The following is a 120,281-nucleotide window of genomic DNA, read 5'->3' as shown; positions in this document are numbered from 1 at the left end:
GGGGCCACTCCCTCCGGGTGGCCAGTACATGATGATCCCTCAGAAGGACCCCCAGGAGGCGGATACAGCTGTGGCCCTCCGGGAGTCCGGGATGTGAGTATGTGAAGGTGGCTTCAGGGACCTGAGGCCATGAGGAGGGAATGAAATTTTCTACTGATTTTCTACTAGAATGAAATTTTTTACTGATTTTTAATTTTCTACTAATTTTTAATTGTTTACTGATTTTTAGCTGATGGCTATTGATTTTTAGCTCGTGTTTAACAATAAAACAAGGTATTCGAGTGATGACCTCAGTCGTCTGAGGTCATGAGAGGGAATGAAGGAATATAAGAGTTTGAGCTTGAAGTAGTTCATTGCATCCTGGGTATGTGGGAGTGTAAGAATGGAATGTTTCAGAACAAACGGTGCCAGTCGCGGAGAGGATCCAGAGGTGATAACACGGAGGCAGCTGGTGGAAAATACTGTGAGGAAACTACAATCAGGAGGAGCAAGCAAACGATTCTGCAGGGGAAGAAAGACCAATGAGAGCAAGCTAACGTTAACGGCAGTATACACATAGCCAATAGAATAATGCTAGGATGCCTTTGATGCTGTGCCATTTGCATATTGTGTAGTATAACTCATTGCTGGGCAACTCGGAAGTAAAGTACGTCTGCTGTTGGCAACAGAGGCGTACAGAGCTGTATTGAGAGGGACCCGAGACCCAGGTGCTTGTATTAGATCTGTGTGTTAGGAATAAATCCACTCGTGTGTGAAAATGCCGGCTTCCTGATACCTTTCTATTGCAGAACGAGCGCGCATATTGTTGGATGAGTGGCAGTTGGGTAAGGTCACAAATTGGAGTCAGATTACTAACTTGAGTTTATGTTGATTTAGAAATAAATTCCAACAGTTATATCATTGCGGCTGCTTCTGCATAGGCGAACTAGGCTAGTGTGCCATCTAGTAGAGGGGGCTCCAAATTGCAGAACAAAAAACAATTTCCCCTCATATTTTGTAACATAAAATATGTTACACAGCAAATATCCATCCATCCATTTTCTTAACCACTTATCCTCACAAGGGTCGCGGGGAGCACTGGAGCCTATCCCAGCTGGCTTTGGGCAGTAGGGAGGGTAAAACCTTAACTGGTTACAGCAAATATATTTTATATAACTATTAGTTTTGTTTTTATCACTTCTAGTCCTAATAAGGACTAAAAGTCCCAGGAGTACAAAACAGAGTTCACAAATAAAAGCACGCAGTTAAAACATCCACAGGGCAAGATGATAAAATAAACCCAAGACAGCAGTATGGCTCAGAATAGTGCCACACTAGAACACAAGTTAAATTAATTAGAATAAAAAAAAAAAGGTCTTAGCAAACGAAAGGAGGGGGAAGCAATTAGAGCTTATTCCACTGCCCAGCCCTTGCACAAAGCGGACAGCCTTACCTGCAGGAAGCGCCAGGCACCCACGCGGACACCAGTGAACAGTCACGCTCCAAGATACACCACCACGCTGTTGTAACCGAGCGGTACTGGAGTAAATTTACTAAATCAAATTTTACAAAAATAACGCCACATCAGCGCACGTGTTCCTGTCTGTCAGCTCTGTCAAAGGAGGAAGAAAGTGACAGGGCGGTGCTGTGCTTACCTATTCATAGGCACCTGCCTAATTACAGGCACTCTGCCCCCTTGTGGTAGGGAGCGTAGCTCCATTCTGCCACACTAGTAATTTTGATGTGCTTACCAACTTTCCAAATCTTCATCCTTTTATGGTTTGTCTGGGTTGGACGCCGTAATGCAGAGACGGTGACAAGAGGTAAAAAATGAGTAATAAAGTTTATTTGCTAAGGTCAGACAAAAAACTAAAATACTCAGGCAGGGAGAGGGCGAGCTGGCTGGAGAATCTTCACAAATTAAACAAAGATCCAGGGCAAACAGGTTACAAAAACTTTGAAGTAACGTCAAGCATACTGCAAAACTAGTAACGCTGGAAGATACACTACTCACAAAAGTTAGGGATATTTGGCTTTCAGGTGAAATTTATGGAAAATGTCAAAAGTTCACGCTACAGTGTTATATCATGAAAGTAGGACATTTAAGTAGAAGGATGCGCTGGTGATTTCCTTGTCTTAAACATTTCAAACAAACAAAAAGTTACCAATGGTGAGTACATCACAACAAAAAATGTCAGCGTCTCAATAACTCGTCATGTGCCCTTGAGCATCAATTATATTACTCGTGCTGTTCACACTCATTGTCTGCTGAGGCATGGCATCCCACTCTTCTTGAAAGGCAGCCTTCAGGTCATTGAGCTTCTGGGGTGCAGAGTTTCCAGCCTCTACACGGCGACTCAGCTGATCCCACAGGTTTTCAATAGGATTCTGGTCTGGAGAAAGTGCAGGCCATTCTATTTGAGGTACACCAGTCTCCAACAGCTGTTCCCTGATGATGCCAACTCGATGAGCTGGAGTCTTGTCGTTTGTGAATTTTGCTGTTAAACCCTCGTTAGAGAACAGCAACTTGTGCATAAAGTACTGAAACATTTAACAGTTGGACATGTGCGTTCAAAACCATAGAGAAGGTCACATTAAGTTCACCTGCAAAGGTGTGAACGCATTTTAGGATCATCCTGAAATTTCACCCGAAAGCCAAATATCCCTAACTTTTTGTGAGTATTGTATATTGTGTAGCACTAACACATGAGATGGATTTCTCTGGCACCATCCTGGGTGCAGACCAGGCTCCTTATCGAGAAGGCTGATGAACAAATTGAGCCCAGGTGTGTCCTATCGGTTGCCAGCCACACCCGCCTGCCTAAGCTGCCAGGAGAAAACAGAGACCTGCCATGCACAAAAAAACAATCGCGACACATCCAGAGGAATTAAAAAATCAGACCAAAGAACTTTGCAATATATTGAGCTGGGGAGACAATTTAGATATAGACCAACTTCACCTGTTAGCAGAGTCTTTTCCTGGCTTAAACTGGCTTAAACCCATTGAAGACGATGGAACGATGGACTGTGGCCTAAATTGGTGCTGAAGGGAAAGTAGTAATTGGTGTCAATGTAGTATGTTAAAATGATCAATCTCCATTGTTCTAAAATCTCTGTATATCACGAAGGAGTAAAAATGTATTATGGATTGCTAGAATGTTTTTGCTCTACTGAGTGGCTATTAAAAGGCTCAAGTTACCAAATGACAGGTCTGGTTATTGTTTTACAATTGATATTTTTAAAGTGATTGCAAAGTGGTGACATACACCAGGGTCCGGGGCATGTTAAATAATAATAATAATAATAATCAATTAGGCATTTAGCCTTTGGGTGAACTTGTAAGATTAATTTGAAATGATATTGAAGTGCTTTTAGACCATAGTTTATGGTTACTCATGGTTCAAAACTGTTAATTATTTAAAAAATAATAATAATAAATTGTGAGACATCAATTACTCTTTCTTTGTTTGTGGCTCCCAATGCTGTATTTTTATGCACTCACGCCAACGTGTTCATTATACGTGTAACCACAGGTCGGTAGAAACAAGTTACATTTACTCCGTTACATTTACTTGAGTAACTTTTTGGAAAAAAATGTACTTCTAAGAGTAGTTTTACCACACAATACTTTTTACTTTTACCTGAGTAGATGTGTGACGAAGAAACGCTTACTCTGCTATATTGGGCTACACTACGTTACCTGGTGCCCCATTCATACATTAGATTTACTGTATTTTCTCGTAAGCGCTCCGCTTGACTGATTGTGTGGGAGCATTTCCGCAGACACATTACTTATATACAGGAAATGCGTCCCTGGTTGAAGACTGGCAGGCATAATGAGAACCCAAAAGAGTCAACTGGTGCTTTTAAGTTAAGAAACTCCCACCTATAGTCGTGATTGGGAGGCAGTGCCGAGCGAGTTACGCCTCAATTTTTGAATGGATTATGTATGCTTGGGCTAACGTGCCTACTTGCACTGTTGTTCGAGCTCAAAAAGTAATTTTTTTTTATTTTATGATTTGAAGATGCCAGCATTTGCACATAATTTAATGTTTTTGTCTGTCTGATGACATTGTTTTATAAAAAATAAATAAAAAATTAATGTTCAAGCAGTTACTCAATACTTCAGTATTCTTTTCAGCAAATTTTTGTTTTACTTGTTCTTGAGTGATTTTTTTGTTATTTTGAAGTAATGCTACTCTTACTTGAGTACAATTTTTGGCTACTCTACCCATCTGTGTGTCACTGAATGCTGCCCATTTTGCTAACTCTTATAACAAATGATGGACTAAGCACTGACGGAAGTGGGTTTTTGCCTATCAGTGTAGTCCTCATTAACCGTTTAAGTACAGAATGACCTCTCAAGTCCGTTACTGATGGACGCCCGTTTTGTTGACGTTAAACGAATAACGGACTGACGGAATGCCCACCTCTGTCACATTTGGTTCTAAAATAGTAGTGACAAAGTGATAATGGAAGCATGGTTAAAATAAAATGATGGATTGACGATTGCTGTTTGGATAGGTTTGAAAAAGGAAAATCCCTGACTGATGATGACTTAAAGTATAGCACTAAGAAACATTTCAACTAGCTGAATGGTACCTTTGCCATGGCCCGAGGGGGTCTGTATCATCTTTACTGGCACTTTGAGGAGGATGAAATGAACACTGCCACACAAAAAAAACTACATATGTGCTGACTGCTTTATGGCATACGTCCCTTTCCCCATTCGTTACAAAATCGGAAGTCAATTTAAATGGCGTTAGCTCAAAAACGACGCAATGTGCTTGTCCTCATAGGAAATATGGCCTTCCTTCAGGCATAACATTACCGCTTTTGTCCATATGGCGCCACCATAATGAACATAATCTGAAAGTTGCTTAGTGTTGCTTTAAGGGTGCCCAGGGCGCTGATGAATAACGGCCCAGCAAATTTTGGAAATTGCCCAGCTGTGCTAGTTGTGTTGTTGTCCATGAAATAGTACATGTTTCATGTATTCTCTTTGTTTGATTCATTCTGTAAGTTTTTTTTTTAATTAATAAAATAACACTCACCAAACTACCAAAATATAGTGTTCACTGGTGCTTACAAATTATACCACAAGCTCCCAATCGTTGTATTAACTGTGTAGAACAATAAATTATCTCAATCCCATCCATGATGTTATTATGCTGCCAAGATCCTAGTTTGTGTTGTGAAACATCTTAAATGGTTGGTTCTGTATTGTTAGCTTGCATTTGGTTTTATTTGTAATCTGACTCCACAAAGTGTGTGTGCTTTCTTTTGTCACATTATGGTTTTGGAAATTTCCCCCCTGAAAATATTAGTACTGCTTTCTAAAATAAACAGATTTAATCACTTTCACATGCTTTGATTCTTTACTTTTTACTCTGAGCTTGTGGTTTATGTATTACAGAATTCAATGATGTTGACCATGTGTCGTCAAACAAACGTAAGAAAAACAAGAGAAAAGTTTTTGAAGTCGGAAGCTGTGACGTGGTATCCTGAGGCGGGAGTATTATGGCAGCTCAACGTTGGTAAATGGCTTCCAATTTGTGACTCCCATCACAACACAGCTTTCAAGGATCCGGTGAGAAGAACCGTCAGAAATGCTCTTTTGTCCCGGTGGATTTATCTCGATGCTGTATTGTTTGAAGTGGGTACAAACAAATCAAAGCGAAGCTCCTGGCTGACAATGTTTTTATTCTTTCAGCCCATCCTCAGGACATTTGAACCAGTATAGCGTGTGTTTCTCTGCTGGTGAAGGCTTCCCTTTTACAACAGTTTGTCAGGCTTCAAGGCCTAAGTGTTTCACACAGTGAAGAACTTTTATGTTAGTTTTAAAAAGTCTCTTGTGGGTACAGTGCGTATGTCAAGTGTAGTGATACAAAATGTTTCTTTTAGCACAAGGATGCAAAGACAAGTACAGTCTATCCTCCAGTGGCTCATGCAGTTTGGCAAGCTGCAGGTAATGAATGGGAAACATGAATATTTCTTTACAATGCAAGAAATGTGTGAAAGGACACGAAGAGTCAGCATGAACAGAATCAGAAAAAGTGAAATACATGCATGGAAATTCAATAGAAAACAGCACTCTCGAGATTAGACAAGTTTACAATAATTTGACAACAACAACAAAGTAGGTTGCAAATGAAATTAACTTTGACCGTTGACTTTCCACCATGCAATGGTAATTGTAAATAGTCTTAGCCAATTACATGTTTTATCGCTAATGTTAGTTATTTGTGTTTCCCCGTGTTGTCATAGTTGTTATGTCTATCACTTGCAATGTTGTTGTACCCTTTGTTTTACATAGTGAGAACCCTCCTGAATCCTCATTACAGTCAGACACTTGTTGTGTCTAAATTAACAGGCTGGGTCCTTTGCAGGCTGAATTTGTCAGACACTAGGGTTGGGCGCAAGGTTCTTTTAGTTAACAAAAACGAAAAAACGAAAACTAAAATTCAAAAAACTGAAACTACATTTTATTTTTACAATACTAACTAAAACTAACTATAATTATCGCGAAAATGTCCTTAGTTTTAGTCTTTGGTAATTAATTTACTACATGAGCCTTTGGGGATGATTTTAAATGTGATTTTAAGTATATCTATTTCAATATTATCCGAAATAAAGGCATTTGAAAGTGTGTCACACTGAAGTGATGTTTTCATTTTACGATAAGGGGTCGAATACTGCTTTTTTTTTTAAAACACTAAAACTAACAAAAAAAAAACTAACAGAACCACCCTGAAAACTAATTAAAACTAACAACATTTTAATAACAAAACTCAAAAGAAAATAAAAATTAACTGTAATGAAAATTCCAAAACTATAATAACCCTGGTTGGTCGGTATTCAAATTTTGTCTCCACATCTCCACATTTCTCCGGGGTATACGGTAATACCGTTGCTAATTTTAGACTCTTTTTTTTTTTAAGACTTATCTTGCGTTGAAACAGCCAATATGTCTAGAAATTAATGGTCACAGATCTGTTCACTGTGTGCTCCGGTTGCGTTTGTAATAATTTTTTGTGTGCATTTGAATGACGTGCATGCGCTCCTTTTACGTCGTGGAGCCAAGCATTACCGTAGCTTTAACTGTTCCCCGCAGACCCGCACAAACTTCTAGCTGTCCTCCACACTTACAAACTGTTTTTCGGTTGATGTGTGTCCATGGATGAAAAACTAAATCACTTACTGACTTTTTGCATAAATAAAAGCGCTTTGTGGTGCGTTTCTGGAGGTCATATGGACTTAATAGTAGTAATAGTTAATAGTAATAGTAGTTGGTAAACAAATTGTGGACTTGGCAACAAACTTATCTCTTTGCAGCAGTGAGCGGGGGCTATTGTTCCTCAGATACTGTAAGTCCGGAGATATGAAGTATATTCCATCTCACACCATTAAAGTCCTCATGCAGATTTTGCATACAGGCCTCATCGACCTTTGCTGCCAAATTGTAGCAGTTGCATTTTTTATTTTCTTTTTAGGGGACCGCTTAACCGAGCTGTGCCAACTGGTCATTTTGAATCGCTCCGACTTATGTTAGTCATGTGACTGTCACATGACTAACAGCTTACTTCTAATTTTAAACTGTTATAGTACTATTATTTGTTATAGTATTACTTTTTTCTTTAAATGACGATATTGAAAGTGACACCGTTGCCATTTTTGGACACCCCGGGTTACTGTATTACCGCTCAACCCTATCGGACACATGACGCCATTTCCAGGGTGACTTGCCCGCACGCAGTGTCCAAATTCACACAGTCTTCAAATCCAGCCATCAAATCTGACCTTTGTTTCCATGGAGACGGGCCCTGAGCCAACTTCAGCAAACGCATGTGTTCCGTGTTGCTGGTGTTCTCGTCTCTAAAATCTGGTTTTGGGCTAAATAATGACAACCACCAGGCAATTATGAAGGCAGGAGGGGGCGAGGGCATGCAGTGAGTGTACGTCTCTGCCAGTCAGAGAGAGACAGGAGGAGGAGAAAACAAAAAGAGAAGAAGAGAGTTGAAGAGTTGAAGTATTCGTTTTTCTGAATGGCAATTTGAAATAAAACAAGGTATTTTATCCTGGACCTGGTGAGTAGTTCATAATGTTTGTTTTGTTTGCTGCTGCTGTTGCACTTAAATTACTACTCACCATTTGTGTTATTTGATTGGTATTTTTGATTGTTGGTTGAAGTTTTAATAGTGTTGATTATTTATTGTTTGTAGCCTTTTTAACTTTCAATAAAATGAACAAAAATCATTTTATTTGCTTGATAATTGTTGCTATTTGCAGTCAGTAGAGTGCAATACTTAGATCACCAAGTCAGTCATCAAAATGTATGCTAAATTTGTCGTTAACATTTAAAAGAAAAGCTAAATTTAAAAGAACTCATCTTTTCACTGAGTCGATCCAAATGACCCGGATCACCCAAAAGAGCCGAACATCCCGTCACTACTAAGGTAGGAAAGGTGATGCGTGGGGAAAAACTAATCTGGTGTCTTTAGTATGTAATGTGATCTGTTTAGCTACACTGTGTAGACTTGCATGACTTCAAAGTGACTTTTGCGATGTCTGTTGCTGTAAGTGCTCGTTGCTCAATAAAGCTTCTTTTTTTTAAAAAAGGAAGAAAAAAGGAAACGATACACTGCTGTATGTAGTAGTTTAGCCCGGACACCCTTTTGCATTTGGTATGTTCCATCTCCCTCACTCCCTGCATGAGCAGATCGTTCACTTTTGGAGGGAGCAAACAATTAACTTGTAAGTGGCTCGTTAAGCTCTGAAAACGTTAAACTCTGAAACAAGCAAAAAAGAAAAAAAGAGGACATATGCTCACTGAACATGCATGATTTAGCGCCATGGCATAAGTTTGAACACAACAAGTCACGACAGGCAGAGCGAACACCAGTGAGGGAGGGAGGGACGGACGACTTAGGTTGGGGGGTGGTAGGAGAACTTGAGAACTCGCCACCAAGTTGACTCTCCGTGCTCTCATGTTTGTCTGTCCTCAGTGAGGGACACTTTTCTTGTATATAAGCAATGTGTCGCGGGAAGCCCTCCCACACAGTCAGTCAGATTTTGGGCCTTGGTCCACACACAAGGCGCACCTCACTATTAGGCGTATCGTCGATTTTTGAGAAAATTTAAGACTTTAAATTGTGCCTTATAGTTGTGAAAATACAGTACTTTTTCAGGAAGAGGGGAAAGCAGTGCCGGCCCTAGATGATTTGGTGCCCTAGGCGAAAGTGTAGATTGTATCCCCCCCCAAACAACTACAAGTAATACAAATAAATAGCATAAGTACAGTGCAATACTGTTTAGTGTAATTTGCGCTGACATTATTAACTACAAAATGTTTTCAAACTTTTTACAATACATTTGTGTAAGATACATATAAAATGTAAAAATAATAATAATAATTAGGTCAATGACGGATGCCCATTTTGTTAACAATTAACGGGAAACTTTTACGAAAATTAACGCTATTTTGATGTTAATTTTTATAGACAATTCTGATTGACTGACATACATTTCTCTACCCTAGGCCCATTTTTCCTCCTCTTCCTTTCACCGCTTTCTTAATGCAGTACCTGGGGGCTTGGACCGAGCTATCCATCTATCAATAGCGCTAATACTCTGAGATGATGCGCGACCCCTCCCCCTACCTTTCACTGTAAACAGCAGTAGCAGGTCAGATTCAGGGTGCCAGGTCATGATCTCATTTATTTGAACTAGAAGTCATTAAAAAAATTATTATTATATAAAATATATATGCGGTATAATATAACATATATAGAAATAATGTAATGTAAAAACTGTAAAATAAATAAAATATGTATGCTCTATAACATTTTGTAGCATCCTCGGTTGAAATAAAGGTGGTCTCTCCAACTGATGGTTCACAACTTTTATTAAACCTTCCTTTGTGTGAACACACTGTAAGAGCTACAATACAAATCAACAAAAATTGCCATTAATAACTCAAACGGTATGTTTTGTGTATCCTTTTAACGTATTTAAGCCATATATTAGGGTGACCAAATTCCCATTTCCCAAAAAAGAGGACACTTGCCCTGGCCTTGAAATAGTGGTACAGTCGCAGTCGCAGTTACACAGTGTACTTCACCTCCTATTAGTCACGCAATGCCAACCGGACATTTTCATGAATTTATAAAACTGGACGCCCCAACAGGACGTATGAAAATGGTCATCCTACCATATACTATAAATGAATTGCCTTAAATTATTATATTTTATAGCCTTGACAATTTCTTGAGTACAATTTATATTGTAAATAAACATTTTAACCATGTCTGTGTCCTAAATACCTTAAAACAAAAATAAACCATACAGAAATACAGATTCTTAGTCAATAAAACAGAATCTTGAGCAATGGCATTGCTAAATATTTACCAAGGAGCGTTAGCACACTCCAGTGGACAAAAACGGTAACGTTTTACTATACAGTAAATTACACAAGGAACATGAAATATAGCAACATTAGTTAAACAATGAAACATTGCTCCAATACATACCTCGTTCCCTTCTCAGCCAGGTGCTAAAGAATCGTTCACTGAATTAGTTGTAAACTTCAGTTTTCTCTGATTTATTCTCTGCACTTGGAAGATGGCACTTCTAAGTATGTTGTTTACTTACGTCAGTTCCTACCAGTTTATAAAAACTTTTCCTGTATTCTTCAAAATAAAAGTATCAACTATATTATAATAGCACAATAAAACAACGCAATTCTGCAATACAAAAATGCAAAAACATAATAGAAGGGTCATTTACATATTTTATTTTAGAAAATCTGAGGGGGCCTTTGAATTTTTGTTTGGTGTTTAGATGTTTTTATAATTCACGGGTCAGAAATGACCCATAAGACAATCTTTGTACCCTACTGGTGTACTGCCCACATGGAAAAATAAACAAAAACAAAGTGTCACTTTTTCTGATGAAGGGGTCCATTTAGAAAATGTCATAAAATTTCAAGTTGGAAAACTGTAGTTTAAGGTATTTTTCTTCTTCAGCATAACATTGTAGTGGGTCACTTTTGACCCGCAAGACAACACAAGGGTTAAAATGGATATGACTCATTAGATTTGATGATTTTTATGCGTACTTGATGTTTCTTGCAGGCATGGCGAAATGTTTGAGGATGATAAGGTGCTCAAAAAAAATATATTATTCTGAATTATTAATTATGATGACAGAGCATTGTATTGTTTTGCGTCTGGAACAGGAGATTGATAAAACTTAAACACTATTTTCCTTTCCTTTTAAGCTCTTTTCAGTGAAATTGGTCTTGCTGGTAAAAAATTATTAGTATTTTTTTTTCTCAATTCCCTAACTAATTATTTAATTACAGTATTGAAATAATTGCACACAATCCCAAAAATAATTATATATTTTTATAGTATGCGTTTTTTGTCTTTAATTTGTAGTGCATGTCACCAAATTTTCATATGGCAAAAACACTTGGGTTTATAGGGTTATAGTTCTTAACATTAAGTTAGTAAATGTGTAACAATAGTGAAAATGAAAAACAAAAAAGAAAATTCACATTAACTTATGTTTATTATTCCCCAAAATAGCCTGTACGTCCATACTGCAGAATACACATGGGTGCGCCACTGCTGTCCCACTTCTACACTGGCGATCAGACTGAGCAGGGGCTCATTTGGAGTGTTGTTGAACCTCCTGAACCAGTATCAACAGCATAGATCGAGGTCCTGGGGCCTCATGTATACCTTTTCACTCTCACGTTCAGATGTATCAAGAGTGGAATGTGCGGTGCTTCACGGCAACTCCTTGGCTGGCGTACGCAAGTAAGTTTTTCTTGCTTTGGACCCGTTGGTGAGTTGTAGAGGTGATGCTGGGCAGTTGCGAGAGGTGGACTTTTCGGCAGGTGGTCGCTGTACTGTACTGACAAGGCGTGGCAGATTTAGGACTCAGGCGCAGAGATAGGAGTTTGCCGCCAAGGCAGATATTTATTAAACATAAAACTCCTCATTTAGAGGGAAAAACAAAGGCTATAAAATGTTAAACTAAAGGCGCTCCAAAAGAGAGGATGTCTGAACTACAAACAAAACTAAATCACTCCTAAACCAAAACTACACTGTGGCTATACAAATTTACAAACAAAAGTTCACACAGAAGACAGGACAACAAGGCTGAGGACTACGACTGTGACTGGCTAGAGTGACTCTGACGAAAACACTTTGGCACAAGACAGGGGAGACGCAGACCATTTAACACATGAGGGTAATGGGAAACAGGGGGACACAATCAGGAATCAAGGTTGACACTGACACCACATGAGAAAGGGCAAGTGACCTGAAACGAAAGGAGAATTTTCAAAATAAAATAGGAAATGACAAGACAGTAAAAGCCCAGACAAGACAACCTCACTGCGGTGTGACAAAAATAAGGTATTACTGGCTTGAAGTTGTGTTCCTAAAATCTAAAAGGCTATATTTGACATTGATTTTAACGTTGTTATTTTAATTAGGTTTTTTTTTTCTAAATACGAATATTTTCTAAAATATATTTGCCCATTTAAAAAAACAAAAACAACAACGTTAAAATCAATGTCAAATATAGCCGTTTAGATTTTAGGAACACAACTTCAAGCCAGTAATTTTACACATTAACCATGTATAAAATAAGATCTGTATCTGCCTCGTATTGCACTTGTTATGTTCCTAAATCCTAAGCGGCCATATTAGACATTTTGAGTTGATTTTTTTTTTCAGTGGTCGAAAGCGTTTTACAAAATGAATGAAGCAAAGTACTATTTATCTTTTTTGTTATTATGCATCCATCCATTTTCTTAACCACTTGTCCTCACAAGGGTCGCGGGGGGCACTGGAGCCTATGCCAGCATACTTCAGGCAGTAACCCTGAACTGGTTGCCAGTATTTAAATGTGTGCGTGCGTGTGTGAGCAGCATTCAAGGAAGTGAGTGAGAAAGTGTGTGTGACTTTAAGGGACTATTCTTTGTTATTACATAAACAGGGTCAATTGTGTGGTTGTTATGGGATTTTTCTAGTTAGTGTTTAGTGTATACCTGTTACGTACGTGTGTGTGTGTGTGTGTGTGTGCGCGCTTGTATGTGCCCGCAGAAGATAGGGAAGTAGAGAAAGAATTGTTGAATTGGATGAGAACTGCGAAAAAAGGTGGGGGGCTGAACTGGCGGATTGTCTCCAAGGGGGAGGGAGAGAGAGAGTGGATGAGAAGTGTTGTGAGAATGGAAATTTTATTTTATTTTTTTCTTCTTCAATGTCTTCATCTGTGTGTTTGGTGATGTTTATGAGTGAAATGGAAAAAGGCTTGTGTTCTAGTGGTGTCTGTTAAAAAAAAAATTGTTGGATTGTCTCTGAGAGGAGAAATGAGAGCTTGTTGTGAAGGGGGATGGAATTTTTTCATTGTCTCCAAATGAGGGTGAGTGTGAGAGATAAGAATGTTGTGATAATGGCGCTGAGGTCTCGCCTTTCGAATGGGAAAGTGGAAAAACAGGTTTTCCATATCGTGTCAGGCACCCCGCTGATAGATCTGTCTACTATTGAAATGAGTGTGTGTGTATGCAGAACTTTTCTCTCATGCAATCTGGTGGTGCCAATTGGCTTCAAGCAGTGCATAAAGCTGTTAAGGAACAGAATAGCAGGTGATATCCTTTTTTTTTTTTTACACAATTATGTCCGCTTTTATAGTTGAATGAGAAAAAAATTGTTTATTTTATTTTATTTTTTATTGTTGATTATTTTTTCCCTCTTTCCTCCCTGATAAATAGGCTCTTAGGCGAGAAATTTATTTAACCTTTGTCTCCCCTTCTTGAGTATGTCATTCCAGATCTGGTGTCCGCTCAGCCATTTTGAGGGGCATTCCCGAGACTTAGGCACAATCCGTGGAAGGATCTTCCCGATGCTGACGTTGACCGGTGATTGTCACATCTTAAACATAATTTGAAGAGACATGCTAATGAAAAAGAGTCTAAGGTAGACAAATACGAAAGTACAGAAACACTACTTGCTATGGTGCAGTTGAAAATTTTGAAAAAGCAGGAAGTAAACACTCTTGCTGTGATCTCATCGGCCTCTGTCGATTCCGAGTGCATAATGTATCAAGCAGGTACATTCATTGGTCAAGGTGCGCCCCTGGTTGGCCCAACATGTGCTGAACGGCCTGGTCATTGGGCCCACGATTGCAGACAGCAACCTCCAGTGTCTGGGTGGTGAAAAAGAGGCCAGCAAACTGCACATGTCTACAATCAAGGAGAGAAAAGCAACCGCAGCAGCAACAAGGATATTCCCTGAATCCACATGCTCAGTGACTGTTCACAGACTCTTTTGCGTTTTGCATTCTTTTGTGGTTGCACATAACTGTCCAGTCAATCTTTTGGGCAGAGATCTCCACTCATCGAATGCAGCTCTGATGGACTTGTCCTGGAATTTCCGGATTGATAACACCTACACCTCCCAGTGCCCACTTGTTGAACATTGCTCTGTGACATGCACCACTGCCGACATCTACTGGGCAGGAATGGATATTGATTCCAGTTGTTGGCTCAGAGCTGAGCACTTCTGAGCTCTCTGGTCACCTTGGATTCGTCACCTCAGATCTTATGATATGGTAACTGATTGTATGCATTGCACTCTGTACTATGTCAGATCAGGGGATGAGATCTATAGCAAGGCATTTCAGGAAATTGAAAACAACATATGGGAATTTGAAATAGGATAATTGGTACAATTTATTTCAATCTTAATTACTCTATTTCCCGTCACTTGATGCTTATTGGGTTTAGTCTACTAAATTTTTACCCACTTTTGTTTTGGTGCACCAGCTTCTGGATTGGCACCATGGAAGTGAAACAACCAACAGCGATTTTGCTGGTTACTTTTTGATTTTTCCCCACATAACTGTGATCCATGAATCCCACTGATGTTGGTCTCTGTAACGTCTCACCTATATGTTCCCCACTACTCTGTAGAAGAGGTGGGGATGATTAGCATTTCAGGAACAATTGACGGTTTGACGGCTTCCACATTTCATGACCGATTCCAGTGGTTTAAATTTCAAACTGTTCAGCTCATTACCAAAGAGTCAGCAGTCCCATTCAAAATTTCCGCGGGAATTTTTCTAGTTATGGGACTGCTTGCGGAGCAAGCAGGCACATATTAGTATTCTACCTAGGACAGTGGTTTATTTTTGTCGTTATTATGGGACTGCTTTGCGAAGCAAGCAGGCACATATTAGTATTCTACCTAGGACAGTGGTTTATTATGGGACTGCTTTGCGAAGCAAGCAGGCACATATTAGTATTCTACCTAGGACAGTGGTTTATTTTTCTTGTTATGGGACTGCTTTGCGAAGCAAGCAGGCACATATTAGTATTCTACCTAGGACAGTGGTTTATTTTTGTTGTTATTATGGGACTGCTTGCGGAGCAGCTGCTGCTCCGCGCTTCGCAAGCAGGCACATATTGTTATTCTACCTAGGACAGTGGTTTATTTTTCTTGTTATGGGACTGCTTTGCGAAGCAAGCAGGCACATATTGTTATTCTACCTAGGACAGTGGTTTATTTTTCTTGTTGTTATTATTATATATTATTCCACGATTTTTCCGCTAAAATGCGGCCCGTACCGTACATCGCACCGGCACAAATGAGGTATCAAACGATGCGGCTCGATCTGACTCGCTGCGCTATTATTTTTCTAAGAATTCCCAGTTACCTTGGCGACGCTATTCCCAAAAAACTCCCAAATTAACTCCCCATTGGGAATGAATGGGAAAAAATCACACTTCAAGCACCTTTTTCCAAGACACGCTGCGCGCGTATACGTTATCCGACCGATACGAATTTTAGCTCATTTTGTAGGAATTTGTCCCATCTTTAGCTCAGTGTCGAAATCTTTTTTAAGGAATGAAAGCCCCCCCCCCTGTTCGGGTTCAAAGACAGTGGCTGAATTAGCTTTCTCACACACTCTGTTGGCTAATTAGCCATCCAGTGCCGGGAACCAAATAATGTATTAGAAAAAATTTCACTTCAACTCGTCACCACTGCCACAATCTTTTGTCACTAGACGTCAAATTCTCACATTTTGTAGTCACGAGTGTCTTCTTTCAGACAAACTAACTTTTATTTGGTTAAGGTGTCATTTAGTACCTTTATTTTCCCTTTAAGCGAGTAGAAGTTGGACTCTCTCGCCTATCTCTCCCATGTTAATTTGGGCGACTTCTTCCTCTTCATTTCGAATAAATCATAAGTTTTCAACCTGCTCTCATTTGGTCATTTTTTATCCGATTAAGAAAATGAGAACATGCTCGTGTTCCCCAAACCCTTGCCGTTCTAACGAGCCCTTTCTTGAATCTGTATCTTCAACCGTTAAGTCGTGAGAGGCTTTTGTACAAGGGGTGCTTCTCTCATGCGATCTCAATGCAATGTGGGTGCGTGACGTCACTTCAACTCGTCACCATGGCAACGATCTTTTGTCACTAGACGTCAAATTCTCACATTTTGTAGTCACGAGTGTCTTCTTTCAGACAAACTAACTTTTATTTGGCTAAGGTGTCATTTAGTACCTTTATTTTCACCTTAAGCAAGAGAAGTCGGACTAATTCGCCTGTCTTGTACATGTTAATTTCAGGCGCCTTCCTCTCTCCATTTCTGATAAATCATAAGTTTTCAACCTGCTCTCATTTGGTCATTTTTTATCCGATTAAGAAAATGAGAACATGCTCGTGTTCCCCAAACCCTTGCCGTTCTAACGAGCCATTTCTTGAATCTGTATCTTCAACCGTTAAGTCGTGAGAGGCTTTTGTACAAGGGCTGCTTCTCTCATGCGATCTCAATGCAATGTGGGGCGCGTGACGGCTCCAAGTCAAAAATGTATGTGCTCTTAAAGTGACAGTGACATATTTTTAGATTATGGTTAACTTCCACATTTCTTGACCGATTCCAGTCATTTAAATTTTAAACTGTTCAGCTCATTTACATTTTTTTAAATACATGTTCAGGGACAGTGAGATACTTTTAGTTGATGTTGATTATGGTTAACTTCCACATTTCTTGAGCGATTCCAGTGGTTTAAATTTTAAACTGTTCAGCTCATTACCAAAGAGTCAGCAGTCCCATTCAAAATTTCCGCGGGAATTTTTCTAGTTGTTAATATTATTATTATATATTATTCCACGATTTTTCCGCTAAAATGCGGCCCGTACCGTACATCGCACCGGCACAAATGAGGTATCAAACGATGCGGCTCGATCTGACTCGCTGCGCTATTATTTTTCTAAGAATTCCCAGTTACCTTGGCGACGCTATTCCCAAAAAACTCCCAAATTAACTCCCCATTGGGAATGAATGGGAAAAAAATCACACTTCAAGCACCTTTTTCCAAGACACGCTGCGCGCGCATACGTTATCCAACCGATACGAATTTTAGCTCATTTTGTAGGAATTTGTCCCATCTTTAGCTCAGTGTCGAAATCTTTTTTAAGGAATGAAAGCCCCCCCCCCCTGTTCGGGTTCAAAGACAGTGGCTGAATTAGCTTTCTCACACACTCTGTTGGCTAATTAGCCATCCAGTGCCGGGAACCAAATAATGTATTACAAAAAAATTCACTTCAACTCGTCACCACTGCCACAATCTTTTGTCACTAGACGTCAAATTCTCACATTTTGTAGTCACGAGTGTCTTCTTTCAGACAAACTAACTTTTATTTGGCTAAGGTGTCATTTAGTACCTTTATTTTCACCTTAAGCAAGAGAAGTCGGACTAATTCGCCTGTCTTTTACATGTTAATTTCAGGCGCCTTCCTCTCTCCATTTCTGATAAATCATAAGTTTTCAACCTGCTCTTATTTGGTCATTTTTTATCCGATTAAGAAAATGAGAACATGCTCGTGTTCCCCAAACCCTTGCCGTTCTAACGAGCCCTTTCTTGAATCTGTATCTTCAACCGTTAAGTCGCGAGAGGCTTTTGTTGAAGGGGTGCTTCTCTCATTCAATCTCAATGCAATGTGGGTGCGTGACGTCACTTCAACTCGTCACCATGGCAACGATCTTTTGTCACTAGACGTCAAATTCTCACATTTTGTAGTCACGAGTGTCTTCTTTCAGACAAACTAACTTTTATTTGGCTAAGGTGTCATTTAGTACCTTTATTTTCACCTTAAGCAAGAGAAGTCGGACTAATTCGCCTGTCTTGTACATGTTAATTTCAGGCGCCTTCCTCTCTCCATTTCTGATAAATCATAAGTTTTCAACCTGCTCTCATTTGGTCATTTTTTATCCGATTAAGAAAATGAGAACATGCTCGTGTTCCCCAAACCCTTGCCGTTCTAACGAGCCCTTTCTTGAATCTGTATCTTCAACCGTTAAGTCGCGAGAGGCTTTTGTTGAAGGGGTGCTTCTCTCATTCAATCTCAATGCAATGTGGGTGCGTGACGTCACTTCAACTCGTCACCATGACAACGATCTTTTGTCACTAGACGTCAAATTCTCACATTTTGTAGTCACGAGTGTCTTCTTTCAGACAAACTAACTTTTATTTGGCTAAGGTGTCATTTAGTACCTTTATTTTCACCTTAAGCAAGAGAAGTCGGACTAATTCGCCTGTCTTGTACATGTTAATTTCAGGCGCCTTCCTCTCTCCATTTCTGATAAATCATAAGTTTTCAACCTGCTCTCATTTGGTCATTTTTTATCCGATTAAGAAAATGAGAACATGCTCGTGTTCCCCAAACCCTTGCCGTTCTAACGAGCCATTTCTTGAATCTGTATCTTCAACCGTTAAGTCGTGAGAGGCTTTTGTACAAGGGGTGCTTCTCTCATGCGATCTCAATGGAATGTGGGGCGCGTGATGTCTCCAAGTCAAAAATGTATGTGCTCTTAAAGTGACAGTGACATATTTTTAGATTATGGTTAACTTCCACATTTCTTGACCGATTCCAGTCATTTAAATTTTAAAATGTTCAGCTCATTTACATTTTTTAAAATACATTTTCAGGGACAGTGAGATACTTTTAGTTGATGTTGATTATGGTTAACTTCCACATTTCTTGAGCGATTCCAGTGGTTTAAATTTTAAACTGTTCAGCTCATTACCAAAGAGTCAGCAGTCCCATTCAAAATTTCCGCGGGAATTTTTCTAGTTATGGGACTGCTTGCGAAGCAAGCAGGCACATATTGTTATTCTACCTAGGACAGTGGTTTATTTTTGTTGTTAATATTATTATTATATATTATTCCAGCGATTTTTCCGCTAAAATGCGGCCCGTACCGTACATCGCACCGGCACAAATGAGGTATCAAACGATGCGGCTCGATCTGACTCGCTGCGCTATTATTTTTCTAAGAATTCCCAGTTACCATGGCGACGCTATTCCCAAAAAACTCCCAAATTAACTCCCCATTGGGAATGAATGGGAAAAAAATCACACTTCAAGCACCTTTTTCCAAGACACGCTGCGCGCGCATACGTTATCCGACCGATACGAATTTTAGCTCATTTTGTAGGAATTTTTCCCATCTTTAGCTCAGTGTCAAAATCTTTTTTAAGGAATGAAAGCCCCCCCCCCTGTTCGGGTTCAAAGACAGTGGCTGAATTAGCTTTCTCACACACTCTGTTGGCTAATTAGCCATCCAGTGCCGGGAACCAAATAATGTATTTGAAAAAATTTCACTTCAACTCGTCACCATGGCCACTATCTTTTGTCACTAGACGTCAAATTCTCACATTTTGTAGTCACGAGTGTCTTCTTTCAGACAAACTAACTTTTATTTGGTTAAGGTGTCATTTAGTACCTTTATTTTCCCTTTAAGCGAAGAGATATTGGACTCTCTCGCCAATCTCTTCCATGTTAATTTGGGTGTTTTTTTCCTCTTCATTTCGGATAAATCATACATTTTCAACCTGCTCTCATTTGGTCATTTTTTATCCGATTAAGAAAATGAGAACATGCTCGTGTTCCCCAAACCCTTGCCGTTCTAACGAGCCCTTTCTTGAATCTGTATCTTGAAGAGTTAAGTCGTGAGAGGCTTTTGTTCCAGGGGTGCGTCTGTCATACAATCTCAATGGAATGCAACCAATCTTGATGATAGTTGGATCTAGTCTTCTCTCTTTTCCCTGATTGGTTCGTTTTCTGCTTGTCTGTGCTGTGGCCAATGAGAGACGCTTTAATGACACCAATTAGAAGTTTCTCGAGAACCTACTCCTCCCATTTCATCTCGTCTGAGGTAAGTTGCAAGGCAATTGTTTGTAGTCTGGTGAATAATGCTAAATAAGTGTGATTTTGCAAGTTTTCCCCATCCTAAACTACATCACGTTAATACTGGCGAAGTATTGAAACGTATTTGATGTGTTTGAACGTTATGTTGCTGTTTTAACAAGATTGGAAAAGTTAAGTGCTAGAGATGGTAGCCTACATGCTAGCTGCACCTGCTAGCGCTAGCAAAGAGCTAGCAGATGTTACATTAAAGTTTTAATGTGCAGTAAAAAAAAACTAAGAAAAGTTAGAGTAGGCTCTAAATCTCAATTGTGTACATCTCTCGTTGCTACAATATACAGTAAGGCTTTTGTCTCGTCTGTCGTCGACGTGGGGGGGGGGGGGGGTTGAGTGAGTGTCGACGGTGTAGCGAAGCGGCGCCAATGAGGGATTTCGGAAGTGTACGCTTTTAATGCTTCATACACATCTGAGATTAAGTACAAATTTGATGTTGAATCTTTACTTTTGACTTTGTCATGGCAAGTTTTTTTTCTTTGCTGTAGCAGCATGCCGCGGAAGGGGAAGCGTTCAGAGGCAGCCAAGCGCCAATGGAAGAAGCTGGACCTTGCTGCTATGGAACTGAGGCCAAACAGCGCACCCCAGCATGTACTTTACCTCTATTGAATTCTTTGTTAATGTGCAATACACAATATTTCAGGCTACAAATATAGAATCAGGCAGAAAAATTAGCTTAAAAGGCTTGTGTAAAAAGCAGTCTGTTTATGCAAGACACTCATTAGTAATGTTAAAAAATCCTTTATTAAAAATGGACTACCAACGTGTTTAAACACAAGCTTGTCTTCATCGGGGCACAGTTTTACGAATATAGAGTGTATGACATGTGATTTGTGCAGTGCTTTATCCATCCATCCATCCATTTTCTTGGCCGCTTTTCCTCACTAGGGTCGCGGGGGTGCTGGAGCCTATCCCAGCTGGCTTCGGGCAGTAGGCGGGGTACACCCTGAACTGGTTGCCAGCCAATCGCAGGGCACACAGAGACGAACAACCACACTCACATTCAGACCTAGGGACAATTTGGAGAGTTCAATTAACCTGCCATGCATGTTTTTGGAATGTGGGAGGAAACCGGAGTACCCGGTGAAAACCCACGCAAGCACGGGGAGAACATGCAAACTCCACCCAGGAAGGCCGAAGCCCGGACTCGATCTCACGTCCTCTGCACTGGGAGGCGGACGTGCTAACCAGTCAGCCACCGTGCTGCCCTGCAGTGCTTTATTCATGTCAAAATAATTCTGAATAGAATTTTGATGAAGTCTGTTTTCTACAAGATTTCAAATATTCTAAGAAGTTTTCAAACTACTGATGTCTAAAATAAACTCACTAACATTGATCAAAAACTTGTGAGATGCCTATCCTGGACACAGATATTTCACATGTTTTATTTAATAACTGCAGACATGGTCTATTGCATGACTGTGGGAGGAACAGTTGAAATGATAATGTCAAGCCAATAATTGTTTTAACACTTGACAGTAGTTGGAGTACATTACATTTATCAGTAGATGGTGCTGTTGTGAAGTTAGGCTGGTACAATCTGCTGCCTTTTAGCTCATGTATTTGATCAGAAAATTCTACCAAATTTGATCAATTGTGACTGTATTTCAGACACAAACAAAAGTATCAGTTAAGTCCTTGAATCTCTTTCGTGATTAATAATTTCATTAATAAACCTGGCCTGAATTAACATCACTTGTATGTAGAAAAGACCTGGTCAATTTTCATTGAAACTAACTTAAGCATTACAACCTATGTTTGCTTTTTACTCTGCATTAAGGTGACTGCACATGCCTACAATTGTAATGTCTATGTTTTAGGTGTCCTCTGTTGGTGCCAAGGCTCTGGTACCAGGTCAGTCATCATTTTATTTTAATTGCTTCTGCAGCAGTTTTACAATCGATTATTTTAGAAATTCCAATATTTTGCAGGTTCATATACACTCAAAGTGTAACTTGTACTGTGCTTTGTCAGCAATTTAAGTTGTGAGACTTGACATGGTATTCTGTGTGTGCATCATTTTAGGCAGAGGCACTGGCTGGCGCCACAGAGTTCGGGAATGGCCAGTTTCACCTGTGACTGGGCGGAGGCACAAACTGGTCATTCCATCACTGAACCAGGACAACAAGGTATGTTTTATAATAAACTGCCTGTAAAACAAATTAACCTTCATTTGTCTTTTTTTAAATTTTTTAAATACTTAAAAAAAAAAAAAATCAATTACTTCTTTTTTTTTTTCTTTAATAGTTTGTCCTGGTTGTTGGTGACTCCCACCTGCGAGCCTTTGCCGATGGGGTTGTGAAGATGCCGGAGGGACATTTCTCTTTTGGCGTGATGTCCACCCCGGGTGCCAGGGCCTCCGAGTTGCGTGCTGAGGTGCTGAATGCTGTTCTGCCTCGGTCACCCGAGGCGGTCTGCATTTTGGCTCCCAGCAACAACTTGGGCCGCCCCATCGCTGAGGCAGCGGCTGACTTTGGCCAGTTCTTGCGCACCGTCTGCAGCCGCTGGCCCAACGTAAATTCACACATTTCCTTCATATAGTTCATACATTTACATTTCAAGTATGTACTTGCATGATATGTCAAATATGTTCTGTTTAAAATACATTTCAGCCTTTTCCCGTAGTTAAGCAGTTGATGAATATTAATGAAAGTTCATCTTGCTCCAGATGTATATTTTACTTTTTTAAACTTTGTGCAGGTTGTTGTCCTGGACTTCCCCCCTCGTCTGACCGTCGAGCTGGCCCAGCAGGACCTTTTACGCCAGGAGTACCACCGGGTGGCAGCACTTATGGGTACGTTCCATGTTGAAAATTGTTTTCACACACAAAGTTCTACTTTTCTTTACGTCACCTCCTGATCTGATTGGTGTGTCTCAGCGGGACTCTTGAACTAATAATGTTTTTTTTCTTTGTTACTGTAGGTATTCGCTACCTATCTGTTGCTGGCCACTTCCCGCTGTCACAGCTTCACTTGTGGTGTAGAGACGGGGTAAGTACATTAGTTGTTGCAAAAAACAAACAAACATTTTATTAGTGCTCCTCCTATCAAAAGTATGTTTGCAGATATATAATATTTATTTCTGATCATGTCTGGAAGGTACACCTCAGTGACAGCGATGGGATGCCGGTGCTTGCGCGGTTGCTGTGGGATGCTGTCAACATGCGGATGGAGAGGACTGCTTTCTGATAAATCATAAGTTTTCAACCTGCTCTCATTTGGTCATTTTTTATCCGATTAAGAAAATGAGAACATGCTCGTGTTCCCCAAACCCTTGCCGTTCTAACGAGCCATTTCTTGAATCTGTATCTTCAACCGTTAAGTCGTGAGAGGCTTTTGTTCAAGGGGTGCTTCTCTCATGCAATCTCAATGGAATGTGGGGCGCGTGACGTCTCCAAGTCAAATGTGCGTGCGTGAATGTGCATGTTTCTTAAAGGGACAGTAAGATACTTTTAGTTGATGTTGATTATAGTTAACTTCCACATTTCTTGACCGATTCCAGTCGTTTAAATTTTAAACTGTTCAGCTCATTTACATTTTTTTAAATACATGTTCAGGGACAGTGAGATACTTTTAGTTGATGTTGATTATGGTTAACTTCCACATTTCTTGAGCGATTCCAGTGGTTTAAATTTTAAACTGTTCAGCTCATTACCAAAGAGTCAGCAGTCCCATTCAAAATTTCCGCGGGAATTTTTCTAGTTATTATATATTATTCCACGATTTTTCCGCTAAAATGCGGCCCGTACCGTACATCGCACCGGCACAAATGAGGTATCAAACGATGCGGCTCGATCTGACTCGCTGCGCTATTATTTTTCTAAGAATTCCCAGTTACCATGGCGACGCTATTCCCAAAAAACTCCCAAATTAACTCCCCATTGGGAATGAATGGGAAAAAAATCACACTTCAAGCACCTTTTTCCAAGACACGCTGCGCGCGCATACGTTATCCGACCGATTCGAATTTTAGCTCATTTTGTAGGAATTTTTCCCATCTTTAGCTCAGTGTCGAAATCTTTTTTAAGGAATGAAAGCCCCCCCCCCTGTTCGGGTTCAAAGACAGTGGCTGAATTAGCTTTCTCACACACTCTGTTGGCTAATTAGCCATCCAGTGCCGGGAACCAAATAATGTATTTGAAAAAATTTCACTTCAACTCGTCACCATGGCCACAATCTTTTGTCACTAGACGTCAAATTCTCACATTTTGTAGTCACGAGTGTCTTCTTTCAGACAAACTAACTTTTATTTGGTTAAGGTGTCATTTAGTACCTTTATTTTCCCTTTAAGCTCGGACAAGTCGGACCAACTCGCCTATCTCTGCCATGTTAATTTCAGGCGCCTTCCTCTCTCCATTTCTGATAAATCATAAGTTTTCAACCTGCTCTCATTTGGTCATTTATTATCCGATTAAGAAAATGAGAACATGCTCGTGTTCCCCAAACCCTTGCCGTTCTAACAAGCCATTTCTTGAATCTGTATCTTGAAGAGTTAAGTCGTGAGAGGCTTTTGTTCCAGGGGTGCGTCTGTCATACAATCTCAATGGAATGCAACCAATCTTGATGATAGTTGGATCTAGTCTTCTCTCTTTTCCCTGATTGGTTCGTTTTCTGCTTGTCTGTGCTGTGGCCAATGAGAGACGCTTTAATGACACCAATTAGAAGTTTCTCGAGAACCTACTCCTCCCATTTCATCTCGTCTGAGGTAAGTTGCAAGGCAATTGTTTGTAGTCTGGTGAATAATGCTAAATAAGTGTGATTTTGCAAGTTTTCCCCATCCTAAACTACATCACGTTAATACTGACGATGTATTGAAACGTATTTGATGTGTTTGAACGTTATGTTGCTGTTTTAACAAGATTGGAAAAGTTAAGTGCTAGAGATGGTAGCCTACATGCTAGCTGCACCTGCTAGCGCTAGCAAAGAGCTAGCAGATGTTACATTAAAGTTTTAATGTGCAGTAAAAAAAAACTAAGAAAAGTTTGAGTAGGCTCTAAATCTCAATTGTGTACATCTCTCGTTGCTACAATATACAGTAAGGCTTTTGTCTCGTCTGTCGTCGACGTGGGGGGGTTTGAGTGGCGTGTCGACGGTGTAGCGAAGCGGCGCCAATGAGGGATTTCGGAAGTGTACGCTTTTAATGCTTCATACACATCTGAGATTAAGTACAAATTTGATGTTGAATCTTTACTTTTGACTTTGTCATGGCAAGTTTTTTTTCTTTGCTGTAGCAGCATGCCGCGGAAGGGGAAGCGTTCAGAGGCAGCCAAGCGCCAATGGAAGAAGCTGGACCTTGCTGCTCTGGAACTGAGGCCAAACAGCGCACCCCAGCATGTTCTTTACCTCTATTGAATTCTTTGTTAATGTGCAATACACAATATTTCAGGCTACAAATATAGAATCAGGCAGAAAAATTAGCTTAAAAGGCTTGTGTAAAAAGCAGTCTGTTTATGCAAGACACTCATTAGTAATGTTAAAAAATCCTTTATTAAAAATGGACTACCAACGTGTTTAAACACAAGCTTGTCTTCATCGGGGCACAGTTTTACGAATATAGAGTGTATGACATGTGATTTGTGCAGTGCTTTATTCATGTCAAAATAATTCTGAATAGAATTTTGATGAAGTCTGTTTTCTACAAGATTTCAAATATTCTAAGAAGTTTTCAAACTACTGATGTCTAAAATAAACTCACTAACATTGATCAAAAACTTGTGAGATGCCTATCCTGGACACAGATATTTCACATGTTATATTTAATAACTGCAGACATGGTCTATTGCATGACTGTGGGAGGAACAGTTGAAATGATAATGTCAAGCCAATAATTGTTTTAACACTTGACAGTAGTTGGAGTACATTACATTTATCAGTAGATGGTGCTGTTGTGAAGTTAGGCTGGTACAATCTGCTGCCTTTTTGCTCATGTATTTGATCAGAAAATTCTACCAAATTTGATCAATTGTGACTGTATTTCAGACACAAACAAAAGTATCAGTTAAGTCCTTGAATCTCTTTCGTGATTAATAATTTCATTAATAAACCTGGCCTGAATTAACATCACTTGTATGTAGAAAAGACCTGGTCAATTTTCATTGAAACTAACTTAAGCATTACAACCTATGTTTGCTTTTTACTCTGCATTAAGGTGACTGCACATGCCTACAATTGTAATGTCTATGTTTTAGGTGTCCTCTGTTGGTGCCAAGGCTCTGGTACCAGGTCAGTCATCATTTTATTTTAATTGCTTCTGCAGCAGTTTTACAATCGATTATTTTAGAAATTCCAATATTTTGCAGGTTCATATACACTCAAAGTGTAACTTGTACTGTGCTTTGTCAGCAATTTAAGTTGTGAGACTTGACATGGTATTCATGGTGTGTGCATCATTTTAGGCAGAGGCACTGGCTGGCGCCACAGAGTTCGGGAATGGCCAGTTTCAACTGTGACTGGGCGGAGGCACAAACTGGTCATTCCATCACTGAACCAGGACAACAAGGTATGTTTTATAATAAACTGCCTGTAAAACAAATTAACCTTCATTTGTCTTTTTTTTTTAATCAATTACTTCTTTTTTTTTTTTCTTTAATAGTTTGTCCTGGTTGTTGGTGACTCCCACCTGCGAGCCATTGCCGATGGGGTTGTGAAGCTGCCGGAGGGACATTTCTCTTTTGGCGTGATGTCCACCCCGGGTGCCAGTGCCTCCGAGTTGCGTGCTGAGGTGCTGAATGCTGTTCTGCCTCGGTCACCCGAGGCGGTCTGCATTTTGGCTCCCAGCAACAACTTGGGCCGCCCCATCGCTGAGGCAGCGGCTGACTTTGGCCAGTTTTTGCGCACCGTCTGCAGCCGCTGGCCCAACGTAAGTTCACACATTTCCTTCATATAGTTCATACATTTACATTTCAAGTATGTACTTGCATGATATGTCAAATATGTTCTGTTTAAAATACATTTCAGCCTTTTCCCGTAGTTAAGCAGTTGATGAATATTAATGAAAGTTCATCTTGCTCCAGATGTATATTTTACTTTTTTAAACTTTGTGCAGGTTGTTGTCCTGGACTTCCCCCCTCGTCTGACCGTCGAGCTGGCCCAGCAGGACCTTTTACGCCAGGAGTACCACCGGGTGGCAGCAATTATGGGTACGTTCCATGTTGAAAATTGTTTTCACACACAAAGTTCTACTTTTCTTTACGTCACCTCCTGATCTGATTTTTGTGTCTCAGCGGGACTCTTGAACTAATAATGTTTTTTTTCTTTGTTACTGTAGGTATTCGCTACCTATCTGTTGCTGGCCACTTCCCGCTGTCACAGCTTCACTTGTGGTGTAGAGACGGGGTAAGTACATTAGTTGTTGCAAAAAACAAACAAACATTTTATTAGTGCTCCTCCTATCAAAAGTATGTTTGCAGATATATAATATTTATTTCTGATCATGTCTGGAAGGTACACCTCAGTGACAGCGATGGGATGCCGGTGCTTGCGCGGTTGCTGTGGGATGCTGTCAACATGCGGATGGAGAGGACTGCTTTCTGATAAATCATAAGTTTTCAACCTGCTCTCATTTGGTCATTTTTTATCCGATTAAGAAAATGAGAACATGCTCGTGTTCCCCAAACCCTTGCCGTTCTAACGAGCCATTTCTTGAATCTGTATCTTCAACCGTTAAGTCGTGAGAGGCTTTTGTTCAAGGGGTGCTTCTCTCATGCAATCTCAATGGAATGTGGGGCGCGTGACGTCTCCAAGTCAAATGTGCGTGCGTGAATGTGCATGTTTCTTAAAGGGACAGTAAGATACTTTTAGTTGATGTTGATTATAGTTAACTTCCACATTTCTTGACCGATTCCAGTCGTTTAAATTTTAAACTGTTCAGCTCATTTACATTTTTTTTAAATACATGTTCAGGGACAGTGAGATACTTTTAGTTGATGTTGATTATGGTTAACTTCCACATTTCTTGAGCGATTCCAGTGGTTTAAATTTTAAACTGTTCAGCTCATTACCAAAGAGTCAGCAGTCCCATTCAAAATTTCCGCGGGAATTTTTCTAGTTATAGCAAATATTCTTATATTATCTTCCACCGATTCTTCCGCAAGAATGCGGCCCGTACCGTAGATCGCACCGGGACAAATGAGGTATCAAACGATGCGGCTCGATCGGACTCGGTGCGGCATTATTTTTCTAGGAATTCCCACTTACCATAGCGACGCAATACCCCAAAAACTACCCAAAAAAGTGCCATAGGAATGAATGGGAAATGGAAAGAAAAAATCACACATCAAGCACCTTTTTCCAAACATGCTGCGCACGCATACGTTATCCGACCGATACGAATTTTAGCTCATTTTGTAGGAATTTTTCCCATCTTTAGCTCAGTGTCGAAATCTTTTTTAAGGAATGAAAGCTCTCCCCCCTGTGCGGGTTCAAAGACAGTGAGTGATAGAGCATTTTAACACACTCTGTTTAGAGTGGCGGGAACAAAGAAAAGTTTACTTCTATTTGGAAAAGTTTCACTTCAACTCGTCACCATGGCCACAATCTTTGCTCACTAGACATCAAATTATCACATTTTGTAGTCACGAGTGTCTTCTTTCAGACAAACTAACTTTTATTTGGCTAAGTTGTCATTTAGTACCTTTATTTTCACCTTAAGCAAGAGAAGTGGGACTAATTCGCCTGTCTTTTACATGTTAATTTCAGGCGCCTTCCTCTCTCGTTGCCCAGGGACTGACAAGTTTGAAAACAAATTGTATGTATGATCCGGGCGATGAACTTGCTCACTGAACTTGCTCAATTGGCTTTTCGAGCCAGAGGAATGGATGGCGTCCATTACGCAATGTTTTTTTCTACAGTGGACAATCATGGAATCAAAGCCAAAATAAGTATCTGTATCAAAACCTAACTACTGTACAAAGTGGATTTCCACAACAGTCATCTGGCGGCAATGGGTCAGCTAAATCTTAGTACAAATCCAGAAAGAGTGCAACATGTTTGATGTTCTTTTAACATTCAGAGATTCTCTGACTGAGCAGAGCAACAAAAAAATTCCGTTAACTCATTCTATCCCACTCCACGGAAATCTTTAGTAAAAGGCGAAAGATTTGTACGCTTTGAAGAGAAATGTGAGCTGTTTTGGAGTCTGCTACGGAGAAACAAATAGCCTCTAACAGATAACCCTGACAGTCAAGGTGTCACTTTGTGTTGAATGATAGAAGTCACAGACCAAATTCAACATCAGCGTTGCCCAGGACCTGACAAGTTTGAAAACAAATTGTATGTATGATCCGGGCGATGAACTTGCTCAATTGGCTTTTCGAGCCAGAGGAATGGATGGCGTCCATTACGCAATGTTTTTTTCTACAGTGGACAATCATGGAATCAAAGCCAAAATAACTATCTCGATCAAAACCTAACTACTGTACAAAGTGGATTTCCACAACAGTCATTTGGCAATGGGTCAGCTTAATCTTACTACTTCTTCAGAAAGAATGCAACATGATTGATTTTTTTTTAACATTCAGAGATGCTCTGACTGAGCAGAGCAACAAAAAATTGCCATTAACTCATTCTATCCCACTCCACGGAAATCTTTAGTAAAAGGCGAAAGATTTGTACGCTTTGAAGAGAAATGTGAGCTGTTTTGGAGTCTGCTACGGAAAAACAAATAGCCTTTAACCGATACCCCTGACAATCAAGGTGTCACTTTGGATTGAATGCTAGAAGGCACAGACCAAATTCGACATCAGCGTTGCCCAGGGACTGACAAGTTTGAAAACAAATTGTATGTATGATCCGGGCGATGAACTTGCTCAATTGGCTTTTCGAGCCAGAGGAATGGATGGCCGTCCATTACGCAATGTTTTTTTCTACAGTGGACAATCATGGAATCTAAGCCAAAATAAGTATCTCTATCAAAACTGAAGGTATTATTTGATTATTATATTAAGTGTAATCTTTGCGTGTTCAAAAATAATTGAAAAATGAGATCTGATGAAGAAGCCTTCTTTATAAAGAATTTATCTTAAGAGCTCTTAAAAGACACAAGAGTAAATGCTTACATTCCAAAGGTGATGTTAAGCCTCGAGTGTGTCAATATGAAAACACACAGACGCTTTATAGATGAAAAAAGCATACTCCTCCTCTGAGGCTGGACAAAGGGTTAGTAATTATAATAGACAGACAAGTGATTTACTGACATGTTTACTCCAGTTCCGTCCAAAGCCGGAAATATAAGATTAGACAGGTACTACCATGCGACCTAGACTCCCTCAGACCCACAGTGTTATCTTCCATGAGAACTTGCCTCCCATGTGCATTCCTATCTCACCAGCTGGAAGGGAGTGAAAAGTGTTATTCATTACAATACAGTTATATGTCCAATATATTTCACACAAACATTATCACAGTTATATGGCATCTATATACTATAAGTAAATTCATAAACAGTAAAAAATATGCATAGAAAATGTTAAATGTCTTCAAAACCTAACTACTGTAAAATTTGGATTTCTACAACAGTCATCTGGCAATGGGTCAGCTAAATCTTAGTACAATTCCAGAAGGAGTGCAACAAGTTTGATCTTCTTTTAACATTCAGAGATGATCTGACTGAGCAGAGCAACAAAAAATTGCCGTTAACTCATTCTATCCCACTCCACGAAATCTTTAGTAAAAGGCGAAAGATTTGTACGCTTTGAAGAGAAATGTGAGCTGTTTTGGAGTCTGCTACGGAAAAACAAATAGCCTTTAACCGATACCCCTGACAGTCAAGGTGTCACTTTGTGTTGAATGCTAGAAGTCACAGACCAAATTCAACATCAGCGTTGCCCAGGGACTGACAAGTTTGAAAACAAATTGTATGTATGATCCGGGCGATGAACTTGCTCAATTGGCTTTTCGAGCCAGAGGAATGGATGGCGTCCATTACGCAATGTTTTTTTCTACAGTGGACAATCATGGAATCAAAGCCTAAATAAGTATCTCGATCAAAACCTAACTACTGTACAAAGTGGATTTCCACAACAGTAATCTGGCAATGGGTCAGCTAAATCTTAGCACAATTCCAGAAGTAGTGCAACATGTTTGATCTTCTTTTAACATTCAGAGATCCTCTGATTGAGCAGAGCAACAACAAATTGCCGTTATTTCATTCTATCCCACTCCACGGAAATCTTTAGTAAAAGGCAAAAGATTTGTACGCTTTAAAGAGAAATATGAGCTGTTTTGGAGTCTGCTACGGAAAAACAAATAGCCTTTAACCGATACCCCTGACAGTCAAGGTGTCACTTTGTGTTGAATGATAGAAGTCACAGACCAAATTCAACATCAGCGTTGGCCAGGGACTGACAAGTTTGAAAACAAATTGTATGTATGATCCGGGCGATGAACTTGCTCAATTGGCTTTTCGAGCCAGAGGAATGGATGGCGTCCATTTCGCAATGTTTTTTTCTACAGTGGACAATCATGGAATCGAAGCCAAAATAAGTATCTCGATCAAAACCTAACTACTGTACAAAGTGGATTTCCACAACAGTCATCTGGCAATGGGTCAGCTAAATCTTAATACTTATTCAGAAAGAGTGCAACATGATTGATCTTTTTTTAACATTCAGAGATGCTCTGACTGAGCAGAGCAACAAAAAATTGCCATTAACTCATTCTATCCCACTCCACGGAAATCTTTAGTAAAAGGCGAAAGATTTGTACGCTTTGAAGAGAAATGTGAGCTGTTTTGGAGTCTGCTACGGAAAAACAAATAGCCTTTAACCGATACCACTGACAGTCAAGGTGTCACTTTGTGTTGAATGATAGAAGTCACAGACCAAATTCAACATCAGCGTTGGCCAGGGACTGACAAGTTTGAAAACAAATTGTATGTATGATCCGGGCGATGAACTTGCTCAATTGGCTTTTCGAGCCAGAGGAATGGATGGCGTCCATTTCGCAATGTTTTTTTCTACAGTGGACCATCATGGAATCAAAGCCAAAATAAGTATCTCGATCAAAACCTAACTACTGTACAAAGTGGATTTCCACAACAGTCATCTGGCAATGGGTCAGCTAAATCTTAGTTCAATTCCAGAAGAAGTGCAACATGTTTGATCTTCTTTTAACATTCAGAGATGCTCTGACTGAGCAGAGCAACAAAAAATTGCCGTTAACTCATTCTATCCCACTCCACGAAATCTTTAGTAAAAGGCGAAAGATTTGTACGCTTCGAAGAGAAATGTGAGCTGTTTTGGAGTCTGCTACGGAAAAACAAATAGCCTTTAACCGATACCCCTGACAGTCAAGGTGTCACTTTGTGTTGAATGCTAGAAGTCACAGACCAAATTCAACATCAGCGTTGCCCAGGGACTGACAAGTTTGAAAACAAATTGTATGTATGATCCGGGCGATGAACTTGCTCAATTGGCTTTTCGAGCCAGAGGAATGGATGGCGTCCATTACGCAATGTTTTTTTCTACAGTGGACAATCATGGAATCGAAGCCAAAATAAGTATCTCGATCAAAACCTAACTACTGTACAAAGTGGATTTCCACAACAGTCATCTGGCAATGGGTCAGCTAAATCTTAATACTTATTCAGAAAGAGTGCAACATGATTGATCTTTTTCTAACATTCAGAGATGCTCTGACTGAGCAGAGCAACAAAAAATTGCCATTAACTCATTCTATCCCACTCCACGGAAATCTTTAGTAAAAGGCGAAAGATTCGTACGCTTTGAAGAGAAATGTGAGCTGTTTTGGAGTCTGCTACGGAAAAACAAATAGCCTTTAACCGATACCCCTGACAGTCAAGGTGTCACTTTGTGTTGAATGATAGAAGTCACAGACCAAATTCAACATCAGCGTTGGCCAGGGACTGACAAGTTTGAAAACAAATTGTATGTATGATCCGGGCGATGAACTTGCTCAATTGGCTTTTCGAGCCAGAGGAATGGATGGCGTCCATTTCGCAATGTTTTTTTCTACAGTGGACCATCATGGAATCAAAGCCAAAATAAGTATCTCGATCAAAACCTAACTACTGTACAAAGTGGATTTCCACAACAGTTATCTGGCAATGGGTCAGCTTAATCATAGTACTTCTTCAGAAAAAGAGCAACATGATTGATATTATTTTAACATTCAGAGATGCTCTGACTGAGCAGAGCAACAAAAAATTGCCATTAACTCATTCTATCCCACTCCACGGAAATCTTTAGTAAAAGGCGAAAGATTTGTACGCTTTGAAGAGAAATGTGAGATGTTTTGAAGTCTGCTACGGAAAAACAAATAGCCTTTAACCGATACCCCTGACAGTCAAGGTGTCACTTTGGGTTGAATGCTAGAAGGCACAGACCAAATTCGACCTCAGAGTTGCCCAGGAACTGACAAGTTTGAAAAATTGTATGTATGATCCGGGCGATGAACTAGCTCAATTGACTTTTCGAGCCAGAGGAATTGATGGCGTCCATTACGCAATGCTTTTTTCTACAGTGGACAATCATGGAATCAAAGCCAAAATAAGTATGTTTCAAAACCTAACTATTGTACAAAGTGGATTTCCTCAACAGTCATCTGGCAATGGGTCAGCTAAATCTTAGTACAATTCCAGAAGGAGTGCAACAAGTTTGATCTTCTTTTAACATTCAGAGATGCTCTGACTGAGCAGAGCAACAAAAAATTGCCGTTAACTCATTCTATCCCACTCCACGAAATCTTTAGTAAAAGGCGAAAGATTTGTACGCTTTGAAGAGAAATGTGAGCTGTTTTGGAGTCTGCTACGGAAAAACAAATAGCCTTTAACCGATACCCCTGACAGTCAAGGTGTCACTTTGTGTTGAATGCTAGAAGTCACAGACCAAATTCAACATCAGCGTTGCCCAGGGACTGACAAGTTTGAAAACAAATTGTATGTATGATCCGGGCGATGAACTTGCTCAATTGGCTTTTCGAGCCAGAGGAATGGATGGCGTCCATTACGCAATGTTTTTTTCTACAGTGGACAATCATGGAATCAAAGCCAAAATAAGTATCTCGATCAAAACCTAACTACTGTACAAAGTGGATTTCCACAACAGTAATCTGGCAATGGGTCAGCTAAATCTTAGTACAATTCCAGAAGTAGTGCAACATGTTTGATCTTCTTTTAACATTCAGAGATCCTCTGATTGAGCAGAGCAACAACAAATTGCCGTTATTTCATTCTATCCCACTCCACGGAAATCTTTAGTAAAAGGCAAAAGATTTGTACGCTTTAAAGAGAAATATGAGCTGTTTTGGAGTCTGCTACGGAAAAACAAATAGCCTTTAACCGATACCCCTGACAGTCAAGGTGTCACTTTGTGTTGAATGATAGAAGTCACAGACCAAATTCAACATCAGCGTTGGCCAGGGACTGACAAGTTTGAAAACAAATTGTATGTATGATCCGGGCGATGAACTTGCTCAATTGGCTTTTCGAGCCAGAGGAATGGATGGCGTCCATTTCGCAATGTTTTTTTCTACAGTGGACAATCATGGAATCGAAGCCAAAATAAGTATCTCGATCAAAACCTAACTACTGTACAAAGTGGATTTCCACAACAGTCATCTGGCAATGGGTCAGCTAAATCTTAATACTTATTCAGAAAGAGTGCAACATGATTGATCTTTTTTTAACATTCAGAGATGCTCTGACTGAGCAGAGCAACAAAAAATTGCCATTAACTCATTCTATCCCACTCCACGGAAATCTTTAGTAAAAGGCGAAAGATTTGTACGCTTTGAAGAGAAATGTGAGCTGTTTTGGAGTCTGCTACGGAAAAACAAATAGCCTTTAACCGATACCACTGACAGTCAAGGTGTCACTTTGTGTTGAATGATAGAAGTCACAGACCAAATTCAACATCAGCGTTGGCCAGGGACTGACAAGTTTGAAAACAAATTGTATGTATGATCCGGGCGATGAACTTGCTCAATTGGCTTTTCGAGCCAGAGGAATGGATGGCGTCCATTTCGCAATGTTTTTTTCTACAGTGGACCATCATGGAATCAAAGCCAAAATAAGTATCTCGATCAAAACCTAACTACTGTACAAAGTGGATTTCCACAACAGTCATCTGGCAATGGGTCAGCTAAATCTTAGTTCAATTCCAGAAGAAGTGCAACATGTTTGATCTTCTTTTAACATTCAGAGATGCTCTGACTGAGCAGAGCAACAAAAAATTGCCGTTAACTCATTCTATCCCACTCCACGAAATGTTTAGTAAAAGGCGAAAGATTTGTACGCTTCGAAGAGAAATGTGAGCTGTTTTGGAGTCTGCTACGGAAAAACAAATAGCCTTTAACCGATACACCTGACAGTCAAGGTGTCACTTTGTGTTGAATGCTAGAAGTCACAGACCAAATTCAACATCAGCGTTGCCCAGGGACTGACAAGTTTGAAAACAAATTGTATGTATGATCCGGGCGATGAACTTGCTCAATTGGCTTTTCGAGCCAGAGGAATGGATGGCGTCCATTACGCAATGTTTTTTTCTACAGTGGACAATCATGGAATCGAAGCCAAAATAAGTATCTCGATCAAAACCTAACTACTGTACAAAGTGGATTTCCACAACAGTCATCTGGCAATGGGTCAGCTTAATCATAGTACAATTCCAGAAGGAGTGCAACAAGTTTGATCTTCTTTTAACATTCAGAGATGCTCTGACTGAGCAGAGCAACAAAAAATTGCCATTAACTCATTCTATCCCACTCCACAGAAATCTTTAGTAAAAGGTTAAAGATTTGTACGCTTTGAAGAGAAATGTGAGCTGTTTTGAAGTCTGCTACGGAAAAACAAATAGCCTTTAACCGATACCCCTGACAGTCAAGGTGTCACTTTGTGTTGAATGATAGAAGTCACAGACCAAATTCAACATCAGCGTTGAACAGGGACTGACAAGTTTGAAAACAAATTGTATGTATGATCTGGGCGATGAACTTGCTCAATTGGCTTTTCCAGCCAGAGGAATGGATGGCGTCCATTACGCAATGTTTTTTTCTACAGTGGACAATCATGGAATCTAAGCCAAAATAAGTATCTCTATCAAAACCTAACTACTGTACAATTTGGATTTCTACAACAGTCATCTGAGCAATGGGTCAGCTTAATCTTAGTACTTCTTCAGAAAGAGTGCAACATGATTGATCTTTTTTTAACATTCAGAGATGCTCTCTCTGACTGAGCAGAGCAACAAAAAATTGCCATTAACTCATTCTATCCCACTCCACGGAAATCTTTAGTAAAAGGCGAAAGATTTGTACGCTTTGAAGAGAAATGTGAGCTGTTTTGGAGTCTGCTACGGAAAAACAAATAGCCTTTAACCGATACCCCTGACAATCAAGGTGTCACTTTGGGTTGAATGCTAGAAGGCACAGACCAAATTCGACATCAGAGTTGCCCAGGAACTGACAAGTTTGAAAAATTGTATGTATGATCCGGGCGATGAACTAGCTCAATTGACTTTTCGAGCCAGAGGAATTGATGGCGTCCATTACGCAATGTTTTTTTCTACAGTGGACAATCATGGAATCAAAGCCAAAATAAGTATGTTTCAAAACCTAACTATTGTACAAAGTGGATTTCCTCAACAGTCATCTGGCAATGGGTCAGCTAAATCTTAGTACAATTCCAGAAGGAGTGCAACAAGTTTGATCTTCTTTTAACATTCAGAGATGCTCTGACTGAGCAGAGCAACAAAAAATTGCCGTTAACTCATTCTATCCCACTCCACGAAATCTTTAGTAAAGGGCGAAAGATTTGTACGCTTTGAAGAGAAATGTGAGCTGTTTTGGAGTCTGCTACGGAAAAACAAATAGCCTTTAACCGATACCCCTGACAGTCAAGGTGTCACTTTGTGTTGAATGCTAGAAGTCACAGACCAAATTCAACATCAGCGTTGCCCAGGGACTGACAAGTTTGAAAACAAATTGTATGTATGATCCGGGCGATGAACTTGCTCAATTGGCTTTTCGAGCCAGAGGAATGGATGGCGTCCATTACGCAATGTTTTTTTCTACAGTGGACAATCATGGAATCAAAGCCAAAATAAGTATCTCGATCAAAACCTAACTACTGTACAAAGTGGATTTCCACAACAGTAATCTGGCAATGGGTCAGCTAAATCTTAGTACAATTCCAGAAGTAGTGCAACATGTTTGATCTTCTCTTAACATTCAGAGATCCTCTGATTGAGCAGAGCAACAACAAATTGCCGTTATTTCATTCTATCCCACTCCACGGAAATCTTTAGTAAAAGGCAAAAGATTTGTACGCTTTAAAGAGAAATATGAGCTGTTTTGGAGTCTGCTACGGAAAAACAAATAGCCTTTAACCGATACCCCTGACAGTCAAGGTGTCACTTTGTGTTGAATGATAGAAGTCACAGACCAAATTCAACATCAGCGTTGGCCAGGGACTGACAAGTTTGAAAACAAATTGTATGTATGATCCGGGCGATGAACTTGCTCAATTGGCTTTTCGAGCCAGAGGAATGGATGGCGTCCATTTCGCAATGTTTTTTTCTACAGTGGACAATCATGGAATCGAAGCCAAAATAAGTATCTCGATCAAAACCTAACTACTGTACAAAGTGGATTTCCACAACAGTCATCTGGCAATGGGTCAGCTAAATCTTAATACTTATTCAGAAAGAGTGCAACATGATTGATCTTTTTTTAACATTCAGAGATGCTCTGACTGAGCAGAGCAACAAAAAATTGCCATTAACTCATTCTATCCCACTCCACGGAAATCTTTAGTAAAAGGCGAAAGATTTGTACGCTTTGAAGAGAAATGTGAGCTGTTTTGGAGTCTGCTACGGAAAAACAAATAGCCTTTAACCGATACCCCTGACAGTCAAGGTGTCACTTTGTGTTGAATGATAGAAGTCACAGACCAAATTCAACATCAGCGTTGGCCAGGGACTGACAAGTTTGAAAACAAATTGTATGTATGATCTGGGCGATGAACTTGCTCAATTGGCTTTTCGAGCCAGAGGAATGGATGGCGTCCATTACGCAATGTTTTTTTCTACAGTGGACAATCATGGAATCTAAGCCAAAATAAGTATCTCTATCAAAACCTAACTACTGTACAATTTGGATTTCTACAACAGTCATCTGAGCAATGGGTCAGCTTAATCTTAGTACTTCTTCAGAAAGAGTGCAACATGATTGATCTTTTTTTAACATTCAGAGATGCTCTCTCTGACTGAGCAGAGCAACAAAAAATTGCCATTAACTCATTCTATCCCACTCCACGGAAAACTTAAGTAAAAGGCGAAAGATTTGTACGCTTTGAAGAGAAATGTGAGCTGTTTTGGAGTCTGCTACGGAAAAACAAATAGCCTTTAACCGATACCCCTGACAATCAAGGTGTCACTTTGGGTTGAATGCTAGAAGTCACAGACCAAATTCAACATCAGCGTTGGCCAGGGACTGACAAGTTTAAAAAATTGTATGTATGATCCGGGCGATGAACTTGCTCAATTGGCTTTTCGAGCCAGAGGAATGGATGGCGTCCATTTCGCAATGTTTTTTTCTACAGTGGACAATCATGGAATCGAAGCCAAAATAAGTATCTCGATCAAAACCTAACTACTGTACAAAGTGGATTTCCACAACAGTCATCTGGCAATGGGTCAGCTTAATCATAGTACAATTCCAGAAGGAGTGCAACAAGTTTGATCTTCTTTTAACATTCAGAGATGCTCTGACTGAGCAGAGCAACAAAAAATTGCCATTAACTCATTCTATCCCACTCCACGGAAATCTTTAGTAAAAGGTGAAAGATTTGTACGCTTTGAAGAGAAACGTGAGCTGTTTTGAAGTCTGCTACGGAAAAACAAATAGCCTTTAACCGATACCCCTGACAGTCAAGGTGTCACTTTGTGTTGAATGATAGAAGTCACAGACCAAATTCAACATCAGCGTTGAACAGGGACTGACAAGTTTGAAAACAAATTGTATGTATGATCTGGGCGATGAACTTGCTCAATTGGCTTTTCGAGCCAGAGGAATTGATGGCGTCCATTACGCAATGTTTTTTTCTACAGTGGACAATCATGGAATCAAAGCCAAAATAAGTATCTCGATCAAAACCTAACTACTGTACAAAGTGGATTTCCACAACAGTAATCTGGCAATGGGTCAGCTAAATCTTAGTACAATTCCAGAAGTAGTGCAACATGTTTGATCTTCTCTTAACATTCAGAGATCCTCTGATTGAGCAGAGCAACAACAAATTGCCGTTATTTCATTCAATCCCACTCCACGGAAATCTTTAGTAAAAGGCAAAAGATTTGTACGCTTTAAAGAGAAATATGAGCTCTTTTGGAGTCTGCTACGGAAAAACAAATAGCCTTTAACCGATACCCCTGACAGTCAAGGTGTCACTTTGTGTTGAATGATAGAAGTCACAGACCAAATTCAACATCAGCGTTGGCCAGGGACTGACAAGTTTGAAAACAAATTGTATGTATGATCCGGGCGATGAACTTGCTCAATTGGCTTTTCGAGCCAGAGGAATGGATGGCGTCCATTTCGCAATGTTTTTTTCTACAGTGGACAATCATGGAATCGAAGCCAAAATAAGTATCTCGATCAAAACCTAACTACTGTACAAAGTGGATTTCCACAACAGTCATCTGGCAATGGGTCAGCTAAATCTTAATACTTACTCAGAAAGAGTGCAACATGATTGATCTTTTTTTAACATTCAGAGATGCTCTGACTGAGCAGAGCAACAAAAAATTGCCATTAACTCATTCTATCCCACTCCACGGAAATCTTTAGTAAAAGGCGAAAGATTTGTACGCTTTGAAGAGAAATGTGAGCTGTTTTGGAGTCTGCTACGGAAAAACAAATAGCCTTTAACCGATACCCCTGACAGTCAAGGTGTCACTTTGTGTTGAATGATAGAAGTCACAGACCAAATTCAACATCAGCGTTGGCCAGGGACTGACAAGTTTGAAAACAAATTGTATGTATGATCCGGGCGATGAACTTGCTCAATTGGCTTTTCGAGCCAGAGGAATGGATGGCGTCCATTTCGCAATGTTTTTTTCTACAGTGGACCATCATGGAATCAAAGCCAAAATAAGTATCTCGATCAAAACCTAACTACTGTACAAAGTGGATTTCCACAACAGTCATCTGACAATGGGTCAGCTAAATCTTAGTTCAATTCCAGAAGAAGTGCAACATGTTTGATCTTCTTTTAACATTCAGAGATGCTCTGACTGAGCAGAGCAACAAAAAATTGCTGTTAACTCATTCTATCCCACTCCACGAAATCTTTAGTACAAGGCGAAAGATTTGTACGCTTTGAAGAGAAATGTGAGCTGTTTTGGAGTCTGCTACGGAAAAACAAATAGCCTTTAACCGATACCCCTGACAGTCAAGGTGTCACTTTGTGTTGAATGCTAGAAGTCACAGACCAAATTCAACATCAGCGTTGCCCAGGGACTGACAAGTTTGAAAACAAATTGTATGTATGATCCGGGCGATGAACTTGCTCAATTGGCTTTTCGAGCCAGAGGAATGGATGGCGTCCATTTCGCAATGTTTTTTTCTACAGTGGACAATCATGGAATCGAAGCCAAAATAAGTATCTCGATCAAAACCTAACTACTGTACAAAGTGGATTTCCACAACAGTCATCTGGCAATGGGTCAGCTAAATCTTAATACTTATTCAGAAAGAGTGCAACATGATTGATCTTTTTTTAACATTCAGAGATGCTCTGACTGAGCAGAGCAACAAAAAATTGCCATTAACTCATTCTATCCCACTCCACGGAAATCTTTAGTAAAAGGCGAAAGATTTGTACGATTTGAAGAGAAATGTGAGCTGTTTTGGAATCTGCTACGGAAAAACAAATAGCCTTTAACCGATACCCCTGACAGTCAAGGTGTCACTTTGTGTTGAATGATAGAAGTCACAGACCAAATTCAACATCAGCGTTGGCCAGGGACTGACAAGTTTGAAAACAAATTGTATGTATGATCCGGGCGATGAACTTGCTCAATTGGCTTTTCGAGCCAGAGGAATGGATGGCGTCCATTTCGCAATGTTTTTTTCTACAGTGGACCATCATGGAATCAAAGCCAAAATAAGTATCTCGATCAAAACCTAACTACTGTACAAAGTGGATTTCCACAACAGTCATCTGGCAATGGGTCAGCTAAATCTTAGTTCAATTCCAGAAGAAGTGCAACATGTTTGATCTTCTTTTAACATTCAGAGATGCTCTGATTGAGCAGAGCAACAAAAAATTGCCGTTAACTCATTCTATCCCACTCCACGGAAATCTTTAGTAAAAGGCGAAAGATTTGTACGCTTTGAAGAGAAATGTGAGCTGTTTTGGAGTCTGCTACGGAAAAACAAATAGCCTTTAACCGATACCCCTGACAGTCAAGGTGTCACTTTGTGTTGAATGATAGAAGTCACAGACCAAATTCAACATCAGCGTTGGCCAGGGACTGACAAGTTTAAAAAATTGTATGTATGATCCGGGCGATGAACTTGCTCAATTGGCTTTTCGAGCCAGAGGAATGGATGGCGTCCATTTCGCAATGTTTTTTTCTACAGTGGACAATCATGGAATCGAAGCCAAAATAAGTATCTCGATCAAAACCTAACTACTGTACAAAGTGGATTTCCACAACAGTCATCTGGCAATGGGTCAGCTTAATCATAGTACTTCTTCAGAAAAAGAGCAACATGATTGATATTATTTTAACATTCTGAGATGCTCTGACTGAGCAGAGCAACAAAAAATTGCCATTGACTCATTCTATCCCACTCCACGGAAATCTTTAGTAAAAGGCGAAAGATTTGTACGCTTTGAAGAGAAATGTGAGCTGTTTTGGAGTCTGCTACGGAAAAACAAATAGCCTTTAACCGATACCCCTGACAATCAAGGTGTCACTTTGGGTTGAATGCTAGAAGTCACAGACCAAATTCAACATCAGCGTTGGCCAGGGACTGACAAGTTTAAAAAATTGTATGTATGATCCGGGCGATGAACTTGCTCAATTGGCTTTTCGAGCCAGAGGAATGGATGGCGTCCATTTCGCAATGTTTTTTTCTACAGTGGACAATCATGGAATCGAAGCCAAAATAAGTATCTCGATCAAAACCTAACTACTGTACAAAGTGGATTTCCACAACAGTCATCTGGCAATGGGTCAGCTTAATCATAGTACAATTCCAGAAGGAGTGCAACAAGTTTGATCTTCTTTTAACATTCAGAGATGCTCTGACTGAGCAGAGCAACAAAAAATTGCCATTAACTCATTCTATCCCACTCCACAGAAATCTTTAGTAAAAGGTTAAAGATTTGTACGCTTTGAAGAGAAATGTGAGCTGTTTTGAAGTCTGCTACGGAAAAACAAATAGCCTTTAACCGATACCCCTGACAGTCAAGGTGTCACTTTGTGTTGAATGATAGAAGTCACAGACCAAATTCAACATCAGCGTTGAACAGGGACTGACAAGTTTGAAAACAAATTGTATGTATGATCTGGGCGATGAACTTGCTCAATTGGCTTTTCCAGCCAGAGGAATGGATGGCGTCCATTACGCAATGTTTTTTTCTACAGTGGACAATCATGGAATCTAAGCCAAAATAAGTATCTCTATCAAAACCTAACTACTGTACAATTTGGATTTCTACAACAGTCATCTGAGCAATGGGTCAGCTTAATCTTAGTACTTCTTCAGAAAGAGTGCAACATGATTGATCTTTTTTTAACATTCAGAGATGCTCTCTCTGACTGAGCAGAGCAACAAAAAATTGCCATTAACTCATTCTATCCCACTCCACGGAAATCTTTAGTAAAAGGCGAAAGATTTGTACGCTTTGAAGAGAAATGTGAGCTGTTTTGGAGTCTGCTACGGAAAAACAAATAGCCTTTAACCGATACCCCTGACAATCAAGGTGTCACTTTGGGTTGAATGCTAGAAGGCACAGACCAAATTCGACATCAGAGTTGCCCAGGAACTGACAAGTTTGAAAAATTGTATGTATGATCCGGGCGATGAACTAGCTCAATTGACTTTTCGAGCCAGAGGAATTGATGGCGTCCATTACGCAATGTTTTTTTCTACAGTGGACAATCATGGAATCAAAGCCAAAATAAGTATGTTTCAAAACCTAACTATTGTACAAAGTGGATTTCCTCAACAGTCATCTGGCAATGGGTCAGCTAAATCTTAGTACAATTCCAGAAGGAGTGCAACAAGTTTGATCTTCTTTTAACATTCAGAGATGCTCTGACTGAGCAGAGCAACAAAAAATTGCCGTTAACTCATTCTATCCCACTCCACGAAATCTTTAGTAAAGGGCGAAAGATTTGTACGCTTTGAAGAGAAATGTGAGCTGTTTTGGAGTCTGCTACGGAAAAACAAATAGCCTTTAACCGATACCCCTGACAGTCAAGGTGTCACTTTGTGTTGAATGCTAGAAGTCACAGACCAAATTCAACATCAGCGTTGCCCAGGGACTGACAAGTTTGAAAACAAATTGTATGTATGATCCGGGCGATGAACTTGCTCAATTGGCTTTTCGAGCCAGAGGAATGGATGGCGTCCATTTCGCAATGTTTTTTTCTACAGTGGACAATCATGGAATCAAAGCCAAAATAAGTATCTCGATCAAAACCTAACTACTGTACAAAGTGGATTTCCACAACAGTAATCTGGCAATGGGTCAGCTAAATCTTAGTACAATTCCAGAAGTAGTGCAACATGTTTGATCTTCTCTTAACATTCAGAGATCCTCTGATTGAGCAGAGCAACAACAAATTGCCGTTATTTCATTCTATCCCACTCCACGGAAATCTTTAGTAAAAGGCAAAAGATTTGTACGCTTTAAAGAGAAATATGAGCTGTTTTGGAGTCTGCTACGGAAAAACAAATAGCCTTTAACCGATACCCCTGACAGTCAAGGTGTCACTTTGTGTTGAATGATAGAAGTCACAGACCAAATTCAACATCAGCGTTGGCCAGGGACTGACAAGTTTGAAAACAAATTGTATGTATGATCCGGGCGATGAACTTGCTCAATTGGCTTTTCGAGCCAGAGGAATGGATGGCGTCCATTTCGCAATGTTTTTTTCTACAGTGGACAATCATGGAATCTAAGCCAAAATAAGTATCTCTATCAAAACCTAACTACTGTACAATTTGGATTTCTACAACAGTCATCTGAGCAATGGGTCAGCTTAATCTTAGTACTTCTTCAGAAAGAGTGCAACATGATTGATCTTTTTTTAACATTCAGAGATGCTCTCTCTGACTGAGCAGAGCAACAAAAAATTGCCATTAACTCATTCTATCCCACTCCACGGAAAACTTAAGTAAAAGGCGAAAGATTTGTACGCTTTGAAGAGAAATGTGAGCTGTTTTGGAGTCTGCTACGGAAAAACAAATAGCCTTTAACCGATACCCCTGACAATCAAGGTGTCACTTTGGGTTGAATGCTAGAAGTCACAGACCAAATTCAACATCAGCGTTGGCCAGGGACTGACAAGTTTAAAAAATTGTATGTATGATCCGGGCGATGAACTTGCTCAATTGGCTTTTCGAGCCAGAGGAATGGATGGCGTCCATTTCGCAATGTTTTTTTCTACAGTGGACAATCATGGAATCGAAGCCAAAATAAGTATCTCGATCAAAACCTAACTACTGTACAAAGTGGATTTCCACAACAGTCATCTGGCAATGGGTCAGCTTAATCATAGTACAATTCCAGAAGGAGTGCAACAAGTTTGATCTTCTTTTAACATTCAGAGATGCTCTGACTGAGCAGAGCAACAAAAAATTGCCATTAACTCATTCTATCCCACTCCACGGAAATCTTTAGTAAAAGGTGAAAGATTTGTACGCTTTGAAGAGAAACGTGAGCTGTTTTGAAGTCTGCTACGGAAAAACAAATAGCCTTTAACCGATACCCCTGACAGTCAAGGTGTCACTTTGTGTTGAATGATAGAAGTCACAGACCAAATTCAACATCAGCGTTGAACAGGGACTGACAAGTTTGAAAACAAATTGTATGTATGATCTGGGCGATGAACTTGCTCAATTGGCTTTTCGAGCCAGAGGAATTGATGGCGTCCATTACGCAATGTTTTTTTCTACAGTGGACAATCATGGAATCAAAGCCAAAATAAGTATCTCGATCAAAACCTAACTACTGTACAAAGTGGATTTCCACAACAGTAATCTGGCAATGGGTCAGCTAAATCTTAGTACAATTCCAGAAGTAGTGCAACATGTTTGATCTTCTCTTAACATTCAGAGATCCTCTGATTGAGCAGAGCAACAACAAATTGCCGTTATTTCATTCAATCCCACTCCACGGAAATCTTTAGTAAAAGGCAAAAGATTTGTACGCTTTAAAGAGAAATATGAGCTGTTTTGGAGTCTGCTACGGAAAAACAAATAGCCTTTAACCGATACCCCTGACAGTCAAGGTGTCACTTTGTGTTGAATGATAGAAGTCACAGACCAAATTCAACATCAGCGTTGGCCAGGGACTGACAAGTTTGAAAACAAATTGTATGTATGATCCGGGCGATGAACTTGCTCAATTGGCTTTTCGAGCCAGAGGAATGGATGGCGTCCATTTCGCAATGTTTTTTTCTACAGTGGACAATCTTGGAATCGAAGCCAAAATAAGTATCTCGATCAAAACCTAACTACTGTACAAAGTGGATTTCCACAACAGTCATCTGGCAATGGGTCAGCTAAATCTTAATACTTACTCAGAAAGAGTGCAACATGATTGATCTTTTTTTAACATTCAGAGATGCTCTGACTGAGCAGAGCAACAAAAAATTGCCATTAACTCATTCTATCCCACTCCACGGAAATCTTTAGTAAAAGGCGAAAGATTTGTACGCTTTGAAGAGAAATGTGAGCTGTTTTGGAGTCTGCTACGGAAAAACAAATAGCCTTTAACCGATACCCCTGACAGTCAAGGTGTCACTTTGTGTTGAATGATAGAAGTCACAGACCAAATTCAACATCAGCGTTGGCCAGGGACTGACAAGTTTGAAAACAAATTGTATGTATGATCCGGGCGATGAACTTGCTCAATTGGCTTTTCGAGCCAGAGGAATGGATGGCGTCCATTTCGCAATGTTTTTTTCTACAGTGGACCATCATGGAATCAAAGCCAAAATAAGTATCTCGATCAAAACCTAACTACTGTACAAAGTGGATTTCCACAACAGTCATCTGACAATGGGTCAGCTAAATCTTAGTTCAATTCCAGAAGAAGTGCAACATGTTTGATCTTCTTTTAACATTCAGAGATGCTCTGACTGAGCAGAGCAACAAAAAATTGCTGTTAACTCATTCTATCCCACTCCACGAAATCTTTAGTAAAAGGCGAAAGATTTGTACGCTTTGAAGAGAAATGTGAGCTGTTTTGGAGTCTGCTACGGAAAAACAAATAGCCTTTAACCGATACCCCTGACAGTCAAGGTGTCACTTTGTGTTGAATGCTAGAAGTCACAGACCAAATTCAACATCAGCGTTGCCCAGGGACTGACAAGTTTGAAAACAAATTGTATGTATGATCCGGGCGATGAACTTGCTCAATTGGCTTTTCGAGCCAGAGGAATGGATGGCGTCCATTTCGCAATGTTTTTTTCTACAGTGGACAATCATGGAATCGAAGCCAAAATAAGTATCTCGATCAAAACCTAACTACTGTACAAAGTGGATTTCCACAACAGTCATCTGGCAATGGGTCAGCTAAATCTTAATACTTATTCAGAAAGAGTGCAACATGATTGATCTTTTTTTAACATTCAGAGATGCTCTGACTGAGCAGAGCAACAAAAAATTGCCATTAACTCATTCTATCCCACTCCACGGAAATCTTTAGTAAAAGGCGAAAGATTTGTACGATTTGAAGAGAAATGTGAGCTGTTTTGGAATCTGCTACGGAAAAACAAATAGCCTTTAACCGATACCCCTGACAGTCAAGGTGTCACTTTGTGTTGAATGATAGAAGTCACAGACCAAATTCAACATCAGCGTTGGCCAGGGACTGACAAGTTTGAAAACAAATTGTATGTATGATCCGGGCGATGAACTTGCTCAATTGGCTTTTCGAGCCAGAGGAATGGATGGCGTCCATTTCGCAATGTTTTTTTCTACAGTGGACCATCATGGAATCAAAGCCAAAATAAGTATCTCGATCAAAACCTAACTACTGTACAAAGTGGATTTCCACAACAGTCATCTGGCAATGGGTCAGCTAAATCTTAGTTCAATTCCAGAAGAAGTGCAACATGTTTGATCTTCTTTTAACATTCAGAAATGCTCTGATTGAGCAGAGCAACAAAAAATTGCCGTTAACTCATTCTATCCCACTCCACGGAAATCTTTAGTAAAAGGCGAAAGATTTGTACGCTTTGAAGAGAAATGTGAGCTGTTTTGGAGTCTGCTACGGAAAAACAAATAGCCTTTAACCGATACCCCTGACAGTCAAGGTGTCACTTTGTGTTGAATGATAGAAGTCACAGACCAAATTCAACATCAGCGTTGGCCAGGGACTGACAAGTTTAAAAAATTGTATGTATGATCCGGGCGATGAACTTGCTCAATTGGCTTTTCGAGCCAGAGGAATGGATGGCGTCCATTTCGCAATGTTTTTTTCTACAGTGGACAATCATGGAATCGAAGCCAAAATAAGTATCTCGATCAAAACCTAACTACTGTACAAAGTGGATTTCCACAACAGTCATCTGGCAATGGGTCAGCTTAATCATAGTACTTCTTCAGAAAAAGAGCAACATGATTGATATTATTTTAACATTCAGAGATGCTCTGACTGAGCAGAGCAACAAAAAATTGCCATTGACTCATTCTATCCCACTCCACGGAAATCTTTAGTAAAAGGCGAAAGATTTGTACGCTTTGAAGAGAAATGTGAGCTGTTTTGAAGTCTGCTACGGAAAAACAAATAGCCTTTAATCGATACCCCTGACAGTCAAGGTGTCACTTTGTGTTGAATGCTAGAAGTCACAGACCAAATTCAACATCAGCGTTGGCCAGGGACTGACAAGTTTGAAAACAAATTGTATGTATGATCTGGGCGATGAACTTGCTCAATTGGCTTTTCGAGCCAGAGGAATGGATGGCGTCCATTACGCAATGTTTTTTTCTACAGTGGACAATCATGGAATCTAAGCCAAAATAAGTATCTCTATCAAAACCTAACTACTGTACAATTTGGATTTCTACAACAGTCATCTGAGCAATGGGTCAGCTTAATCTTAGTACTTCTTCAGAAAGAGTGCAACATGATTGATCTTTTTTTAACATTCAGAGATGCTCTCTCTGACTGAGCAGAGCAACAAAAAATTGCCATTAACTCATTCTATCCCACTCCACGGAAAACTTAAGTAAAAGGCGAAAGATTTGTACGCTTTGAAGAGAAATGTGAGCTGTTTTGGAGTCTGCTACGGAAAAACAAATAGCCTTTAACCGATACCCCTGACAATCAAGGTGTCACTTTGGGTTGAATGCTAGAAGTCTCAGACCAAATTCAACATCAGCGTTGGCCAGGGACTGACAAGTTTAAAAAATTGTATGTATGATCCGGGCGATGAACTTGCTCAATTGGCTTTTCGAGCCAGAGGAATGGATGGCGTCCATTTCGCAATGTTTTTTTCTACAGTGGACAATCATGGAATCGAAGCCAAAATAAGTATCTCGATCAAAACCTAACTACTGTACAAAGTGGATTTCCACAACAGTCATCTGGCAATGGGTCAGCTTAATCATAGTACAATTCCAGAAGGAGTGCAACAAGTTTGATCTTCTTTTAACATTCAGAGATGCTCTGACTGAGCAGAGCAACAAAAAATTGCCATTAACTCATTCTATCCCACTCCACGGAAATCTTTAGTAAAAGGCGAAAGATTTGTACGCTTTGAAGAGAAACGTGAGCTGTTTTGAAGTCTGCTACGGAAAAACAAATAGCCTTTAACCGATACCCCTGACAGTCAAGGTGTCACTTTGTGTTGAATGATAGAAGTCACAGACCAAATTCAACATCAGCGTTGAACAGGGACTGACAAGTTTGAAAACATATTGTATGTATGATCTGGGCGATGAACTTGCTCAATTGGCTTTTCGAGCCAGAGGAATTGATGGCGTCCATTACGCAATGTTTTTTTCTACAGTGGACAATCATGGAATCAAAGCCAAAATAAGTATCTCGATCAAAACCTAACTACTGTACAAAGTGGATTTCCACAACAGTAATCTGGCAATGGGTCAGCTAAATCTTAGTACAATTCCAGAAGTAGTGCAACATGTTTGATCTTCTCTTAACATTCAGAGATCCTCTGATTGAGCAGAGCAACAACAAATTGCCGTTATTTCATTCAATCCCACTCCACGGAAATCTTTAGTAAAAGGCAAAAGATTTGTACGCTTTAAAGAGAAATATGAGCTGTTTTGGAGTCTGCTACGGAAAAACAAATAGCCTTTAACCGATACCCCTGACAGTCAAGGTGTCACTTTGTGTTGAATGATAGAAGTCACAGACCAAATTCAACATCAGCGTTGGCCAGGGACTGACAAGTTTGAAAACAAATTGTATGTATGATCCGGGCGATGAACTTGCTCAATTGGCTTTTCGAGCCAGAGGAATGGATGGCGTCCATTTCGCAATGTTTTTTTCTACAGTGGACAATCATGGAATCGAAGCCAAAATAAGTATCTCGATCAAAACCTAACTACTGTACAAAGTGGATTTCCACAACAGTCATCTGGCAATGGGTCAGCTAAATCTTAATACTTATTCAGAAAGAGTGCAACATGATTGATCTTTTTTTAACATTCAGAGATGCTCTGACTGAGCAGAGCAACAAAAAATTGCCATTAACTCATTCTATCCCACTCCACGGAAATCTTTAGTAAAAGGCGAAAGATTTGTACGCTTTGAAGAGAAATGTGAGCTGTTTTGGAGTCTGCTACGGAAAAACAAATAGCCTTTAACCGATACCACTGACAGTCAAGGTGTCACTTTGTGTTGAATGATAGAAGTCACAGACCAAATTCAACATCAGCGTTGGCCAGGGACTGACAAGTTTGAAAACAAATTGTATGTATGATCCGGGCGATGAACTTGCTCAATTGGCTTTTCGAGCCAGAGGAATGGATGGCGTCCATTTCGCAATGTTTTTTTCTACAGTGGACCATCATGGAATCAAAGCCAAAATAAGTATCTCGATCAAAACCTAACTACTGTACAAAGTGGATTTCCACAACAGTCATCTGGCAATGGGTCAGCTAAATCTTAGTTCAATTCCAGAAGAAGTGCAACATGTTTGATCTTCTTTTAACATTCAGAGATGCTCTGACTGAGCAGAGCAACAAAAAATTGCCGTTAACTCATTCTATCCCACTCCACGAAATGTTTAGTAAAAGGCGAAAGATTTGTACGCTTCGAAGAGAAATGTGAGCTGTTTTGGAGTCTGCTACGGAAAAACAAATAGCCTTTAACCGATACACCTGACAGTCAAGGTGTCACTTTGTGTTGAATGCTAGAAGTCACAGACCAAATTCAACATCAGCGTTGCCCAGGGACTGACAAGTTTGAAAACAAATTGTATGTATGATCCGGGCGATGAACTTGCTCAATTGGCTTTTCGAGCCAGAGGAATGGATGGCGTCCATTACGCAATGTTTTTTTCTACAGTGGACAATCATGGAATCGAAGCCAAAATAAGTATCTCGATCAAAACCTAACTACTGTACAAAGTGGATTTCCACAACAGTCATCTGGCAATGGGTCAGCTTAATCATAGTACAATTCCAGAAGGAGTGCAACAAGTTTGATCTTCTTTTAACATTCAGAGATGCTCTGACTGAGCAGAGCAACAAAAAATTGCCATTAACTCATTCTATCCCACTCCACAGAAATCTTTAGTAAAAGGTTAAAGATTTGTACGCTTTGAAGAGAAATGTGAGCTGTTTTGAAGTCTGCTACGGAAAAACAAATAGCCTTTAACCGATACCCCTGACAGTCAAGGTGTCACTTTGTGTTGAATGATAGAAGTCACAGACCAAATTCAACATCAGCGTTGAACAGGGACTGACAAGTTTGAAAACAAATTGTATGTATGATCTGGGCGATGAACTTGCTCAATTGGCTTTTCCAGCCAGAGGAATGGATGGCGTCCATTACGCAATGTTTTTTTCTACAGTGGACAATCATGGAATCTAAGCCAAAATAAGTATCTCTATCAAAACCTAACTACTGTACAATTTGGATTTCTACAACAGTCATCTGAGCAATGGGTCAGCTTAATCTTAGTACTTCTTCAGAAAGAGTGCAACATGATTGATCTTTTTTTAACATTCAGAGATGCTCTCTCTGACTGAGCAGAGCAACAAAAAATTGCCATTAACTCATTCTATCCCACTCCACGGAAATCTTTAGTAAAAGGCGAAAGATTTGTACGCTTTGAAGAGAAATGTGAGCTGTTTTGGAGTCTGCTACGGAAAAACAAATAGCCTTTAACCGATACCCCTGACAATCAAGGTGTCACTTTGGGTTGAATGCTAGAAGGCACAGACCAAATTCGACATCAGAGTTGCCCAGGAACTGACAAGTTTGAAAAATTGTATGTATGATCCGGGCGATGAACTAGCTCAATTGACTTTTCGAGCCAGAGGAATTGATGGCGTCCATTACGCAATGTTTTTTTCTACAGTGGACAATCATGGAATCAAAGCCAAAATAAGTATGTTTCAAAACCTAACTATTGTACAAAGTGGATTTCCTCAACAGTCATCTGGCAATGGGTCAGCTAAATCTTAGTACAATTCCAGAAGGAGTGCAACAAGTTTGATCTTCTTTTAACATTCAGAGATGCTCTGACTGAGCAGAGCAACAAAAAATTGCCGTTAACTCATTCTATCCCACTCCACGAAATCTTTAGTAAAGGGCGAAAGATTTGTACGCTTTGAAGAGAAATGTGAGCTGTTTTGGAGTCTGCTACGGAAAAACAAATAGCCTTTAACCGATACCCCTGACAGTCAAGGTGTCACTTTGTGTTGAATGCTAGAAGTCACAGACCAAATTCAACATCAGCGTTGCCCAGGGACTGACAAGTTTGAAAACAAATTGTATGTATGATCCGGGCGATGAACTTGCTCAATTGGCTTTTCGAGCCAGAGGAATGGATGGCGTCCATTACGCAATGTTTTTTTCTACAGTGGACAATCATGGAATCAAAGCCAAAATAAGTATCTCGATCAAAACCTAACTACTGTACAAAGTGGATTTCCACAACAGTAATCTGGCAATGGGTCAGCTAAATCTTAGTACAATTCCAGAAGTAGTGCAACATGTTTGATCTTCTCTTAACATTCAGAGATCCTCTGATTGAGCAGAGCAACAACAAATTGCCGTTATTTCATTCTATCCCACTCCACGGAAATCTTTAGTAAAAGGCAAAAGATTTGTACGCTTTAAAGAGAAATATGAGCTGTTTTGGAGTCTGCTACGGAAAAACAAATAGCCTTTAACCGATACCCCTGACAGTCAAGGTGTCACTTTGTGTTGAATGATAGAAGTCACAGACCAAATTCAACATCAGCGTTGGCCAGGGACTGACAAGTTTGAAAACAAATTGTATGTATGATCCGGGCGATGAACTTGCTCAATTGGCTTTTCGAGCCAGAGGAATGGATGGCGTCCATTTCGCAATGTTTTTTTCTACAGTGGACAATCATGGAATCGAAGCCAAAATAAGTATCTCGATCAAAACCTAACTACTGTACAAAGTGGATTTCCACAACAGTCATCTGGCAATGGGTCAGCTAAATCTTAATACTTATTCAGAAAGAGTGCAACATGATTGATCTTTTTTTAACATTCAGAGATGCTCTGACTGAGCAGAGCAACAAAAAATTGCCATTAACTCATTCTATCCCACTCCACGGAAATCTTTAGTAAAAGGCGAAAGATTTGTACGCTTTGAAGAGAAATGTGAGCTGTTTTGGAGTCTGCTACGGAAAAACAAATAGCCTTTAACCGATACCCCTGACAGTCAAGGTGTCACTTTGTGTTGAATGATAGAAGTCACAGACCAAATTCAACATCAGCGTTGGCCAGGGACTGACAAGTTTGAAAACAAATTGTATGTATGATCTGGGCGATGAACTTGCTCAATTGGCTTTTCGAGCCAGAGGAATGGATGGCGTCCATTACGCAATGTTTTTTTCTACAGTGGACAATCATGGAATCTAAGCCAAAATAAGTATCTCTATCAAAACCTAACTACTGTACAATTTGGATTTCTACAACAGTCATCTGAGCAATGGGTCAGCTTAATCTTAGTACTTCTTCAGAAAGAGTGCAACATGATTGATCTTTTTTTAACATTCAGAGATGCTCTCTCTGACTGAGCAGAGCAACAAAAAATTGCCATTAACTCATTCTATCCCACTCCACGGAAAACTTAAGTAAAAGGCGAAAGATTTGTACGCTTTGAAGAGAAATGTGAGCTGTTTTGGAGTCTGCTACGGAAAAACAAATAGCCTTTAACCGATACCCCTGACAATCAAGGTGTCACTTTGGGTTGAATGCTAGAAGTCACAGACCAAATTCAACATCAGCGTTGGCCAGGGACTGACAAGTTTAAAAAATTGTATGTATGATCCGGGCGATGAACTTGCTCAATTGGCTTTTCGAGCCAGAGGAATGGATGGCGTCCATTTCGCAATGTTTTTTTCTACAGTGGACAATCATGGAATCGAAGCCAAAATAAGTATCTCGATCAAAACCTAACTACTGTACAAAGTGGATTTCCACAACAGTCATCTGGCAATGGGTCAGCTTAATCATAGTACAATTCCAGAAGGAGTGCAACAAGTTTGATCTTCTTTTAACATTCAGAGATGCTCTGACTGAGCAGAGCAACAAAAAATTGCCATTAACTCATTCTATCCCACTCCACGGAAATCTTTAGTAAAAGGTGAAAGATTTGTACGCTTTGAAGAGAAACGTGAGCTGTTTTGAAGTCTGCTACGGAAAAACAAATAGCCTTTAACCGATACCCCTGACAGTCAAGGTGTCACTTTGTGTTGAATGATAGAAGTCACAGACCAAATTCAACATCAGCGTTGAACAGGGACTGACAAGTTTGAAAACAAATTGTATGTATGATCTGGGCGATGAACTTGCTCAATTGGCTTTTCGAGCCAGAGGAATTGATGGCGTCCATTACGCAATGTTTTTTTCTACAGTGGACAATCATGGAATCAAAGCCAAAATAAGTATCTCGATCAAAACCTAACTACTGTACAAAGTGGATTTCCACAACAGTAATCTGGCAATGGGTCAGCTAAATCTTAGTACAATTCCAGAAGTAGTGCAACATGTTTGATCTTCTCTTAACATTCAGAGATCCTCTGATTGAGCAGAGCAACAACAAATTGCCGTTATTTCATTCAATCCCACTCCACGGAAATCTTTAGTAAAAGGCAAAAGATTTGTACGCTTTAAAGAGAAATATGAGCTCTTTTGGAGTCTGCTACGGAAAAACAAATAGCCTTTAACCGATACCCCTGACAGTCAAGGTGTCACTTTGTGTTGAATGATAGAAGTCACAGACCAAATTCAACATCAGCGTTGGCCAGGGACTGACAAGTTTGAAAACAAATTGTATGTATGATCCGGGCGATGAACTTGCTCAATTGGCTTTTCGAGCCAGAGGAATGGATGGCGTCCATTTCGCAATGTTTTTTTCTACAGTGGACAATCATGGAATCGAAGCCAAAATAAGTATCTCGATCAAAACCTAACTACTGTACAAAGTGGATTTCCACAACAGTCATCTGGCAATGGGTCAGCTAAATCTTAATACTTACTCAGAAAGAGTGCAACATGATTGATCTTTTTTTAACATTCAGAGATGCTCTGACTGAGCAGAGCAACAAAAAATTGCCATTAACTCATTCTATCCCACTCCACGGAAATCTTTAGTAAAAGGCGAAAGATTTGTACGCTTTGAAGAGAAATGTGAGCTGTTTTGGAGTCTGCTACGGAAAAACAAATAGCCTTTAACCGATACCCCTGACAGTCAAGGTGTCACTTTGTGTTGAATGATAGAAGTCACAGACCAAATTCAACATCAGCGTTGGCCAGGGACTGACAAGTTTGAAAACAAATTGTATGTATGATCCGGGCGATGAACTTGCTCAATTGGCTTTTCGAGCCAGAGGAATGGATGGCGTCCATTTCGCAATGTTTTTTTCTACAGTGGACCATCATGGAATCAAAGCCAAAATAAGTATCTCGATCAAAACCTAACTACTGTACAAAGTGGATTTCCACAACAGTCATCTGACAATGGGTCAGCTAAATCTTAGTTCAATTCCAGAAGAAGTGCAACATGTTTGATCTTCTTTTAACATTCAGAGATGCTCTGACTGAGCAGAGCAACAAAAAATTGCTGTTAACTCATTCTATCCCACTCCACGAAATCTTTAGTACAAGGCGAAAGATTTGTACGCTTTGAAGAGAAATGTGAGCTGTTTTGGAGTCTGCTACGGAAAAACAAATAGCCTTTAACCGATACCCCTGACAGTCAAGGTGTCACTTTGTGTTGAATGCTAGAAGTCACAGACCAAATTCAACATCAGCGTTGCCCAGGGACTGACAAGTTTGAAAACAAATTGTATGTATGATCCGGGCGATGAACTTGCTCAATTGGCTTTTCGAGCCAGAGGAATGGATGGCGTCCATTTCGCAATGTTTTTTTCTACAGTGGACAATCATGGAATCGAAGCCAAAATAAGTATCTCGATCAAAACCTAACTACTGTACAAAGTGGATTTCCACAACAGTCATCTGGCAATGGGTCAGCTAAATCTTAATACTTATTCAGAAAGAGTGCAACATGATTGATCTTTTTTTAACATTCAGAGATGCTCTGACTGAGCAGAGCAACAAAAAATTGCCATTAACTCATTCTATCCCACTCCACGGAAATCTTTAGTAAAAGGCGAAAGATTTGTACGATTTGAAGAGAAATGTGAGCTGTTTTGGAATCTGCTACGGAAAAACAAATAGCCTTTAACCGATACCCCTGACAGTCAAGGTGTCACTTTGTGTTGAATGATAGAAGTCACAGACCAAATTCAACATCAGCGTTGGCCAGGGACTGACAAGTTTGAAAACAAATTGTATGTATGATCCGGGCGATGAACTTGCTCAATTGGCTTTTCGAGCCAGAGGAATGGATGGCGTCCATTTCGCAATGTTTTTTTCTACAGTGGACCATCATGGAATCAAAGCCAAAATAAGTATCTCGATCAAAACCTAACTACTGTACAAAGTGGATTTCCACAACAGTCATCTGGCAATGGGTCAGCTAAATCTTAGTTCAATTCCAGAAGAAGTGCAACATGTTTGATCTTCTTTTAACATTCAGAGATGCTCTGATTGAGCAGAGCAACAAAAAATTGCCGTTAACTCATTCTATCCCACTCCACGGAAATCTTTAGTAAAAGGCGAAAGATTTGTACGCTTTGAAGAGAAATGTGAGCTGTTTTGGAGTCTGCTACGGAAAAACAAATAGCCTTTAACCGATACCCCTGACAGTCAAGGTGTCACTTTGTGTTGAATGATAGAAGTCACAGACCAAATTCAACATCAGCGTTGGCCAGGGACTGACAAGTTTAAAAAATTGTATGTATGATCCGGGCGATGAACTTGCTCAATTGGCTTTTCGAGCCAGAGGAATGGATGGCGTCCATTTCGCAATGTTTTTTTCTACAGTGGACAATCATGGAATCGAAGCCAAAATAAGTATCTCGATCAAAACCTAACTACTGTACAAAGTGGATTTCCACAACAGTCATCTGGCAATGGGTCAGCTTAATCATAGTACTTCTTCAGAAAAAGAGCAACATGATTGATATTATTTTAACATTCTGAGATGCTCTGACTGAGCAGAGCAACAAAAAATTGCCATTGACTCATTCTATCCCACTCCACGGAAATCTTTAGTAAAAGGCGAAAGATTTGTACGCTTTGAAGAGAAATGTGAGCTGTTTTGGAGTCTGCTACGGAAAAACAAATAGCCTTTAACCGATACCCCTGACAATCAAGGTGTCACTTTGGGTTGAATGCTAGAAGTCACAGACCAAATTCAACATCAGCGTTGGCCAGGGACTGACAAGTTTAAAAAATTGTATGTATGATCCGGGCGATGAACTTGCTCAATTGGCTTTTCGAGCCAGAGGAATGGATGGCGTCCATTTCGCAATGTTTTTTTCTACAGTGGACAATCATGGAATCGAAGCCAAAATAAGTATCTCGATCAAAACCTAACTACTGTACAAAGTGGATTTCCACAACAGTCATCTGGCAATGGGTCAGCTTAATCATAGTACAATTCCAGAAGGAGTGCAACAAGTTTGATCTTCTTTTAACATTCAGAGATGCTCTGACTGAGCAGAGCAACAAAAAATTGCCATTAACTCATTCTATCCCACTCCACAGAAATCTTTAGTAAAAGGTTAAAGATTTGTACGCTTTGAAGAGAAATGTGAGCTGTTTTGAAGTCTGCTACGGAAAAACAAATAGCCTTTAACCGATACCCCTGACAGTCAAGGTGTCACTTTGTGTTGAATGATAGAAGTCACAGACCAAATTCAACATCAGCGTTGAACAGGGACTGACAAGTTTGAAAACAAATTGTATGTATGATCTGGGCGATGAACTTGCTCAATTGGCTTTTCCAGCCAGAGGAATGGATGGCGTCCATTACGCAATGTTTTTTTCTACAGTGGACAATCATGGAATCTAAGCCAAAATAAGTATCTCTATCAAAACCTAACTACTGTACAATTTGGATTTCTACAACAGTCATCTGAGCAATGGGTCAGCTTAATCTTAGTACTTCTTCAGAAAGAGTGCAACATGATTGATCTTTTTTTAACATTCAGAGATGCTCTCTCTGACTGAGCAGAGCAACAAAAAATTGCCATTAACTCATTCTATCCCACTCCACGGAAATCTTTAGTAAAAGGCGAAAGATTTGTACGCTTTGAAGAGAAATGTGAGCTGTTTTGGAGTCTGCTACGGAAAAACAAATAGCCTTTAACCGATACCCCTGACAATCAAGGTGTCACTTTGGGTTGAATGCTAGAAGGCACAGACCAAATTCGACATCAGAGTTGCCCAGGAACTGACAAGTTTGAAAAATTGTATGTATGATCCGGGCGATGAACTAGCTCAATTGACTTTTCGAGCCAGAGGAATTGATGGCGTCCATTACGCAATGTTTTTTTCTACAGTGGACAATCATGGAATCAAAGCCAAAATAAGTATGTTTCAAAACCTAACTATTGTACAAAGTGGATTTCCTCAACAGTCATCTGGCAATGGGTCAGCTAAATCTTAGTACAATTCCAGAAGGAGTGCAACAAGTTTGATCTTCTTTTAACATTCAGAGATGCTCTGACTGAGCAGAGCAACAAAAAATTGCCGTTAACTCATTCTATCCCACTCCACGAAATCTTTAGTAAAGGGCGAAAGATTTGTACGCTTTGAAGAGAAATGTGAGCTGTTTTGGAGTCTGCTACGGAAAAACAAATAGCCTTTAACCGATACCCCTGACAGTCAAGGTGTCACTTTGTGTTGAATGCTAGAAGTCACAGACCAAATTCAACATCAGCGTTGCCCAGGGACTGACAAGTTTGAAAACAAATTGTATGTATGATCCGGGCGATGAACTTGCTCAATTGGCTTTTCGAGCCAGAGGAATGGATGGCGTCCATTTCGCAATGTTTTTTTCTACAGTGGACAATCATGGAATCAAAGCCAAAATAAGTATCTCGATCAAAACCTAACTACTGTACAAAGTGGATTTCCACAACAGTAATCTGGCAATGGGTCAGCTAAATCTTAGTACAATTCCAGAAGTAGTGCAACATGTTTGATCTTCTCTTAACATTCAGAGATCCTCTGATTGAGCAGAGCAACAACAAATTGCCGTTATTTCATTCTATCCCACTCCACGGAAATCTTTAGTAAAAGGCAAAAGATTTGTACGCTTTAAAGAGAAATATGAGCTGTTTTGGAGTCTGCTACGGAAAAACAAATAGCCTTTAACCGATACCCCTGACAGTCAAGGTGTCACTTTGTGTTGAATGATAGAAGTCACAGACCAAATTCAACATCAGCGTTGGCCAGGGACTGACAAGTTTGAAAACAAATTGTATGTATGATCCGGGCGATGAACTTGCTCAATTGGCTTTTCGAGCCAGAGGAATGGATGGCGTCCATTTCGCAATGTTTTTTTCTACAGTGGACAATCATGGAATCTAAGCCAAAATAAGTATCTCTATCAAAACCTAACTACTGTACAATTTGGATTTCTACAACAGTCATCTGAGCAATGGGTCAGCTTAATCTTAGTACTTCTTCAGAAAGAGTGCAACATGATTGATCTTTTTTTAACATTCAGAGATGCTCTCTCTGACTGAGCAGAGCAACAAAAAATTGCCATTAACTCATTCTATCCCACTCCACGGAAAACTTAAGTAAAAGGCGAAAGATTTGTACGCTTTGAAGAGAAATGTGAGCTGTTTTGGAGTCTGCTACGGAAAAACAAATAGCCTTTAACCGATACCCCTGACAATCAAGGTGTCACTTTGGGTTGAATGCTAGAAGTCACAGACCAAATTCAACATCAGCGTTGGCCAGGGACTGACAAGTTTAAAAAATTGTATGTATGATCCGGGCGATGAACTTGCTCAATTGGCTTTTCGAGCCAGAGGAATGGATGGCGTCCATTTCGCAATGTTTTTTTCTACAGTGGACAATCATGGAATCGAAGCCAAAATAAGTATCTCGATCAAAACCTAACTACTGTACAAAGTGGATTTCCACAACAGTCATCTGGCAATGGGTCAGCTTAATCATAGTACAATTCCAGAAGGAGTGCAACAAGTTTGATCTTCTTTTAACATTCAGAGATGCTCTGACTGAGCAGAGCAACAAAAAATTGCCATTAACTCATTCTATCCCACTCCACGGAAATCTTTAGTAAAAGGTGAAAGATTTGTACGCTTTGAAGAGAAACGTGAGCTGTTTTGAAGTCTGCTACGGAAAAACAAATAGCCTTTAACCGATACCCCTGACAGTCAAGGTGTCACTTTGTGTTGAATGATAGAAGTCACAGACCAAATTCAACATCAGCGTTGAACAGGGACTGACAAGTTTGAAAACAAATTGTATGTATGATCTGGGCGATGAACTTGCTCAATTGGCTTTTCGAGCCAGAGGAATTGATGGCGTCCATTACGCAATGTTTTTTTCTACAGTGGACAATCATGGAATCAAAGCCAAAATAAGTATCTCGATCAAAACCTAACTACTGTACAAAGTGGATTTCCACAACAGTAATCTGGCAATGGGTCAGCTAAATCTTAGTACAATTCCAGAAGTAGTGCAACATGTTTGATCTTCTCTTAACATTCAGAGATCCTCTGATTGAGCAGAGCAACAACAAATTGCCGTTATTTCATTCAATCCCACTCCACGGAAATCTTTAGTAAAAGGCAAAAGATTTGTACGCTTTAAAGAGAAATATGAGCTGTTTTGGAGTCTGCTACGGAAAAACAAATAGCCTTTAACCGATACCCCTGACAGTCAAGGTGTCACTTTGTGTTGAATGATAGAAGTCACAGACCAAATTCAACATCAGCGTTGGCCAGGGACTGACAAGTTTGAAAACAAATTGTATGTATGATCCGGGCGATGAACTTGCTCAATTGGCTTTTCGAGCCAGAGGAATGGATGGCGTCCATTTCGCAATGTTTTTTTCTACAGTGGACAATCATGGAATCGAAGCCAAAATAAGTATCTCGATCAAAACCTAACTACTGTACAAAGTGGATTTCCACAACAGTCATCTGGCAATGGGTCAGCTAAATCTTAATACTTACTCAGAAAGAGTGCAACATGATTGATCTTTTTTTAACATTCAGAGATGCTCTGACTGAGCAGAGCAACAAAAAATTGCCATTAACTCATTCTATCCCACTCCACGGAAATCTTTAGTAAAAGGCGAAAGATTTGTACGCTTTGAAGAGAAATGTGAGCTGTTTTGGAGTCTGCTACGGAAAAACAAATAGCCTTTAACCGATACCCCTGACAGTCAAGGTGTCACTTTGTGTTGAATGATAGAAGTCACAGACCAAATTCAACATCAGCGTTGGCCAGGGACTGACAAGTTTGAAAACAAATTGTATGTATGATCCGGGCGATGAACTTGCTCAATTGGCTTTTCGAGCCAGAGGAATGGATGGCGTCCATTTCGCAATGTTTTTTTCTACAGTGGACCATCATGGAATCAAAGCCAAAATAAGTATCTCGATCAAAACCTAACTACTGTACAAAGTGGATTTCCACAACAGTCATCTGACAATGGGTCAGCTAAATCTTAGTTCAATTCCAGAAGAAGTGCAACATGTTTGATCTTCTTTTAACATTCAGAGATGCTCTGACTGAGCAGAGCAACAAAAAATTGCTGTTAACTCATTCTATCCCACTCCACGAAATCTTTAGTAAAAGGCGAAAGATTTGTACGCTTTGAAGAGAAATGTGAGCTGTTTTGGAGTCTGCTACGGAAAAACAAATAGCCTTTAACCGATACCCCTGACAGTCAAGGTGTCACTTTGTGTTGAATGCTAGAAGTCACAGACCAAATTCAACATCAGCGTTGCCCAGGGACTGACAAGTTTGAAAACAAATTGTATGTATGATCCGGGCGATGAACTTGCTCAATTGGCTTTTCGAGCCAGAGGAATGGATGGCGTCCATTTCGCAATGTTTTTTTCTACAGTGGACAATCATGGAATCGAAGCCAAAATAAGTATCTCGATCAAAACCTAACTACTGTACAAAGTGGATTTCCACAACAGTCATCTGGCAATGGGTCAGCTAAATCTTAATACTTATTCAGAAAGAGTGCAACATGATTGATCTTTTTTTAACATTCAGAGATGCTCTGACTGAGCAGAGCAACAAAAAATTGCCATTAACTCATTCTATCCCACTCCACGGAAATCTTTAGTAAAAGGCGAAAGATTTGTACGATTTGAAGAGAAATGTGAGCTGTTTTGGAATCTGCTACGGAAAAACAAATAGCCTTTAACCGATACCCCTGACAGTCAAGGTGTCACTTTGTGTTGAATGATAGAAGTCACAGACCAAATTCAACATCAGCGTTGGCCAGGGACTGACAAGTTTGAAAACAAATTGTATGTATGATCCGGGCGATGAACTTGCTCAATTGGCTTTTCGAGCCAGAGGAATGGATGGCGTCCATTTCGCAATGTTTTTTTCTACAGTGGACCATCATGGAATCAAAGCCAAAATAAGTATCTCGATCAAAACCTAACTACTGTACAAAGTGGATTTCCACAACAGTCATCTGGCAATGGGTCAGCTAAATCTTAGTTCAATTCCAGAAGAAGTGCAACATGTTTGATCTTCTTTTAACATTCAGAAATGCTCTGATTGAGCAGAGCAACAAAAAATTGCCGTTAACTCATTCTATCCCACTCCACGGAAATCTTTAGTAAAAGGCGAAAGATTTGTACGCTTTGAAGAGAAATGTGAGCTGTTTTGGAGTCTGCTACGGAAAAACAAATAGCCTTTAACCGATACCCCTGACAGTCAAGGTGTCACTTTGTGTTGAATGATAGAAGTCACAGACCAAATTCAACATCAGCGTTGGCCAGGGACTGACAAGTTTAAAAAATTGTATGTATGATCCGGGCGATGAACTTGCTCAATTGGCTTTTCGAGCCAGAGGAATGGATGGCGTCCATTTCGCAATGTTTTTTTCTACAGTGGACAATCATGGAATCGAAGCCAAAATAAGTATCTCGATCAAAACCTAACTACTGTACAAAGTGGATTTCCACAACAGTCATCTGGCAATGGGTCAGCTTAATCATAGTACTTCTTCAGAAAAAGAGCAACATGATTGATATTATTTTAACATTCAGAGATGCTCTGACTGAGCAGAGCAACAAAAAATTGCCATTGACTCATTCTATCCCACTCCACGGAAATCTTTAGTAAAAGGCGAAAGATTTGTACGCTTTGAAGAGAAATGTGAGCTGTTTTGAAGTCTGCTACGGAAAAACAAATAGCCTTTAATCGATACCCCTGACAGTCAAGGTGTCACTTTGTGTTGAATGCTAGAAGTCACAGACCAAATTCAACATCAGCGTTGGCCAGGGACTGACAAGTTTGAAAACAAATTGTATGTATGATCTGGGCGATGAACTTGCTCAATTGGCTTTTCGAGCCAGAGGAATGGATGGCGTCCATTACGCAATGTTTTTTTCTACAGTGGACAATCATGGAATCTAAGCCAAAATAAGTATCTCTATCAAAACCTAACTACTGTACAATTTGGATTTCTACAACAGTCATCTGAGCAATGGGTCAGCTTAATCTTAGTACTTCTTCAGAAAGAGTGCAACATGATTGATCTTTTTTTAACATTCAGAGATGCTCTCTCTGACTGAGCAGAGCAACAAAAAATTGCCATTAACTCATTCTATCCCACTCCACGGAAAACTTAAGTAAAAGGCGAAAGATTTGTACGCTTTGAAGAGAAATGTGAGCTGTTTTGGAGTCTGCTACGGAAAAACAAATAGCCTTTAACCGATACCCCTGACAATCAAGGTGTCACTTTGGGTTGAATGCTAGAAGTCTCAGACCAAATTCAACATCAGCGTTGGCCAGGGACTGACAAGTTTAAAAAATTGTATGTATGATCCGGGCGATGAACTTGCTCAATTGGCTTTTCGAGCCAGAGGAATGGATGGCGTCCATTTCGCAATGTTTTTTTCTACAGTGGACAATCATGGAATCGAAGCCAAAATAAGTATCTCGATCAAAACCTAACTACTGTACAAAGTGGATTTCCACAACAGTCATCTGGCAATGGGTCAGCTTAATCATAGTACAATTCCAGAAGGAGTGCAACAAGTTTGATCTTCTTTTAACATTCAGAGATGCTCTGACTGAGCAGAGCAACAAAAAATTGCCATTAACTCATTCTATCCCACTCCACGGAAATCTTTAGTAAAAGGCGAAAGATTTGTACGCTTTGAAGAGAAACGTGAGCTGTTTTGAAGTCTGCTACGGAAAAACAAATAGCCTTTAACCGATACCCCTGACAGTCAAGGTGTCACTTTGTGTTGAATGATAGAAGTCACAGACCAAATTCAACATCAGCGTTGAACAGGGACTGACAAGTTTGAAAACATATTGTATGTATGATCTGGGCGATGAACTTGCTCAATTGGCTTTTCGAGCCAGAGGAATTGATGGCGTCCATTACGCAATGTTTTTTTCTACAGTGGACAATCATGGAATCAAAGCCAAAATAAGTATCTCGATCAAAACCTAACTACTGTACAAAGTGGATTTCCACAACAGTAATCTGGCAATGGGTCAGCTAAATCTTAGTACAATTCCAGAAGTAGTGCAACATGTTTGATCTTCTCTTAACATTCAGAGATCCTCTGATTGAGCAGAGCAACAACAAATTGCCGTTATTTCATTCAATCCCACTCCACGGAAATCTTTAGTAAAAGGCAAAAGATTTGTACGCTTTAAAGAGAAATATGAGCTGTTTTGGAGTCTGCTACGGAAAAACAAATAGCCTTTAACCGATACCCCTGACAGTCAAGGTGTCACTTTGTGTTGAATGATAGAAGTCACAGACCAAATTCAACATCAGCGTTGGCCAGGGACTGACAAGTTTGAAAACAAATTGTATGTATGATCCGGGCGATGAACTTGCTCAATTGGCTTTTCGAGCCAGAGGAATGGATGGCGTCCATTTCGCAATGTTTTTTTCTACAGTGGACAATCATGGAATCGAAGCCAAAATAAGTATCTCGATCAAAACCTAACTACTGTACAAAGTGGATTTCCACAACAGTCATCTGGCAATGGGTCAGCTAAATCTTAATACTTATTCAGAAAGAGTGCAACATGATTGATCTTTTTTTAACATTCAGAGATGCTCTGACTGAGCAGAGCAACAAAAAATTGCCATTAACTCATTCTATCCCACTCCACGGAAATCTTTAGTAAAAGGCGAAAGATTTGTACGCTTTGAAGAGAAATGTGAGCTGTTTTGGAGTCTGCTACGGAAAAACAAATAGCCTTTAACCGATACCCCTGACAGTCAAGGTGTCACTTTGTGTTGAATGATAGAAGTCACAGACCAAATTCAACATCAGCGTTGGCCAGGGACTGACAAGTTTGAAAACAAATTGTATGTATGATCCGGGCGATGAACTTGCTCAATTGGCTTTTCGAGCCAGAGGAATGGATGGCGTCCATTTCGCAATGTTTTTTTCTACAGTGGACCATCATGGAATCAAAGCCAAAATAAGTATCTCGATCAAAACCTAACTACTGTACAAAGTGGATTTCCACAACAGTCATCTGACAATGGGTCAGCTAAATCTTAGTTCAATTCCAGAAGAAGTGCAACATGTTTGATCTTCTTTTAACATTCAGAGATGCTCTGACTGAGTAGAGCAACAAAAAATTGCTGTTAACTCATTCTATCCCACTCCACGAAATCTTTAGTAAAAGGCGAAAGATTTGTACGCTTTGAAGAGAAATGTGAGCTGTTTTGGAGTCTGCTACGGAAAAACAAATAGCCTTTAACCGATACCCCTGACAGTCAAGGTGTCACTTTGTGTTGAATGCTAGAAGTCACAGACCAAATTCAACATCAGCGTTGCCCAGGGACTGACAAGTTTGAAAACAAATTGTATGTATGATCCGGGCGATGAACTTGCTCAATTGGCTTTTCGAGCCAGAGGAATGGATGGCGTCCATTTCGCAATGTTTTTTTCTACAGTGGACAATCATGGAATCGAAGCCAAAATAAGTATCTCGATCAAAACCTAACTACTGTACAAAGTGGATTTCCACAACAGTCATCTGGCAATGGGTCAGCTAAATCTTAATACTTATTCAGAAAGAGTGCAACATGATTGATCTTTTTTTAACATTCAGAGATGCTCTGATTGAGCAGAGCAACAAAAAATTGCCATTAACTCATTCTATCCCACTCCACGGAAATCTTTAGTAAAAGGCGAAAGATTTGTACGCTTTGAAGAGAAATGTGAGCTGTTTTGGAGTCTGCTACGGAAAAACAAATAGCCTTTAACCGATACCCCTGACAGTCAAGGTGTCACTTTGTGTTGAATGATAGAAGTCACAGACCAAATTCAACATCAGCGTTGGCCAGGGACTGACAAGTTTAAAAAATTGTATGTATGATCCGGGCGATGAACTTGCTCAATTGGCTTTTCGAGCCAGAGGAATGGATGGCGTCCATTTCGCAATGTTTTTTTCTACAGTGGACAATCATGGAATCGAAGCCAAAATAAGTATCTCGATCAAAACCTAACTACTGTACAAAGTGGATTTCCACAACAGTCATCTGGCAATGGGTCAGCTTAATCATAGTACTTCTTCAGAAAAAGAGCAACATGATTGATATTATTTTAACATTCAGAGATGCTCTGACTGAGCAGAGCAACAAAAAATTGCCATTGACTCATTCTATCCCACTCCACGGAAATCTTTAGTAAAAGGCGAAAGATTTGTACGCTTTGAAGAGAAATGTGAGCTGTTTTGAAGTCTGCTACGGAAAAACAAATAGCCTTTAACCGATACCCCTGACAGTCAAGGTGTCACTTTGTGTTGAATGATAGAAGTCACAGACCAAATTCAACATCAGCGTTGAACAGGGACTGACAAGTTTGAAAACAAATTGTATGTATGATCTGGGCGATGAACTTGCTCAATTGGCTTTTCCAGCCAGAGGAATGGATGGCGTCCATTACGCAATGTTTTTTTCTACAGTGGACAATCATGGAATCTAAGCCAAAATAAGTATCTCTATCAAAACCTAACTACTGTACAATTTGGATTTCTACAACAGTCATCTGAGCAATGGGTCAGCTTAATCTTAGTACTTCTTCAGAAAGAGTGCAACATGATTGATCTTTTTTTAACATTCAGAGATGCTCTCTCTGACTGAGCAGAGCAACAAAAAATTGCCATTAACTCATTCTATCCCACTCCACGGAAAACTTAAGTAAAAGGCGAAAGATTTGTACGCTTTGAAGAGAAATGTGAGCTGTTTTGGAGTCTGCTACGGAAAAACAAATAGCCTTTAACCGATACCCCTGACAATCAAGGTGTCACTTTGGGTTGAATGCTAGAAGTCTCAGACCAAATTCAACATCAGCGTTGGCCAGGGACTGACAAGTTTAAAAAATTGTATGTATGATCCGGGCGATGAACTTGCTCAATTGGCTTTTCGAGCCAGAGGAATGGATGGCGTCCATTTCGCAATGTTTTTTTCTACAGTGGACAATCATGGAATCGAAGCCAAAATAAGTATCTCGATCAAAACCTAACTACTGTACAAAGTGGATTTCCACAACAGTCATCTGGCAATGGGTCAGCTTAATCATAGTACAATTCCAGAAGGAGTGCAACAAGTTTGATCTTCTTTTAACATTCAGAGATGCTCTGACTGAGCAGAGCAACAAAAAATTGCCATTAACTCATTCTATCCCACTCCACGGAAATCTTTAGTAAAAGGCGAAAGATTTGTACGCTTTGAAGAGAAACGTGAGCTGTTTTGAAGTCTGCTACGGAAAAACAAATAGCCTTTAACCGATACCCCTGACAGTCAAGGTGTCACTTTGTGTTGAATGATAGAAGTCACAGACCAAATTCAACATCAGCGTTGAACAGGGACTGACAAGTTTGAAAACATATTGTATGTATGATCTGGGCGATGAACTTGCTCAATTGGCTTTTCGAGCCAGAGGAATTGATGGCGTCCATTACGCAATGTTTTTTTCTACAGTGGACAATCATGGAATCAAAGCCAAAATAAGTATCTCGATCAAAACCTAACTACTGTACAAAGTGGATTTCCACAACAGTAATCTGGCAATGGGTCAGCTAAATCTTAGTACAATTCCAGAAGTAGTGCAACATGTTTGATCTTCTCTTAACATTCAGAGATCCTCTGATTGAGCAGAGCAACAACAAATTGCCGTTATTTCATTCAATCCCACTCCACGGAAATCTTTAGTAAAAGGCAAAAGATTTGTACGCTTTAAAGAGAAATATGAGCTGTTTTGGAGTCTGCTACGGAAAAACAAATAGCCTTTAACCGATACCCCTGACAGTCAAGGTGTCACTTTGTGTTGAATGATAGAAGTCACAGACCAAATTCAACATCAGCGTTGGCCAGGGACTGACAAGTTTGAAAACAAATTGTATGTATGATCCGGGCGATGAACTTGCTCAATTGGCTTTTCGAGCCAGAGGAATGGATGGCGTCCATTTCGCAATGTTTTTTTCTACAGTGGACAATCATGGAATCGAAGCCAAAATAAGTATCTCGATCAAAACCTAACTACTGTACAAAGTGGATTTCCACAACAGTCATCTGGCAATGGGTCAGCTAAATCTTAATACTTATTCAGAAAGAGTGCAACATGATTGATCTTTTTTTAACATTCAGAGATGCTCTGACTGAGCAGAGCAACAAAAAATTGCCATTAACTCATTCTATCCCACTCCACGGAAATCTTTAGTAAAAGGCGAAAGATTTGTACGCTTTGAAGAGAAATGTGAGCTGTTTTGGAGTCTGCTACGGAAAAACAAATAGCCTTTAACCGATACCCCTGACAGTCAAGGTGTCACTTTGTGTTGAATGATAGAAGTCACAGACCAAATTCAACATCAGCGTTGGCCAGGGACTGACAAGTTTGAAAACAAATTGTATGTATGATCCGGGCGATGAACTTGCTCAATTGGCTTTTCGAGCCAGAGGAATGGATGGCGTCCATTTCGCAATGTTTTTTTCTACAGTGGACCATCATGGAATCAAAGCCAAAATAAGTATCTCGATCAAAACCTAACTACTGTACAAAGTGGATTTCCACAACAGTCATCTGACAATGGGTCAGCTAAATCTTAGTTCAATTCCAGAAGAAGTGCAACATGTTTGATCTTCTTTTAACATTCAGAGATGCTCTGACTGAGCAGAGCAACAAAAAATTGCTGTTAACTCATTCTATCCCACTCCACGAAATCTTTAGTAAAAGGCGAAAGATTTGTACGCTTTGAAGAGAAATGTGAGCTGTTTTGGAGTCTGCTACGGAAAAACAAATAGCCTTTAACCGATACCCCTGACAGTCAAGGTGTCACTTTGTGTTGAATGCTAGAAGTCACAGACCAAATTCAACATCAGCGTTGCCCAGGGACTGACAAGTTTGAAAACAAATTGTATGTATGATCCGGGCGATGAACTTGCTCAATTGGCTTTTCGAGCCAGAGGAATGGATGGCGTCCATTTCGCAATGTTTTTTTCTACAGTGGACAATCATGGAATCGAAGCCAAAATAAGTATCTCGATCAAAACCTAACTACTGTACAAAGTGGATTTCCACAACAGTCATCTGGCAATGGGTCAGCTAAATCTTAATACTTATTCAGAAAGAGTGCAACATGATTGATCTTTTTTTAACATTCAGAGATGCTCTGATTGAGCAGAGCAACAAAAAATTGCCATTAACTCATTCTATCCCACTCCACGGAAATCTTTAGTAAAAGGCGAAAGATTTGTACGCTTTGAAGAGAAATGTGAGCTGTTTTGGAGTCTGCTACGGAAAAACAAATAGCCTTTAACCGATTCCCCTGACAGTCAAGGTGTCACTTTGTGTTGAATGATAGAAGTCACAGACCAAATTCAACATCAGCGTTGGCCAGGGACTGACAAGTTTAAAAAATTGTATGTATGATCCGGGCGATGAACTTGCTCAATTGGCTTTTCGAGCCAGAGGAATGGATGGCGTCCATTTCGCAATGTTTTTTTCTACAGTGGACAATCATGGAATCGAAGCCAAAATAAGTATCTCGATCAAAACCTAACTACTGTACAAAGTGGATTTCCACAACAGTCATCTGGCAATGGGTCAGCTTAATCATAGTACTTCTTCAGAAAAAGAGCAACATGATTGATATTATTTTAACATTCAGAGATGCTCTGACTGAGCAGAGCAACAAAAAATTGCCATTGACTCATTCTATCCCACTCCACGGAAATCTTTAGTAAAAGGCGAAAGATTTGTACGCTTTGAAGAGAAATGTGAGCTGTTTTGAAGTCTGCTACGGAAAAACAAATAGCCTTTAACCGATACCCCTGACAGTCAAGGTGTCACTTTGTGTTGAATGATAGAAGTCACAGACCAAATTCAACATCAGCGTTGAACAGGGACTGACAAGTTTGAAAACAAATTGTATGTATGATCTGGGCGATGAACTTGCTCAATTGGCTTTTCCAGCCAGAGGAATGGATGGCGTCCATTACGCAATGTTTTTTTCTACAGTGGACAATCATGGAATCTAAGCCAAAATAAGTATCTCTATCAAAACCTAACTACTGTACAATTTGGATTTCTACAACAGTCATCTGAGCAATGGGTCAGCTTAATCTTAGTACTTCTTCAGAAAGAGTGCAACATGATTGATCTTTTTTTAACATTCAGAGATGCTCTCTCTGACTGAGCAGAGCAACAAAAAAATTGCCATTAACTCATTCTATCCCACTCCACGGAAATCTTTAGTAAAAGGCGAAAGATTTGTACGCTTTGAAGAGAAATGTGAGCTGTTTTGGAGTCTGCTACGGAAAAACAAATAGCCTTTAACCGATACCCCTGACAATCAAGGTGTCACTTTGGGTTGAATGCTAGAAGGCACAGACCAAATTCGACATCAGAGTTGCCCAGGAACTGACAAGTTTGAAAAATTGTATGTATGATCCGGGCGATGAACTAGCTCAATTGACTTTTCGAGCCAGAGGAATTGATGGCGTCCATTACGCAATGCTTTTTTCTACAGTGGACAATCATGGAATCAAAGCCAAAATAAGTATGTTTCAAAACCTAACTATTGTACAAAGTGGATTTCCTCAACAGTCATCTGGCAATGGGTCAGCTAAATCTTAGTACAATTCCAGAAGGAGTGCAACAAGTTTGATCTTCTTTTAAAATTCAGAGATGCTCTGACTGAGCAGAGCAACAAAAAATTGCCGTTAACTCATTCTATCCCACTCCACGAAATCTTTAGTAAAAGGCGAAAGATTTGTACGCTTTGAAGAGAAATGTGAGCTGTTTTGGAGTCTGCTACGTAAAAACAAATAGCCTTTAACCGATACCCCTGACAGTCAAGGTGTCACTTTGTGTTGAATGCTAGAAGTCACAGACCAAATTCAACATCAGCGTTGCCCAGGGACTGACAAGTTTGAAAACAAATTGTATGTATGATCCGGGCGATAAACTTGCTCAATTGGCTTTTCGAGCCAGAGGAATGGATGGCGTCCATTACGCAATGTTTTTTTCTACAGTGGACAATCATGGAATCAAAGCCAAAATAAGTATCTCGATCAAAACCTAACTACTGTACAAAGTGGATTTCCACAACAGTCATCTGGCAATGGGTCAGCTTAATCATAGTACAATTCCAGAAGGAGTGCAACAAGTTTGATCTTCTTTTAACATTCAGAGATGCTCTGACTGAGCAGAGCAACAAAAAATTGCCATTAACTCATTCTATCCCACTCCACGGAAATCTTTAGTAAAAGGCGAAAGATTTGTACGCTTTGAAGAGAAACGTGAGCTGTTTTGAAGTCTGCTACGGAAAAACAAATAGCCTTTAACCGATACCCCTGACAGTCAAGGTGTCACTTTGTGTTGAATGATAGAAGTCACAGACCAAATTCAACATCAGCGTTGAACAGGGACTGACAAGTTTGAAAACAAATTGTATGTATGATCTGGGCGATGAACTTGCTCAATTGGCTTTTCGAGCCAGAGGAATTGATGGCGTCCATTACGCAATGTTTTTTTCTACAGTGGACAATCATGGAATCAAAGCCAAAATAAGTATCTCGATCAAAACCTAACTACTGTACAAAGTGGATTTCCACAACAGTAATCTGGCAATGGGTCAGCTAAATCTTAGTACAATTCCAGAAGTAGTGCAACATGTTTGATCTTCTCTTAACATTCAGAGATCCTCTGATTGAGCAGAGCAACAACAAATTGCCGTTATTTCATTCTATCCCACTCCACGGAAATCTTTAGTAAAAGGCAAAAGATTTGTACGCTTTGAAGAGAAATGTGAGCTGTTTTGGAGTCTGCTACGGAAAAACAAATAGCCTTTAACCGATACCCCTGACAGTCAAGGTGTCACTTTGTGTTGAATGATAGAAGTCACAGACCAAATTCAACATCAGCGTTGGCCAGGGACTGACAAGTTTGAAAACAAATTGTATGTATGATCCGGGCGATGAACTTGCTCAATTGGCTTTTCGAGCCAGAGGAATGGATGGCGTCCATTTCGCAATGTTTTTTTCTACAGTGGACCATCATGGAATCAAAGCCAAAATAAGTATCTCGATCAAAACCTAACTACTGTACAAAGTGGATTTCCACAACAGTCATCTGGCAATGGGTCAGCTAAATCTTAGTTCAATTCCAGAAGAAGTGCAACATGTTTGATCTTCTTTTAACATTCAGAGATGCTCTGATTGAGCAGAGCAACAAAAAATTGCCGTTAACTCATTCTATCCCACTCCACGGAAATCTTTAGTAAAAGGCGAAAGATTTGTACGCTTTGAAGAGAAATGTGAGCTGTTTTGGAGTCTGCTACGGAAAAACAAATAGCCTTTAACCGATACCCCTGACAGTCAAGGTGTCACTTTGTGTTGAATGATAGAAGTCACAGACCAAATTCAACATCAGCGTTGGCCAGGGACTGACAAGTTTAAAAAATTGTATGTATGATCCGGGCGATGAACTTGCTCAATTGGCTTTTCGAGCCAGAGGAATGGATGGCGTCCATTTCGCAATGTTTTTTTCTACAGTGGACAATCATGGAATCGAAGCCAAAATAAGTATCTCGATCAAAACCTAACTACTGTACAAAGTGGATTTCCACAACAGTCATCTGGCAATGGGTCAGCTAAATCTTAGTACAATTCCAAAAGTAGTGCAACATGATTGATCTTATTTTAACATTCAGAGATGCTCTGCCTGAGCAGAGCAACAAAAAATTGCCATTAACTCATTCTATCCCACTCCACAGAAATCTTTAGTAAAAGGCGAAAGATTTGTACACTTTGAAGAGAAATGTGAGGTGTTTGGGAGTCTGCTACGGAAAAACAAATAGCCTTTAACGGATACCCCTGACAGTCAAGGTGTCACTTTGTGTTGAATGATAGAAGTCACAGACCAAATTCAACATCAGCGTTGAACAGGGACTGACAAGTTTGAAAACAAATTGTATGTATGATCTGGGCGATGAACTTGCTCAATTGGCTTTTCGAGCCAGAGGAATGGATGGCGTCCATTACGCAATGTTTTTTTCTACAGTGGACAATCATGGAATCTAAGCCAAAATAAGTATCTCTATCAAAACCTAACTACTGTACAATTTGGATTTCTACAACAGTCATCTGAGCAATGGGTCAGCTTAATCTTAGTACTTCTTCAGAAAGAGTGCAACATGATTGATCTTTTTTTAACATTCAGAGATGCTCTCTCTGACTGAGCAGAGCAACAAAAAATTGCCATTAACTCATTCTATCCCACTCCACGGAAAACTTTAGTAAAAGGCGAAAGATTTGTACGCTTTGAAGAGAAATGTGAGCTGTTTTGGAGTCTGCTACGGAAAAACAAATAGCCTTTAACCGATACCCCTGACAATCAAGGTGTCACTTTGGGTTGAATGCTAGAAGTCACAGACCAAATTCAACATCAGCGTTGGCCAGGGACTGACAAGTTTAAAAAATTGTATGTATGATCCGGGCGATGAACTTGCTCAATTGGCTTTTCGAGCCAGAGGAATGGATGGCGTCCATTTCGCAATGTTTTTTTCTACAGTGGACAATCATGGAATCAAAGCCAAAATAAGTATCTCGATCAAAACCTAACTACTGTACAAAGTGGATTTCCACAACAGTAATCTGGCAATGGGTCAGCTAAATCTTAGTACAATTCCAAAAGTAGTGCAACATGATTGATCTTATTTTAACATTCAGAGATGCTCTGCCTGAGCAGAGCAACAAAAAATTGCCATTAACTCATTCTATCCCACTCCACAGAAATCTTTAGTAAAAGGCGAAAGATTTGTACACTTTGAAGAGAAATGTGAGGTGTTTGGGAGTCTGCTACGGAAAAACAAATAGCCTTTAACGGATACCCCTGACAGTCAAGGTGTCACTTTGTGTTGAATGATAGAAGTCACAGACCAAATTCAACATCAGTGTTGCCCAGGGACTGACAAGTTTGAAAACAAATTGTATGTATGATCCGGGGGATGAACTTGCTCAGTTAACTTTTTGAGCCAGCGGAATGGATGGCGTCCATTACGCAATGTTTTTTTGAACAGTCGACAATCATGGAATCAAAGCCAATATAAGTATCTCTATCAAAACCTAACTACTAAACAACTTGGATTTCCACACCAGTCATCTGAGCAATGGCTCAGCTAAATCTTAGTAATCCAATATGGCTTATAAACAGCCAAATCCTGGACTATTTGAATTCCAAAGTCCATTTGTGACTTGAATCCAGGAGTGGTAATTTCAAAAGTTTGAACATGTATTTGCCATTGGGAATTGCTGAGCCAGGCTGGAACTTTGAGGGGGTGGGCTGCACTGACCAAGGCTGATTGGTTGGTCAAATGGGGGTGTGTTGTTTTTACAGCAGCTGGGCTCATCAAACTCAGACGTCATCAAACTCATTTGAATAAATTACCAAGAACTCTAAGACGCTGTGGAAACACAATTACAAATTACCTGTGGAACTTTTACAACCAATGACAAGACGTGGCAGATTTAGGACTCAGGCGCAGAGATAGGAGTTTGCCGCCAAGGCAGATGTTTATTAAACATAAAACTCCTCGTTTAGAGGGACAAACAAAGGCTATAAAATGTTAAACTAAAGGCGCTCCAAAAGGGAGGATGTCTAATCTACAAACAAAGCAAAAACTATACTGTGGCTATACAAAATTACAAACAAAAGTTCACACAGAAGACAAGACAACAAGGCTGAGGACTTTGTTTGTGACTGGCTATAGTGACTCTGACAAAAACACTTTGGCACAAGACAGGGGAGACGCAGACCATTTAACACATGAGGGTAATGGGGAAACAGGAATCAGGGTTGACACTGACACCACATGAGGAAGGGCAAGTGGCCTGAAACCAAAGGAGTCAGAATTTTCAAAATAAAACAGGAAATGACAAGACAGTAAATGCCCAGACGAGACAACCTCACCGCGGTGTGACAACCAAGAACTTCCTTTTCCCAGAACTCAAAGTCCTGGGCTTCTTGGTGGAAAAGCAGTTTATGTGTTATACCCAGAACCATCTGTGAAAGGTTCCACCGAGAACCCTGTATGAGAGGTTCAACAAAGAACCCTTTAAGGGTTCCATCTAGATCTCACACAGGGAGTTCCACTGAGAACCCTGTGATTTTTCAAGGGTTTTATCCAGAACCTTCACAGGGAGTTCCACTGAGATCCCTTTAGTATTTCAAGTGTTTCATCAAGAATCTTCAGAGAAAATTCAATTGAGAATCCTTTTATATATCAAGGTTTTCATAGAGAACCTTCATAGAAAGTTCCACTGAGAACCCTTTTATGTTTCAAGGGTTTTATCTAGAACCTGCACTGAATTCTACAGATCAAAATGATTGTTTATGTTCATCATTATTGTTGACATTCAACCAATTTTTTTTAATAAGGATTTTGTTTTTATTATTTAAACTCTTCAGAAAATGATGGATAAGAACAGCAGACTGTCTAAGGAAAAGCTATTATGTAGGCCGCGGAGGGAGGGCAGGATAGAAGCGAACACAGGTCCAGTAGAACATGACTGCTAGACACACGCAAACCAGACACACCAGGCTGTCCTCAGCAGGTGAATTCATATCATTTCTATCAATCGCCACATAGAAAGGGAGGACAAAAAAAAGACAGTTAGTAGCACCAATAAGGGATACATACTGCACCAGATGAAGCCATTAATAAAAAAAAAGTAAAGCCATGCATGGTCGAATGAGAGCAGTATGCATTTTATTATTTATTAGCACATCTTAATGGTGACAGCAGGATAGACTGAATAAGCCTGTCATCTAACTCCTATGACAAGAGCCTCCACTGGCACAAAATCAGGTGAAAGTGAGGGAAACCCACAAGGTTTTCATAGTAATTACTTTCAACAACGTTGAAATACTTTGCAGTAAAAATAAACTACTGGAAATGGAAGTTCAATACTCACCCTATCCCACTTTTTGAAACCAGTGGTACACATCTTTTTTTGTCCAAACCCTCTAACTCATGTCTACAAAAAAGAAACAAATGTTAACATAAAAAAAGTCTACCTTTTTCCATAAGAGTCATAGAGTCACACTTGCTGAAATAAGATTTAACTTTCTTTGATTATTTGAGGTTTCTGATCGCTTGAGGTTTCACTTCAATCCAGCTTGTAGTACAAATTCACGTGTGAATAGAAATCACCACTGATATGTCACACCTGTTTTGGATAGGGCGGAGAATATATTTGGTAACAAAACGAGCATTGAACTCTCACAGGGCAACCAATATGGCAGCCAGCTTCCAGGTCCCATACACTAAAATCCACCCCTGGGCAACACGACCACTACCAATTATTCGCACCATCCGTACACCAGTATGAGTGGTACTAGAGGCAATGTGTGTAAAATGTCTTGCCCAAGGGCTCAATGACACAACTTGGAGAGAGTGGGAACTGAACAGCAGACCTTCTGGTTACTGACAAACCACCTCTACCTGCTAGGCCACAGGCCCCATCTGCATGCAAGAAGAAATAGGTCAGCACTCCAATTTTCAAAAGAGAATAAATAGGCTCATGAGGTCCTCCCACCAGGGTGGGTTACAATGGCAGGAACAAAATTATTATACGGAGAGTATATAGTGTGTTGCAACATTATATAATTTGTACTGTATCTTTAGGTTAAGTGTTGTACATCACAAATTTGGAAATTTGACTCAAAAAAAGTTATTCTGCAGACAAATGCCTCTTAGCTCATTCTCATAGTGCACTGATTAAAAAAAAAAAAAACGGGGGGGGGGGGGGGTTGGACATAGTAAAGTTGTTGTTTTTTCACTCAGAAATTCTAAGTAAATTTTATAATGAGAGTTTTGAGTGAGTTTACGAGTTTATTAAAAACAAAAAAAGGCTACTTTAAAGGTGAGGTACAAACCCACAACCTTTCAGATTGCTGAACAGCTAGTGTACAACCTGAGCCAAGTCGTCCCTGTTGTGTGTTAGTATATTGCTAGTGTCAGGTGGAATTGTAACTCCATGTTGGCCTCATTTTGGACACACCAGCAATGCAGTACAGGGACAAACAAGATTGGCATAGCTCAGGTGGTACAGTTCTCCCAACCTGAAGTTCATGAGTTAATTCCTCAATGCTTGAGTAACTTTTTTTCTTTCTTTTTTTTAATAAACTAGTAAAATATACTCAATACTCTCCTTGTAAAATTACAAGGTTGCAATACAGGCAAGCGGCTCTTTTGCCGTCCAGTGTCCCGGAGGGGGCGCTCCCATGAGGGCTGTGACATCACGTGCAAAAGGTCAATAGCACCAATGCTGAAGGAATGTTTTAATTATGTTCTGAAGGGTGGAGAGACCCCAGTCTCATGGAGACGAGCTGTAATTTCAGTAATTCACAAAACAGGCAAAGATAAGACAAAATGTGATTCATATAGACCTATTTCTGTCCTGATCATTGATTATAGATTATTTGCATCAATATTAGCCAGATGACTCGAAGATATAATCCCGGATTTAATTGACCCTGATCAAACAGGTTTTGTGAAAGCCTCTACAATCTTTACTGGGGGACAAGACTCTCAAGAAATACATGGACACGCTTCATAAGTGGACTAGCCTCCCTTTGCACATCTGGCAAAATATATTTAAAGATCAGAAGTTTGAAAGGAATGTTAGAAAACCATGCGGGGTGGCCTTTGGCTCCGATTTTATACCAGCAAGACTAGGTACATTTAGACTATGGGTAAACAAAGGCCTCACCTCACCAGTAATGGGCTTGTTACTTTCCAAGAACTTAAAGACACCTATAATTTGGAGGAACAGGACTTTTTCAGATCTATTTAATTAGGATATATTTATATTTAATTAGGAACATATGAATATGAAAAATGATGGAGAGTAGTGGAGTCTGTCTAATATATTTGTTGATGCCCTCAAAAGTAAAATCAGTAAACAACTGATCTCTAAGATCTATAATTCCTTACAGCAGGAGAAGGGTCTGTCCACAATGTGTATTAAATTGAGATGGGAGAAAGACGCTATATAAAGTTAACTGAAAATGACTGGCTAAACATTTGTAGTTACAATCCTCCACCTCCAACTCAAATCTATGAAGGGAATTTACCTGGAAAATATTTTAAGGTATTTCATAACATAATTATGTGGCAACATGTCTGCTGGTCATTTTCACATGTTTTGGGAATGTCCTGCTATTTCCTCCTACCGGTCAGATGTTGTAACTGCAATTAACTCAATAATCCACTTTAAACTTGATCTTAATTTTAGTGTTATATACCTGGGTAATGTGCCAATTGAGGTGAAAAAACAGGACGGATATTTATTACAAATACTTCTAGCGGGTGGCAGAAAAGCACTGACTAGGAAGTGGCTGAATAAGGACTGTTTGAATTTTAGCATTTATTTGCTCTTATGTTTAAAAATTATCTTTTTAGTATTCCAATAGTATTCATTAATTCACCAGAGGTGCGTGTTCGTTTTGGAACCAAAGTGGATAAAACTGACTGGACACAAGCTTTGCCAAAGTTGATCTGATTTGATCTCCAGATTTCAGTCAGAGTACAAGTTCTCAATTGAGGGCTGTTTTTTTAATCAATCTGCGCGAGAAGAGGATTGTGTGAACAATCCCAAAGAACGGCCCAGCTATTCTAGCAGCCCTCCTTATTTATACAATAGCTCAAAAACAGCCAGTCTAAACATTAACTCCTAATCTACTTTGTACCAAGAAGGGAGTTTGTTTTCCCCTTTTCCGTTCAAGTCTGCATCTCGTGATTTCTCGTTAGTCAACATCGTATCATTAGCAAAGTTCACAATGACCTTGTAATCATCATATTGCAAAGAGTAAAATCCACTGAAAGATTGTACTGTTCCGTGTACATGTGTATTATCTCAAACAAACTTAAAGTATAACTACGGCTGACCGATTGTACTGGTCAGCCTGACCATTGCTTATGTGTAAATAAACTTGATTTGTACTTGAAAGTGAATGATTAAAATGCTTGATCAAAACACAATGTGAATAAAACAATCTTAGCAAAACATAATGTGTGTAATCAATGTGTCATGTAATCATTAATGCTGAAAATAACATAACTTTGTGCGATTTATTCCATCAGGACCCACCAACGATCATAGAATGGAAAGAAATAGTTCAGGAAATCTACAGTATGGAACAACTGACATTTTCCTTGAGACATTCCAACATAAAAGGAGAAAAACACTGAAAGAACTGGAAATCATATTGGAACCTGATGTGAATCGAGAAGAGAAAGAACCATTGAACACACTACATATGGGGACATTAAATTACATTTTGACATGCAATGGACCCACAAATCTTTTTTATATTATATGACCTGTCCCCTATTTTAATTTTTATTTATTTATTTATTAATTTATGTATTTATGTATTTGTTTGTTTATATTATTATTTTTATTTATTATTATCATCATATTTTTCCTTGAGAATGTACACACTTCTTAAATTGGGTCAAGGGCAGTTTGCATTATTTGTTTGCTTGCTAAAAAAAAAATAAAAATAAGCATCATTAGTAAATTTCACCAGCATGTCTCAGTTTTCAGAATATGTTGTACGCTTGAAACCCCTGACCGCTCCATCCCAGACATTAGCTTTTAAGATGTTGAACCTGCTGACCCTTTTGTGATCAATTGGAAGCGACAGGTTTGCCACAATGTCAAGCAGTGTAATGTTCATCCCCTCCCTGTAATCAGAGAAAATGATCTAATCAATGGATATCCCACACGGCGAAGCCTTTTAGAACAATCATTTATATACCAGCAATATTTCACTAACCTGGCAAAAGCCAGACTGATAATGTGAATCACTCAAAGAGTTTTCCACAATGTCAATCTGGGACTGCTATGCTGTGATCTGCTCGGGAAAGGCGGAACATTCAGTACAATATTTCGAGCTGATTGGGCAATGTGGCAACTTGTGCACGCCAACCAAACTTTTGTTCTGACCAATTTGGCAACGGATGAAAATGTCGTCGTCATAGGCAAAAAAACAAAACAAAAATACTTTACCAGCTAACAATATGTGAAGCACCCCTTGCTGTTCTTTCAAAAAAGAAACTGTAATTCTGCGAGAAAAGAATCAATTGCAGCTTGCATGCATTTGTCCACCATTGTTGCCATGTTTGTTTCCCATGGCCTCGGAGCTTCTTGTTTTCCAGAGGTGGGCATCGTCATTGACTGGAATTGATGATTGATGGAAGTGCCCACCTTTTGGTGTGTGCTTTATTCATATTTATATATTGCTAATTAGAAAGAAAAAAACGTCGTACCACAGTGTCTGCTCGATAGAATTCAGCTGTGCTCCTTGAAGTGATGACAATTTCAGAATCAGAATCTGAGGTATCATCCACTGCTGTAAAATCTAAATAAATCCACAGATTATGTAGTGTAGTAAGATGAATACTTACTTTTCTGTGTTCATGATGTTGATGATCAAAACATACAATGAGATCAGTGAATTCAGGCATTACCTAAGGATTTTATTACACAAATTTGTGGACAGATGAGATTGGCCGCCACCCGCGCCATCTTTGATTCTCAACTGTCTCGTTTCCCGCTCTGCTTGTGGGTAATATCCTTTGTCCTACAAAAGTCCCTCCCAGTCACATGGTACCTCCTTCATTTCTTCCCGCTCGTAGTCACATGATGGAACACAGATAATCAGATAAGGGTTGACGTTGTTTACAGAAGAGACTGAGAGACTCTGAGGAGCCGTCTTATAAACAAAGGGGTCTAATTTACACTTTCGCTTGACCCCACCATATGTTCTCAGGAGAGAACAAAGAGAAAATCAACTCCCTCACATCATTTGAATTCTAACACAAAACTATACTGAGTAAAGTTTAGTTATAACTAAATCAAAACAGTTAGAATTAAATTGAAACAGAATATTTACTTCAGTAGCTAATATTGGCATATCCTTCAGTGCTGCGTCTATAGTATATAAAGATATTGAATCATTAGCTCCACTAACCTCCTTTAAAATGTTGTTCAAGGCAAATGAAAAAGGTGATACTACAATATAGACATCAGGCGCTTCTATCTCTGGGTCAAAAAATAACGGAAGTGTTTTCCCTCTTGCATGTTTTAGATCTGCCCCATTTGGCACCTGAACGCTTTATTTGATTACTTCATTAAGTGTAATCTTTTGCGTGTTCAAATAAATCAGAATTGAGACCTCATAAAGAAGTTTCCTTTGTAAGGATTTATTAAGAGCTCTTAAGACACAGGAAAAAAGCTTACATTCGAAAAGTGATGTTAAGCTCCCAGTGTGTAGAATATGGAAACACCCAGTATCTTTATACTAGTAGAAAAGGCTCTCTCCGCCTCTTGAATTTGACAAAGAGATAGTGTTTAAAATAAGCAGGCACAAGATACTGACATGTCCATCTCAGCTCCCCACCAGCTTCGGAGAAATGATGTAGACAGGCTTTGACCTTGGACCTTCAGTTTTTACGACCAAATGACTAATGACATGAGACTTTGACAACTTTTAAAACATACACATTCTTATCTCAAGAGATGGTGGGGAGTAAGAAGTTCAAATGTAGTTCACAAAATCATTATCACATTGTTATTCATTTAACTACACATAGTTATATCACATCTATATACCTATAACTAAATTCAAAAACAGTAAAAATATAAATTGAAAATGTTAAATGTCAACACACCATAAATCAAATGTTTATACAACAAATGAAAAAAGTAAAGTTAATTTTATGTACTACACACAGTAATATAAATCACACGCACACACACACACACACACACACACACACACACACACACTTGAGCATTACCATTAATCAAAAGTTACATATGTGTATTGTTGGAGGATAAGCTTTTTCCTCCGCGTGTTCGTTTTCTTTTGGGTAGTGAGAATGTTGGTTACCTGAATATAGGCTGGAGACGATGAACAGTTCCTTCAAAGCTTTTATTTCTACAGAATATTCCGGGCACAAATGAGTTACAGACAACGGCTTGCACACGCAAACGAGAATGCATACCAAAGAAACACGTCACTAGTGACCCAGGTCGCATGTATAAACATATACACTTGCCGTTACATACGTAACTTTTGTTCTATTAAGTCCCTCATCGACCACCAGAGGCGGTGCTGAAAAGCACGGCACGCTGAATTCCAGCAACGTCACAAGGACCCCTGAAACAAACCAAACAAATAGGCTGGTTAACTTGTGAGCCAGACAGAACTCTCGGGACAAAAGCGGCATTAGGCAACAGAGTAACCCCCACATACAGTTTATCAGCACACACACAAAGTTGATTTAAAGTTGAGTATCTCTTTAAAATGACTATTTAGTGATTCCCTATAATAATAATCAGATTTGGCATTCGTAGCTCGAGTTTTACAACTATTCCTCAATTTTTTTTATACAACTTCCCAATCAGAAAAATTCCTTGTGTAACGAAATTTAGCCCAAGCTTTAACTCTTTCTCTAAAATGAGCTATAATTTTCGCACTAATCCACTGTAGATGAGTACCTTTGACTTTTTTTTATCTTTCCAAGGACCATGCTTATCTACCACTATCATAAACTCAGTAGAAAATAAATCCCATGCATTTTGAACATTTGGAATCAAACTAAACAATTTATATCAAGAATATCGGAAATAAAAGTATTATGATCCATTTTCTTGTATTGCCTAATTCTAAGCAATTTGGGTGGGGATCTTGGTAGTTTGATTTTCTATACACAATAAACAATAGAATGATCACTGAGACATTTAGGTGAGACACCTGCATCTACAATTCTATTAGCATGTTAAACAATAATCCAGTCAAGTAATGTCAGAGAGTTGTGGGTAATTCTAGTAGGGTCCTTAATTAACTGGATTAAATTCAAATTTGAGAGAAACATTTTATCTAACTAGAAGACCCATCTAGCCAATCCTTATTAAAGTCACCTAATATAATAAGTTCATTACTACATTCTATGGAACTAATTGTTGCAGACAAACAGCTAGATGACTCAGCGGGTGCTGTAGGGGGTCTATACACATTTCCTATTGTGATACATTTGGTTCAACACGAAACAAGTTTGGATGCAACATATGTAACCACACCACCACCTCTGCTACATCTATCAGCTCTATATAAAACATAATTAGGAAGTTTGATTTAATTTTATATTATTATTTAACCAAGTTTCTGAAATGGTAGTAATTGCTGGCTTATGAAAAGTAATCCATGTTCTAAATTTAAAAAAAATTGACATAATGCTCCTTATATTCATATGCATTATTTTTAAACCTTTAATACTAATCATACATAATGTTGGAATTTATTTCTATATTAATATAAACTTAAGTTAATAATCTGACTCCAATTTGTGACCTTACCAAACTATCACCCATTAACAATAGCATGCTCGTTCTGCAATAGAAAGGTATCAGGAAGCCGGCATTTTCACACACGAGTGGATTTATTCCTAACACTCAAATCTAATACATAACAGCTGGGGTCCCGGGTCCCTATCAATACAATTCTATACGTCTCTGTCTCAAGCAGCCGACGTAGTCTCTTCCGAGTTGCCCCAGTGAATAGTTATACTACACAATATTTAAATGACACAGAAACAAAGGCATCCTGACATTATTCTATTGGCTATGTGTTTTCTGCAGTTTAACTTTAGCTTGCTTTTCATTGGCCGATCTTAATCCGCAGCGTCACTGGGTGGCTTCTCCTGTTTTGTACTTTTCCGCCCAGGTGTAAAACAAATGTGGTTTACAACCTACTCTGACCTTATCGCGGCTCTGCATCTCCCCCTGCAATTAGCATCCTTTGTTCTGCAACATTCCATTCCTAAAACCCCCACTTGCACAAACTCTTAGATTCCTTTATTCCCTCTCATGACCTCAGACGACTGAGGTCATCACTCGAATACCTTGTTTTTTATTGTTAAACATGAGCTAAAAATCAATAAACAACTAAAAATTAGTAAAAAATTTCATTCTAGTAGAAAATCAGTATAAAATTTCATTCTCTCTCATGGCCTCAGATCCCTGAGGCTACCTTCACATACTCACATCCCGGACTCCCGGAGGGCCACAGCTGTCTCCGCTTCCTGGGGGTCCTTCTGAGGGATCATCATATACTGACCACCCGGCGGTAGTGGCCCCAACGTGCGTTCAATTGTTTTAACAGTCAATGATCTGATACATGGAATATAGCAACATCCGCATAACACCATAATAGCGGCAAACATCGCGATAGACATCAATACTGAAGCAATCAAGCTTTTATATTTGCCAAAGACGTTTAACCAGTCAGAGTACCAACTGGTGTCCACGCCTGAATGCTCTTTCATTTTATTACTTAGCGTGCGCAGACCCTCCAATGCCTTAGTAAGGCGACCATCAGGAGATGTATTGTTGGGGATCAGAGTACAACACTGCTCCCCAAAAATACCACACACTCCTCCTCTTTCAGCTAACACCATATCTAAACTCATTCTATTTTGGAATGCCATAAGAGACGTGGCTGCGAATTGCTCGTGCACTGCCTGGAGTGCCGAGGTGGTAAAGTTCGCCAATCGTTGGACATTGTAGTGGATATAATTAATCCGGTCCACATTTTTGTTTACTGTAATAAACAGAAAAATACTCTCCCATCCTGCCGCCACTTGATCCACCAATTTGTATTCATCAGGGACCCCTCTCGGAACTCCAATTGCATCTATGTATGTGGGGTCTCCTGCATTCAACCATTCTTGCATGTCCCTTTTCTTCCTCCCAAGGAAGGGGATTCTTCCCCACTGTCTAACTCCTTCCCAATTTATCCTAGCCATGTCTAATGCTGTCACACTAATTGGCATGATCAGCGTTACTAGGGCGCACTTACCTGAGGCATTGGGGGGAAGCCTATCGTACAACACTCTCTCTCCACACCACAGCCAAACATCAGCCCGAGCGAGAGGTATTCCTGCTGGCAAAGACACATTTTCATTACACCATGACTCCTGGATGTTTCCAATCCCAGGGCCACTCCCATGTAACTTTAGGCAGGTAAAATTTTGTTGTGCAACATGGATGTCAAAAATGGGCTTTTGCTTTTCCATATTTGTCAGTGGAAAGGCCGAATCCAATTGGCTGCACTTTCCTTGGAGAGTTTTGTTATACAGGAAACCAAAGAGACAGGTTTTGGATACAACAGTTGCTGCCATGATTTTCAAAACTGGTCTTGCACCTAAACATACCAAACAATCCTCGTTAGTATTCTTAGCGGCCTGTTCAGCCATCAGGAGCCAATTATTAGTGACCATAGAAATACCTGTGTGACTCATAAACCAGTCATCTACTGTCGTCATTGTTTTGGCCGTGGTACCCGTTCGACGGGTATAATTATTTACTACCGGTGCTTCCCCTTTTATCATAGTCCCATTCTCACAAATGATAATTGGAAAATATGGATCTTTTCCAGACGAATATGCCCACAACTTAAACCCCCAACATGATGTGTTTAGCACTAACACTTCTTGGTGTGGTGGCGCAATTGACTTATTACCCATTGCAATTGTTAATTTCAATATCTCCCCTTCTTTTCTTAGGAGAATCTTATTATGGAAATACTTAGCAATTTTATTCTTTGACGGTGTCCAATAATCACCCGCCTGTGTGGTAACCACGGAATCCCATCCCCACATTGTCACATGTGCTGTCATATACCACCAGTAGCCAGGGAACATGTCTCCAGTTACTAGTGACATGACTGCCTCCACTGGTCTATACCACGCTTCCCGAAACCCTCTCAGTGCCTTTATTGGTATATTTACTTGGGTCTTCGTATTAGGGGCCACTGTTATTCTCACCGAATTATTATATGCCCAGCCTATCATCCAATTTTGGTAGCCCTTTTTCTCCCCCTTATTTTTTGACTTTACCTCTCCTCTCCTTCTAGGTTCCTGTGGGCGTACCAAGGACCAGTCCTGGTACTGTGGTTGATAGTTGTCCAATTCATCTAACAAATCAAGCCATTGTTGAGTCCAGTTGAAAATTGTCACCCAAGTGTTCACCTGTATCGGTTGTTTACACTTCAGATTTAACAGTAGTTGTTGTGTCTGTGTCAGCGTCTTACCACCATCTCGCTCTGCTTCATACCATACCGTTCCATTACAGGAATGATACACCATCACTTGTTCTCCTTTCGTTCCATCACTTCCATCATCCCGCACCATATGTTCAAACGCTAACATAGTCCACACAAAGCACAAGCCTGCAAACAAAATAGTCAATAAAGTTAAACATTTGCATCATCGTCGTTTTTGTTCAGACACTTCCGAGTCCGATTTTGATCCAATTCTCGACATCGACACATTCCCTCTCTTGACCTGCCTGTCCGGGCAGTCAATCTTTAAGCTCACCATTGGCAGGCACAAAGTCTGGGGCCGGGCGCAATTGTGAGTAATGGTACCACTTTTGTCCTTTAGTTTCAATTCTCATAATCGCTTGCACCTCATTTGGGAGGCCGTTCAGCATCGCCATCCTGAACATCATCTCAGCTTCAGGGTAGCTGCCTGGGTGTTTACCTGTGGTCTCAATCCACAGCTCCAATGCCTGAGCATAAGGTTGCTCTTTGTCGTACATCAAATTTCTGTATTTTTAACGCTGGTTTCTTATTATAGCAGTGTAAATCATTTAAAAACTACATCATCTTAACTCAGAACTATTCATGTCCGGCCGGGCCATGAACAGTCTGAGAAGAGATTTATACTTATACCTTAAATAAACACTGCAGTTCATTTTTAACAACTTGTCTCATGAAAAAATGTCACCCAGGTGTGTCAATGTTCCTTCCACACCTAAATGGCATATTCCATGGGCTCTAAAAATTATACTTTTCAATCGTTTCTGAGATGGAACATACTTACCGTATTTCTGCTATAAGGGTCGTCTTTTGTCATCTTTGTAGAACTTACTTTTCCTCCAAGTCAAATCCTCCCCATTCTCGCTCCATTCTTTGCCTGTAAATTCCTCACACCAAACTTCATTCTCACATCAGACTTCCTTTTCAACCATACACAGACAGACTAGTCATTCTCACATCAGACTTCCTTTTCAACCATACACAGACAGACCCATCATTCCCCCATCTGATAAAGATCAATTCTGATCATCTCAGACCTGAATGTGAAAACTGCAGCCGCTTCCAAATTGCTGCTTCAAAAAAAACAGACACCTTGTGTCCTGTAGATTAGAAAAATAACCAAATTGTGACAATTTGGCCAACACCAGAACTATAAAAAGATCTCCAGCTGAGCTAGCCAGGAGCCATAAAAACAAAAGCCTTTGAGGCAAGAGTTTGTAATGTAAATTTGAATCCTGTTCAGGCAACTTAAAGTGAGAAAAACAACTCAAGCAGATGTAAATTAAGATACTGCAGCGGAGGACTTTTAGGGTCAGGAAGAGAAGAAAATCTTTTTTTTTTTTTTTAAACAACCCCATTAATCTATTGCAGGTCACAAATCTTCCAAATATCTGCCATCTCAACTAGTAAAAGAAACGAGTTATAATCAGAAAAACAAAACAAAATCCCTACTTTAAACCAACCAAAAAGTATTCTTAAAATGCTAACTAACCTCACCTCTTCTACAGAGTAGTGGAGGCTTTGTAAAAACACAGCAGGGAACTTTGCAGATCATGACCCAATTAAAAATCAGTGCTGCGACCTAAATCAAAAATTAAAAATTTAACCAGCAAATTCGCCGTAAGTGTTCCATATCTGAGTCCACTCTGAGAAGCCAAAGTTATAAAAGAGAAATGGGAAAAAATAGAAGGCCAAATTCAACAAGCATCAAACAACGGAAAATATAGTATTTAAAGATTAGAATAAATTTTATACTTCCCTAATTCACATAAGCTGTTCTCAATTTCCAAAACTGCGTTGCTATAGATCACATCTCCTTTCTGACATAGTACAGAGTGCAAATGTCTACAAACAGAATACAACATACGACCTCAGGCACCAAACTCAGATGATTCCAAAACTTTGAGTCCCCAACTGGAGTTCATATTCCTTCCTGTCCTTGTCGATAGCAGTTTATGCAGGGCATAGTTCAAAGCGGGCACTGGGCTTTGTGTACTGGAGTTCTCAGGAAAAGTTCATCATGGCAGAATCGATGATAATCCTGTCTGCTCAAAAAGTTGCTGGACATTATGCTCAAACAATGCATAAGAGTCATTGAACAGTCACAGGACGAGCGGATTTACAGTGTACCATCCTTTTCGCAGTCCGTGTGGTCACTTCCCCCCCGAAAGTGACCATTGTTCAGTTCGCCGTCCACTCTGAACATCAAGCATAGCAGGAGAATGCTGTTCATTCCATTTCCAGCACTTTTTGGTTGAGTCACCCAAGTAAAACACCTTTCAGTCAAAGATTGAACCTGCCTGAAACATTTATACACTCGGAACAGACAGAGGGAGATGAGATCATAACAAGAGAACACTGCTTGTTGTCATAGCAAGAGAACACTGCTTGTTATCATTCAATTTCCAAGAAACAATAAAATAAAAAATTCCCACAAAATATTTTGTTTTTCAAACCCCTAATTTATTCATTTTGTGGTTTTATTTGAATTTGATCACTACACTATAGCAAGTAGTAGTACTATATTTACGCATATGTCTACCATAGACATCTTCATTACGTGTTACCTCCAATTTAAGAAACATGTGACAGCTGTCAGTCACCCTGGCCACTTGGATGGAAGTCCTTTCCAGACTTCTAGAATGGGACTCAGATAAAGACAAAGGCTAAATCATTTTCACACCTACGAATAAGTTATCAGAGATGCAGGGGAAATATAAAAATCAAAAATGAAAAGTCTATTTCAATTAAAATTTGGTTTTATTACTTATTCAACTATATTACACAGATCTGATTTTAAAAATAATATGATAGTGGCCTGTAGTTAACACCTAGACCTCTATATCCTTCCGCATAACAGGAACAATTTGATTTTAACAGATTAGCCTTAGAAGACCCCTGCTATTCACACACACAACAGACTACAAGCCTCCCAAATGGAGACAATGGGAGAGAGGACTAAACTTATCACACACCCCTGTCCTTTTTTATCTAGTTTAATTTAATTTTAACAGACAACAGTACAAATCACCACCTTCTTAAAACAGCAGCTCACGGCCCCCATCCTTTCAAAATATGCAGATTTCCTGCTTACCATTCTTTTTCACCCTTTTTTGAGGACAAAGAATTTTGGAGGGAAAAAATTACTTTCCACCCGTCTCTTCTTTCTTTCCTACACTTAAAAATCACTGTCTCAAACCAACTTACACTTCCATTCACTTAACTTCTGCACTTTTCTCATCTCCACAAAGGCAGTGAGGAGAAACAGACCAAATGGCCATTTTGATTTCTAAAATCTCGCTAGAACATCACACAACACACCTTTCCCATAATTAAAAATTGTTGGCATCACATCCACTGGGGAGGGAAAGGCCGCCCTCAGTTCCCGAAACAACGCCTCCGCGATCTCCGCCAGGGGCGTTTCTCTCCCCAGCTGGCGGGTGCCAGCTGCCCCCTCAATAATTGAATCAGTGAACATGATCCCAAAATAGCTTTTCTAAAATCCCCCAATGCTACTCCCTGTCCTGACATGGCAGCTAAAAATTTAGTAATCCAGGCTCGTGCCCCTTTATGCAGGGGGGGCAATTTTTCCACCAATGCAGCCACATCCCGCAGCATCAAAGGCTCATAGTGACGGCCAGCATGAGTCACCACTAAGGGTGCCATTGTTTGAGGCTGCTCCTGCTGTGCCATTATTCTCCCTTTACTCCGCGTGTGATAGCCTCGCTCCCCCCTGGACCTGCTCTCCTCACTATCGCCCCTCCTCTCTTCCTCACTCAGCGTTCTGAGCATCTGCCGCTGCTCACGTAACATCACCTCATCTTCCTCATCACTCTCCACTTCCCCCTCGCTGTGATCAGCGTTGCTGGGCATTGCCTGCCCCCGTCTCTGTGTCCCTGTCACCATTTTCTCTAACATCTCTCTTTCCTCAGTCTGCACCTTCTGTCCATCAAACAACTTCCCCGATGCCTCCTCCCTTATCAGCTTCGGAGTCCTCTTATTCCCTGCACTAGTGGTGCCCCCGTCTCCTGCTAACACCGCCCCTGACGTGCGCACGGGCGACTCACTCCCCCGCAGCCTTTTCCTCTCATTATTCACAGCCTGTTCGATCAACTGTATTGTTGCTGGCGTCATCCGTGACCCGTCATCTTCCACATCTAAAACCATTCTGCCCCCCAAAGTGACTACGGGGGCCATCACTGACGCCGTCGGATACGGAGGGGGCGCAAATACATACTGTCCCGAGCTCGGCAACTGTGGATAAACGCCTCTAAAACATTCCGCCTTTTCTCCCTTATCAATCACTTCATCCTCTTTCTTTTCCTCTTTCTTTTCCTCTTTCTTTTCCTCTCTTATCGCTGCCAGCGCAGTCGCAATAGTCGCCAATTGGTGAATGCCCCGTCTATCATTCTCTACATCTTCAACTTCTTTTCCAAGTTTATGACGCTTTCGCCATCCGACTCGGCTCTGTTCCTCCTCCATATCTTGAATATTTGCCAACATTCTGCTCTCCTTTTCCTGTAACTGTCGCGCTAACTTCGACATATCCCATGTTCCAGGTTCTCCGCGAAACAATTCATCCTTCTTTAATTTCCGAAACAACTTCTGACACCGTTCTCTTTCCTTCTTAATTCTCTTACTTTCTATTCCACTAATCAACTGTGATTCCAGTTTAGCGTAATGACTATTAATCTCCGACCAGACTCCAGGGGACCCGAGACCCTCATCACACTTTCTCTTATCTGCCATCCTTAAATCCACTCGCGCGTGTCCTAATCACTTCTCTTGCAGTTCAATTTTAGTTTTTACATTCACACCGCTTCCACACTGATACGTAAATCCCAGATTTTAAACCGTATCGATACGTAAATCCCAGATTTTAAACCGTATCTAACCACGAATAGTTCCAAACTATTCTAGTAGGTAAATCCCAGATTTTATACCCTACTAATGTCCACACTGTTACACTTTTACGCCGTTCCGCTCCTCCTTTCTCTTATAATTTAGCGTTGCCAATGTGCAGAATTTGAAAAGGAATCTGCTTACCTTATTTGACTGTGGATCCAAGAGAAAAGACGGTTGGAGGTATGGCTTCTTTATCAGGTCGTCACCTGGTGTGGACGTGGATCCCAGATCCCCGAGTCCCAGACTCTTGTGGTTTTTCTCGAAGTCCCAGACTTCTTTTTTACATCTCTTGCATCACGTCGGGGTCACCATAAATTGTTGGAATTTATTTCTATATTAATATAAACTTAAGTTAATAATCTGACTCCAATTTGTGACCTTACCAAACTATCACCCATCCAACAATAGCATGCTCGTTCTGCAATAGAAAGGTATCAGGAAGCCGGCATTTTCACACACGAGTGGATTTATTCCTAACACTCAAATCTAATACATAACAGCTGGGGTCCCGGGTCCCTATCAATACAATTCTATACGTCTCTGTCTCAAGCAGCCTACGTAGTCTCTTCCGAGTTGCCCCAGTGAATAGTTATACTACACAGTATTTAAATGACACAGAAACAAAGGCATCCTGACATTATTCTATTGGCTATGTGTTTTCTGCAGTTTAACTTTAGCTTGCTTTTCATTGGCCGATCTTCATCCGCAGCGTCACTGGGTGGCTTCTCCTGTTTTGTACTTTTCCGCCCAGGTGTAAAACAAATGTGGTTTACAACCTACTCTGACCTTATCGCGGCTCTGCATCTCCCCCTGCAATTAGCATCCTTTGTTCTGCAACATTCCATTCCTAAAACCCCCACTTGCACAAACTCTTAGATTCCTTTAATAATCATAAAATAATAAAGATTGCCACAGCTCAAACATAAACAAAACATATCTAATCTAATGTAGGTTAAGGTTGTCAAAAAAATAAACACAAATGCAAACATTACACAGACAGAAAAAAACGAAACAAAGACAAAAATAGATTACAACACATTAACTACAAAAAAGAAAACAAGAAAAAAGACACAAAATAATAACAAAGACCAAAATAGTTACTGTAAAGTACCCCAAAACTGTCAAAAAAGAAAATAGAAAAAAATTAACAAAAACAAATGCACAAAAATATTATTTAAAAAAAAATGTTTTATTTAAAAAAAAAAACCTTTGATTCTAAATGCATTTTAAGGTAACCGTTTTAATTCTATACATTTTAAAGATGAACATTTTACTTTTGACCCCATTACATTTCTAGTGAGTCTGCATTGCTTTACTTTACAGTAAGTAAGTGTGTGTCGTAAACGCCCCCCCAGCCTCAACCCCCATAATACTGGCCACACATGTATGTTCACATTTGTTCTAAAGAGAACAAAATCAAACCACTCTCACAGCAAAATTTAATTACAGTAAGTGTCAAAATCTTTTCTATTCGTACAAAACATGCTTGGGTACAGAACTGCTTTGATTCAAATGAATTTAAAAGAAACGTACATCTATCCTGTACCTTTAGTTTGATATTTTTATTATTGTGTATGCCAGAATTAAGACATATACAGGTGTCAGTCAGCATCAAACATTAATAAACACCATTAAATGTGATTTTATTCAAATAATCACACACAAACCTAAAAATAAAATGAGAAAAGAATACTTTTCAATACCTAGGTATATTTTAATGAATTACTATTACTTACCTCAAGCATTTTTTTTTGATTGAATTTGAATTTTGACTGAGCTACTACCACTTTGTGTTGACTAATATTTCACAATTCATCTGATACAAGTACTGCAACACAAACACTGAATTCACACCAAAAGTGATCACACAGAAAGTGTTTATTCAAGGCAGATATCAAATCTGCCTGACCTTTATTTTCACAGTGACCCAAAAACATGCAACATATTCTCAGTTTTTTCTTCATCTGCCATGTTGAGAAAAATCTCCATATCCTCATAGAATTAAAACATGAAGAGCAGGGGATCCTTTTCTGAGCTACTGTATCATCAGAAACGGCTAACCTTTTCAGGACTTCCTGCTGCTTCATTTTATCCATCAACAAGATGGTTGGCTCAGCCACCTTCCCTCTGAGCAACCCAACATTGGACCGTACCCAGGCAAGTGCAGCCAATATATAGTCTACTGGTTCCTGTTTAAGCAAAAAAAATTATCAGCAATTTTGAATCGTTTGACATTCACTATAATTGTCTTTTACCAACATAAAGTATAAAAAAGTCACAATTTGGCAAATCGAATATATATATAAAAAAAAATACAAATCTATACTTTTGATCAGTCCAACACGTCACATCATGACATTTTTGGGGGGGTCTCCTAAAAAGTGACGATTTCGGAGTTAACTGTACAAGGTTTTATAATATAATAATATTAATCAGCTCATAGTGCAACTCTGTATAACTTTTGTATTGTGGGTGCCATTTTCAATCTGATTTTACACACCTTGCATTCTTCAGGAAGAACTGGTGGTGCTGTTGCCAGGCAATCACCAATATAACATAAATGACAAAGTCATTTCAACGTCTGATGTTTTCATATCTACAACATATTTCTTGAAGTCCCGTCAGTAAAAGTACTATTAGGCTGAGGTTTGGAGGATTTTGAAACCATGAAGATATGTTCCAGTTCCCCCACTCACCAGCCTGGATGCCTGATCTGTCCAGTAGGCAAACCTGTGGCCATGCCTTTGAAAAACACCATTACACCATTTAGATGCCAGTGGCCCCACAAAGTTGAGATAAAACTTCTGTGATGCCATACATACCCCTCAATCTGAAAATGCTCCAAGAGCTGAATACACAGCCATCGCCTTATTTGTGGAATGTCACTCTGGGGAAAAATGGAAAAGTAAATCAATAAACCAAAAACCTGATGTTTTTTTTTAATCACTAACAGTACCTCTGTGAATGAAATTGGAGCAGAGGTGCTCAGGCAAAAGTCACACTGAGGAAAAACAAAACGGTAGCAGATCATTTCAAGGTGAAATACATTATTGTAGTCTTAATTTCCTATCCAACAATTAATCAAGGCCAACAAGATCCACATTTCATTTTTAAGAGGACATTATGCCAACGTGCTCCAACAGACATAAAAGATTTGTTTGACTTATTTCAGATGACTGACATGTGTGTGGTGGCACGGTGGTTGACAGGTTAGCACGTCCGCCTCCAGTGCACAGGACGTGAGATCGAGTCCGGGCTTCAGCCTTCCTGGGTGGAGTTTGCATGTTCTCCCAGTGCTTGCGTGGGTTTTCTCCAGGTACTCCAGTTGCCTCCCACATTCCAAAGACATGCACGGCAGGTTAAATGAACACTCCAAATTGTCCATAGGTGTGATTGTGATTGTGATTGTGATTGTGAGTGTGGATGGTTGTTTGTCTCTGTGTGCCCTGTGATTGGCTAGCAATCAGTTCAGTGTGTACCCCACCTACTGCCCGAAGCCAGCTGGGATAGGCTCCAGCGCCCCCCCGCGACCCTTGTGAGGACAAGCGGTTAAGAAAATGGATGGATGGAGATGGATTTTTATTAGGTTTTAGGTGAACTAATGAATACACACACACTCGCATGCACGCACGCATGCACACACGCACATGCACATACCTACATACAAAAAATAAAATAAAAAATAAATAAAAGGAGAGCAATGATGATGACATGTCAAATCGGTAAAATTACCGAATGAACAATACTGAGCTCTCCAGGAAAAAAAGAAAATGGATGGATGGATGGATGACGTGTGTGTATATGTGAAATGTAATTGTGTTGATTGTGTATGTATGTATGTTGTGTGTGTAAGTGTGCGCAAGATCATTAAATCAAAAATACTATGATCAAAATAAACTGTAGCCACTAAACCAAAATCAAACAAAGCAGCCTGTAGGTCCAGTTGACAATGTTTCCACACTTCTACTCCTAATCAGCGCACCTGGTGCAATCAACTGGGGTCATTCATGAGGCTGCATGCACACTATAAAGCAGGGTTCACCAATTCCGGTCCTCGAGGTCCGGTGTTCTGCAGGTTTTCGATGTTTCCGCCTATCAACACACCTGAGGATCATTAACAGGCATGCTGATGAGCTGATTATATGAATCAGGTGTGCTAGTGGGCAGAAACATCTAAAACGTGCAGGGCTCCGGACCTCGAGGACCGGAATTGGTGAACCCAGCTATAAAGGGTACTGTTTTAAACACACCTGGCCACTAGGTGGCATAATTCCCATTTCTAAAAAATTTCTAAAAAAAGGCAAAGTTATATTCAACAAACTATCGGCTCCAACTGAAATTGTTAAATATAAAGGGCCTTACCATTAGCATGAAAATGCCACAGGAATTGCTGGAGTTCTGCTGAGGGAAATTCAGTTTCAAATAAAAGTATGACATAAGCTCAGTTCAACTACATCCTTCTAAAGACGAACACATTTACTTACAATATTTCAAAATATACAATTTTTAGGGAGACATACTTCAAGATCTGTTCCTGTTTTTTTCTGTCCATGGTCACACTCACGCCGTATGCAATTTGCCTGGCAATTTAAAGAGAATTTTTTAAATGAGATCACAAAGTCACTCCTGCAGCCATAGAATGTGGCTGGATATTGAACTGGTAGCCATAGAACGTGGCTGGTTATTGAACTAGTAGCCATAAAACAAGGCTATTTTGAAATTTGTGGTATAAGAACAATACCACTTGTGGAACATGTAGCCTGAGAACAAGTTTGGCCACAGAACAAATGTAACTATTTATTTAATTATTTATTATAAAGATTTTTTTGTAGGCTTCATCTCCAAACCCATTAGGCCGCAAAATGTCAAGGAATAAGATCACATTCTGCTATACCAAAAATGACTGCAATGGATTGATTTTAGGTTATAAATGACAACACAATAGACTACCCCAAAATTTTGATTAGAATTATTCTGAAATGTTTTAAAATGACACTCAACACAAAGGAAGTAGTAGTCTCCTGCAGCTTCCCGCCTACTCCAAGCTGGGAATAAAATTATATATTTGCATTCCAAGTTATCCTGTTAATATTAATGGTGTAACACCACAATTTGTACCTGTGCAGTTAGCAAATAACTTACTGGGAGAGACATAAGAGGGTCAACGCCTTCCATTTTGCATGTGGGAATGACATAGAGGTCCACGATATGAACATTTTTCCCCTGGTGGATTGGTCCGTTGTGGTGAAGAAGCAGCTGAGCCGAAAGGCGAAGCTCTCAATTAACTATGGTCACCAACTCTGGGGTCGTGACCAAAAGAACAAGATCCCGGATACAAGCGGCCAAAATGAGTTTCCTCCACAGGGTGTCCAGGCTCTCCCTTAGAGATAGGGTGAGAAGCTTGGTCACCCGGAAGGGACTCAGAGGCAAGCCGCTGCTCCTCCGGGTTGAGAGAAGCTAATTGAGGTGGCTCGGGCATCTGGTTCGGATGCATCCCGGACACCTCCCTAGAGAGGTGTTACAGGCATGTCCCACCGGCAGGAGGCCCCGGGGACGGCCCAGGACATACTGGAAAGACTATGTCTCTCGGCTGGCCTGGGAACACCTTGGGATCCCGCCAGTGGAGCTGGTTGAAGTGGCTGGGGAGAGGGAAGTCTGGGCTTCCCTCCTAAAGCTGCTGCCACCGCGACTCGACCTCGGACAAGCGGTAGAAGAGGAATGTATGGATGAAAATTTGTAATCCTGTAGGAAATGTAATAGCAAAAACATGAGGCATTGATTTTGTTGTAGAAAACTAAGGTAATGGGGACTGTACATATAGATACTGAAGTGTCAACCACAAAAGATAATAAAGTTTGCTCCATGGCAGCCTTTGCTCATGTGCCTGTCTATCTGGAAATTCCATGGAAAGTCCAGATTTGAAGGCTAGATTCGAAGGCTGCGTGAATCTGGACATCTGGTCGAGTTGCGCCAAAAGTGACGTTACGTGTTTATGCTACATTCACACCAAAAGCGGGGGATGCGTTCTGGAACGTTTCCTTCGCTCGCGTTTCACCACGTAGAGTTTTTTAAACGCATGCCGCTCTTTCGTGCATTTGGAGGAGGATGCGTGTCACTTGGTAAACAACTTCTGTTGAGCACTTTAGCGAGTCAACAAAAGAGAGCACAGCCAAGTACTTCTACTTCTTTTCTTTTTTTTTAGGTACGTGTTTACTTACGCTTTTTTAGTGGCAATCGGTGATGGCACTAAATAGCTTTCGCAACATGCTAAACACTATTGCTACCTTGTTATAGTTCAACAGCAAGTAAATACACTTACCAGCACTCAGAATGCTACTTCCTTGTTCACCACAGTTTTTTGTGGACCACGGAGGACACATGAGGTGAAGCCTTCGAAGGCTTTGAAGGACCCAGCCTGTGTACCAATGGCTAGTTTAGATTCCCTGTTCCTCGTTACCTCGCTTTGACTATACCTTGGCTAGATCTTGGATTTTTGTAAACATTGTGTCTATTAGCTTACCTTGCACTTTTTCTGCCCCAATTTTTTTTAGTCATTCACATCCACATTTTTTGTGTGTGCGCTTTCTGTTTGCATTTTTGTCCCTTGCCGTTTGGTAAAAGTTTTGTGTGCAGCTTTAGTTTTTTTTGTAAATAGTCTTTTGTAAATCTTTATTTGTGTGTTCATTTTTGGGATCTCTACTCATTACACTTCTTTTTTCAACTTACACGTATGTGACTGCTATAAAGATAGTAAACTTGTGTCTGGAATGGATTAAAATTAATTAACAGCGTTTCCAAATGACTCTTGCCAACAACACAAACAATTTTCATTAATCGAAAAGATGATAAGATACTGTACATATATAGAAAACCTGTATATTGTATTTTGTTGTAAATTGAAGGAATGCTTGTGGTACTTATTTGGGTGTCATATTCTATGATATGGGTTTCAGCATTTTCACAAAAACATCCCTGCAACACACAGTCGGTTTAGACCAAAACAACCTCTAATATATGAGAACCATGTCCTAACTCGCCTTATGACCCAGTTTTGGTACTGTCAAGCCCAGTTAAACCCACAGATTGTGTGTGTGTGTGTGTGTGTGTGTGTGTGTGTGTGTGTGTGTGTGTGTGTGCGTGCGTGCGTGCGTGCGTGCGTGCGTGCGTGCGTGCGTGCGTGCGTGCGCACCTTTACACCAAAATCCCCAGAAACTTATGCTTGAGAGTGATGATGCATGCACACACACGCACGCACACAAACACCATTGTCCGCCAAAAGAATTTCTGCTATCTCCAGCGCTTTTGTAACTCCCTCATCTGTGTCCTGCTTACGTCCTCTCCTTGTCAAGTCAGCAGGCAAACCTGCACAATAACAGGACAATGGAAGGTCAGATATGTAAGAAACAGAAAGTAGGGATTGTCGCCTGAGAGTGCAACATTTTGTGAAAACATAAAAATACAAATGACACATGGTCACAATGGGTCAGAATATCTCCTATGCCTCACAGCTATACAGCTGATTTGAGTCTGATTAAATGTACGACCATGTTTTTTTTGTCAGATGCTATAAAGTGTAAAAATGTTGAATACTCCACTGTGCACAATGTACAGTTAAAAAATAAAATAGACCTGAAAGTTTAGCTCCTTGTTAGTCCAACAGAGACATGTTCACGAGTATCTCAAATTTCTTTCACCAGCCTAAATCAAGCAAAAGCACCTTTCAATAATATTAATTGATCAAAAGGAAAATTTTGGAGTAGCAGAGGGCTTGTGTTTATTAATTCTCAGTCATGTATGCCTGTTTCTATACTTGGGTACATAGAATTTTGGCAGTGAAAGTTGTGTGACAATATCATACCAGTTGAAAACAGTTTAATTTTCTTGACATTATGATGCACTCAAGAGCCCCAGTGCAGCTTAAAAAATAGCAATTAACCCATTTTGTGTGCATTTTAATCGATAATAGGGGTGAAAGATTAACAAACAAGTGATATATTAATCTGCATTGCAGTACAGTGTTCCAGTTTTTAAAGAACTTTATTTACTTACACATCATTTACAAACACATTCAAATTTCAAATATAAAACAATCAAAACATGATTTAAACAAAAGATTTACAGTCTTTTAAAACACACACAATTCTAATAGTCCAGTGATTTACAATCGTAAAATGTCCCAATGATTTACAATTGTAAAAAGTTATTTTTGTCCTTATTTTTTTTTCCATTTCTTAAGTTTCCAGTATCGGCCTGTCCAGTGGCTGTTGTGAGTGGTTTGCCAGCTACCTTTCTGACCATGTCCGACAGGTGAAGGCTGAAAATGTTAAATGTTAGCCATTGCCAGTCTCTAAAGGTGTGCCACAAGGCTCCATTCTGGGTCCAACCCTTTTCTCCATCTACATCAATGACAGAGCCAAAACTGTTGGAAATTCCCGGATTCATCTCTATGCTGATGACGCAATCCTATATCTGGTTGGACCTTCATTTGAAATTGCAGCGTCCTGTCTTCAGTTTAGCCTTACCTCTGTGGAGCAGGCCTTCCATAAGATCCATCTTCGCCGCAACACCGCTAAGACTAAGTGTATTTCATTCAGCCGTAAGTAAGCAATCAGTCATCCTACTATTACTTGTGCTGACGAATCAAATTTGGAATTTGCCACTTCTTATAAATATTTAGGTATCTGGTTGGATTCATCACTGTCATTTGCCACACACATGAGTAACCTGCAAGCTAAGGTTAAAGCCAGATGATCTTTCCTTTTTTGCAATAAAGTCTCATTCACTCATGCCACAAAGTGCATGCTAGTGAAGATGACATTGTTGCCTATTCTTGACTATGGAGACCTTATTTACAGAATAGCACCAAACTCCACTCTTAAAAAAATGGACACCCTTTATCATTCAGCTATCCGATTTGTGACAAATGCCCCATTTCAGACTCACCATTGCGATCTTTACAAATTAGTGGGCTGGCCATCTCTTCAAACACGGTGGCTTCATCACTGGTTTGTCTTTATCTATAAAACTTTTCTTGGCATGACACCATCCTACCTCATCACTTCTTCATCTTGCTCAGATGACAAAATATTCTCAAAGGGCTACACATGCCCACAGGTGACAAATATTAACATCTGCTGATCAAACCACAAGAAGGAAAAAAAAAACATTAAGGGGAAAAATAAGAAACCTGGACAAGGGACCGCAAATGTGGTAATCCCCCTTCCAGGATGACCAGGCTGCAATGGATGCCGAATGGGCAACAATTTACACCATATGTGATGCTAAACAATATTAACTAGAATAGTGTGAAAGTCCTTATAGGAAGTTGAAGCACTGCAAGAAAACACCGTCAGGGAAGTGGGTCCTCATACAACCTGACCCGGTTAGTTTGGGCAGCCATCTTCATGTCAGAACTGTGATGACATGGTTAAAATAACATGACGGACTGACGATTATAGTTTGTTATGGGTTAAAGAAATGACGGACTGACGATGGCAAACAGGTGTCCAGGGCGGTGATGAATGACGAACCGGCAAAAATGTGTACACTGCCAATTTTTATAATGCCTGCCTCTGACTTTTGTAGCCAGATGTTCAAGGGTGTACCAGGGTGCTGTTGTGGAAAATGGAAACGAACAGTTTCAACAGATGTGAGAGAAATTAGGTGTTATGTAACCATTGTTGTAGTGCTACATTGTCAGAATCATCTTTATTTGCCAAGAAACACAGAAGGAATTTGTCTCTGGTAGTTTGAGCCACACTAATTACAGTAACAAGCAGAGGTCGGCATTCCGTCACTATTAATCCATCAATGATGGACGACCATTTTGTTGATGATTAACAATTGACGAAAAGCTTAGAAAACTGTTGAGTCAGCATTGCCGAAAGTGGGTTTTTGTTGATTTAAATGTAATCAAAAATAACCGGGTCATGGATTGACAAATGATGAAAAGAAAATGAGTTAATTTGTGGAATCATTTTGGAACTGAGTTTAAAAGATGTCACAGGCTTAGTTTAAAAGCAAAGTTAAAAAAATAATAATACTTAAATCAGACATGAGCTGGTAAAATTGCATAAATGTCGTAATTATTTTTTTTTTTATAGATGTATCAGTATGAGACTATAAGTGTAATGAAAATTGTAAATGTTAGCATGAGGATATGATTCATAAATGTATTATGGTATATGCCTATAAATTTCATGTACAAATGTTGCTGGCAAATGTACGCACGTCAAGGTGCAGTTGTATACATGACCATTTTCCTTTTTTGAAATATATTAACCTATTATTGTATCAATAATGAAATATGTCAAAACGTACAAAGAATAAGGCGTAGGACTAGATAAGTTTTCAACTTCCTACTCCCTTTTGAACATGTAAACCGTGACGAATGATGAGTGTATAAGGATTTTTCTTCTTTTTAATGTTTATTTTTCTGATACTTTTTTTTTTACGTTTATATGTTCAATAAACAAAATCCCAATCAATCAATAAAACATTGACAGACAACCACTTCTGTCAGACGCTGGTTGGTTAGCTCACCTTATTTAAACACACAAACAGCTTCTGTTGACCATTACTGACGAAAAAAAGAATAATGTCAGACGAAACTGCCGACACGAGCAACAACCTCCAATGTTTGCCTCAACTACTCTGCTCACGCTCCCCGCCTCCCTTCCCATGAGTCACGTGATGCATTCACAAACAATTGGATATAAAACGTCAGAAAATAACTAAGATGAAGATGGGGGGAGGGGGGGAGAGTTCACTTAAAGTAGTAATAAATAATACATAATCTTCTAGTAATACACAGTTATCCTGTTTGATGGCATATAATAGTTGTATGCCATTACAGAGGATTCCATCCATGCTTTCATATATTTATAATGTTTTCGTACAGGATTCCATCCATCTATACGACGGCGTATTAGGGCCACGTTTGAATATCAATTTTTTAGAGGGCGGGGGCAATATTCAGAGAAAATTTTTTGCCACTTTATAAAGTGGCAGATTTGCGAGAAAAAACACCGAAACTTACGAGAAATACACGTAGCGTACTACTCGGTTGTTTGTGCCAATACTTTTCGGTCGGGTTTTCAAATAAGGCTAATGGCTTTAACCATATCATGTTAAGCATTCGCACTTAGAAGCGTTGGGTACAGCCAGCGACGGTCCACACCCTGGGGATCAAGCATTTAAGTTAAATTGCTAAAATACATATTTACTTGTACATTTATGTTTCCAGAATTATTATTTACACATTCATACATTTTGATATGTATTTGTACAAGTAGCTAAAGCCTCGTTTCCACCAACGGTATCTACCCTACTCCCACTTGACTCGACACCAAAAAGCAGTGCGTCTCCACTGCCACGGCCACCACCCAGGAGCCCATCCACACCTTGCCAGTAATTTCATGTGAAAGCAACCGCAGCTAGTGTGCACACAGGCAAAAACAATGGAGAGCGCAGATGGGTTTTTTGTACCCGGTGCTTGATTTATGTCTGTTTCAGCCAGAAGACATTGAATACCCGTTAAACTGCATGGTAGTTAGCTGTGTGTATATGCTGATTGGGGGGTGGATCACGATCCCTGCAGCAGTCTCCTCACAGCAATGGAGAAGAAACTGTTCTGCAGCCTGTTGGTGCGGGCTCTCATGACTCTGAGTCTACTGGAAGGGAGGTTGGAGAAATGTGTATGTCCTGGGTGGGCGGAGTCATTGCGGATCTTTGTGGCCCGATGGAAGAGCCGGCTTGAGTAGATCTCCTCCAGGCATGGAAGTGGTGAACCAGTGATCCACTGAGCCGTCTTGATGACCCGCTGCAGTTGTTTCCTTTCTGATGCCGTGCAGCTGGCATACCACACTGTACATTCGTAGGTCAGAACACTGCCAATTGTACAGTGGTAAAAAATTGTCAACGAACGTGAAGGGAGTTTGTTTCTCTTAAGCGTTCTCAAGAAAAAGAGACGCTGCTGGGCTTTTTTAATGCGCACATGCTTTTTTAATGAATGTATTCACAGTCCAGCTTAGGTCCTCTAAGATGTGCAATCCGAGGAACTTGTAGTTACTGACCCGCTCTTCTTCTTCCCCATTGATTCTCAGGCCTGTGTGTCATGTGGTCTTTGTCTTCCGGAAGTCGATGATGAGTTCTTTTGTCTTCTTGGTGTTGAGGTTGAGGTGGTTGTCACTACACCAAGTTGCCAGTGCTCGGACCTCCTCCCTCTATGGTGCTTTATCGTCATTGCTGATTTTTACAACAATGGTTGTATCCCCAATTTGAATGTGGGTGTTGGAGTCATGGGAGGCGATACAATTAAGGGTGTATAGCGTGTATAGGACTGGACTCAAGACACAGCCCTGGGGAACACCGATGTTGAGAACAATAGTGGAGGATATGGAGGTGCCCATCTTGACATGTTGGGGTTTGTTCGTCCGGAAGTCCTTAATCCTTAAAGAGAGTTGCAGTGTCCGCAGTTTGTTGATCAGTCGAGTGTAGAGTAGAGTAGAGTAGATACCGGCGGTGGAAACGAGGCTTTAGTTGATGTGTCAAATCTGCTCCTCTCCGTCATTCACTTGCATTTACCTTAAGTGTGCTAGCTTCTGATTGGTTAGTGTTAGTCAGCTGATAGGGGATCAGGAAGTGTTGTCGCTCTAGCTTCCGTGTATGACGAGTAAAGTTTAAATTAAGATCTTCATCCTGCCTTTTCATTTTATAAACAGTGTCCCATGAACCACCAACGAATCCTCAACATTAGACCATAGCTACGTGTTTCTCGTAAGTTTCTGAGGTTTTTTTCTCGCAAATCTGCCACTTTATAAAGTCGCAAATTTGCCACTTTATTAAGTGTTTATAATTACATAATAATAGAAATAAACAAATGAGGACAACTGAATACAGGGAATGTGATTATTTATTTCCTGAGGAATCTTGTATGGAGCTCAGCAATAACATTTAACTTGTCCAGTCTGTTCAATGCTGCCGTAATAAATTGTAGGTCGACTACCACATCACCAGTTCTGTACTTCTTTGGAACATCAATCAGTTTCATCACCTCTGAAAGGCAGTCATTCACATAGTCTACAAAAATTTTTTTTTATAAATATTTGGACGACATATGGGTTGCACTCAGTATGGAATGCATCTGCCTGGAATTATTGTTATTTTTTGTTTCATAATTTACCATAAGTTGCATCCACCAATATCTTTCTCAGAGAATAGCCACCACTTTTATATTTGGGATAAACGATGCAGTGGGCGTGTATTTCTTCCTTTGTCATTTTCTGTGGTCTCCCAGCATTTTCATTATAATGTATAGCAGCGAGAATGATTCTGGAATTTAACGCAAAATTCCATATCTTAATAACAAATTGTGATACTGTGATAAAATAACTTGATAACTCAAAGTTCTACCTTTCATCCCTATCTTCTACTAGTCATGGACAAATGACGCTTGAAGAAGCACATTACATTTTTTAACTCCTCTAAATGGCATTTTTGGTTTAACAGATGCAGTGGAAATTTTATATATTTCCATTGCACTAGCCGTTATCTTTAAGCCAAGATCACCATCTAGAGGAGTAAAAACACACCTGCTTTTCATTCCTTTGTACAAGAACTTGTACAGCTTTGGGGCAAAGTGATTCACCACACTGTGAAAAGCTTCCACACCACTGGTCTGTCCGAGATCGGACATCTTCATGACATCGTTGGCAAACTGCCATGTTTCGGTTCTCTGGGATTGGGTTTTTGTTTAGTTTTGAGTGTCTGTGTCCTTTGTCTGTGTCATCTGCAGTGACGTCTCTGGCCCCAACAGATGCTGCTGTTGAGCACTATGAAGGCTCATAATTGGTCTACTTTATAACTAATAATTTATAAAATTTTATTCTAACTTTCTAAACAGGAGAGGGCCCGCCCCATGAGCGCGTGTTGAAGTGGATGAGCCACGCATGTCCCAAGCTGCTCTCCAGAGGCAGCTATGGGGCCACATTAAATGGGCCCATCGTCCAATTGAAATACAGGACTGATGTCACGTGACGTCAAGACCCAATTAACACACGCTCAGTTCTATGGGTTCTTTGCACAAATCCACTACTTCCTGAATACAATACCACTCCATTTGCTGTCTTTCATAATTGGACAAACTGATTAGTGTGTCTGGCCATTGTTGTTGCGGTTACTGAGGTCAGGCACACCTGGATTAATTAGTTTGTCCAATCATGAAAGACAGGAAGTAGTGGATTTGTGCAAAGAGCCTATTTCGTCCCTCCCGACTGCCGTAGCGGTGCTGAAAACAGCACACTGTCGTTTTGGCGGATGGCAGCATACAACAACAACAACAATAAATGAATAAAGTAGATTTGTTGATGAGACGGAGGGGGCAAAACACTGCAGCTGTCACAGTATGAAGGAAGCTTGTTGATCAGTGAAGGTGAGATTTTGCAAGAATGGTCACCTTATAGCAACACTGTTTGTTGTGGACAGCACACTTTTCACTAATTTCAGCAAAACTTTTCCATATGTTGAATTTGAAGCAGCAAAGAAAATCTGGCCAATTGGAAATAAAGTTAAGCTAGAAAAAAACTGAGCTGAATGAACAGCACTGATGAGTAGCATTTTTATTTTGATCTATGGCTGCTCAATTAAAGAAAAAATAATTATCCCAATTATTTTGGTAATAATTGAAATCACACTTATTCAAATGATTATTTTTTGATACAAAACAAGAAAATGTTTAAGACAAATGAAATTATTTGAAACACTGTAATTATGTTCCTTTTGGAGCAAACACGATTTATTAAATTAGTCATTTAAAAATAAAAAATGTGCAAATATATAATTTTTAAACAACTCAAAATTAGTATTAATAATATTTTGTTTTTGTTTACGATTATGCCAATTTTGTAATTGTGGCGTGTAATTGAAATAATAATGTAATTGGATTTCAATCAATTGCACAGCCTATTTGGAACCATTCGAAGGTTTTATTTATAGCCTTAATTTGTAGGGCTATGAATAAATGGTAGGCTACTTCATTTATATTCCGCTTTTTCACTGGATTGTGATCTTGAATTGAATTAGAATTTTTTTGTGTAGGCTTTGCTACTTGTGGATGTAAAGTGCCCACGTTTGTGCCCCACTCAACTTTGCTCGCCAGAGACGCCACTGGTCATCTGTGTTTTGTGATGTTGCCCCTGTGAAATCTGTGTTGTTAATGACAACTCTTGTTCATTCACATAATAGTTCATTATTTCCTACTGCATGTACTGTTTTCAGCAGTATTTTTCCGAGTTTATAAACAACTTGTTCTGTAAATAGTTTTACTATTGTGATCAAAAACAGTGAATATTCATTTCCAGACTGTTCTGTAAATATTTATTCATAGACTTAAAAAGATTCCTCTCATAAAAAAAAAAAAATGTTCTAAATAGTTCCCTTGTTATTGTGATAAAAAAAATGAATCTCAATTCTCAGACTGTTCTGTAAATATTCATATATATAAATTTCATAAAAACTTTTTTGAAGAAAAGTTCTTCTTTTGTGATCAAAAGCATTGATTATAATTTTTATTAGGCTGTTTTGTCAATAGTTTTCAAACAAAAAATATAGAATTTTTTGATTAATCCATAACAATTCAAACAAAATGTTATTTTATTTTTTATTTCGTACAAAAAAAATATAGTAATGCAAGCCCCACCTATGTTTGTTAAGCCATGCCCACCTCCCATTAAACCACACCCATTCCCGGTTTATGCCACGCCCACTTTGAATACAGATAATGGTCGAACAGATGCAGATATAGATAGTGCTGTACTCGCTCATCCCTAACATATATATGCTAGCCTACGAACTGTACATGTCTAATCTGTACGTATACGTATCGTTTATACTGTAGTCTGCCTGTGAGAGGGAGTAAGATTGTGAAGTTGCTTAAAACAGTAGTCTTAACATTATGTGTATTTTAAAGAATATCCTGTATATATTTTTATGTTTTTATATTATCAACTGTCGTTTAGAGGCGCCGCTCAACTTTCTCAAATGTTTTGTATTTTTCCATGACATATGAAAACAGAAACTTAACCATGTTTATATGAAACGAAACTGAAACTTAACTGTAATAAAAGCGACGAGGTGGCCGGGGGAGGAGAGAGAGTCGGACGGAGCCGAGCGTGAGTTAAGTTCTCGCGTCTCCTCTTCTCTCCCAGCCGCGGTTGCATTAAGACAAACAAGCAGCTTCTGCCTCCTTTTTCCTTTGTGCACGGTCGGTAACTAAGGGGATCTGTAATATCAGACCCAACATTTAACTGGTGCCGAAACCCGGGACCTGCATCTGGACGGACGACCGCCGCCGAACCGAGGACACCGAGAATCTGTCGACAGCGTCTCCCCTTTCGGGACGGGTCTCCCCGCTCCGGCCCCGGCCGTTCGCCCGGACACCGGGTCCTGCGAACCAGACCGGCACCGAGGACTAACAGGTATTATGCTGTTTAATTATCACGATTTACACAAAAGTTTGAAAAAGGAACACTAAATATACTGTAGAAGTAACATAAAATAGAAAAGTGGGGAGTAAAAGCAAAGCGCTTGGGCGTTGGCCCGTGAAGAAGAAAAACCCATGGTATATATGATCCGGGCATCAAAGGGATCACGGTTTTATTAGATGAGATCCATAATACTTTTATTGACTAGTTTTTAACTTGTTAAATAAAAGTGTAGTTTTCGGGTGCCGGGTAGAGGAAATTAAACGTTGCCGTAAATACGTAATAATTTACACCTCCCCACTCATTGTTTACCAAAATATCTGTGTTCAATATAACTAAGATTTATCAGGTCAGAACAGAACTGACTGCGATTAAAAATAATCGCCTAAAATACAAAACATGGTTTTAAATTAGAAAATGGTGCACCACAGAAAAGACTGAGTGTTTGTGTTTGTGTGTGTGTGTGTGTGTGTGTGTGTGTGTGTGTGTGTGTGTGTGTGTGTGTGTGTACTGTATGTGTGTTTGTGATAAGGAAAGGAGGGAGAAACTGCTGCCCGCTCCGGAGTAGAAACAATGGGCCAGTCATTGAGAAAAGAAATAGAACAACACCAGGATGTTAAGTTTATTGCAAGCTTTGACGCTAATGCGTGCAAGTATCTGGAATCCTGGGTGACCAAGTATGATTTTAACCCGTCTTTGAGAGATGTCAGGAACAAAGAGGAAGTTAAGAAAAGTTTAGTGGAGAAAAGAGCAAAGAAGATTAAAAAGGGAAAGAATGTAGAAAAATTGGAAGCACAACTACGTGCTGTTGAAGTGTGGATAAAACAGTGTAAAATGAGGGCAGAAAGCATTTTGGGAAGTGAGAAAAGAAAAAAGGAAAAGACAGAAAGAAAAATGTACCAGATGAAGATAAGGCCAAAGAAGGAATCACACCAGTAATCATGAACATGGTAAAAGCTGGAGTGCTCATAGAAGCCCCCAAGGTAACTTGTAACACTCCAATCTTTCCAGTAAAGAAAGCAGACACCACGACCTGGCGAATGGTCCACGACTTAAGAGCCGTAAATCAGGCAGTAAAACAGAGAGCCCCCTGCGTCCCCGACCCCCACACTCTACTCAATGCGCTGAAGCCACAACAGAAATGGTTCACAGTAATTGATCTAAGCAACGCCTTCTTTTCCATCCCATTGCACGAGTCTGCCCGTCATTGGTTTGGTTTCACCTTTAATCAAAAGAAGTACACCTATACGAGACTACCCCAAGGCTATGCAGAGAGCCCCACCATTTTCTCTCAAGAAATCAACAACTGTCTGAGCCTCCATGAACACAGTGAAACCACTCAAATCTTGATTTACGTAGATGACATTCTCATCGCCAGTCCAACCAAAGAAGAAAATCAAGAAGAAGCAGTGAAACTGTGTCAACACCTGGCAAAGACAGGAAACAAAGCCTCACTGACCAAACTACAGTGGACTCAGACCGAAGTAGTTTTCTTAGGTCACATCATATCGGCAGAAGGAAGAAAACTAACCTCTGATCGGAAACAAGCTATCCTTGATGCCCCCAAACCAAAGACCAAAAGACAGATGATGGCCTTCCTAGGCCTAGTGAACTTTTGCCGTCTATGGGTTCTGGACTTCGCCGAAATAACGCAACCACTGGTGGATTTAATTTACCAAGAAGACATCGCCCTGGCCGATCCCATCACATGGACGAAAGAAGCTAATGAGAAGTTCAATCAGATAAAACAGACCATCACAAGCACAGGCCCCTTGGGCCTACCCGACTACAAGAAACTGTTTACCCAAACAGTGGACTGCAAAGACGGATTCATGACATCCGTCCTACTCCAACAACATGGTACACAAATGCGACCAGTGGCCTACTACTCAAAGAAACTTGATGCTGTCGCCAGAGCCCTGCCCCAGTGTGTCCAAGCAGTGTGTGCCGCAGCAATGGCTGTCCAAGCATCCGCCGAATTGGTGTTGTTCCATCCCACCACTCTACTAGTAACACACTCAGTAGATGTTCTTTTGACTCAAACAAAGATGTTATTTCTCTCACCAGCAAGACATCTTGGCCTAACAGCTGTACTGTTGTCCCAACCCCATCTTACCATCAAGAGATGCAGCACTCTCAATCCTGCAAGTCTCCTCCCAGTGGAGACAGATGGGACACCACACAGTTGCACAGAAGCCACCGAGGAAATCTGCAAACCAAGAAGAGATTTGTTAGACACACCCTTACAAGAAGGAGAAGCAGTGTTTGTAGATGGTTCCTCAAGCAAAGATGAACTAGGCAACACCAACACAGGCTATGCAGTGGTCACACAACAAAAGACACTGAAGAGCGGACGATTAATATGAAATCTGTCAGCACATGCAGCAGAACTCATCGCGCTAACAGAAGCATGTAAATTATTCAAAGACAAAGCAGTAACAATTTGGACCGACAGCCAATATGCCCACTCGACATTGCACATCTTTGCCGCCATGTGGGCTCGACGAGGAATGAAAACATCAACAGGAAAACCTGTTCAACACGCCAAATTACTCACTGACCTTTTGGCCGCTGTACTGCTACCCTCCAAAATAGCGGTATGCAAATGCAAAGCTCACACCTCAGCAAAAGACGCCGTTTCTGTAGGAAATGCAAAAGCAGATTTGGCAGCCAAGCAAGCAGGCCAAGACAAAACAAAGATCGTCATGCTCGCCAACCACAAAGAAACACAACAACATTCCAAAACAAGTACTAATTGACATGCAAAACAACGCTCCAGACAAAGAAAAAACACTATGGAAAATGATGAACATTGAACTCACCCCAGAAGGCCTCTACCACAAAGAAGACCGATCAGTCATCCCCCGCAGTCTGTTCCACGCAGTAGCCACATTGAGTCATGAGAAGTCCCATGTCTCAACAGGAGTGATGATATCTATGGTAGAACAGACAATGACAATATCACAGGGCTTACAAACCTATTTTAAAACTTTTTGTAGGTCATGTATGGTGTGTTGTCGTCACAATGCTCAGGGAAACTTAAGACCACAGAGAGGGAAATGCCCAGTGGGCTCCTACCCATTTGAAGTTTTACACATGGACTTTATTGAACTACACAGAAGTGGTCAGCACAAGTACTGTTTAGTGTTAGTAGACTCACTAACTAAATGGGTTGAACTTGTTCCTTCAAAACATCCAAACGCCCTCACAGTAGTTAAAGCTATTTGTAAACACATAATACCAGAACATGGCATTCCACGAGTCTTGTGGAGTGATAACGGTAGCCATTTTGTAAATACCATCGTTGACAATAAGGCCATCCACTTAGGGATCACCCTAAAAAATCATTGTGCATATCATCCACAGAGCGCAGGCTTAGTTGAACGGACCAACGGTACTATTAAACTAAGACTCAAAAAGACCATGGAAGAAACCAAAAAAACATGGCCTGAGTGTTTATCTCTAGTAAAAACTTACATGAGAATAACGCCAAACCCGCAAGGGATCACGCCCTTTGAGGCAGTAACAGGCAGACCCTTTGTGCTCCCCTTATGGGAAAATCAGCCATGGTCAGACAAAACAGGAGAGGCAGATCCACTGACTAAATGGTTATGTGACTTGTTTAAAGAACGGACTGTGTCAAGAGCAAATGATCTGCCCTCTACCTCTATTCCCCCTGCACAGGAAACGGTGACCCCGGGTGACCTGGTGTTGGTGAAAGTGATAAAAAGGAAAACATGGTCGAGCTCACGCTGGGACGGCCCATTCGTTGTTCTCCTGACCACACCCACCGCTCTCAAAATCGCTGAGAGAGAGACGTGGATCCACCAGAGTCACTGCAAAAAGGTCACCGAACTCAGATAAGGGATTACCCCCTGATTCTTGTCAAAAAGAAGAAGAACAAAGGAGAAGATGACCCTTTTTCAGACATTGTTTGGACTTTGATCATTATAATGTTTATCTTATTATGTGTTATTTGTTCCTGCTGTATTGTCCCAATGTCTAAGAGGTTAGTCGCCCGTATGTTCGTGGCCCAGATGTATCAATATAACTTACTACGCGTAGAGGATTATGTTGACACTGTGGAGACCGACACAAAAGTGTGACCCTCATCTTATTGTGTTTTCCTAACTTCAAATTCAGTTCCATTCTCAGACCAAGAGGTTCTCGTCACCGTGCGGTGGGGGAGTTATGGAATTTTTTCCCTTTAAGTTAAGGGTTTTCGCCATTTCCTGAGAATGGTTCAAATGTTGTGAATCTATTAATGAAGTAATACTGAGAAAACTTAATTGTTTTAGTATTTACTGATGTCCTTTTAAATCCACAACAGGAGGGAATGTGAAGTTGCTTAAAACAGTAGTCTTAACATTATGTGTATTTTAAAGAATATCCTGTATATATTTTTATGTTTTTATATTATCAACTGTCGTTTAGAGGCGCCGCTCAACTTTCTCAAATGTTTTGTATTTTTCCATGACATATGAAAACAGAAACTTAACCATGTTTATATGAAACGAAACTGAAACTTAACTGTAATAAAAGCGACGAGGTGGCCGGGGGAGGAGAGAGAGTCGGACGGAGCCGAGCGTGAGTTAAGGTCTCGCGTCTCCTCTTCTCTCCCAGCCGCGGTTGCATTAAGACAAACAAGCAGCTTCTGCCTCCTTTTTCCTTTGTGCACGGTCGGTAACTAAGGGGATCTGTAATATCAGACCCAACAAAGATGGCTCCCCTGTCCCTTCAACGGCTTGCACGAGCGTGGATGGGCTATGGGCTATCCAGTAGTATATACAGATCAGTGAGACAAACACTGGAGAAGTGACAATGGCGGGTAATTCCAGTACAACATCACGCAAAATATTTTGCTGTAAAAGCTAAGGAAGTTGCACAAATTGACTACATATAACACGGCTATCCACCATTGTTGACAGACTGGTGTTTGCGCGCAGTCACGTGAGAATTGGAACATACGTCATTAAACAGGAGGAGCATACTATATGGTGTCCACATTGGAACGTATTTGTTCTTTTGGCCTGTGCCTAGTTTGCCTTCTTGTTTTGTTTAATTAAAATAAACTTTTTATTTTAGACTTCGCCCCTGCCTCCTCATCTCTGCTTCCCTGCATTTGGGTCCTCAACCACCACACTCTCTGACGCAAACGTGGTCTTTGATTGATGATTGAAGATTGATGAATGCGATCAGGTGAGTTGGAGGTGAGTATAAAACCAAACACGAAAAGACTAACTACAGCATTTCTGCAAGCGCGCATCATGCAGGTACCCGAAAGAGACTCAACCTACAAATTTAAGTAAAAGTTATTCTATCCGATCTTGAAACATCACGTAATAATGACGCATAGGAAACATCAATTTAATTTATTTGATCAGGAGTATATTATTTAAATTGCGACATTGGCCAAAACAACTCCAAGATAACGCTCGTAAATGGCGAGATGGTTATAATACTCGTCATTTTGCATGCCCGCAACTTATGTGTTTGTGTATTTTTATTTCATTTAATGAAACCTTTCCTTATGTCTCATAGGGAGCAACGAGATGACTGCACGCTTCATAACGCTGCGGGCGAAGCACGACAGCCTTTTTACAGGGGCCAAGTTTTCCGCATCCATGGCGTGGAGGTAAGAAACAATGAGCCATTTTAGGGACCCAAACATTTGAGCTGGGTATGCTGTGGATGATGTTCCATTCGCTCAAGATTCTCTAAAGCTGTGGTTTCCAACTTTTTTTGTGTTGTGTCCCATACCCTGACTTGTGTGATTCTTCAAAAATCCCCATGTGGTACGGGAGAGGGACGACGACGACGACTACAACGATGATGATGATGATAATCATGATGACCAGGGCCAACCTGAGGAAAGAGCAGTGGCAGCTGGAGGGCATAAGAGGAAGAGGAAAGAAGATGAGTTGGTAAAGCTCTACAAAATGGAATTGGAGCAGCATAGGGTAGAAAGGGAGAGGCAAAGGGTGGAAGATGAGAGGAGGGCAACAGAAAGGGAGGTGAATGAACGATTTTTGGTTTAATGGAGAAACTAGTAGAACAAAATAAAAGATGAAAAGAAATGTGCTTCCTTCTTATTTGGGTTAAAATATACTATGTAATGTAGGAGGATTTGGGTACTGGACTGTAAAAAAAATTAAGTACTGTGGTTCCTATCTATTAGCAGTGTACTCGATAAGTATACACATGTAATAGTTTTGCTGTCATATTTGAATCTTTTTTTTTTTCAGACAGAAAAGAGGACCACCCAATTGATGGCTGCCATGATCAAGACCCTAAGCGGCCCTGATAGTCAGGACTATAAAACCATTGATCTCTCAACCCTAAGTCAGAATTTTTCCTGCAAGTTTGTAAAGGACCAACTTTTTCAGATGAAGACAGGACCATGTGTTTGATTGGGCAGAAACATTTTACTATTACATAAGTAGAATTTAACAAAAAGCAAACTTAATCTATGCATAACAAAAAAAAGTACAGTCCATAACTTTTTGCAGGACAAACCTGAGTGTGCCAATGCCATTCAAACAACAAATAGTAAATCATATAATGCTGGCCTGAGCAGGGACTCATTTGAAGTGTGCATGAACCACTTGTTCCAGGACTGGTGGCATAGCTTGTAATGGAATTCCTGGTCTTCCTCTCCTGGTTGGAAGTGGGCCATCATACTGATTGCATTCATTACATTGACTTTAACACATTTGAACAGTTCAAGATATTACAAATATGGCATATTTGATGACAGGAATAGCTCAAATACCATCATACTTTTGTGGATGTTGAACTAACTAGAGATAATCGTGGTCCGCCGGCACCTCCTCCAGGGCAGACACCTCAGCAGACTGCTGGTCTCTCCACTGCAATCCAGCGATGGTGTCAGTCCCCACTTCCCCCTCATCCTCCTCCGGCACATCCTCTGGGGCAACGAGGTCTCCTGCCCCAAGGCATATGTTGTGCAAGACGGCACAGGAGGCGATGACCTGAGAAAAAAGCATACGCTTGTATGTTCATTGAACATTGGACATATTCATTGTACTGACAAGGACAAGATTGTATCTTAAGGGAAATGTTAAATTTTATACTACAGTAGAAGTTCATCACTGTCATTCACATGTCTTTAATTTACCTGTGGTGCGAAGGTGTGGTGCACCTCAAGGGCATGTAAGAAGATGGCCCGGAACCTCGTCTTCATCGTTCCAAAAGCACGCTCAATGATGGAGCGTGCCCTGGAAAGATGGAAATTGAAGCGCCGGGCCACCACACCCTGCACCGGCCACTTGTAAGGTATGATGAGGGGGAGTGGTCGCTGAAGGCAGGGGTACCCTCCATCTGCCAAGATTAAGTGCCCTGGAGGAGGATACAGCCCTCTCTGGTAGAGGGGGCTGTGCTGGAGGACCCTGGAGTCATGGATGTCCAGAAAGTGGCCCTGATGGTCACACATGGCCTGCAGAATGATGCTGGAAAACAACTTTCTGGTTTTATAGTCCTGGCTATCAGGGCTGCTTAGGGTCTTGATCCGGACATGGCAGCCATCAATTGCCCCGGCAGCTTTTGTGAAGACCCGGTGCCTTGCCAGCCCTGCAAACCCACGGGTCACTGCCTGAAGTTCCTCTGCAGTGCTGGGGAAGTGGATGACTTGGTGGCGAAGAGCCACCACTTCCCCAGTGACCTGGTGGATGAAGTTGTGGACCGTGGACCTAGGCATCCCAAAGGGTCGTGACACCACCCAGTATGATACCCCACTTGCCAGCCAGAAGAAGAAGACCAGGACCTCAGTCTCCACATCCCATCAACGCCGTCGGTCCTGGTTCAGGAAGTTGAGCAGCACTTCAAATGAGCCCCTGCTCAGGTAAAAGTCTGATTGCAAATGTTCTCCACTGAAGAAACGTTCCAGCACTGGCACACTCAGGTTCACTCCGCAGTATGGGCTTCTCGGCTGTTTTTATGTTTGTTTGTTTTTTTAAATAAAATATGAACATAGGTTAGTGTGTGTTTTATTTTTATTTTTACTATTCTCGCATTAATGTTATGGATTTTCCGTCATGTTCATTAGGAATCTAGCACCATCTGACCTTAACCCTGTAGTAGAATGATTAAGTGTTTTTGCCATTATGAGAACGTCAGTATTTGGTCGCATACCTGGTAGATTTTATTTTTAAATGTATACAATTATTTCTGTAGGCTATCATTAAATATTGGTTACTCTAAAGTTCTGATTTACAGTATGTTACTAGCTATATTATTAGCAGATTAGTAACATAAAAATTATATCCCTATGAAACTTGTCAATATTGATAATAGAATGAAGAAGTTGAAAGACCTTATATAGGTAGAACTTATTTCATTTGTTCTCAAAAGGACAACACGCCGATGAGGGAGTTTGACTGTCCTCCCTTCCTCAAAAAGTATATATACAATAAACAAATATAAAAGGAAAATATTTTCGGGGTCCATAATTCTAAGTGAAAGCAGACGAATTTATCCCGATTAAATTATGTTAAATATTTAACGTCAACACGCCACTTCTGTCAGGACTCAGGAGTTCGCTTCGTAGCACAAATGTAAACACGTAACACCTGCGTAGAAGAGCGCCGGATTGTGGGCGTTGCGAAGGTTGCTCTCGTGCAGCCTTCGTTCGGGCCCCATCTCCATGGATACGAAGGCCAAACGTGAGGGCTGGATTCGAGGGCTGCGTGATTTTGGACACAAAATCAAGTCGTGCCGGAAGTGACGTCATGCGACCGACGAATTGGCCTTCGGAGGGCCCAGCCTTGTGATTTTGGACACACCTATAGTCTGTGGTCGCCTCTCATAGGCTGCTGATTACATTAGGCAAATATGACAAGGTTAAACTAGCAGACAAAATCAAACAATAAAAAAACAACAACAACAAAAACTAACCTGCTAATAGCCATGCCTTGTTTGTAGTAATTGGAGGGTGTGAACAACTATTGTGTATGTTCTGGACAAAACATCTTGAAACACAAGGTTATACCTACCTGCACCAGATGAACAGTTAGCACCTTGTTGAGTTCCAGCTCCATTAAATTATAACTCCCGTATTTAGCACAGTGGCCCATGGAGTCTTCCATCTCCTCCAAGGACCAGCAACTTCTCCTTAATGGACCCCTGTACTGCTTCTTCGTCCATGTGGTTGTCAGTGATTCATGGATATACCTGGCTTGGTGGTGGAAGTATGCCCACTTATTGTGACACTGAATATTAAAAACATACACCCAAAACATGCTGATTTTTCAATTCACAGCCCGCGCGTATCAGAGCAAATAGTGTAACTTTATGTGTAGGTCACAATTAGGGGTGAGCCGGATCCCGGATACAATATAACACGGATAGACTTTAATATCCGTGCTGAAGGAAAGCCAGCCCTCCTTTCTCTCCGCGGTGACACAGGACACAGGTAGAGAGTGAAAGAGAGGATCTTTCCGAACGGGGTCGCCTTCTAGCACGCTGACAGTAATTAATTATCTCTTAATTGGTCATTAATTTTCTGCAGCCGCAATCGTTCTTGACAAGGCAGAGCATGGTTCGTGTTGCGCCAGTCTCTCACACTGGCTGCCTAAGTTCATTTTTATTTAGCTGGTAAAAGCACTATACATGCACAGCTGAACACGCTACAAATCAATATATATTAGATTTTCCCCCACTCAATATATATTAGATTTTCCCCCACTGCAGTCCACAAAAATATAATTATTGCAAGTTAAGGCTTTACACACACATCTTAACACCCTTTAACAATGTTAGGGAGTAAAAATTAAAAGATTGAAAACGAAATAATAAAAATGAAATCTGTGTTGCTATGACAACTCTTGTTCATTCACATAATAGTTCATTATTTCCTACTGTATGTGTTGTATTCAGCAGTATTTTCCCAAGTTTATAAAAAACTTGTTCTGTAAATAGTTTCTTTATTGTGATAAAAAACAGTGAATATTAATTTCAGACTGTTCTGTAAATATTTACTCCTACACATACATTTTCAATAAACAAAAATATGAAAACTTTTGATCAATCCATATCAATTTCAAACAAAATTATTATTTTTTTGCAATTTCATACACAAAAAATACAGTAATGTATTGATGTAAACCCCACCCATTTTTAAATCATGCCAACCTTGAACCACGCCCATTTCCAGTTTATGCCACGCTCACTCCGAATACAGATACAGACAATTTAGATGGTCGAACAGATACAGATAGTGCTGTACTTGTTCATCCCTAGCCACAATTAGATTTAATTCGCTCCATTTCAGCATTTTGGGCTTCATAACAATTAAACCTGATGTTTACCTCAATATTCTTAAAGCCTTGCTTGGCAAACTTTTAGTAAACAGGATTGCTGAGATGAGGAGGAGGTTTAGTATAGGCAGGTTTCTAACAAAGGGCTGATTACACCACTGATGCTTGTTCCCACAAACAGTGCAAACAGTCTGGATCTTCACCAGTGTCCCTTTCACATAGCGGTAACAGGTGCTTTTGCCTTTGCAAAGGACACAAACGGCAAAGCGGGTCATCAGGAAGGACTCAAACAACCAACAAACCAAGTACTTCCGCTGCTTGTGAAGGTCTTCACTTTTATTGCTCCTGCAAATATATTTTCAATAACGTTAGTTATCATTAGGAGACAAACGTGAATCAATTGAGCTTGAAAATGCAAGTTGATTACCTGTACAGCAATATGCTCTTGTCAATTTGGCCAATTTCCGTTTTTGGGTTCTAAATGTCCATTTGTGTAACTCTCATTTACAATAAAAATAATATGATAATCTTACCGGATTTCTTCTAAGTTGACATGTGCCACTTCACCATTTGGTTCATCTTCAACGCTGTCCTCTCCTGCAATATATGTCACATCTTGGTCTGGGATATGGTGACTGTCCATTTCCACGTCACTCTACTCTTGACTGTCTGTGTGGTACCAGTGGCATACAGACTTTTTGGGGTTCTGGTTGGGCCAGCCATCCAAAACATTTGAATCATGCAAGTATATAGTGACTCAAACATCTCCACCTAACATACTTTTAGCCACACTATGTGGTGGTGTACTATAACGTCAACTTGATGGGTGTTTGAACAGGATTCCTGCTGACTCACACACTCAGCCATCTCTTGTTTTCAGGCAGCTGCAGAGCAGATAACCTAAGCTACGGCTCGCTTCCTTTCTCGGTTTGCTGCTGCTGCACACTGGACAGGTGGATTTTTAACCTGCTGCTGGTCTTGTGGAGGCAGGTGAATTGTTGGGACAGTAGTTGAGCAATAAACCTGCAGGATAAATGTGAGAAGACACTAAAAAGATGCTTTGCTCATGAACTTATAAACCTATAAAACCTATTTAAAAAAATACTATCACTGTACACATATCCAGTGTTTATACACTGACACAGTTGGAGACAGAGTCGTTTTATGAGAATATCATGGATAAATTGAGGAAAAACAAACAGAACACATGGGTAAGGTAGGAACCTAATTTGGTAAGGGATAAATAGGTAGCTAACATCTATCCTTAGCTACCTATTTAACAGTTGCCAAATATCTAATTATTTAATGAATCATAAAATGCAGTAAGATTGACTTATGATTGGCAGTTTTCCAAGAGGATGTGTCATGTTCATTAATCAACAAAGCAGAGCTGCCAACCTATTAAAATTTACTTCCAGAACAATTTGTCGCACTGCCATTACTACTCACCGCTGAATTGAATAGCATTGATCTTGGTTAGCGTCGAGATTTTAGCTTCCGGCTAACGTCGCTAGCTTCTACTGTTCATTCCATAACAGTTGGCAGCTCTGCTTTGACAGTCATCTAATACAGAAATTCCAAGACACCACACGTTTTACCAAAATGAATGTAATCACACCTACTTTTTTTGCAAATCCTTTATCATAAGCAAACCGGTTGAGAAAGC

At 40.0% G+C, this 120,281-nt stretch overlaps 2 protein-coding genes, 1 long non-coding RNA gene and 89 other non-coding genes across 104 annotated transcripts; 3 read left to right on the top strand and 89 right to left on the bottom strand.

Annotated features, from left to right (window-relative positions):
• The first annotated feature begins 7,994 nt into the window (after positions 1-7,994).
• On the top strand, positions 7,995-23,471 carry LOC144058696 (uncharacterized). 9 transcript variants are annotated; one of them, XM_077577071.1, is made up of 10 exons: positions 12,727-13,151; positions 13,563-13,912; positions 14,183-14,604; positions 20,749-20,851; positions 22,081-22,114; positions 22,286-22,389; positions 22,508-22,774; positions 22,961-23,054; positions 23,183-23,250; positions 23,359-23,471. In XM_077577071.1, exons 3-10 carry the CDS (start codon positions 14,597-14,599, stop codon positions 23,446-23,448), a joined length of 768 nt encoding a protein of 255 aa, XP_077433197.1. In that variant the 5' UTR covers positions 12,727-13,151; positions 13,563-13,912; positions 14,183-14,596; the 3' UTR covers positions 23,449-23,471. The 9 variants fall into 9 exon arrangements, with proteins under 9 accessions (XP_077433204.1, XP_077433197.1, XP_077433196.1 ...); XM_077577070.1 differs by lacking the exon at positions 12,727-13,151 and having other exon boundaries at positions 13,208-13,912; XM_077577078.1 differs by lacking the exons at positions 12,727-13,151; positions 13,563-13,912; positions 14,183-14,604; positions 20,749-20,851 and adding exons at positions 7,995-8,066; positions 11,744-11,801.
• A 1,117-nt stretch (positions 23,472-24,588) lies between these two features.
• LOC144059157 (uncharacterized) lies at positions 24,589-27,815 on the top strand. Of its 5 annotated transcripts, none has more exons than XM_077578068.1 (8): positions 24,589-24,964; positions 25,494-25,589; positions 26,448-26,481; positions 26,655-26,758; positions 26,852-27,118; positions 27,305-27,398; positions 27,527-27,594; positions 27,703-27,815. In XM_077578068.1, the coding sequence occupies exons 1-8, from the start codon at positions 24,893-24,895 to the stop codon at positions 27,790-27,792; spliced, it is 825 nt and encodes a 274-aa protein (XP_077434194.1). In that variant the 5' UTR covers positions 24,589-24,892; the 3' UTR covers positions 27,793-27,815. The 5 variants fall into 5 exon arrangements, with proteins under 5 accessions (XP_077434194.1, XP_077434197.1, XP_077434193.1 ...); XM_077578071.1 differs by having other exon boundaries at positions 25,494-25,593; XM_077578067.1 differs by having other exon boundaries at positions 25,491-25,589.
• Positions 27,816-29,272: 1,457 nt separating this feature from the next.
• On the bottom strand, positions 29,273-29,385 carry LOC144059812 (U5 spliceosomal RNA). The gene has a single exon (XR_013295803.1). It is a non-coding gene; the product is annotated as a U5 spliceosomal RNA (small nuclear RNA).
• Positions 29,386-29,780: 395 nt separating this feature from the next.
• LOC144059794 (U5 spliceosomal RNA) lies at positions 29,781-29,893 on the bottom strand. The gene has a single exon (XR_013295785.1). It is a non-coding gene; the product is annotated as a U5 spliceosomal RNA (small nuclear RNA).
• A 963-nt stretch (positions 29,894-30,856) lies between these two features.
• On the bottom strand, positions 30,857-30,968 carry LOC144059751 (U5 spliceosomal RNA). The gene has a single exon (XR_013295746.1). It is a non-coding gene; the product is annotated as a U5 spliceosomal RNA (small nuclear RNA).
• A 395-nt stretch (positions 30,969-31,363) lies between these two features.
• On the bottom strand, positions 31,364-31,475 carry LOC144059735 (U5 spliceosomal RNA). Its single transcript, XR_013295731.1, has one exon. It is a non-coding gene; the product is annotated as a U5 spliceosomal RNA (small nuclear RNA).
• A 396-nt stretch (positions 31,476-31,871) lies between these two features.
• On the bottom strand, positions 31,872-31,984 carry LOC144059793 (U5 spliceosomal RNA). The gene has a single exon (XR_013295784.1). It is a non-coding gene; the product is annotated as a U5 spliceosomal RNA (small nuclear RNA).
• Positions 31,985-32,379: 395 nt separating this feature from the next.
• LOC144059750 (U5 spliceosomal RNA) lies at positions 32,380-32,491 on the bottom strand. The gene has a single exon (XR_013295745.1). It is a non-coding gene; the product is annotated as a U5 spliceosomal RNA (small nuclear RNA).
• A 395-nt stretch (positions 32,492-32,886) lies between these two features.
• On the bottom strand, positions 32,887-32,999 carry LOC144059806 (U5 spliceosomal RNA). The gene has a single exon (XR_013295797.1). It is a non-coding gene; the product is annotated as a U5 spliceosomal RNA (small nuclear RNA).
• Positions 33,000-33,394: 395 nt separating this feature from the next.
• Positions 33,395-33,507, bottom strand: LOC144059742 (U5 spliceosomal RNA). The gene has a single exon (XR_013295737.1). It is a non-coding gene; the product is annotated as a U5 spliceosomal RNA (small nuclear RNA).
• A 390-nt stretch (positions 33,508-33,897) lies between these two features.
• On the bottom strand, positions 33,898-34,009 carry LOC144059727 (U5 spliceosomal RNA). Its single transcript, XR_013295723.1, has one exon. It is a non-coding gene; the product is annotated as a U5 spliceosomal RNA (small nuclear RNA).
• Positions 34,010-34,404: 395 nt separating this feature from the next.
• On the bottom strand, positions 34,405-34,516 carry LOC144059734 (U5 spliceosomal RNA). The gene has a single exon (XR_013295730.1). It is a non-coding gene; the product is annotated as a U5 spliceosomal RNA (small nuclear RNA).
• A 396-nt stretch (positions 34,517-34,912) lies between these two features.
• On the bottom strand, positions 34,913-35,025 carry LOC144059792 (U5 spliceosomal RNA). The gene has a single exon (XR_013295783.1). It is a non-coding gene; the product is annotated as a U5 spliceosomal RNA (small nuclear RNA).
• A 395-nt stretch (positions 35,026-35,420) lies between these two features.
• Positions 35,421-35,532, bottom strand: LOC144059770 (U5 spliceosomal RNA). The gene has a single exon (XR_013295763.1). It is a non-coding gene; the product is annotated as a U5 spliceosomal RNA (small nuclear RNA).
• A 395-nt stretch (positions 35,533-35,927) lies between these two features.
• LOC144059739 (U5 spliceosomal RNA) lies at positions 35,928-36,040 on the bottom strand. The gene has a single exon (XR_013295735.1). It is a non-coding gene; the product is annotated as a U5 spliceosomal RNA (small nuclear RNA).
• A 400-nt stretch (positions 36,041-36,440) lies between these two features.
• Positions 36,441-36,553, bottom strand: LOC144059811 (U5 spliceosomal RNA). Its single transcript, XR_013295802.1, has one exon. It is a non-coding gene; the product is annotated as a U5 spliceosomal RNA (small nuclear RNA).
• A 390-nt stretch (positions 36,554-36,943) lies between these two features.
• LOC144059758 (U5 spliceosomal RNA) lies at positions 36,944-37,055 on the bottom strand. The gene has a single exon (XR_013295751.1). It is a non-coding gene; the product is annotated as a U5 spliceosomal RNA (small nuclear RNA).
• A 395-nt stretch (positions 37,056-37,450) lies between these two features.
• LOC144059733 (U5 spliceosomal RNA) lies at positions 37,451-37,562 on the bottom strand. Its single transcript, XR_013295729.1, has one exon. It is a non-coding gene; the product is annotated as a U5 spliceosomal RNA (small nuclear RNA).
• A 396-nt stretch (positions 37,563-37,958) lies between these two features.
• On the bottom strand, positions 37,959-38,071 carry LOC144059791 (U5 spliceosomal RNA). Its single transcript, XR_013295782.1, has one exon. It is a non-coding gene; the product is annotated as a U5 spliceosomal RNA (small nuclear RNA).
• A 400-nt stretch (positions 38,072-38,471) lies between these two features.
• LOC144059768 (U5 spliceosomal RNA) lies at positions 38,472-38,584 on the bottom strand. The gene has a single exon (XR_013295761.1). It is a non-coding gene; the product is annotated as a U5 spliceosomal RNA (small nuclear RNA).
• A 392-nt stretch (positions 38,585-38,976) lies between these two features.
• Positions 38,977-39,089, bottom strand: LOC144059817 (U5 spliceosomal RNA). Its single transcript, XR_013295807.1, has one exon. It is a non-coding gene; the product is annotated as a U5 spliceosomal RNA (small nuclear RNA).
• Positions 39,090-39,484: 395 nt separating this feature from the next.
• LOC144059749 (U5 spliceosomal RNA) lies at positions 39,485-39,596 on the bottom strand. The gene has a single exon (XR_013295744.1). It is a non-coding gene; the product is annotated as a U5 spliceosomal RNA (small nuclear RNA).
• Positions 39,597-39,992: 396 nt separating this feature from the next.
• LOC144059790 (U5 spliceosomal RNA) lies at positions 39,993-40,105 on the bottom strand. Its single transcript, XR_013295781.1, has one exon. It is a non-coding gene; the product is annotated as a U5 spliceosomal RNA (small nuclear RNA).
• Positions 40,106-40,500: 395 nt separating this feature from the next.
• LOC144059760 (U5 spliceosomal RNA) lies at positions 40,501-40,612 on the bottom strand. Its single transcript, XR_013295753.1, has one exon. It is a non-coding gene; the product is annotated as a U5 spliceosomal RNA (small nuclear RNA).
• Positions 40,613-41,007: 395 nt separating this feature from the next.
• LOC144059807 (U5 spliceosomal RNA) lies at positions 41,008-41,120 on the bottom strand. Its single transcript, XR_013295798.1, has one exon. It is a non-coding gene; the product is annotated as a U5 spliceosomal RNA (small nuclear RNA).
• Positions 41,121-41,515: 395 nt separating this feature from the next.
• Positions 41,516-41,628, bottom strand: LOC144059780 (U5 spliceosomal RNA). The gene has a single exon (XR_013295772.1). It is a non-coding gene; the product is annotated as a U5 spliceosomal RNA (small nuclear RNA).
• A 392-nt stretch (positions 41,629-42,020) lies between these two features.
• Positions 42,021-42,133, bottom strand: LOC144059805 (U5 spliceosomal RNA). Its single transcript, XR_013295796.1, has one exon. It is a non-coding gene; the product is annotated as a U5 spliceosomal RNA (small nuclear RNA).
• A 392-nt stretch (positions 42,134-42,525) lies between these two features.
• LOC144059738 (U5 spliceosomal RNA) lies at positions 42,526-42,638 on the bottom strand. The gene has a single exon (XR_013295734.1). It is a non-coding gene; the product is annotated as a U5 spliceosomal RNA (small nuclear RNA).
• Positions 42,639-43,038: 400 nt separating this feature from the next.
• Positions 43,039-43,151, bottom strand: LOC144059810 (U5 spliceosomal RNA). The gene has a single exon (XR_013295801.1). It is a non-coding gene; the product is annotated as a U5 spliceosomal RNA (small nuclear RNA).
• A 390-nt stretch (positions 43,152-43,541) lies between these two features.
• On the bottom strand, positions 43,542-43,653 carry LOC144059755 (U5 spliceosomal RNA). Its single transcript, XR_013295750.1, has one exon. It is a non-coding gene; the product is annotated as a U5 spliceosomal RNA (small nuclear RNA).
• Positions 43,654-44,048: 395 nt separating this feature from the next.
• On the bottom strand, positions 44,049-44,160 carry LOC144059732 (U5 spliceosomal RNA). Its single transcript, XR_013295728.1, has one exon. It is a non-coding gene; the product is annotated as a U5 spliceosomal RNA (small nuclear RNA).
• Positions 44,161-44,561: 401 nt separating this feature from the next.
• Positions 44,562-44,674, bottom strand: LOC144059767 (U5 spliceosomal RNA). The gene has a single exon (XR_013295760.1). It is a non-coding gene; the product is annotated as a U5 spliceosomal RNA (small nuclear RNA).
• Positions 44,675-45,066: 392 nt separating this feature from the next.
• On the bottom strand, positions 45,067-45,179 carry LOC144059816 (U5 spliceosomal RNA). Its single transcript, XR_013295806.1, has one exon. It is a non-coding gene; the product is annotated as a U5 spliceosomal RNA (small nuclear RNA).
• Positions 45,180-45,574: 395 nt separating this feature from the next.
• On the bottom strand, positions 45,575-45,686 carry LOC144059748 (U5 spliceosomal RNA). Its single transcript, XR_013295743.1, has one exon. It is a non-coding gene; the product is annotated as a U5 spliceosomal RNA (small nuclear RNA).
• A 396-nt stretch (positions 45,687-46,082) lies between these two features.
• LOC144059788 (U5 spliceosomal RNA) lies at positions 46,083-46,195 on the bottom strand. Its single transcript, XR_013295780.1, has one exon. It is a non-coding gene; the product is annotated as a U5 spliceosomal RNA (small nuclear RNA).
• A 395-nt stretch (positions 46,196-46,590) lies between these two features.
• LOC144059725 (U5 spliceosomal RNA) lies at positions 46,591-46,702 on the bottom strand. Its single transcript, XR_013295721.1, has one exon. It is a non-coding gene; the product is annotated as a U5 spliceosomal RNA (small nuclear RNA).
• Positions 46,703-47,097: 395 nt separating this feature from the next.
• On the bottom strand, positions 47,098-47,210 carry LOC144059796 (U5 spliceosomal RNA). Its single transcript, XR_013295787.1, has one exon. It is a non-coding gene; the product is annotated as a U5 spliceosomal RNA (small nuclear RNA).
• Positions 47,211-47,605: 395 nt separating this feature from the next.
• On the bottom strand, positions 47,606-47,718 carry LOC144059779 (U5 spliceosomal RNA). Its single transcript, XR_013295771.1, has one exon. It is a non-coding gene; the product is annotated as a U5 spliceosomal RNA (small nuclear RNA).
• A 392-nt stretch (positions 47,719-48,110) lies between these two features.
• Positions 48,111-48,223, bottom strand: LOC144059804 (U5 spliceosomal RNA). The gene has a single exon (XR_013295795.1). It is a non-coding gene; the product is annotated as a U5 spliceosomal RNA (small nuclear RNA).
• Positions 48,224-48,623: 400 nt separating this feature from the next.
• LOC144059765 (U5 spliceosomal RNA) lies at positions 48,624-48,736 on the bottom strand. Its single transcript, XR_013295758.1, has one exon. It is a non-coding gene; the product is annotated as a U5 spliceosomal RNA (small nuclear RNA).
• Positions 48,737-49,128: 392 nt separating this feature from the next.
• Positions 49,129-49,241, bottom strand: LOC144059799 (U5 spliceosomal RNA). Its single transcript, XR_013295790.1, has one exon. It is a non-coding gene; the product is annotated as a U5 spliceosomal RNA (small nuclear RNA).
• Positions 49,242-49,636: 395 nt separating this feature from the next.
• LOC144059747 (U5 spliceosomal RNA) lies at positions 49,637-49,748 on the bottom strand. Its single transcript, XR_013295742.1, has one exon. It is a non-coding gene; the product is annotated as a U5 spliceosomal RNA (small nuclear RNA).
• Positions 49,749-50,144: 396 nt separating this feature from the next.
• Positions 50,145-50,257, bottom strand: LOC144059787 (U5 spliceosomal RNA). Its single transcript, XR_013295779.1, has one exon. It is a non-coding gene; the product is annotated as a U5 spliceosomal RNA (small nuclear RNA).
• A 395-nt stretch (positions 50,258-50,652) lies between these two features.
• Positions 50,653-50,764, bottom strand: LOC144059769 (U5 spliceosomal RNA). Its single transcript, XR_013295762.1, has one exon. It is a non-coding gene; the product is annotated as a U5 spliceosomal RNA (small nuclear RNA).
• A 395-nt stretch (positions 50,765-51,159) lies between these two features.
• LOC144059737 (U5 spliceosomal RNA) lies at positions 51,160-51,272 on the bottom strand. Its single transcript, XR_013295733.1, has one exon. It is a non-coding gene; the product is annotated as a U5 spliceosomal RNA (small nuclear RNA).
• Positions 51,273-51,672: 400 nt separating this feature from the next.
• Positions 51,673-51,785, bottom strand: LOC144059809 (U5 spliceosomal RNA). The gene has a single exon (XR_013295800.1). It is a non-coding gene; the product is annotated as a U5 spliceosomal RNA (small nuclear RNA).
• A 390-nt stretch (positions 51,786-52,175) lies between these two features.
• Positions 52,176-52,287, bottom strand: LOC144059754 (U5 spliceosomal RNA). The gene has a single exon (XR_013295749.1). It is a non-coding gene; the product is annotated as a U5 spliceosomal RNA (small nuclear RNA).
• Positions 52,288-52,682: 395 nt separating this feature from the next.
• LOC144059731 (U5 spliceosomal RNA) lies at positions 52,683-52,794 on the bottom strand. The gene has a single exon (XR_013295727.1). It is a non-coding gene; the product is annotated as a U5 spliceosomal RNA (small nuclear RNA).
• Positions 52,795-53,190: 396 nt separating this feature from the next.
• LOC144059786 (U5 spliceosomal RNA) lies at positions 53,191-53,303 on the bottom strand. Its single transcript, XR_013295778.1, has one exon. It is a non-coding gene; the product is annotated as a U5 spliceosomal RNA (small nuclear RNA).
• Positions 53,304-53,703: 400 nt separating this feature from the next.
• Positions 53,704-53,816, bottom strand: LOC144059764 (U5 spliceosomal RNA). The gene has a single exon (XR_013295757.1). It is a non-coding gene; the product is annotated as a U5 spliceosomal RNA (small nuclear RNA).
• A 392-nt stretch (positions 53,817-54,208) lies between these two features.
• LOC144059814 (U5 spliceosomal RNA) lies at positions 54,209-54,321 on the bottom strand. The gene has a single exon (XR_013295805.1). It is a non-coding gene; the product is annotated as a U5 spliceosomal RNA (small nuclear RNA).
• Positions 54,322-54,716: 395 nt separating this feature from the next.
• Positions 54,717-54,828, bottom strand: LOC144059746 (U5 spliceosomal RNA). The gene has a single exon (XR_013295741.1). It is a non-coding gene; the product is annotated as a U5 spliceosomal RNA (small nuclear RNA).
• Positions 54,829-55,224: 396 nt separating this feature from the next.
• LOC144059785 (U5 spliceosomal RNA) lies at positions 55,225-55,337 on the bottom strand. The gene has a single exon (XR_013295777.1). It is a non-coding gene; the product is annotated as a U5 spliceosomal RNA (small nuclear RNA).
• Positions 55,338-55,732: 395 nt separating this feature from the next.
• Positions 55,733-55,844, bottom strand: LOC144059759 (U5 spliceosomal RNA). The gene has a single exon (XR_013295752.1). It is a non-coding gene; the product is annotated as a U5 spliceosomal RNA (small nuclear RNA).
• A 395-nt stretch (positions 55,845-56,239) lies between these two features.
• On the bottom strand, positions 56,240-56,352 carry LOC144059784 (U5 spliceosomal RNA). Its single transcript, XR_013295776.1, has one exon. It is a non-coding gene; the product is annotated as a U5 spliceosomal RNA (small nuclear RNA).
• A 395-nt stretch (positions 56,353-56,747) lies between these two features.
• On the bottom strand, positions 56,748-56,860 carry LOC144059778 (U5 spliceosomal RNA). The gene has a single exon (XR_013295770.1). It is a non-coding gene; the product is annotated as a U5 spliceosomal RNA (small nuclear RNA).
• Positions 56,861-57,252: 392 nt separating this feature from the next.
• LOC144059803 (U5 spliceosomal RNA) lies at positions 57,253-57,365 on the bottom strand. The gene has a single exon (XR_013295794.1). It is a non-coding gene; the product is annotated as a U5 spliceosomal RNA (small nuclear RNA).
• Positions 57,366-57,757: 392 nt separating this feature from the next.
• On the bottom strand, positions 57,758-57,870 carry LOC144059736 (U5 spliceosomal RNA). The gene has a single exon (XR_013295732.1). It is a non-coding gene; the product is annotated as a U5 spliceosomal RNA (small nuclear RNA).
• Positions 57,871-58,270: 400 nt separating this feature from the next.
• Positions 58,271-58,383, bottom strand: LOC144059808 (U5 spliceosomal RNA). The gene has a single exon (XR_013295799.1). It is a non-coding gene; the product is annotated as a U5 spliceosomal RNA (small nuclear RNA).
• Positions 58,384-58,773: 390 nt separating this feature from the next.
• On the bottom strand, positions 58,774-58,885 carry LOC144059752 (U5 spliceosomal RNA). The gene has a single exon (XR_013295747.1). It is a non-coding gene; the product is annotated as a U5 spliceosomal RNA (small nuclear RNA).
• Positions 58,886-59,280: 395 nt separating this feature from the next.
• LOC144059729 (U5 spliceosomal RNA) lies at positions 59,281-59,392 on the bottom strand. Its single transcript, XR_013295725.1, has one exon. It is a non-coding gene; the product is annotated as a U5 spliceosomal RNA (small nuclear RNA).
• Positions 59,393-59,793: 401 nt separating this feature from the next.
• Positions 59,794-59,906, bottom strand: LOC144059763 (U5 spliceosomal RNA). The gene has a single exon (XR_013295756.1). It is a non-coding gene; the product is annotated as a U5 spliceosomal RNA (small nuclear RNA).
• Positions 59,907-60,298: 392 nt separating this feature from the next.
• LOC144059813 (U5 spliceosomal RNA) lies at positions 60,299-60,411 on the bottom strand. Its single transcript, XR_013295804.1, has one exon. It is a non-coding gene; the product is annotated as a U5 spliceosomal RNA (small nuclear RNA).
• A 395-nt stretch (positions 60,412-60,806) lies between these two features.
• On the bottom strand, positions 60,807-60,918 carry LOC144059745 (U5 spliceosomal RNA). The gene has a single exon (XR_013295740.1). It is a non-coding gene; the product is annotated as a U5 spliceosomal RNA (small nuclear RNA).
• A 396-nt stretch (positions 60,919-61,314) lies between these two features.
• Positions 61,315-61,427, bottom strand: LOC144059783 (U5 spliceosomal RNA). Its single transcript, XR_013295775.1, has one exon. It is a non-coding gene; the product is annotated as a U5 spliceosomal RNA (small nuclear RNA).
• Positions 61,428-61,822: 395 nt separating this feature from the next.
• Positions 61,823-61,934, bottom strand: LOC144059824 (U5 spliceosomal RNA). The gene has a single exon (XR_013295814.1). It is a non-coding gene; the product is annotated as a U5 spliceosomal RNA (small nuclear RNA).
• Positions 61,935-62,329: 395 nt separating this feature from the next.
• LOC144059724 (U5 spliceosomal RNA) lies at positions 62,330-62,442 on the bottom strand. The gene has a single exon (XR_013295720.1). It is a non-coding gene; the product is annotated as a U5 spliceosomal RNA (small nuclear RNA).
• A 395-nt stretch (positions 62,443-62,837) lies between these two features.
• Positions 62,838-62,950, bottom strand: LOC144059766 (U5 spliceosomal RNA). Its single transcript, XR_013295759.1, has one exon. It is a non-coding gene; the product is annotated as a U5 spliceosomal RNA (small nuclear RNA).
• Positions 62,951-63,342: 392 nt separating this feature from the next.
• LOC144059802 (U5 spliceosomal RNA) lies at positions 63,343-63,455 on the bottom strand. Its single transcript, XR_013295793.1, has one exon. It is a non-coding gene; the product is annotated as a U5 spliceosomal RNA (small nuclear RNA).
• Positions 63,456-63,855: 400 nt separating this feature from the next.
• On the bottom strand, positions 63,856-63,968 carry LOC144059762 (U5 spliceosomal RNA). Its single transcript, XR_013295755.1, has one exon. It is a non-coding gene; the product is annotated as a U5 spliceosomal RNA (small nuclear RNA).
• Positions 63,969-64,360: 392 nt separating this feature from the next.
• LOC144059798 (U5 spliceosomal RNA) lies at positions 64,361-64,473 on the bottom strand. Its single transcript, XR_013295789.1, has one exon. It is a non-coding gene; the product is annotated as a U5 spliceosomal RNA (small nuclear RNA).
• A 395-nt stretch (positions 64,474-64,868) lies between these two features.
• LOC144059744 (U5 spliceosomal RNA) lies at positions 64,869-64,980 on the bottom strand. The gene has a single exon (XR_013295739.1). It is a non-coding gene; the product is annotated as a U5 spliceosomal RNA (small nuclear RNA).
• A 396-nt stretch (positions 64,981-65,376) lies between these two features.
• LOC144059782 (U5 spliceosomal RNA) lies at positions 65,377-65,489 on the bottom strand. The gene has a single exon (XR_013295774.1). It is a non-coding gene; the product is annotated as a U5 spliceosomal RNA (small nuclear RNA).
• Positions 65,490-65,884: 395 nt separating this feature from the next.
• On the bottom strand, positions 65,885-65,996 carry LOC144059728 (U5 spliceosomal RNA). The gene has a single exon (XR_013295724.1). It is a non-coding gene; the product is annotated as a U5 spliceosomal RNA (small nuclear RNA).
• Positions 65,997-66,391: 395 nt separating this feature from the next.
• On the bottom strand, positions 66,392-66,504 carry LOC144059730 (U5 spliceosomal RNA). The gene has a single exon (XR_013295726.1). It is a non-coding gene; the product is annotated as a U5 spliceosomal RNA (small nuclear RNA).
• Positions 66,505-66,896: 392 nt separating this feature from the next.
• LOC144059801 (U5 spliceosomal RNA) lies at positions 66,897-67,009 on the bottom strand. Its single transcript, XR_013295792.1, has one exon. It is a non-coding gene; the product is annotated as a U5 spliceosomal RNA (small nuclear RNA).
• A 400-nt stretch (positions 67,010-67,409) lies between these two features.
• LOC144059761 (U5 spliceosomal RNA) lies at positions 67,410-67,522 on the bottom strand. Its single transcript, XR_013295754.1, has one exon. It is a non-coding gene; the product is annotated as a U5 spliceosomal RNA (small nuclear RNA).
• A 392-nt stretch (positions 67,523-67,914) lies between these two features.
• LOC144059797 (U5 spliceosomal RNA) lies at positions 67,915-68,027 on the bottom strand. Its single transcript, XR_013295788.1, has one exon. It is a non-coding gene; the product is annotated as a U5 spliceosomal RNA (small nuclear RNA).
• A 395-nt stretch (positions 68,028-68,422) lies between these two features.
• On the bottom strand, positions 68,423-68,534 carry LOC144059743 (U5 spliceosomal RNA). The gene has a single exon (XR_013295738.1). It is a non-coding gene; the product is annotated as a U5 spliceosomal RNA (small nuclear RNA).
• A 396-nt stretch (positions 68,535-68,930) lies between these two features.
• On the bottom strand, positions 68,931-69,043 carry LOC144059781 (U5 spliceosomal RNA). Its single transcript, XR_013295773.1, has one exon. It is a non-coding gene; the product is annotated as a U5 spliceosomal RNA (small nuclear RNA).
• A 395-nt stretch (positions 69,044-69,438) lies between these two features.
• On the bottom strand, positions 69,439-69,550 carry LOC144059823 (U5 spliceosomal RNA). Its single transcript, XR_013295813.1, has one exon. It is a non-coding gene; the product is annotated as a U5 spliceosomal RNA (small nuclear RNA).
• A 395-nt stretch (positions 69,551-69,945) lies between these two features.
• On the bottom strand, positions 69,946-70,058 carry LOC144059819 (U5 spliceosomal RNA). Its single transcript, XR_013295809.1, has one exon. It is a non-coding gene; the product is annotated as a U5 spliceosomal RNA (small nuclear RNA).
• Positions 70,059-70,450: 392 nt separating this feature from the next.
• LOC144059800 (U5 spliceosomal RNA) lies at positions 70,451-70,563 on the bottom strand. Its single transcript, XR_013295791.1, has one exon. It is a non-coding gene; the product is annotated as a U5 spliceosomal RNA (small nuclear RNA).
• Positions 70,564-70,963: 400 nt separating this feature from the next.
• LOC144059818 (U5 spliceosomal RNA) lies at positions 70,964-71,078 on the bottom strand. The gene has a single exon (XR_013295808.1). It is a non-coding gene; the product is annotated as a U5 spliceosomal RNA (small nuclear RNA).
• Positions 71,079-71,467: 389 nt separating this feature from the next.
• LOC144059726 (U5 spliceosomal RNA) lies at positions 71,468-71,579 on the bottom strand. Its single transcript, XR_013295722.1, has one exon. It is a non-coding gene; the product is annotated as a U5 spliceosomal RNA (small nuclear RNA).
• Positions 71,580-71,974: 395 nt separating this feature from the next.
• Positions 71,975-72,087, bottom strand: LOC144059795 (U5 spliceosomal RNA). Its single transcript, XR_013295786.1, has one exon. It is a non-coding gene; the product is annotated as a U5 spliceosomal RNA (small nuclear RNA).
• Positions 72,088-72,482: 395 nt separating this feature from the next.
• Positions 72,483-72,595, bottom strand: LOC144059741 (U5 spliceosomal RNA). Its single transcript, XR_013295736.1, has one exon. It is a non-coding gene; the product is annotated as a U5 spliceosomal RNA (small nuclear RNA).
• A 395-nt stretch (positions 72,596-72,990) lies between these two features.
• Positions 72,991-73,103, bottom strand: LOC144059753 (U5 spliceosomal RNA). Its single transcript, XR_013295748.1, has one exon. It is a non-coding gene; the product is annotated as a U5 spliceosomal RNA (small nuclear RNA).
• Positions 73,104-73,495: 392 nt separating this feature from the next.
• LOC144059821 (U5 spliceosomal RNA) lies at positions 73,496-73,608 on the bottom strand. The gene has a single exon (XR_013295811.1). It is a non-coding gene; the product is annotated as a U5 spliceosomal RNA (small nuclear RNA).
• A 400-nt stretch (positions 73,609-74,008) lies between these two features.
• Positions 74,009-74,121, bottom strand: LOC144059822 (U5 spliceosomal RNA). Its single transcript, XR_013295812.1, has one exon. It is a non-coding gene; the product is annotated as a U5 spliceosomal RNA (small nuclear RNA).
• Positions 74,122-74,513: 392 nt separating this feature from the next.
• LOC144059820 (U5 spliceosomal RNA) lies at positions 74,514-74,626 on the bottom strand. The gene has a single exon (XR_013295810.1). It is a non-coding gene; the product is annotated as a U5 spliceosomal RNA (small nuclear RNA).
• Positions 74,627-106,155: 31,529 nt separating this feature from the next.
• LOC144058717 (uncharacterized) lies at positions 106,156-114,158 on the top strand. Its single transcript, XR_013295464.1, has 4 exons — positions 106,156-106,291; positions 113,427-113,551; positions 113,883-113,976; positions 114,146-114,158. It is a non-coding gene; the product is annotated as an uncharacterized LOC144058717 (long non-coding RNA).
• The last annotated feature ends 6,123 nt before the right edge of the window (positions 114,159-120,281 follow it).

Source organism: Vanacampus margaritifer, chromosome 10 (genome assembly GCF_051991255.1).
Source record: "Vanacampus margaritifer isolate UIUO_Vmar chromosome 10, RoL_Vmar_1.0, whole genome shotgun sequence".
In the NCBI taxonomy this organism is placed as follows: Eukaryota; Metazoa; Chordata; class Actinopteri; order Syngnathiformes; family Syngnathidae; genus Vanacampus; species Vanacampus margaritifer.
This window is presented reverse-complemented; position numbering and strand designations above follow the sequence as displayed.

Bases quoted from the DNA above. Each gene is read 5' to 3' on its own strand.
- LOC144059157 (XM_077578067.1), top strand. From the start codon at position 24,893: ATGAGAGACGCTTTAATGACACCAATTAGAAGTTTCTCGAGAACCTAC. The intron at 26,482-26,654 runs GTCAGTCATCAT...GCATCATTTTAG, and splicing joins TGCCAAGGCTCTGGTACCAG to GCAGAGGCACTGGCTGGCGC. The intron at 27,399-27,526 runs GTACGTTCCATG...TTGTTACTGTAG, and splicing joins CCGGGTGGCAGCAATTATGG to GTATTCGCTACCTATCTGTT.
- LOC144058696 (XM_077577071.1), top strand. The intron at 22,390-22,507 runs GTATGTTTTATA...TTTCTTTAATAG, and splicing joins CACTGAACCAGGACAACAAG to TTTGTCCTGGTTGTTGGTGA. The intron at 23,251-23,358 runs GTAAGTACATTA...CATGTCTGGAAG, and splicing joins ACTTGTGGTGTAGAGACGGG to GTACACCTCAGTGACAGCGA.